Raw genomic sequence first — 128684 nt, forward strand, 5'->3', positions numbered from 1 at the left:
TGGATATGTAAATGAGTCCCATTTCTCTGAGAAGAGAAGTTTCTTGCCAATGAATATATACAATGTCCTCGGAGCTACAATATCCCCTTGCTTGGTGACATTGACTCAACACTTTACTGCTGTACGTCCACCTCGAAGCAAGGATTGTTAACCTATACCTAACAAATGTTATCACACGGTAGCAAACTCGTTTCATCGATGGCTGCCAGCTTGCAGTACGTAAGGTATGTCCTTCATCTGGTGACACAAAAACCTACAGAGTTATCACCATATTCCCACTTTAAATATGTCTTTATAACATTATACAAGAATATACTTAAAACTATTCAGCAACTGTCGAACAACAAATGTAGCTGGACTTATGTGTTTTAAATAATTGTGTAAATAATAAACACCACTTATAGGAAAGTCACATTAATATTATTTGCTTCAAACTTTTAATTTAAGTCTCATAAATAATATCATAATTACATACTGTAGTAGAAAGCTCAAAGGACTGTAGACATAGATTGTTTCAAGTGCCTCTAGTGGGGCAATGTGTTTATAACGCTTAAATCCGAGAATCGATCCCTGGGAATGGACTCCACATATAACGCAGTCTGACTTTGCTCTACAACAAACAAACAAAATTTAAAAATATATTAGTCACAAATATTCACAATTTCATGGTGTCACTGCTCTATTAAGCCAAACGTCTATAACTTTCATGGAGTGAATATTACGCTATCTATAAATATCCTTTTATTCTTTAAGCAAGATCTAAATATTTCGAAAAAGAAAACTAAATGTTTTTCTATATTTAAAAAAAATAAATGAATTTGCAGCATTTTACTTAGGACTAAAATTTCTAAAGTAACTAATAATTAATGGGAAAATATTTTATGCTTTCTTTATCATTGGAAGGATATGAAACAGATTTTCCGATATATTCCTTTCTGTATATATGAACATTTTAAACAATTTGAAATTCTGCTTGCACCTCGCAGAACAATTTCCAATTCTTCCTTGTTCTAACTTGACTGTCGTAGTAGAGAAATGTTTAAGTTTATGTAATTCAGGATACTATTTGTCATTAGCAGAGCTAACATAATCCACTACATTTAGTGGATTTACATTTTATATAATTTACTAAATTCTGTTTGCGTGGCACATTGTAACTTAATAAGTTTCTGAATAAAAGAGGGTACGTCAAACATGTCAACTTTCTATACACACTTTATTCAACACATTAAGAAAGAACACAAGTAAGTGAAGAAAGATAAGCAGGATATAAAAGTATTATGTCTTAACTCGTTAGGCATTATCTTGTTAGGCCTTATCTCATTAGGCTTTATCTACTTCTGATAAATGTAGCTTTTTTTTAAGAAAAGTAATAGTAAAAGTAATAACGTGTTATATATAATATGATAAACTTTGTACCCTCATATTACTTATGATAATAAAGTACAGTGAAGAATATTGTTTACATTACCAGTATAAACGGTCACCATAATTTTACCCATAAACATGCTACTGCAGCCTGCTGTAAGGTGTCATATGGTAAAACAGCTTCTCATGCTAGTGCAGCCTGCTATAAGTTGTCATATGGTAAAACAACTTCTCATGCTAGTGCAGCCTGCTATAAGTTGTCATATGGTAAACAGCTTCTCATGCTAGTGCAGCCTGCTATAAGTTGTCATATGGTAAACAGCTTCTCATGCTAGTGCAGCCTGCTATAAGTTGTCATATGGTAAACAGCTTCTCATGCTAGTGCAGCCTGCTATAAGTTGTCATATGGTAAACAGCTTCTCATGCTAGTGCAGCCTGCTATAAGTTGTCATATGGTAAACGGCTTCTCATGTTAGTGTAGCCTGCTATAAGTTGTCATATGGTAAACGGCTTCTCATGTTAGTGTAGCCTGCTATAAGTTGTCATATGGTAAACAGCTTCTCATGCTAGTGCAGCCTGCTATAAGTTGTCATATGGTAAACAGCTTCTCATGCTAGTGCAGCCTGCTATAAGTTGTCATATGGTAAACGGCTTCTCATGTTAGTGTAGCCTGCTATAAGTTGTCATATGGTAAGCAGCTTCTCATGTTAGTGCAGCCTGTTATAAGTTGTCATATGGTAAACAGCTTCTCATGCTAGTGCAGCCTGCTATAAGTTGTCATATGGTAAACAGCTTCTCATGTTAGTGCAGCCTGCTGTAAGGTGTCATACGGTAAAAAGTTTCACTTTTGTTTCTTATTATTGTCGTTTCAATGCTCTCGACCTTAGATAGTTGAGTCTTCATAAGTTTTACATCCATAACACTTAAAACACTCAAACGTATACCTATTTAGTTGAGTCTTCATAAGTTTTACATCCATAACGCTTAGATCACTGATGGTTAATGCACGTCTTATTTGATTCCTTAAATCAAACAAATTCCACTCGCCTACCCTTTATGGGTTCCATCAACAGCACTCCAGAATGGACCACTTGATGTGTCTGGAAATTTCGATCAAAGAAGTCTTTCTCAAGTGAGAACATCTTATGCCTGTCTTCTTTGATTTTGAGAAGCCTTATCACACTGCATAGAGGTTTCAAAATTTGCAGGATATCCATTGATATGATTGTGTAGCTATTTACCCATTTTTATTCGTACTGTTTTACACGACAGACGATTCCAAGTCTTTACGGGTTCAACCCTTTGTTATTACTTTATACATGAAATTGTTGTCCCTCAGGACTGTATATATAGTTCACCATTTTCACTCTCAAGATCGATACTCTAACTTACCTGCTTCCTTCAACTGTTGCTAACAGCCTCTGTGTCAACGACTTCCACATTTTTTGACGGTCATTATGTACGTATGAGGGTTATTGAGCAGATTGTCCTCACTAGCTTTTTGAAGTGATCCACAGCAAAAGGTTTTATTTTCTCTTTCACTGAAATCGTTTGCATTGATTTTTGCCACCAACGAGGTCTACACTTCGATCTTAATCTTGGTGGTGTTATTCTTCTTGAGGTAAAACGTTTGCATTGATTTTTGCCACCAACGAGGTCTACACTTCGATCTTAATCTTGGTGGTGTTATTCTTCTTGAGGTAAAACGTTTGGATTTATTTTTTACCACAAGCTTACTTTCAGTTCTCACATTCAGCAGCTAGATATTAAAAGCACTGAATATCCTCCATGTTCTCTCTTCCACCTCTTGGGTAGCAGATAAATGTTATATGTCGAGAAACTATCGTGCCCTCAGAGGTTTTAAGCTGGATTACGAGACTTTCGTCTATGATTCCGTTCGACCCTTTGTCTCGAAGATGTTGGATCCTGTTCTTCATTTGGAACTTCGAGTCTCCATTAGGATTTTGCACACTTTGCAAGTCCTACACTGAGCCCCACAAACGTTCACTTCATAGTCACTGTTTCCAATTTTCTTTGCAATATGCTATAATATGCTTCGATCCTTTACACACCATTTCGATTGGGGTTACGTCTTCCTTGGTGATTTGTGCTCTTTCAAAATAAGCTGTTTGTTATTCATTCTCTTGACGATTGTATCCATACACAGGCAGCTGAATTGGGTCTGTCAATGAATAATATTACTGACTCTGATGATTAGTTTATTATCATTCATATTTGTGACATTTCTTTAAATTATATGAGAAAAACGAATACTCCTGATTGGAAGTACCATCTTCTATTTGCATAACATCTTCTGAATCATTCTTCTGTTACCACTTTATGGATAGTTTGATACTAAGTGATTCTGTCATTGTTTGATGTGGCTTGGTAGTTGTTCACAGGATTCTCTCTACAGTTTATGTATTCGCTGTCGAGTCGTATGTCATTTCTCTTGCCTGTGATCACATAGAAGTTAAGATGTACATTGACTGCACTATTTACACTGATTCTCTTTGCTCGCTACTAGCCCTGGAATTGCTTAACATTAAGTTTTCGTCCTGCTCTTTTAAACCTTGTGAAACGACTGGCTCAGTTTTCTCTATCATTTTTCTATCCATTTCTTTTAGAATGCTATATCGGTGGTCTAGGTAACGAGCATGCTGACATTACAGATAAGTTGTATGATCCATCACTGTAACAACCTTTTACATTTATAAACTGTGGTCATAAGATCAGGACAGGGCTTTGTGCCAGTTGGAAGTCAACTTAGAGTGAGCAACTTAATAACAAGCTGTTCCAGATCAAACTTAGTCTTGTTTACCGGTCATCTTTCTTCTGTAAAAAATTTGGAGGTTGTCCGGGCTGGACCACACATTCGTCACAGTTTTTTAACTCATTGTTTTCTCTTGTGTGGAATTGATTCACCAATGTGTGGTCTTTATGACATTCAGGTCACAGTAGCCCACATTTTACTTTCGTGCGACAATTACATGACATCATTATAGACATGCATCTTGTAAGAGTTTACACCTGGCATTAAACAGTGTCATTTGAGATGGTAGTGACTGTCCAACTTAATTGTTGTTGTTGTTGGTTATGTTGTAATTAGTTTTTTACGAGTCATTGGATTTTGTAATATTTGTTTGAGTCCTTCATCTGTTCATTTGACATTGTTCAGCTTGTAACTTGACATCGTTTTACTTTTTTACAGTGTTTTTACCTTAGGTTTTTAATTTTAAACCGGTAGTTAAACACATATATTAGCATTGCTCTGCACAAAAACAAAACAAAAAACCAAACAACAACAAAACAAAACAACCAGCATTTAACTCTGAGATTCCTTTATGTACGTTCAGCTATTTGACTTGTAGTTGTCAAATGTAAGTAGGACATTGACATTTATTTATATTCGTTGTCGTCAAACCTTTTAAGCTGCATAATCTTCAGTGATCTGAATTAACTGCAGGCACACGATACAGTAGTTTAACCTTTACTTCTTATAGCTACTTTCTCACCTATCAGTTATGTCTTCATAATCAAGTATTTTCGGATGATAAATGTATGATAACCGTGTACACTTCAGCATCTTGCTCATGGATAACTCAAATGTTCCACTGACTAGATAGACAATAGATGTTCATAGCTACTTTGAACGTGACCAACATTCATAATATTTATCTACAAACAAGTAATATTATAAAAAGAAAAAATATCGAAAGTGAACTAAAGTAAATCAATATATTTAACCACGAGTTAAAAAGAAATGTGAAGAATATGTATGATATCCTGTTTGACTTTCACATGAACATACTGTTAGAGATATCCTGTTTGACTTTCACATGTACATACTGTTAGAGATAGTCTGGTGACTTTCACATGTACATACTGTTAGAGATAGTCTGGTAACTTTCACATATACATACTCTTAGAGATAGTCTGGTGATGTTCTTGTAGACAGTCTGGTAATGTCGTTGTAGAGAGTCTGGTAATGTTGTTGTCGACAGTCTGGTAATATTGTTATAGACAGTCTGGTAATGTTGTTGTGAACAGTCTGGTAATATTGTTGTAGAGAGTCTGGTAATGTTGTTGTAGACAGTCTGGTAATATTGTAGTAGACAGTCTGGTAATATTGTTGTAGAGAGTCTGGTAATGTTGTTGTAGACAGTCTGGTAATGTTGTTATAGACAGTCTGGTAATGTTGTTGTAGACAGTCTGGTAATATTGTTGTAGACAGTCTGGTAATGTTGTTGTAGACAGTCTGGTAATGTTGTTGTAGACAGTCTGGTAATATTGTTGTAGACAGTCTGGTAATATTGTTGTAGACAGTCTGGTAATGTTGTTTGACAGTCTGGTAATGTTGTTGTAGACAGTCTGGTAATGTTGTTATAGACAGTCTGGTAATATTGTTGTAGACAGTCTGGTAATGTTGTTGTAGACAGTCTGGTAATGTTGTTATAGACAGTCTGGTAATATTGTTGTAGACAGTCTGGTAATGTTGTTATAGACAGTCTGGTAATATTGTTGTAGACAGTCTGGTAATATTGTTGTAGACAGTCTGGTAATGTTGTTGTAGACAGTCTGGTAATGTTGTTGTAGACAGTCTGGTAATGTTGTTATAGACAGTCTGGTAATATTGTTGTAGACAGTCTGGTAATATTGTTGTAGACAGTCTGGTAATGGTAATAATGTTGTTGTAGACAGTCTGGTAATGTTGTTATAGACAGTCTGGTAATATTGTTGTAGACAGTCTGGTAATATTGTTGTAGACAGTCTGGTAATATTGTTGTAGACAGTCTGGTAATGTTGTTATAGACAGTCTGGTAATGTTGTTGTAGACAGTCTGGTAATAGACAGTTGTAAACAGTCTGGTAATGTTGTTATAGACAGTCTGGTAATATTGTAGTAGACAGTCTGGTAATATTGTTGTAGACAGTCTGGTAATGTTGTTGTAGACAGTCTGGTAATGTTGTTGATAGACAGTCTGGTAATGTTGTTGTAGACAGTCTGGTAATGTTGTTGTAGACAGTCTGGTAATATTGTTGTAGACAGTCTGGTAATATTGTTGTAGACAGTCTGGTAATGTTGTTGTAGACAGTCTGGTAATATTGTTGTAGACAGTCTGGTAATATTGTTATAGACAGTCTGGTAATATTGTTGTAGACAGTCTAGTAATGTTGTTGTAGACAGTCTGGTAATGTTCTGGTAGACAGTCGGGTAATGTTGTTATAGACAGTCTGGTAATATTGTAGTTGACAGTCTGGTAATATTGTTGTAGACAGTCTGGTAATGTTGTTGTAGACAGTCTGGTAATGTTGTTATAGACAGTCTGGTAATGTTGTTGTAGACAGTCTGGTAATATTCTTGTAAAGAGTCTGGTAATGTTGTTATAGACAGTCTGATAATGTTGTTGTACACAGTCTGGTAATGTTGTTGTGGACAGTCTGGTAATGTTGTTATAGACAGTCTGGTAATATTGTTGTAGACAGTCTGGTAATATTGTTGTAGACAGTCTGGTAATGTTGTTCCAGACAGTCTGGTATTATGGTTGTAGACAGTCTGGTAATATTGTTGTAGACAGTCTGGTAATGTTGTTATAAAGAGTCTGGTGATATTGTTGTAGACAGTCTGGTAATGTTGTTGTAGACAGTCTGGTAATGTTGTTGTAAACAGTCTGGTAATGTTGTTGTAGACAGTCTGGTAATATTGTTGTCGACAGTCTGGTAATATTGTTGTAAACAGTCATGAAATGGTGTTATAGACAGTCTGGTAATATTGTGGTAGACAGTCTGGTAATGTTGTTCCAGACAGTCTGGTATTATTGTTGTAGACAGTCTGGTAATGTTGTTGTAGACAGTCTGGTAATATTGTTGTAGACAGTCTGGTAATGTTGTTATAAAGAGTCTGGTGATATTGTTGTAGACAGTCTGGTAATGATGTTGTGGACAGTCTGGTAATGTTGTTGTAAACAGTCTGTTAATATTGTTCTAGACAGTCTGGTAATGTTGTTATAGACAGTCTGGTAATGTTGTTACAGACAGTCTGGTAATATTGTTGTAGACAGTCTGGTAATATTGTTGTCGACAGTCTGGTAATATTGTTGTAGACAGTCTGGAAATGGTGTTATAGACAGTCTGGTAATATTGTTGTAGACAGTCTGGTAATGTTGTTGTAGACAGTCTGGTAATATTGTTGTAGACAGTCTGGTAATATTGTTATAGACAGTCTGGTAATATTGTTGTAGACAGTCTGGTAATGTTGTTGTGAACAGTCTGGTAATATTGTTGTAGACAGTCTGGTAATGTTATTGTAGACAGTCTGGTAACATTGTTGTAGACAGTTTGGTAATGCTGTTGTAGACAGTCGGGTAATGTTGTTATAGTCAATCTGAAAATATTGTTGTAGACAGCATGGTAATGTTGTTGTAGACAGTCTGGTAATATTGTTGTCGACAGTCTGGTAATATTGTTGTCGACCGTCTGGTAATATTGTTATAGACAGTCTGGTAATGTTGTTGTAGACAGTCTGGTGATATTGTTGTAGACAGTCTGGTAATATTGTTGTAGACAGTCTGGTAATATTGTTATAGACAGTCTGGTAATATTGTTATAGACAGTCTGGTAATGTTGTTGTAGACAGTCTGGTAATATTGTTGTAGACAGTCTGGTAATGTTGTTGCAGACAGTCTGATAATGTTGTTGTACACAGTCTGGTAATGTTGTTGTGGACAGTCTGGTAATGTTGTTATAGACAGTCTGGTAATATTGTTGTAGACAGTCTGGTAATATTGTTGTAGACAGTCTGGTAATGTTGTTCCAGACAGTCTGGAATTATTGTTGTAGACAGTCTGGTAATGTTGTTGTAGACAGTCTGGTAATATTGTTGTAGACAGTCTGGTAATGATGTTGTGGACAGTCTGGTAATGTTGTTGTAAACAGTCTGGTAATATTGTTGTAGACAGTCTGGTAATGTTGTTATAGACAGTCTGGTAATGTTGTTACAGACAGTCTGGTAATATTGTTGTAGACAGTCTGGTAATATTGTTGTCGACAGTCTGGTAATATTGTTGTAGACAGTCTGGAAATGGTGTTATAGACAGTCTGGTAATATTGTTGTAGACAGTCTGGTAATGTTGTTGTAGACAGTCTGGTAATATTGTTGTAGACAGTCTGGTAATATTGTTATAGACGGTCTGGTAATATTGTTGTAGACAGTCTGGTAATGTTGTTGTAGACAGTCTGGTAATGTTGTTGTAGACAGTCTGGCAATGTTGTTATAAACAGTCTGGTAATATTGTTGTAGAGAGTCTGGTAATGTTGTTATAGACAGTCTGGTAATGTCGTTGTAGAGAGTCTGGTAATGTTGTTGTCGACAGTCTGGTAATATTGTTATAGACAGTCTGGTAATGTTGTTGTGAACAGTCTGGTAATGTTGTTGTAGACAGTCTGGTAATATTGTTGTAGAGAGTCTGGTAATGTTGTTGTAGACAGTCTGGTAATGTTCTGGTAGACAGTCGGGTAATGTTGTTATAGACAGTCTGGTAATATTGTAGTAGACAGTCTGGTAATATTGTTGTAGACAGTCTGGTAATGTTGTAGACAGTCTGGTAATGTTGTTGTAGACAGTCTGGTAATGTTGTTGTAGACAGTCTGGTAATGTTGTTATAGACAGTCTGGTAATATTGTTGTAGACAGTCTGGTAATGTTGTTGTAGACAGTCTGGTAATATTGTTGTAGACAGTCTGGTAATATTGTTGTAGACAGTCTGGTAATGTTGTTGTAGACAGTCTGGTAATATTGTTGTAGACAGTCTGGTAATATTGTTGTAGACAGTCTGGTAATATTGTTCCAGACAGTCTGGTAATATTGTTAGACAGTCTGGTAATATTGTTGTAGACAGTCTGGTAATGTTGTTATAGACAGTCTGGTAATGTTGTTGTAGACAGTCTGGTAATATTGTTGTAGACAGTCTGGTATAGACAGTCTGGTAATATTGTTGTAGACAGTCTGGTAATGTTGTTGTAGACAGTCTGGTAATGTTGTTACAGTCTGACATGTTGTTCTGACAGTCTGGTAATTGTTGTAGACAGTCTGGTAATATTGTTGTAGACAGTCTGGTAATATTGTTGTAGACAGTCTGGTAACATTGTTGTAGACAGTCTGGTAATATTGTTGCAGACAGTCTGGTAATATTGTTGTAGACAGTCTGGTAATATTGTTGTAGACAGTCTGGTAATGTTGTTATAGACAGTCTGGTAATATTGTTGTAGACAGTCTGGTAATATTGTTGTAGACAGTCTGGTAATGTTGTTGTAGACAGTCTGGTAATGTTGTTATAGACAGTCTGGTAATATTGTTGTAGACAGTCTGGTAATGTTGTTGTAGACAGTCTGGTAATATTGTTGTAGACAGTCTGGTAATGTTGTTGTAGACAGTCTGGTAATATTGTTGTAGACAGTCTGGTAATGTTGTTATAGACAGTCTGGTAATATTGTTGTAGACAGTCTGGTAATATTGTTGTAGACAGTCTGGTAATGTTGTTGTAGACAGTCTGGTAATGTTGTTGTAGACAGTCTGGTAATATTGTTGTAGACAGTCTGGTAATGTTGTTATAGAGACAGTCTGGTAATATTGTTGTAGACAGTCTGGTAATGTTGTTGTAGACAGTCTGGTAATATTGTTGTAGACAGTCTGGTAATGTTGTTGTAGACAGTCTGGTATATGTTGTTGACAGATATTGTTGTAGACAGTCTGGTAATGTTGTTGTAGACAGTCTGGTAATATTGTTGTAGACAGTCTGGTAATGTTGTTGTAGACAGTCTGGTAATGTTGTTGCAGACAGTCTGGTAATGTTGTTGTAGACAGTCTGGTAATATTGTTGTAGACAGTCTGGTAATGTTGTTGTAGACAGTCTGGTAATATTGTTGTAGACAGTCTGGTAATGTTGTTGTAGACAGTCTGGTAATATTGTTGTAGACAGTCTGGTAATGTTGTTGTAGACAGTCTGGTAATGTTGTTGTAGACAGTCGGGTAATATTGTTGTAGACAGTCTGGTAAATATTGTTGCAGACAGTCTGGTAATATTGTTGTAGACAGTCTGGTAATGTTGTTGTAGACAGTCTGGTAATATTGTTTAGACAGTCTGGTAATGTTGTTGTAGACAGTCTGGTAATATTGTTGTAGACAGTCTGGTAATGTTGTTGTAGACAGTCTGGTAATATTGTTGTAGACAGTCTGGTAATGTTGTTTGTAGACAGTCTGGTAATATTGTTGTAGACAGTCTGGTAATGTTGTTGTAGACAGTCTGGTAATATTGTTGTAGACACAGTCTGGTAATATTGTTGTAGACAGTCTGGTAATATTGTTGTAGACAGTCTGGTAATGTTGTTGTAGACAGTCTGGTAATGTTGTTGTAGACAGTCTGGTAATATTGTTGTAGACAGTCTGGTAATGTTGTTGTAGACAGTCTGGTAATGGTTGCAGACAATGTTGTTATAGACAGTCTGGTAATGTTGTTGTAGACAGTCTGGTAATATTGTTGTAGACAGTCTGGTAATGTTGTTGTAGACAGTCTGGTAATATTGTTGTAGACAGTCTGGTAATGTTGTTATAGACAGTCTGGTAATATTGTTGTAGACAGTCTGGTAATATTGTTGTAGACAGTCTGGTAATATTGTTGTAGACAGTCTGGTAATATTGTTGTAGACAGTCTGGTAATGTTGTTGTAGACAGTCTGGTAATATTGTTGCAGACAGTCTGGTAATATTGTTGTAGACAGTCTGGTAATATTGTTGTAGACAGTCTGGTAATATTGTTGACAGTAGACAGTCTGGTAATATTGTTGTAGACAGTCTGGTAATATTGTTGTAGACAGTCTGGTAATATTGTTGTAGACAGTCTGGTAATATTGTTGTAGACAGTCTGGTAATGTTGTTGTAGACAGTCTGGTAATATTGTTGTAGACAGTCTGGTAATATTGTTGTAGACAGTCTGGTAATATTGTTGTAGACAGTCTGGTAATGTTGTTGTAGACAGTCTGGTAATGTTGTTGTAACAGTCTGGTAATATTGTTGTAGACAGTCTGGTAATATTGTTGTAGACAGTCTGGTGCAGACAGTCTGGTAATATTGTTGTAGACAGTCTGGTAATATTGTTGTAGACAGTCTGGTAATCTGTTGTAGAAGTCTGGTAATATTGTTGTAGACAGTCTGGTAATGTTGTTGTAGACAGTCTGGTAATGTTGTTGTAGACAGTCTGGTAATGTTGTTGTAGACAGTCTGGTAATATTGTTGTAGACAGTCTGGTAATGTTGTTGTAGACAGTCTGGTAATATTGTTGTAGACAGTCTAGTAGACAGTCTGGTAATGTTGTTGTAGACAGTCTGGTAATATTGTTGTAGACAGTCTGGTAATGTTGTTGTAGACAGTCTGGTAATATTGTTGTAGACAGTCTGGTAAGTAGACAGTGGTAATATTGTTGTAGACAGTCTGGTAATGTTGTTGTAGACAGTCTGGTAATGTTGTTATAGACAGTCTGGTAATGTTGTTGTAGACAGTCTGGTAATGTTGTTGTAGACAGTCTGGTAATATTGTTGTAGACAGTCTGGTAATGTTGTTATAGACAGTCTGGTAATGTTGTTACAGACAGTCTGGTAATATTGTTGTAGACAGTCTGGTAATGTTGTTGGAGACAGTCTGGTAATATTGTTGTCGACAGTCTGGTAATATTGTTGTAGACAGTCTGGTAATGGTGTTATAGACAGTCTGGTAATATTGTTGTAGACAGTCTGGTAATGTTGTTGTAGACAGTCTGGTAATATTGTTGTAGACAGTCTGGTAATATTGTTATAGACAGTCTGGTAATGTTGTTGTAGACAGTCTGGTAATATTGTTGTAGACAGTCTGGTAATGTTGTTGTAGACAGTCTGGTAATGTTGTTGTAGACAGTCTGGTAATATTGTTGTAGACAGTCTGGTAATGTTGTTCCAGACAGTCTGGTAATGTTGTTGTAGAAAGTCTGGTATTATTGTTGTAGACAGTCTGGTAATGTTGTTGTAGACAGTCTGGTAATATTGTTGTAGACAGTCTGGTAATATTGTTGTAGACAGTCTGGTAATATTGTTGTAGACAGTCTGGTAATGTTGTTGTAGACAGTCTGGTAATATTGTTGTAGACAGTCTGGTAATATTGTTGTAGACAGTCTGGTAATATTGTTGTAGACAGTCTGGTAATATTGTTGTAGACAGTCTGGTAATGTTGTTATAGACAGTCTGGTAATATTGTTGTAGACAGTCTGGTAATGTTGTTGTAGACAGTCTGGTAATGTTGTTGTAGACAGTCTGGTAATATTGTTGTAGACAGTCTGGTAATGACAGACAGTCTGGTAATATTGTTGTAGACAGTCTGGTAATATTGTTGTAGACAGTCTGGTAATAAGGTTGTAGCAGACAGTCTGGTAATGTTGTTGTAGACAGTCTGGTAATATTGTTGTCAGACAGTCTGGTAATGTTGTTGTAGACAGTCTGGTAATATTGTTGTAGACAGTCTGGTAATATTGTTGTAGACAGTCTGACAGTCTGGTAATATTGTTGTAGACAGTCTGGTAATGTTGTTGCAGACAGTCTGGTAATTGTAGACAGTCTGGTAATGTTGTTGTAGACAGACAGTCTGGTAATATTGTTGTAGACAGTCTGGTAATATTGTTGTAGACAGTCTGGTAATATTGTTGTAGACAGTCTGGTAATGTTGTTGTAGACAGTCTGGTAATATTGTTGTAGACAGTCTGGTAATGTTGTTGTAGACAGTCTGGTAAATTGTTGTCGACAGTCTGGTAATATTGTTGTAGACAGTCTGGTAATATTGTTGTAGACAGTCTGGTAATAGACAGTCTGGTAAATGTTGTAGACAGTCTGGTAATGTTGTTGTAGACAGTCTGGTAATATTGTTGTAGACAGTCTGGTAATATTGTTGTAGACAGTCTGGTAATATTGTTGTAGACAGTCTGGTAATGTTGTTGTAGACAGTCTGGTAAATATTGTTGTTATAGACAGTCTGGTAATATTGTTGTAGACAGTCTGGTAATATTGTTGTAGACAGTGTTGTTAGACAGTCTGGTAATATTGTTGTAGACAGTCTGGTAATATTGTTGTAGACAGTCTGGTAATATTGTTGACAGTCTGGTAATATTGTTGTAGACAGTCTGGTAATAATTGTTATAGACAGTCTGGTAATATTGTTGTAGACAGTCTGGTAATGTTGTTGTAGACAGTCTGGCACTCTAATGTTGTTGAAGACAGTCTGGTAATGTTGTTGTAGACAGTCTGGTAATATTGTTGTAGACAGTCTGGTAATATTGTTGTAGACAGTCTGGTAATGTTGTTTGTTGCTAAGACAGTCTGGTAATGTTGTTGTAGACAGTCTGGTAATGTTGTGACAGTGGTAATATTGTTGTAGACAGTCTGGTAATATTGTTGAAGACAGTCTGGTAATGTTGTCGTAGACAGTCTGGTAATATTGTTTGTAGACAGTCTGGTAATATTGTTGTAAACCATCTGGTAATGTTGTTGTAAAGAGTCTGGTAATATTGTTGTAGACAGTCTGGTAATGTTGTTGTAGACAGTCTGGTAATGTCTGGTAATATTGTTGTAGACAGTCTGGTAATATTGTTGTAGACAGTCTGGTAATGTTGTTGTAGACAGTCTGGTAATATTGTTGTAGACAGTCTGGTAATATTGTTGTAGACAGTCTGGTAATGTTGTTATGTAGACAGTCTGGTAATATTGTTGTAGACAGTCTGGTAATATTGTTGTAGACAGTCTGGTAATATTGTTGTAGACAGTCTGGTAATATTGTTGTAGACAGTCTGGTAATGTTGTTGTAGACAGTCTGGTAATATTGTTGTAGACAGTCTGGTAATATTGTTGTAGACAGTCTGGTAATATTGTTGTAGACAGTCTGGTAAAATATTGTTGTAGACAGTCTGGTAACATTGTTGTAGACAGTCTGGTAATGTTGTTGTAGACAGTCTGGTAATATTGTTATAGACAGTCTGGTAATGTTGTTGTAGACAGTCTGGTAATATTGTTGTAGACAGTCTGGTAATATTGTTGTAAACAGTCTGGTAATATTGTTGTAGACAGTCTGGTAATATTGTTGTAGACAGTCTGGTAATATTGTTGCAGACAGTCTGGTAAATATTGTTGTAGACAGTCTGGTAATGTTGTTGTAGACAGTCTGGTAATGTTGTTATAGACAGTCTGGTAATATTGTTGTAGACAGTCTGGTAATATTGTTGTAGACAGTCTGGTAATATTGTTGTAGACAGTCTGGTAATATTGTTGTAGACAGTCTGGTAATATTGTTGTAGACAGTCTGGTAATGTTGTTGTAGACAGTCTGGTAATATTGTTGTAGACAGTCTGGTAATGTTGTTGTAGACAGTCTGGTAATATTGTTGCAGACAGTCTGGTAATATTGTTGTAGACAGTCTGGTAATATTGTTGCAGACAGTCTGGTAATGTTGTTATAGACAGTCTGGTAATATTGTTGCAGACAGTCTGGTAATGTTGTTGTAGACAGTCTGGTAATATTGTTGCAGACAGTCTGGTAATATTGTTATTGTTGTAGACAGTCTGGTAATATTGTTGTAGACAGTCTGGTAATGTTGTTGTAGACAGTCTGGTAATGTTGTTGTAGACAGTCTGGTAATATTGTTGTAGACAGTCTGGTAATATTGTTGTAGGTCTGGTAATGTTGTTGTAGACAGTCTGGTAATATTGTTGTAGACAGTCTGGTAATGTTGTTGTGAGACAGTCTGGTAATATTGTTGTAGACAGTCTGGTAATGTTGTTGCAGACAGTCTGGTAACATTGTTGCAGACAGTCTGGTAATGTTGTTGTAGACAGTCTGGTAATGTTGTTATAGACAGTCTGGTAATATTGTTGTAGACAGTCTGGTAATATTGTTGTAGACAGTCTGGTAATGTTGTTGTAGACAGTCTGGTAATATTGTTGTAGACAGTCTGGTAATGTTGTTGTAGACAGTCTGGTAATGTTGTTGTAGACAGTCTGGTAATATTGTTGTAGACAGTCTGGTAATGTTGTTGTAGACAGTCTGGTAATATTGTTGTAGACAGTCTGGTAATATTGTTGTAGACAGTCTGGTAATATTGTTGTAGACAGTCTGGTAATATTGTTGTAGACAGTCTGGTAATATTGTTGTAGACAGTCTGGTAATATTGTTGTAAACAGTCTAGTAATGTTGTTGTAGACAGTCTGGTAATATCGTTGTAGACAGTCTGGTAATATTGTTGTCGACAGTCTGGTAATATTGTTGTAGACAGTCTGGTAATATTGTGGTCGACAATCTGGTAGTATTATTGTAGACAGTCTGGTAATACTGTTGTCGACAGTCTGGTAATACTGTTGTCGACAGTCTGGTAATATTGTTGTCGACAGTCTGGTAATATTGTTGTCGACAGTCTGGTAATATTGTTGTAGAGAGTCTGGTAATGGTGTTATAGACAGTCTGGTAATATTGTTGTAGACAGTCTGGTAATGTTGTTGTAGACAGTCTGGTAATATTGTTGTAGACAGTCTGGTAATATTGTTATAGACGGTCTGGTAATATTGTTGTAGACAGTCTGGTAATGTTGTTGCAGACAGTCTGGTAATATTGTTGTAGACAGTCTGGTAATGTTGTTGTAGACAGTCTCGTAATATTGTTGTAGACAGTCTGATAAGGTTGTAGCAGACAGTCTGGTAATATCGTTGTAGACAGTCTGGTAATATTGTTGTCGACAGTCTGGTAATATTGTTGTAGACAGTCTGGTAATATTGTGGTCGACAGTCGGGTAGTATTATTGTAGACAGTCTGGTAATACTGTTGTCGACAGCCTGGTAATATTGTTGTAAACAGTCTGGTACTGATGTTGTAAACAGTCTGGTGATGTTGTTGTAGACAGTCTAGTTATGTTGTTGTGGACAGTCTAGTAATGTTGTTATAGACAGTCTGGTAATGTTGTTCCAGACAGTCTGGTAATATTGTTGTCGACAGTCTGGTAATATTGCTGTAGACAGTCTGGTAATGGTGTTATAGACAGTCTGGTAATATTGTTGTAGACAGTCTGGTAATGTTGTTGTAGACAGTCTGGTAATATTGTTGTAGACAGTCTGGTAATGTTGTTGTAGACAGTCTGGTAATGTTGTTGTAGACAGTCTGGCAATGTTTTTATAAACAGTCTGGTAATATTGTTATAGACAGTCTGGTAATATTGTTATAGACAGTCTGGTAATATTGTTGTAAACAGTCTGGTGATGTTGTTGTAGACAGTCTGGTAATATTGTTATAGACGGTCTGGTAATATTGTTGTAGACAGTCTGGTAATGTTGTTGTAGACAGTCTGGTAATGTTGTTGTAGACAGTCTGGCAATGTTGTTATAAACAGTCTGGTAATATTGTTGTAGACAGTCTGGTAATGTTGTTGTAGACAGTCTAGTAATGTTGTTATATGCACTCTGGCAATGTTGTTGAAGACAGTCTCCTAATGTTGTTGTAGACAATCTGGTAACATTGTTGTAGACAGTCTGGTAATATTGTTGTAAACAGTCTGGTAATGTTGTTGTAAACAGTCTGCTAATTTTGTTGTAGACAGTCTGGTAATGTTGTTGTAGACAGTCTGGTAATGTTGTTATTGACAGTCGGGTAATATTGTTGTAGTTAGTCTGGTAATATTGTTGAAGACAGTCTGGTAATGTTGTCGTAGACAGTCTGATAATATTGTTGTCGTAGACAGTCTGATAATATTGTTGTCGACAGTCTGGTAATATTGTTGTAAACCATCTGGTACTGTTGTTGTAAAGAGTCTGGTAATGTTGATGTAGGCAGTCTGGTAATGGTGTTGTAGACAGTCTGGTAATGGTGTTATAGAGAGTCTGGTAATATTGTTGTAGACAGTCTGGTAATATTATTGTAAACAGTCTGGTAATTTTGTTGTAGACATTCTGGTAATGTTGTTGTAGACAGTCTGGTAATGTTGTTATTTACAGTCGGGTAATATTGTTGTAGACAGTCTGGTAATATTGTTGAAGACAGTCTGGTAATATTGTTGTAGACAGTCTGGTAATTTTTTGTAGACAGTCTGGTAATATTGTTGTAGACAGTCTGGTAATATTGTTGCAAACAGTCTGGTAATGTTGTTGAAAATAGTCTGACAATATTGTTATAGACAGTGTGGTAATATTGTTGTCGACAGTCTGGTAATATTGTTGTAGACAGTCTGGTAATATTGTGGTCGACAGTCTGGTAGTATTATTGTAGACAGTCTGGTAATATTGTTGTAGACAGTCTGGTAATGTTGTTATAGACAGTCTGGTAATGTTGTTATAGACAGTCTGGTAATATTGTTGTAGACAGTCTAGTTATGTTGTTGTGGACAGTCTGGTACTGTTGTTGTAGACAGTCTGGTAATATTGTTGTAGACAGTCTGGTAATGTTGTTCCAGACTGTCTGGTAATATTGTTGCAGACAGTCTGGTAATGTTGTTGTAGACAGTCTGGTAATATTGTTGTAGACAGTCTGGTAATGTTGTTGTAGACAGTCTGGTAATGTTGTTATAGAGAGTCTGGTGATATTGTTGTAGACAGTCTGGTAATGTTGTTGTAGAGAGTCTAGTAATGTTGTTATAGACAGTCTGGTAATATTGTTGTAGACAGTCTGGTGTTATTGTTGTAAATAGTCTGGTAATGTTGTTGTAGACAGTCTGGTAATATTGTTGTAAACAGTCTAGTAATGTTGTTGTAGACAGTCTGGTAATATTGTTGTAAACAGTCTAGTAATGTTGTTGTAGACAGTCTGGTAATATTGTTGTAGACAGTCTGGTAATATTGTTGTAGACAGTCTGGTAATATTGTTGTAAACAGTCTAGTAATGTTGTTGTAGACAGTCTGGTAATATTGTTGTAAACAGTCTAGTAATGTTGTTGTAGACAGTCTGGTAATGTTGTTGTAAACAGTCTGGTAATATTGTTGTAGACAGTCTGGTAATGTTGTTATAGACAGTCTGGTAATGTTGTTATAGACAGTCTGGTAATATTGTTGTAGACAGTCTGGTAATGTTGTTGTAGACAGTCTGGTAGTATTGTTGTAAACAGTATGGTAATGCTATTGTAGACAGTCTGATTATATTGTAGACAGTCTGATTATATTGTAGACAGCTTAGTAACATTGATTAACATAAAAGTATTACAATAAGTTGGAAAACAATGATTCTGAAACATATTGGAACGAATTATTTTGGGGGGAACAATCTACATGTGTGTACAGAACATTGGTCTGTCTTCTCCAGTATCATACAGTAAAAGGACAGACCAATGTTTAAAATATTCATCATTATTAAATACACAATTGTAGAAAATAAGACACTTTTTATTCTGAAAAGGTGAATAAAAGAACCGACAACTTACTATAAGAGATTAAAACCAATAAAGGAAACTAGGAAACAGTTTCACTCACTCTACTTGTTTTTTATGAATATCATTCCGCCGTACTCATGCTTAAGACGGACCAATGTTCTTTTGAAATATGTATTATTTTTCCCATCCCATGACAAACACGTGACTTCATGACGTTTATTGTTTGGAGATTTAATATTATATTAACATAATGTTATTGCTTCCTCCAGTATGAAAGTAGTGTCTTACTTCTAATAAAGGTTAGATTTAATCGTAGTTTTAGTTTCTAGAAGTTCAGTGCACAGATAAGTCAGAGTACTGTGACTTGACCAGAAAATTCACATGTATCGATTGGTCTACTCTAAAGAGCAGTGCAGCTGTTCGTGTGCTGATACGTAGACAAACACTGAAATCTAGTAACAGATAGCAATCTTTTGGTGGTGGTTCGTTCAGAACAGAGTCAACATTAACATCATTCTTAAAACAAATCCATAACTCATAGAAACAGAATTTAAGATGAATAAATCAATATATACTTCCACTACAACCATAATACAGAAACATATGTGTAAACTGTGTTGTGATTGATCGACAGTTGTAGGTAGTTTTACTATAACCATAATACAGAAGCATATGTTTAAACTGTGTTGTGATTGATCGATAGTTTTAGTTTTACTATAACCATAATACAGAAACATATGTGTAAACTGTTTTGGTGATTGATCGACAGTTGTAGTTTTACTACAACCATAATACAGAAGCATATGTTTAAACTGTGTTGTGATTGATCGATAGTTGTAGTTTTACTATAACCATAATACAGAAACATATGTGTAAACTGTCTTGGTGATTGATCGACAGTTGTAGTTTTACTATAACCATAATACAGAAACATATGTGTAAACTGTTTTGGTGATTGATCGACAGTTGTAGTTTTTCTATAACCATAATACAGAAACATGTGGGTAAACTGTGTTGGTGATTGATCGACAGTTGTAGTTCTTCTATAACCATAGTACAGGTACATATGTTTAAAATGTGTTGTGATTGGTTGATACTTCTAGCTCTAGTAAATCCACAGTACAGGTACATATATTTAAACCGTATTGTGATTGGTCGATAGTTGTAGTTCTACCATAACCATAGTACATGTACGTATGTTTAAACTGTGTTGTGATTGATCGATAGTTAGGAATTAAACACGAACCTACACAATGTGTTATCTGTGTTTTGTCCACCACGCTGTGCAGCTGTGTAATTAAACTTTTTTCTGTAAATGTAGATGTCAGTGTTCTTCGGTTCGTTTTATCCTGTTCATAATTTTTATTTTGATCAGTTTATACTACACAGCTGTCTAATCTCCGTTGAGCTATTGTACAATAACTTAACGACTGAGTGTATTTAAACTTATATTTTGTATATTAAATATGATAAGTTAAGTATGATGTTCAAATAATTAGCTAATTAATATCTCTGTACCTGTGTGTTTAAAATAAAACAGAAAATGTAGGTTTTAAACTGTTTGCATTTCCTTACTGTTTAAGTGTTCATTGTTAAATTGAAATAAACCACAGGTAACTCGTGCTGTGCGATATTATGTTTGCATAAAGCTGTTGTTAGAATTATAAACGTATTGAAAATAAAGCTTAAGTTATTATTGTTTATATCATTAATAAACCATGTTTGAAATGAGACGTGTGCTGTAAAAACTCTATATTTAGTGATAAATAGGAAGTTATAATAAATATAACTTAGAAAGAACTGTTATAACCAACGCTGATGTTAAGTTTACTGCTACATATACGATCTTCAGTAAGTTTTTATGCAAGCAGACTGGTAAGATGAGAATAGAAAGACATACCATTGTATTCCATGTATTTAAAAGTTTATTACCTGATAAATCTGTTATTAATTACTAACAGTACACTTGAATATTTTGTTTAGTACATAGTGAGAATATAACAACATTTCATATTATTCTGCGTATTTTAACTAAAGGCACTAAATTAACTTCAATACATATATCACTGAAACGTATTCTACTGTATATTGACACTTTCATTCTGATTTATGAGGTACATATGTTTAAATGTATCTGAAACAGTCCGATATATCCGCCATTTTGGCTTGGTCCAAATACTGACACGTTTCGTCGAAGATTCTGAGTCATTTGAAAAACATTGCTTCTGTCATATCCAGAAAAACAATCTGTCTTTCCTCTTCTATTCCGTCTCTAAAACTGTCTTTCTATCCTCTTCTATTCTGTCTACCAACCTGACTAGTTCTACGATGTTCATTTCTACAAGTTCCACAGCATCTCATCCACACACGCCATTTTCTACACTGATGACGAAGTCCCCAACAGAGAGCGCTGTCCAAGTGGTTTTCGCAGCGAGTCAAACCTAAATTATATTGAGATTAATATTTGTATTTTTCACCGATTACATTTAACATATAATCCATGCACGTTTAACATGTAAATCATGCATATTTAACCTGTAATTCACGAACATTTAACGTATAATTCATGCATATTTAACATGTAATTCATGCGCATTTAACATCTAATTCATGCATACTTAACATATAATCTATGCACATGTAACATAGAATTCATGCATACTTAACACGTAATTCATGCATATTTAACATGTAATCCATGTATATTTAACATGTAATTCATGCATATTTAACATGTAATTCATGCATACTTAACATAAAATCCATGCACATGTAACATGTAATTCATGCATATTTAGCCTGTAATTCATGCATATTTAACATGTAATTCATGCATATTTAACATGTAATTCATGCACATTTAATATAAATTCCATACACATTTAACATGTAATATATGCACATTTAACACGTAATCCATGCACATTTAAAATTACCAAAGCGTATAACAGGTAGCATGTATTAATAGCAATTATTTTCTAAAGACATTCTAATTATTTAAATAATATTCTCGAAGATATTTAAGCAGAGAAACTTAAAATGAATTAATCGCTAATTATTTTCAATTTACCACTAGAATATATTTTTTTAAGTAATATCCCTTGCACGCTAAACACAAATATAAAGATTTTGATATCACATATCAAGCAACTATGATATAAGTTTATTAGTACACTTCATTAAACTGTGTTATAAGTTCAGTAATACAATTCAAGCAACTGTAATATACGTTTATTAGTACACTTCATTAAACTGTGTTACAGGTTCAGTAACGAACTTCGTTAAATTGTGTTATAAGTTCATTAATACGCTCATTAAACTGTGTTACAAATTAATTAATACACTTCATTACCTGAGAAACGCTGAATACATTCAGGTAAGTCACAGTTTCTCCAGTGTTTAGGTTTTGTCTCCAATGAACACGTTTGTGTTTCTTCTGAAGTTTTTTGGTTCTCACAATAAACATGGCGGACTTGGTAACCTCGACCGCAAGTAACAGAACACTGAAGATATAACAGAAAAAAATTTTGTTGTTTAGAAGGGTTAACCCAAATTTTATAACACCACATTATACATTATACCCTTTATAACACCACCTGATACCTTTTATAACACCACCTGATACCCCTCGAGAAACATTTGATGATATTTTTGATATCAAAATAACAGTATGAGAAAGTTTTACTATTGAAAGCACGTGATACTGTGGATGGACTGTAATTTTAATACTGAAAGCACGTGATACTGTGGATGGACTGTAGTTTTAATACTGAAAGCACGTGATACTGTGGATGGACTGGAGTTTTAATACTGAAAGCACGTGATACTGTGGATGGACTGTAGTTTTAATACTAAAAGCACGTGATACTGTGGATGGACTGTAGTGTTAATACTGAAAGCACGTGATACTGTAGATGGACTAGTTTTAATACTAAAAGCACGTGATGCTGCAGATGGACTGTAGTTTGAATACTGAAAGCACGTGATACTGTGGATGGACTGTAGTTTGAATACTGAAAGCACGTGATACTGCGAATGGACTGTAGTTTGAATACTAAAAGCACGTGATACTGTGGATGGACTGTAGTTTTAATACTGAAAGCACGTGATACTGCGGATGGACTGTACTTTTCTTCTTGAAATATTTTAAATAAAGAAATTACTTAGAGACTTTATTCATTAACAAAGGGATACATGTGTTACCTGTTTGTTTCAAATTACAGTGCTAAACTACACGAGGGCTACCGTCGTACATAGCATTCCCACGGTTGAAACAAACGAGCATGTTTTGTGGGAAAGCGATTCGAGCCCACCACCCTCAGATTAATAACCAAGCGCCCTAATAACTTGGCCATACATGTGTTAACTAAAAATACTAAAGAGTAAATATTTATAACAACAAAATTTATGTTTTCAATTGTGAGATTGTATCATCTTTTTAAATTAATACAACTAACAGAAACTACTGATGGATAGATAAATGTTTTGAACAAATGTTGTGTCATTGAAATTACATGAAACTAATTACTGATAATAAACTGTTTTATAAAAAGAAAATGATTCTTGATTCGAGTAATGGAATATTTAATATGGTTATCATTTTTACTTCATTCTAGCAGACTAAATAAATGAACGTAGTTTAAATTTCTCTGGTATGAGAATTCTACATTCACCACTCTTGCAATTTCAACATCTATAATAAAATATATAAGTTTATGAAACTGCCTTTGTCTGTTTTTAAAATTTAAGTACTTCACGTCAATCATAAAAATAGACGGACTTAATATTTACTGAGCATAAAATTAAATTATAATAATTTAACAGCACATATAATTAAAATCTTCTTCATAACTCTTAAAGAATAAAAAAAACAATACATGGTGCTTCTTCTTAATCTGTTGATGCAAGAAAAGAGATTATTATTAACATGGTTATTTAACTGTATCCAGACAAAATCAATAGAATGGTTATTTAATTCTATACAGAATAAATCAATAGGATGGTTATTTAACAGTATACAGAATAAATCAATAGGATGGTTATTTAATTGTATACAGAATAAATCAAAAGAATGGTTATTTAATTGTATAAGAATAAATCAATAGAATGGTTATTTAGTTGTATACAGAATAAAGAAAAAAGATGGATATTTAAATTATACAGAATAAATCAATAGAATGGTTATTTAACTGTACACAGATTAAATCAATAGGATGGTTATTTAACTGTATTCAGAATAAATAAATAGAATTGTTATTTAACTATAAAAAGAATAAATCAATAGGATGGTTATTTAATTGTATACAGTACAAATCAATAGGATGGTTATTTAATTGTATACAGTACAAATCAATAGGATGGTTATATAATTGTATAATGATTAAATCAATAGGATGGTTATTTAACTGTATACAGACTAAATCAATGGGATGGTTATTTAACTGTATACAGAATAAATCAATAGAATAGTTATTTAATACTATACAGAATAAAGCAATAGGATGGTTATTTAACTGTATACAGAATAAAGCAGTAGAATGATTACTTAATTGTATACAGAAAACAACGGTAGAATGGTTATTTAACTGTATAAAGAATAAATCAATAGAATGGTTATTTAACTGTATACAGAATGAAGCAATAGAATAGTTATTTAATTGTACACAAAATAAATAAATAGGATGGTTATTTAACTGTATACAGAATAAATCAATAGGATGGTTATTTACCTGTATACCGAATAAAGAAATAGGATGGTGATTTAATTGTATACAGAATAAATCAATAGAATGGTTATTTAACTGTATACAGAATAAAGCAATAAAATGGTTATTTAACTGTATACAAAATAAATCAATAGGATGGTTATTTAATTGTATACAGTATAAATCAATAATGGTTATTTTATCTGTATACAAAATAAAGCAATAGGATGGTTATTTAATTGTATATAAAATAATGAAAAAGGATGGTTATTTAACTCTATACAGAATAAAGCAATAGGATGGTTATTTAACTGTATACAGAATAAATCAATAGGATGGTTATTTAATTGTATACTGCATCAAGCAATAAGATGGTAATTTTATCTGTATACAAAATAAAGCAACAAAATGGTTACTTAATTGTATACAGAATAAATCAATAGGATGGTTATTTAATTGTATACAGACTAAATCAATAGGATGGATATAATTCACTGTATACGAAATAAAGCAATAGGATGGTTATTTAACTGTATAGAGAATAAATCAATAGAATGATTATTTAATTGTATACAGAATAAATCAATAGAATGGTTATTTAACTGTACACAGAATCAATCAACGGAATGGTTATTTAACTGTATACAGATAAAATCAAAAGAATGATTATTTAATTCCATACAGAATAAAGCAATAGGATGGTTATTTAACTGTATACAGAATAACGCAATAGAATAGTTAATTAATTGTATACAGAATAAATCAATAGGATGGTTCCTTAACTGTATACAGAATAAATCAATAATGGTTATTTTACGGTATACAGAATAAATAAATAGGATGGTCATTCAACTGTATACAGAATAAAGCAATAGGATGGTTATTTAACTGTATACAGAATAAATCAATAGATGGTTATTTAATTGTATACAGACTAAATCAATAAGATGGTTATTTTATCTGTATACAAAATAAAGCAATAGGATGGTTATTTAATTATATACAGAATAAATCAATAAGATGGTTATTTAGTTGTATACAGACTAAATCAATAGGATGGTTATTTAACTGTATACAGAATAAATCAGTAGAATTGTTATTTAATTGTATACAGAATAAATCAATAGATAAATCAATTTAATTGTATACAGAATACATCAATAAATCAATAAAATACATAAATTTAATTGTATACAGAATACATCATTAGAAGGGTTTTTAATTGCATACAGAATAAAGGAATACGATGGATATTTAACGGTATAGAGAATAAATCAATAGAATGGTTATTTCATTGTATACAGAATAAATCAATAGGATGGTTATTTACCTGTATACAGAATAAAGAAATAGTATGGTGATTTAATTGTATACAGAATAAATCAATAGAATGTTTATTTAACTGTATACAGAATAAAGCAATAAAATGGTTATTTAACTGTATACAAAATAAATCAATAGGATGGTTATTTAATTGTATACAGTATAAATCATTAAGATGGTTATTTTATCTGTATACAAAATAAAGCAATAGGATGGTTATTTAAATGTATACAGAATAAATCAATAGGATGGTTATTTAATTGTATATAAAATAATGAAAAGGATGGTTACTTAACTGTATGGAGAATAAAGCAATAGGATGGTTATTTAACTGTATACAGAAGAAATCAATAGGATGGTTATTTAATTGTATACAGCATCAAGCAATAAGATGGTAATTTTATCTGTATACAAAATAAAACAATAAAATGGTTACTTAATTGTATACAGAATAAATCAATAGGATGGTTATTTAATTGTATACAGACAAAATCAATAGGATGGATATATTTCACTGTATACGGAATAAAGCAATAGGATGGTTATTTAACTGTATACAGATTAAATCAATAGCATGATTATTTAATTGTATACAGAATAAATCAATAGAATGGTTATTTAACTGTATACAGAATCAATCAACGGAATGGTTATTTAACTGTATACAGATAAAATCAAAAGAATGATTATTTAATTCCATACAGAATAAAGCAATAGGATGGTTATTTAACTGTATACAGAATAAAGCAATAGAATAGTTAATTAATTGTATACAGAATAAATCAATAGGATGGTTCCTTAACTGTATACAGAATAAATCAATAGGATGGTTATTTTACTGTATACAGAATAAATAAATAGAATGGATACTTAACTGTATACATAATAAAGCAATAGGATGGTTATTTGACAGTATACAGAAAAAAGCAATAGGATGGTTATTTAACTGTATACAGAATAAATCAATAGAATAGTTATTTAATTGTATACAGACTAAATCAATAAGATGGTTATTTTATCTGTATACAAAATAAAGCAATAGGATGGTTATTTAATTATATACAGAATAAATCAATAGAATCGTTATTTAATTGTATACAGAATAAATCAATAGATAAATCAATTTAATTGTATACAGAATACATCAATAAATCAATAAAATAAATAAATTTAATAGTATACAGAATAAAGGAATCAGATGGATATTTAACGGTTTTCAGAATAAATCAATAGAATGGTTATTTCATAATATGCAGAATAAAGCAATACGATGGATATTTAACGGTATACAGAATAAATCAATAGAATGGTTATTTCATTGTATACAGACTAAATCAATAGGATGGTTATTTAACTGTATACCGACTAAATCAATAGGATGGTTATTTAACTGTATACAGAATAAAGCAATAAAATGGTTATTAACTGTATAAAGAATAAATAAATAGAATGATTATTTAATTGTATACAGTACAAATCAATAGGGTTGTTATTTAATTGTATAGAGTACAAATCAATAGGATGGTTATTTAATTGTATACAGAATAAATCAATAGGATGGTTATTTAATTGTACACAGACTAAATCAATAGGATGGTAATTTAACTGTATACAGAATAAATCAATAGAGTCGTTATTTAATTGTATACAGAATAAATGAATAAAATAAATAAATTTAATTGTATACAGAATAAAGGAATACGATGGATATTTAACGGTATACCGAATAAATCAACAGAATGGTTCTTTCATTGTATACAGAATGAAGCAATAGAATAGTTATTTAATTGTATACAAAATAAATAAACAGGATGGTTATTTAACTGGAAACAGAATAAATCAATAGGATGGTTTTTTACCTGTATACAGAATAAAGAAATAGAATGATGATTTAATTGTATACAGAATAAATCAATAGAATGGTTATTTAACTGTATACAGAATAAAGCAATAAAATGGTTATTTAACTCTATACAAAATAAATCAATAGGATGGTTATTTAATTGTATACAGATTAAATCAATAAGATGGTTATTTTATCTGTATACAAAATAAAGCAATAGGATGGTTATTTAATTATATACAGAATAAATCAATAAGATGGTTATTTAATTGTACACAGACTAAATCAATATGATGGTTATTTAACTGTATACAGAATAAATCAATAGGATGGTTATTTAATTGTAAACAGTACAAAACAATAGGATGGTTATTTAATTGTATACAGTACAAATCAATAGGATGGTTATTTAATTGTATACAGAATAAATCAATAGGATGGTTATTTAATTGTACACAGACTAAATCAATAGGATGGTTATTTAACTGTGTACAGAATAAATCAATAGAATCGTTATTTAATTGTATACAGAATAAATCAATAGATAAATCAATTTAATTGTATACAGAATACATCAATAAATCAATAAAATAAATAAATTTAATTGTATACAGAATAAAGGATTACGATGGATATTTAAATTATACAGAATAAATCAATAGAATGGTTATTTAACTGTACACAGATTAAATCAATTGGATGGTTATTTAACTGTATTCAGAATAAATAAATAGAATTGTTATTTAACTATAAAAAGAATAAATCAATAGGATGGTTATTTAATTGTATACAGTACAAATCAATAGGATGGTTATTTAATTGTATACAGTACAAATCAATAGGATGGTTATTTAATTGTATACAGTACAAATCAATAGGATGGTTATATAATTGTATAATGATTAAATCAATGGGATGGTTATTTAACTGTATACAGAATAAATCAATAGAATAGTTATTTAATACTATACAGAATAAAGCAATAGGATGGTTATTTAACTGTATACAGAATAAAGCAGTAGAATGATTACTTAATTGTATACAGAAAACAACGGTAGAATGGTTATTTAACTGTATAAAGAATAAATCAATAGAATGGTTATTTAACTGTATACAGAATGAAGCAATAGAATAGTTATTTAATTGTACACAAAATAAATAAATAGGATGGTTATTTAACTGTATACAGAATAAATCAATAGGATGGTTATTTACCTGTATACCGAATAAAGAAATAGGATGGTGATTTAATTGTATACAGAATAAATCAATAGAATGGTTATTTAACTGTATACAGAATAAAGCAATAAAATGGCTATTTAACTGTATACAAAATAAATCAATAGGATGGTTATTTAATTGTATACAGTATAAATCAATAATGGTTATTTTATCTGTATACAAAATAAAGCAATAGGATGGTTATTTAATTGTATATAAAATAATGAAAAAGGATGGTTATTTAACTCTATACAGAATAAAGCAATAGGATGGTTATTTAACTGTATACAGAATAACGCAATAGAATAGTTAATTAATTGTATACAGAATAAATCAATAGGATGGTTCCTTAACTGTATACAGAATAAATCAATAATGGTTATTTTACGGTATACAGAATAAATAAATAGGATGGTCATTCAACTGTATACAGAATAAAGCAATAGGATGGTTATTTAACTGTATACAGAATAAATCAATAGATGGTTATTTAATTGTATACAGACTAAATCAATAAGATGGTTATTTTATCTGTATACAAAATAAAGCAATAGGATGGTTATTTAATTATATACAGAATAAATCAATAAGATGGTTATTTAGTTGTATACAGACTAAATCAATAGGATGGTTATTTAACTGTATACAGAATAAATCAGTAGAATTGTTATTTAATTGTATACAGAATAAATCAATAGATAAATCAATTTAATTATATACAGAATACATCAATAAATCAATAAAATACATAAATTTAATTGTATACAGAATACATCATTAGAAGGGTTTTTTAATTGCATACAGATTAAAGGAATACGATGGATATTTAACGGTATAGAGAATAAATCAATAGAATGGTTATTTCATTGTATACAGAATAAATCAATAGGATGGTTATTTACCTGTATACAGAATAAAGAAATAGGATGGTGATTTAATTGTATACAGAATAAATCAATAGAATGTTTATTTAACTGTATACAGAATAAAGCAATAAAATGGTTATTTAACTGTATACAAAATAAATCAATAGGATGGTTATTTAATTGTATACAGTATAAATCATTAAGATGGTTATTTTATCTGTATACAAAATAAAGCAATAGGATGGTTATTTAAATGTATACAGAATAAATCAATAGGATGGTTATTTAATTGTATATAAAATAATGAAAAAGGATGGTTACTTAACTGTATGGAGAATAAAGCAATAGGATGGTTATTTAACTGTATACAGAAGAAATCAATAGGATGGTTATTTAATTGTATACAGCATCAAGCAATAAGATGGTAATTTTATCTGTATACAAAATAAAACAATAAAATGGTTACTTAATTGTATACAGAATAAATCAATAGGATGGTTATTTAATTGTATACAGACAAAATCAATAGGATGGATATATTTCACTGTATACGGAATAAAGCAATAGGATGGTTATTTAACTGTATACAGATTAAATCAATAGCATGATTATTTAATTGTATACAGAATAAATCAATAGAATGGTTATTTAACTGTATACAGAATCAATCAACGGAATGGTTATTTAACTGTATACAGATAAAATCAAAAGAATGATTATTTAATTCCATACAGAATAAAGCAATAGGATGGTTATTTAACTGTATACAGAATAAAGCAATAGAATAGTTAATTAATTGTATACAGAATAAATCAATAGGATGGTTCCTTAACTGTATACAGAATAAATCAATAGGATGGTTATTTTACTGTATACAGAATAAATAAATAGAATGGATACTTAACTGTATACAGAATAAAGCAATAGGATGGTTATTTGACAGTATACAGAAAAAAGCAATAGGATGGTTATTTAACTGTATACAGAATAAATCAATAGAATAGTTATTTAATTGTATACAGACTAAATCAATAAGATGGTTATTTTATCTGTATACAAAATAAAGCAATAGGATGGTTATTTAATTATATACAGAATAAATCAATAGAATCGTTATTTAATTGTATACAGAATACATCAATAAATCAATAAAATAAATAAATTTAATAGTATACAGAATAAACGAATAAGATGGATATTTAACGGTTTTCAGAATAAATCAATAGAATGGTTATTTCATTATATGCAGAATAAAAGCAATACGATGGATATTTAACGGTATACAGAATAAATCAATAGAATGGTTATTTCATTGTATACAGACTAAATCAATAGGATGGTTATTTAACTGTATACCGACTAAATCAATAGGATGGTTATTTAACTGTATACAGAATAAAGCAATAGGATGGTTATTAACTGTATAAAGAATAAATAAATAGAATGATTATTTAATTGTATACAGTACAAATCAATAGGGTTGTTATTTAATTGTATAGAGTACAAATCAATAGGATGGTTATTTAATTGTATACAGAATAAATCAATAGGATGGTTATTTAATTGTACACAGACTAAATCAATAGGATGGTTATTTAACTGTATACAGAATAAATCAATAGAGTCGTTATTTAATTGTATACAGAATAAATGAATAAAATAAATAAATTTAATTGTATACAGAATAAAGGAATACGATGGATATTTAACGGTATACCGAATAAATCAACAGAATGGTTCTTTCATTGTATACAGAATGAAGCAATAGAATAGTTATTTAATTGTATACAAAATAAATAAATAGGATGGTTATTTAACTGTATACAGAATAAATCAATAGGATGGTTTTTTACCTGTATACAGAATAAAGAAATAGAATGATGATTTAATTGTATACAGAATAAATCAATAGAATGGTTATTTAACTGTATACAGAATAAAGCAATAAAATGGTTATTTAACTCTATACAAAATAAATCAATAGGATGGTTATTTAATTGTATACAGATTAACTCAAAAAGATGGTTATTTTATCTGTATACAAAATAAAGGAATAGGATGGTTATTTAATTATATACAGAATAAATCAATAAGATGGTTATTTAATTGTATATAAAATAATGAAAAAGGATGGTTATTTAACTGTATACAGAATAAATAAATAGAATGGACACTTAACTGTATACAGAATAAAGCAATAGGATGGTTATTTAACAGTATACAGAATAAAGCAATAGAATGGTTATTTAACAGTATACAGAATAGAGCAATAGAATGGTTATTTAACAGTATACAGAATAAAGCAATAGAATGGTTATTTAACTGTATACAAAATAAAGCAATAGGATGGTTATTTAATTATATACAGAATAAATCAATAAGATGGTTATTTAATTGTACACAGACTAAATCAATATGATGGTTATTTAACTGTATACAGAATAAATCAATAGGATGGTTATTTAATTGTAAACAGTACAAATCAATAGGATGGTTATTTAATTGTATACAGACTAAGTCAATAGGATGGTTATTTAACTGTATACAGAATAAAGCAATAGGATGGTTATTAACTGTATAAAGAATAAATAAATAGAATGATTATTTAATTGTATACAGTACAAATCAATAGGATGGTTATTTAATTGTATACAGTACAAATCAATAGGATGGTTATTTAATTGTATACAGAATAAATCAATAGGATGGTTATTTAATTGTACACAGACTAAATCAATAGGATGGTTATTTAACTGTGTACAGAATAAATCAATAGAATCGTTATTTAATTGTATACAGAATAAATCAATAGATAAATCAATTTAATTGTATACAGAATACATCAATAAATCAATAAAATAAATAAATTTAATTGTATACAGAATAAAGGATTACGATGGATATTTAAATTATACAGAATAAATCAATAGAATGGTTATTTAACTGTACACAGATTAAATCAATAGGATGGTTATTTAACTGTATTCAGAATAAATAAATAGAATTGTTATTTAACTATAAAAAGAATAAATCAATAGGATGGTTATTTAATTGTATACAGTACAAATCAATAGGATGGTTATTTAATTGTATACAGTACAAATCAATAGGATGGTTATATAATTGTATAATGATTAAATCAATAGGATGGTTATTTAACTGTATACAGACTAAATCAATGGGATGGTTATTTAACTGTATACAGAATAAATCAATAGAATAGTTATTTAATACTATACAGAATAAAGCAATAGGATGGTTATTTAACTGTATACAGAATAAAGCAGTAGAATGATTACTTAATTGTATACAGAAAACAACGGTAGAATGGTTATTTAACTGTATAAAGAATAAATCAATAGAATGGTTATTTAACTGTATACAGAATGAAGCAATAGAATAGTTATTTAATTGTACACAAAATAAATAAATAGGATGGTTATTTAACTGTATACAGAATAAATCAATAGGATGGTTATTTACCTGTATACCGAATAAAGAAATAGGATGGTGATTTAATTGTATACAGAATAAATCAATAGAATGGTTATTTAACTGTATACAGAATAAAGCAATAAAATGGTTATTTAACTGTATACAAAATAAATCAATAGGATGGTTATTTAATTGTATACAGTATAAATCAATAATGGTTATTTTATCTGTATACAAAATAAAGCAATAGGATGGTTATTTAATTGTATATAAAATAATGAAAAAGGATGGTTATTTAACTCTATACAGAATAAAGCAATAGGATGGTTATTTAACTGTATACAGAATAAATCAATAGGATGGTTATTTAATTGTATACTGCATCAAGCAATAAGATGGTAATTTTATCTGTATACAAAATAAAGCAACAAAATGGTTACTTAATTGTATACAGAATAAATCAATAGGATGGTTATTTAATTGTATACAGACTAAATCAATAGGATGGATATAATTCACTGTATACGAAATAAAGCAATAGGATGGTTATTTAACTGTATAGAGAATAAATCAATAGAATGATTATTTAATTGTATACAGAATAAATCAATAGAATGATTATTTAATTGTATACAGAATAAATCAATAGAATGGTTATTTAACTGTACACAGAATCAATCAACGGAATGGTTATTTAACTGTATACAGATAAAATCAAAAGAATGATTATTTAATTCCATACAGAATAAAGTAATAGGATGGTTATTTAACTGTATACAGAATAACGCAATAGAATAGTTAATTAATTGTATACAGAATAAATCAATAGGATGGTTCCTTAACTGTATACAGAATAAATCAATAATGGTTATTTTACGGTATACAGAATAAATAAATAGGATGGTTATTCAACTGTATACAGAATAAAGCAATAGGATGGTTATTTAACTGTATACAGAATAAATCAATAGATGGTTATTTAATTGTATACAGACTAAATCAATAAGATGGTTATTTTATCTGTATACAAAATAAAGCAATAGGATGGTTATTTAATTATATACAGAATAAATCAATAAGATGGTTATTTAGTTGTATACAGACTAAATCAATAGGATGGTTATTTAACTGTATACAGAATAAATCAGTAGAATTGTTATTTAATTGTATACAGAATAAATCAATAGATAAATCAATTTAATTGTATACAGAATACATCAATAAATCAATAAAATACATAAATTTAATTGTATACAGAATACATCATTAGAAGGGTTTTTTAATTGCATACAGAATAAAGGAATACGATGGATATTTAACGGTATAGAGAATAAATCAATAGAATGGTTATTTCATTGTATACAGAATAAATCAATAGGATGGTTATTTACCTGTATACAGAATAAAGAAATAGGATGGTGATTTAATTGTATACAGAATAAATCAATAGAATGTTTATTTAACTGTATACAGAATAAAGCAATAAAATGGTTATTTAACTGTATACAAAATAAATCAATAGGATGGTTATTTAATTGTATACAGTATAAATCATTAAGATGGTTATTTTATCTGTATACAAAATAAAGCAATAGGATGGTTATTTAAATGTATACAGAATAAATCAATAGGATGGTTATTTAATTGTATATAAAATAATGAAAAAGGATGGTTACTTAACTGTATGGAGAATAAAGCAATAGGATGGTTATTTAACTGTATACAGAAGAAATCAATAGGATGGTTATTTAATAGTATACAGCATGAAGCAATAAGATGGTAATTTTATCTGTATACAAAATAAAACAATAAAATGGTTACTTAATTGTATACAGAATAAATCAATAGGATGGTTATTTAATTGTATACAGACAAAATCAATAGGATGGATATATTTCACTGTATACGGAATAAAGCAATAGGATGGTTATTTAACTGTATACAGATTAAATCAATAGCATGATTATTTAATTGTATACAGAATAAATCAATAGAATGGTTATTTAACTGTATACAGAATCAATCAACGGAATGGTTATTTAACTGTATACAGATAAAATCAAAAGAATGGTTATTTAATTCCATACAGAATAAAGCAATAGGATGGTTATTTAACTGTATACAGAATAAAGCAATAGAATAGTTAATTAATTGTATACAGAATAAATCAATAGGATGGTTCCTTAACTGTATACAGAATAAATCAATAGGATGGTTATTTTACTGTATACAGAATAAATAAATAGAATGGATACTTAACTGTATACAGAATAAAGCAATAGGATGGTTATTTGACAGTATACAGAAAAAAAGCAATAGGATGGTTATTTAACTGTATACAGAATAAATCAATAGAATAGTTATTTAATTGTATACAGACTAAATCAATAAGATCGTTATTTTATCTGTATACAAAATAAAGCAATAGGATGGTTATTTAATTATATACAGAATAAATCAATAGAATCGTTATTTAATTGTATACAGAATAAATCAATAGATAAATCAATTTAATTGTATACAGAATACATCAATAAATCAATAAAATAAATAAATTTAATAGTATACAGAAAAAAGGAATAAGATGGATATTTAACGGTTTTCAGAATAAATCAATAGAATGGTTATTTCATTATATGCAGAATAAAGCAATACGATGGATATTTAACGGTATACAGAATAAATCAATAGAATGGTTATTTCATTGTATACAGACTAAATCAATAGGATGGTTATTTAACTGTATACCGACTAAATCAATAGGATGGTTATTTAACTGTATACAGAATAAAGCAATAGGATGGTTATTAACTGTATAAAGAATAAATAAATAGAATGATTATATAATTGTATACAGTACAAATCAATAGGGTTGTTATTTAATTGTATAGAGTACAAATCAATAGGATGGTTATTTAATTGTACACAGACTAAATCAATAGGATGGTTATTTAACTGTATACAGAATAAATCAATAGAGTCGTTATTTAATTGTATACAGAATAAATGAATAAAATAAATAAATTTAATTGTATACAGAATAAAGGAATACGATGGATATTTAACGGTATACCGAATAAATCAATAGGATGGTTTTTTACCTGTATACAGAATAAAGAAATAGAATGATGATTTAATTGTATACAGAATAAATCAATAGAATGGTTATTTAACTGTATACAGAATAAAGCAATAAAATGGTTATTTAACTCTATACAAAATAAATCAATAGGATGGTTATTTAATTGTATACAGATTAAATCAATAAGATGGTTATTTTATCTGTATACAAAATAAAGGAATAGGATGGTTATTTAATTATATACAGAATAAATCAATAAGATGGTTATTTAATTGTATATAAAATAATGAAAAAGGATGGTTATTTAACTGTATACAGAATAAATAAATAGAATGGATACTTAACTGTATACAGAATAAAGCAATAGGATGGTTATTTAACAGTATACAGAATAAAGCAATAGAATGGTTATTTAACAGTATACAGAATAAAGCAATAGAATGGTTATTTAACAGTATACAGAATAAAGCAATAGAATGGTTATTTAACTGTATACAGAATAAATCAATAGAATGGTTATTTAATTGTATACAGACTAAATCAATAAGATGGTTATTTTATCTGTATACAAAATAAAGCAATAGGATGGTTATTTAACTGTATACAGAATAAAGCAATAGGATGGTTATTAACTGTATAAAGAATAAATAAATAGAATGATTATTTAATTGTATACAGTACAAATCAATAGGATGGTTATTTAATTGTATACAGTACAAATCAATAGGATGGTTATTTAATTGTATACAGAATAAATCAATAGGATGGTTATTTAATTGTACACAGACTAAATCAATAGGATGGTTATTTAACTGTGTACAGAATAAATCAATAGAATCGTTATTTAATTGTATACAGAATAAATCAATAGATAAATCAATTTAATTGTATACAGAATACATCAATAAATCAATAAAATAAATAAATTTAATTGTATACAGAATAAAGGATTACGATGGATATTTAACGGTTTTCAGAATAAATCAATAGAATGGTTATTTCATTGTATTGAGAATAAAAGCAATACGATGGATATTTAACGGTATACAGAATAAATCAATAGGATGGTTATTTTACTGCATACAGAATAGATCAATAGAATGGTTATTTCACTGTATACAGAATAAAGCAATAGGATGATTATTTAATTGTATACAGACTAAATCAATAGGATGGTTATTTAACTGTATACAATACAAATCAATAGGATGGTTATTTAATTGTAAACAGTACAAATCAATAGGATGGTTATTTAATTGTATACAGAATAAATCAATAGATAAATCAATTTAATTGTATACAGAATAGATCAATAGGATGGTTATTTAACTGTGTACAGAATAAATCAATAGAATCGTTATTTAATTGTATACAGAATAAATCAATAGATAAATCAATTTAATTGTATACAGAATACATCAATAAATCAATAAAATAAATAAATTTAATTGTATACAGAATAAAGGAATACGATGAATATTTAACGGTATACAGAATAAATCAATAAGATGGTTATTTATCTGAAATAGAATAAAGCAATGGGATGGTTAATTTACTGTATACAGAATAAATCAATAGAATGGTTATTTAATTGTATACGGGTAATGCAATCGGATGGTTATTTAACTGTATACAGAATAAATCAATAGGATGGTTATTTAACTGTATACAGAATAAATCAATAGGATGGTTATTTAACTGTATACAGAATAAATCAATAGAATGGTTATTTAACTGTATAAAGAATACATCAATAAAATGGTTATTTAACTGTATACAGAATAAAGCAATAGGATGGATATTAAACTGTATACAAAATAAAGGAATAGGATGGTTATTTAACTGTATTCAGAATAAATCAATAGAATTGTTATTTAACTATATACATAATAAATCAATAGGATGGTTATTTAATTGTATACAGTACAAATCAATAGGATGGTTACTTAACTGTATACAGAATAAATCAATATTATAGTTATTTTATTGTATACAGAATAAATCAATAGAATGGTTATTTAACTGTATGCAGAATAATTCAATAGAATGGTTATTTAACTGTATACAGAATAAATCAATAGAAACGTTATTTAACTGTATACAGAATAAACCAATAGAATGCTTATTTAACTGTATACAGAATAAATCAATAGATGGTTATTTAATTGTATATAGACTAAATCAATAAGATGGTTATTTTATCTGTATACAAAATAAAGCAATAGGATGGTTATTTAATTATATACAGAATAAATCAATAAGATGGTTATTTAGTTGTATACAGACTAAATCAATAGGATGGTTATTTAACTGTATACAGAATAAATCAGTAGAATTGTTATTTAATTGTATATAGAATAAATCAATAGATAAATCAATTTAATTGTATACAGAATACATCAATAAATCAATAAAATACATAAATTTAATTGTATACAGAATACATCATTAGAAGGGTTTTTTAATTGCATACAGAATAAAGGAATACGATGGATATTTAACGGTATAGAGAATAAATCAATAGAATGGTTATTTCATTGTATACAGAATAAATCAATAGGATGGTTATTTACCTGTATACAGAATAAAGAAATAGGATGGTGATTTAATTGTATACAGAATAAATCAATAGAATGTTTATTTAACTGTATACAGAATAAAGCAATAAAATGGTTATTTAACTGTATACAAAATAAATCAATAGGATGGTTATTTAATTGTATACAGTATAAATCATTAAGATGGTTATTTTATCTGTATACAAAATAAAGCAATAGGATGGTTATTTAAATGTATACAGAATAAATCAATAGGATGGTTATTTAATTGTATATAAAATAATGAAAAGGATGGTTACTTAACTGTATGGAGAATAAAGCAATAGGATGGTTATTTAACTGTATACAGAAGAAATCAATAGGATGGTTATTTAATTGTATACAGCATCAAGCAATAAGATGGTAATTTTATCTGTATACAAAATAAAACAATAAAATGGTTACTTAATTGTATACAGAATAAATCAATAGGATGGTTATTTAATTGTATACAGACAAAATCAATAGGATGGATATATTTCACTGTATACGGAATAAAGCAATAGGATGGTTATTTAACTGTATACAGATTAAATCAATAGCATGATTATTTATTTGTATACAGAATAAATCAATAGAATGGTTATTTAACTGTATACAGAATCAATCAACGGAATGGTTATTTAACTGTATACAGATAAAATCAAAAGAATGATTATTTAATTCCATACAGAATAAAAGCAATAGGATGGTTATTTAACTGTATACAGAATAAAGCAATAGAATAGTTAATTAATTGTATACAGAATAAATCAATAGGATGGTTCCTTAACTGTATACAGAATAAATCAATAGGATGGTTATTTTACTGTATACAGAATAAATAAATAGAATGGATACTTAACTGTATACAGAATAAAGCAATAGGATGGTTATTTGACAGTATACAGAAAAAAGCAATAGGATGGTTATTTAACTGTATACAGAATAAATCAATAGAATAGTTATTTAATTGTATACAGACTAAATCAATAAGATGGTTATTTTATCTGTATAAAAAATAAAGCAATAGGATGGTTATTTAATTATATACAGAATAAATCAATAGAATCGTTATTTAATTGTATACAGAATAAATCAATAGATAAATCAATTTAATTGTATACAGAATACATCAATAAATCAATAAAATAAATAAATTTAATAGTATACAGAATAAAGGAATAAGATGGATATTTAACGGTTTTCAGAATAAATCAATAGAATGGTTATTTCATTATATGCAGAATAAAGCAATACGATGGATATTTAACGGTATACAGAATAAATCAATAGAATGGTTATTTCATTGTATACAGACTAAATCAATAGGATGGTTATTTAACTGTATACCGACTAAATCAATAGGATGGTTATTTAACTGTATACAGAATAAAGCAATAGGATGGTTATTAACTGTATAAAGAATAAATAAATAGAATGATTATTTAATTGTATACAGTACAAATCAATAGGGTTGTTATTTAATTGTATAGAGTACAAATCAATAGGATGGTTATTTAATTGTATACAGAATAAATCAATAGGATGGTTATTTAATTGTACACAGACTAAATCAATAGGATGGTTATTTAACTGTATACAGAATAAATCAATAGAGTCGTTATTTAATTGTATACAGAATAAATGAATAAAATAAATAAATTTAATTGTATACAGAATAAAGGAATACGATGGATATTTAACGGTATACCGAATAAATCAACAGAATGGTTCTTTCATTGTATACAGAATGAAGCAATAGAATAGTTATTTAATTGTATACAAAATAAATAAATAGGATGGTTATTTAACTGTATACAGAATAAATCAATAGGATGGTTTTTTACCTGTATACAGAATAAAGAAATAGAATGATGATTTAATTGTATACAGAATAAATCAATAGAATGGTTATTTAACTGTATACAGAATAAAGCAATAAAATGGTTATTTATCTCTATACAAAATAAATCAATAGGATGGTTATTTAATTGTATACAGATTAAATCAATAAGATGGTTATTTTATCTGTATACAAAATAAAGGAATAGGATGGTTATTTAATTATATACAGAATAAATCAATAAGATGGTTATTTAATTGTATATAAAATAATGAAAAAGGATGGTTATTTAACTGTATACAGAATAAATAAATAGAATGGATACTTAACTGTATACAGAATAAAGCAATAGGATGGTTATTTAACAGTATACAGAATAAAGCAATAGAATGGTTATTTAACAGTATACAGAATAGAGCAATAGAATGGTTATTTAACAGTATACAGAATAAAGCAATAGAATGGTTATTTAACTGTATACAGAATAAATCAATAGAATGGTTATTTAATTGTATACAGACTAAATCAATAAGATGGTTATTTTATCTGTATACAAAATAAAGCAATAGGATGGTTATTTAATTATATACAGAATAAATCAATAAGATGGTTATTTAATTGTACACAGACTAAATCAATATGATGGTTATTTAACTGTATACAGAATAAATCAATAGGATGGTTATTTAATTGTAAACAGTACAAATCAATAGGATGGTTATTTAATTGTATACAGACTAAGTCAATAGGATGGTTATTTAACTGTATACAGAATAAAGCAATAGGATGGTTATTAACTGTATAAAGAATAAATAAATAGAATGATTATTTAATTGTATACAGTACAAATCAATAGGATGGTTATTTAATTGTATACAGTACAAATCAATAGGATGGTTATTTAATTGTATACAGAATAAATCAATAGGATGGTTATTTAATTGTACACAGACTAAATCAATAGGATGGTTATTTAACTGTGTACAGAATAAATCAATAGAATCGTTATTTAATTGTATACAGAATAAATCAATAGATAAATCAATTTAATTGTATACAGAATACATCAATAAATCAATAAAATAAATAAATTTAATTGTATACAGAATAAAGGATTACGATGGATATTTAACGGTTTTCAGAATAAATCAATAGAATGGTTATTTCATTGTATTGAGAATAAAGCAATACGATGGATATTTAACGGTATACAGAATAAATCAATAGGATGGTTATTTTACTGCATACAGAATAGATCAATAGAATGGTTATTTCACTGTATACAGAATAAAGCAATAGGATGATTATTTAATTGTATACAGACTAAATTAATAGGATGGTTATTTAACGGTATACAATACAAATCAATAGGATGGTTATTTAATTGTAAACAGTACAAATCAATAGGATGGTTATTTAATTGTATACAGAATAAATCAATAGATAAATCAATTTAATTGTATACAGAATAGATCAATAGGATGGTTATTTAACTGTGTACAGAATAAATCAATAGAATCGTTATTTAATTGTATACAGAATAAATCAATAGATAAATCAATTTAATTGTATACAGAATACATCAATAAATCAATAAAATAAATAAATTTAATTGTATACAGAATAAAGGAATACGATGAATATTTAACGGTATACAGAATAAATCAATAAGATGGTTATTTATCTGAAATAGAATAAAGCAATGGGATGGTTAATTTACTGTATACAGAATAAATCAATAGAATGGTTATTTAATTGTATACGGGTAATGCAATAGGATGGTTATTTAACTGTATACAGAATAAATCAATAGGATGGTTATTTAACTGTATACAGAATAAATCAATAGGATGGTTATTTAACTGTATACAGAATAAATCAATAGAATGGTTATTTAACTGTATAAAGAATACATCAATAAAATGGTTATTTAACTGTATACAGAATAAAGCAATAGGATGGATATTAAACTGTATACAAAATAAAGGAATAGGATGGTTATTTAACTGTATTCAGAATAAATCAATAGAATTGTTATTTAACTATATACATAATAAATCAATAGGATGGTTATTTAATTGTATACAGTACAAATCAATAGGATGGTTACTTAACTGTATACAGAATAAATCAATATTATAGTTATTTTATTGTATACAGAATAAATCAATAGAATGGTTATTTAACTGTATACAGAATAATTCAATGGGATGGTTATTTAACTGTATACAGAATAAATCAATAGAATGGTTATTTAACTGTATACAGAATAAATCAATAGAAACGTTATTTAACTGTATACAGAATAAACCAATAGAATGCTTATTTAATTGTATACGGAATAAATCAATAGAATGGTTATTTAATTGTATACAGAATAAATGAATAGAATGGTTTTTTAACTGTATACAGAATAAATCAATAGGATGGTTATTTAACTGTATTCAGAATAAATCAATAGAATTGTTATTTAACTATATACAGAATAAATCAATAGTGTGGTTATTTAATTGTATACAGTACAAATCAATAGGATGGTTATTTAACTGTAAACAGAATAAATCAATAGAATGGTTATTTAACTGTATACAGAATAAATCAAAAGGATGGTTATTTAATTGTATACAGAATAAATCAATAGAAAGGTTATTTAACTGTATACAGAATAAATCAATAGAATGGTTATTTAACTGTATACAGAATAAAGCAATAGAATGATTATTTAATTGAATACAGAATAATGCAATAGGATGGTTATTTAACTGTATACAGAATAATTCAAAAGGATGGTTATTTAATTTTATACAGAATAAATCAATAGAAAGGTTATTTAACTGTATACAGAATAAATCAATAGAATGGTTATTTAACTGTATACAGAATAAAGCAATAGGATGGTTATTTAATTGAATACAGAATAATGCAATAGGATGGTTATTTAACTGTATACAGAATAAAGCAAGAGGATGGTTATTAAACTGTATACAGAATAAATCAATAGGATGGTTATTTAACTGTATATAGAATAAATCAATAGAATGGTTATTTAATTGTATACAGAATAAATGAATAGGATTGTTATATAATTGTATACAGAATAAATCAATAGGATGGTTATTTAATTGTATACAGAATAAAGCAATAGGATTCTTATTTAATTGTATAATTATTAAATTAATAGGATGATTACATCAATGCGATAATTATTGAATGAATAAGTTATGAACTTATGATTTCACTTAAAGAATAATTAAGTCCAGATTGTTAATGCCTGTTACCTGGCCCCAGGATTCGGTCTTCCATTCACCACACGGCCGTAAAAAACAACTTGTAACCTCTACTGGTTTTCTGCTAACGTCACATCTATAAGACCACGGACATGTTACACTTCTGTGCTTGCTTCCTTCGCCACATGTTGTTGAGCACTAAATAAACAGGAAAAGTAATCACATTATAGTATAAACATAAGTTTCAAAACAAATATTAAAAACAAACATTGGAACCACTATTCAGTGAGAGGACTAAATATAACAAAGAGTTTGAAAGTGGAACTATTAGAGTAAACATCTAGAGTCTTACCTGGGACCAGTGCCCTGTCTTCCAAAGATCAGTGTTTAATCCAGGTGTCATGTCTGTTTCAAGTACAACCTGATTAGGAGCAGGTTTTTCAGAACTTGTATGTTCTGAATATTCAGATTGACTTGAATCTTTCACAACAGGTTCCAAGTTGCTAGATGTTATCCAATCACCTGGATTCATCTGACCGAAGTTAGTTTTCAAACGATGTTTTCTCTTGAAAACATTGTTACCATGACGATGCCTGTGTTTATGTATTTTGTTATTTTCAAAAATTGAATTTTCCTCTGTGTATCTTTGGTCACTATCTGGGTGATCCGTTGATGTGTCGACTTTGTTAACTGCCCACAAATTACAAGCATACCAAAAGCACTTTTTCGAGGAAGGAGGTTTCACACTTTGAGAACAAACCTGCCCTCTACATCTCACTTTACGAAACTGAATCCCTTCTCCACAGGTGACAGAACACTGTAAAATAATATTAATAGTGGTGGTTCATTATTGAAAACACTTCTTCATAAAGAATTCATCAAGGTAACAGTAATTCATGAGACAGCTGAATAATTCATTAAGGTAACAGTAAGTCATGAGACAGCTGAATAATTGAAACAGATACAACTCATTGTCCAAGAACACCTAACACAGTCTTCTCTGATAAATCTGTGTCACGTTTCTAAAGGATAAACAAATAAATATAATGGAAAAGGATTCAATGAGATAACTAATTACTTCATTTTGAAGAACATGTTTCAACAACTTATTTCCTTTGTAAGACAAGTTAAAATCCAGGTTAGCATGATAGAGATAAGCCAAAATTTTAAAACCGAGATGTACAACTAATAGAGTAATCAGATAAAATTCAACAGCTGAGACGTTATATAATTTAAGATATATGACAAGTTAGGCTTAGTGACAAATAGGTTAAGTTCCCTGCCATAAACCCATTAGAGTGCGGAAAACAATAAGATTTGGACAAAGACACAAACATTCCATGTCATGAACTCTTTGGACTAATCGACAAGCCATTCAAAATGTCGAATCCAATTTCAATAACACGTTTAAGTATCAATAACACTAACAGATAACTTATCAGTTTAGTATAGATAAGGACTAAAGGATAACTTACCAGGTTAAACATACATAACACTAAAACACAGCTTACCAGGTTAAGTATAGATAATACTAAAACACAGCTTACCAAGTTAAGTAGAGATAATACTAAAACAGAGCTTACCATGTTAAGTATAGATAATACTAAAACACAGCTCACCAGTTTAAGTATAGATAACACTAAAACACAGCTTACCAGGTTAAGTATAGATAATACTAAAACACAGATTACCAGGTTAAGTATAGATAATACTAAAACACAGCTCACCAGATTAAGTATACATAACACTAAAACACAGCTTACCAGGTTAAGTATAGATAATACTAAAACAGAGCTTACCATGTTAAGTATAGATAATACTAAAACAAAGCTCACCAGTTTAAGTATAGATAACACTAAAACACAGATTACCAGGTTAAGTATAGAAAATACTCAAACACAGCTTACTAGGTTAAGTATAGATAATACTAAAACAGAGCTTACCAGGTTAAGTATAGGTAACACTAACAGGTAACTTACTGGAGTAAGTATAGGTAACACTAACAGGTAACTTACCAGAGTAAGTATACATAACAATAACATGTAACTTACCGGAGTAAGTATAGATAACACTAACAGGTAACTTACCAGAATAAGTATAGGTAACACTAACAGGTAACTTACCGTGGCTGGTATAGGTAACACTAACAGGTAACTTACCAGAGTAAGTACAGATAACATCAACAGGTAACATACCGGAGTAAGTACAAATAACACTAACTAGTAACTTACCAGAGTAAGTATAGGTAACACTATCAGGTAACTTACCGTGGTTGGTATAGATAACACTAACAGGTAACTTACCGTGGCTGGTATAGGTAACACTAACAGGTAACTAACCAGGGTTGCTATAGGTAACACTAACAGGTAACTTACCAGAGTGAGTATAGGTAACACTAACAGGTAACTTACCGTGGTTAGTATAGGTAACACTATCAGGTAACTTACCGTGGTTGGTATAGGTAACACTAACAGGTAACTTACCAGGGTTGCTATAGGTAACACTAACAGGTAACTTACCAGAGTGAGTATAGGTAACACTAACAGGTAACTTACCAGAGTAAGTATAGGTAACACTAACAGGTAACTTACCGTGGTTAGTATAGGTAACACTATCAGGTAACTTACCGTGGTTGGTATAGGTAACACTAACAGGTAACTTACCGTGGTTAGTATAGATAACACTAACAGGTAACAGGTAAGTATAGGTAACACTAACAGGTAACTTACCAGAGTAAGTATAGGTAACACTAACAGGTAACTTACCAGAGTAAGTATAGGTAACACTAACAGGTAACTTACCAGAGTAAGTATAGGTAACACTAACAGGTAACTTACCAGAGTAAGTATAGGTAACACTAACAGGTAACTTACCAGAGTAAGTATAGGTAACACTAACAGGTAACTTACCAGAGTAAGTATAGGTAACACTAACAGGTAACTTACCAGAGTAAGTATAGGTAACACTAACAGGTAACTTACCAGAGTAAGTATAGGTAACACTCAGTGATGTCGAGAAAACCCACTTGTAGAGAAATATATATGCAAAAACGGTTCGTTTGGGTTGAGAAAATATTTTACGTATAAGAGCGAACAACGTTTCGACCTTCTTCGGTCATCGTCAGGTTCACAAAGAAAGAGGTAACTGACCGGAAGCTGACCAATTTATATGCAAAAACGGCTCGTTTGGGCTGAGAAAACACTTTTACATAGAAGAGCGAACAACGTTTCGACCTTCTATGTAAAAGTGTTTTCTCAGCCCAAACGAGCCGTTTTTGCATATAAATATCTCAACAAGTGGGTTTCTCGTCATCACTGATTAGAAGCTGACCACATGTTTGAAAGGGGTTGTGTAACTGAGTGTTGGAATGTAGAGGGCGGTGTTAGATGTTTGAATATATAATATTTATTTTATTATATTAAAATAGGTATAAAGGCGTTTCTTTATATTGGTTTACTTTGGGTTTAAGTTGTTGTATGAGTAAGGCTTTTTTAATTTTGCGTTTGTTTATGTTTGTTTCTTTATTTAGTATTTGAGTGTTTTCTATGGTTATGTTGTGTTTTTTGACTTGCAGTGTTCTAAAACGTGTGAAGGTGACTTTTTATGTTCTTTGAATCTGGTTTCCATTTTTCTACTTGTTTCTCCAATATAGAAGTCGTGGCAGTTATCACATTGTATTTTATAAATAATGTTGGTGTGGTGTTTGTCAGTGTAGTTTTTACATAGTATAGACACTTAGTTTTGTGCCTGGTTTTTGAATACATTTGGTATTAACTAGAATGTCATATTTTGTTACTAGTTTTTGCCAAATGTTGGTTATTTGTCTGCTGATGTCAGGAATATATGGCATGCAGCAGTATATAGTTTCGTGATTTATTGATTCGTGAGACATATTTACTTTAGTTGGTTGATTTTGCTTTCTGTCTAGGTGTGTGCGTATAATGTTTTCTACGGTTTGTGGAGGAAACTTATTGATGTTGATGAAGTATTGTTTTATTTTGTCTAATTCGTCGTTAATTTTATCAGGTGAGCATAGTTTTATGGCTGTGTTTATTTGGTTTCTTAGTATGTTAAGTTTTTGTTTTGTTTCATGTGCTGAGTCCCAAGGAATGTATAGTCCAATATGGGTGATTTTTCGGTGGATTTCTGTTTTGAATTGTGTGTCAGTTCTTGTAATTTTGAGGTTAAGAAATGATATTTGTTTGTTTTCTTCCTGTTCACATGTGAAGTTAATGTTGGGATGTATAGAGTTAATGTGATTGAAAAATTAAGTATGTGCTCTGTAGATTTGAATCCCGCAACCGTGTCATCTACATATCTGTACCAGTATAGTGGTGGATGTAATGCTGTGTTGATTGCTTGTGTTTCAACTTGTGTCATAAAAATATTGGCTAGAACTGGTGACACTGGGTTGCTCATGCTTAGGCCATTTGTTTGTATATAGTTTTGGTTGTTGAACATGAAGTTTGTCTTTATCGTGGTGAATTCTATGAGGATTACTTATTGGTTACTGGGAATGTCTATGGTTGGGTTAGGGTCTCGGATATAGAGTTCTAAGGCTATCTTGCAGCCTTCAGTGGTTGGAACTTCTGTAAAGAGGGATATAACATCGAAACTGGCCATTAAGGCTTTATGATTAAGTATATTTAGATTAGACTTGAAATTAAATGACATCTATTTTATTCAACAATGTAGATAGGAACAACTAACCCATAATTTTGTAAATGTAAAACTTTCAAAAATTTTTTATAAATACACAAACATTATTAAAAATTTACAGAAAAAACTACTTAGAGTCATGTTGAACACAAAATACAAAGAACTACATGACTTACAAAAACAAAAAATGAGCCTAGACCATCAACTGGCATGCTGCATTAAACCAGAGATTTACGGACTTATACAACGAAACATAAACCAAATCAATACAAAGAACGACAGAGACAAAAAGATCTGTCACAACAAAAAACTAGAAAAATTAAGATGCAAACAACAAAAAAGACATCAACATGACAAACCTCATAATTAACAGATCCGACCGACAATTAAACACAGACGAGATACATCTACTTAACAAAGGACTCAACTTCGCAATAGCACCTAGGTACATTCCAACCATAGAAATCAAACCATGTCTAGAAGACCTAGCCAGGAGACTTGTGATACTTTCCATAGATAAAAAAAAACAAGAAAACAACCAAACACAACCAACAGAAAGAAGACAACTTAGATAATTTTATTGACATCCAACAGCCAAACTTCCCAGGTAAAATTACAAATTCATATTTTCCAGAAACACCTAAAAACAACATTTTAAACGATTTTTTCAAAGAATTTTCTCACAAAACAGAAAACTAAAAAACAACCTTACAAAAAGAGACATTAATTCCATTAAAAACCTAAAACAAGACAAAAACATAAAAATTCTAAAAGCAGATAAAGGTAACGCTGTAGTCATAATGAACACGAATGAATACACCCAAAAAATGAAGAACATCCTATCAGACACGAACAAATTGTAACCAATACACACAAATCCAACAAAGACACACGAGACGCAACTGAACAAATTACTACTACAAATGAAAAAAGCCAACACAATTTCACAAACACTTTATTCCTACCTACGTAAAACCGACTCACGCACACCGCAAATATACGGCATCCCCAAACCTCATAAACCAGATTGTCCATTACGACCAATAATGTCCACATATGAATCGTTTAATTACAATCTTGGTAAATACATAGCATGGGCATTCTCCAAATATGTAACATCAGCCAGCTCATTCATCAAAGACTCTTTTAAGCATAGGTAACACTAACAGGTAACTTACCGGAGTAAGTATAGGTAACACTAACAGGTAACTTACCAGAGTAAGTATAGGTAACACTAACAGGTAACTTACCAGAGTAAGTATGGGTAACACTAACAGGTAACTTACCGGAGTAAGTATAGGTAACACTAACAGGTAACTTACCAGAGTAAGTATAGGTAACACTAACAGGTAACTTACCTGTGACCACTTCCCTGTCATCCATACTCCACAAGTTTGGTTGCTACATTTCTTGCGAGTTATCGGTTTTTCACTGACGTTGCACCCTCCATTGGGAAGACTACAGAACACTTGTCTACTCTGATAACCACAGGGATTGTTCAGACAAGTCTATGTTTGTAACGATGAGATAAATATATATATAGAGAGAGTAACATACACAGATTTATATATAGTAACATAGACAGATATATATAGTAACATACACAGATTTATATATAGTAACATACACAGATATATATATATAAAGTAACATACACAGATATATATATATATAAAGTAACATACACAGATATATATAGTAACATACACAGATATATATAGTAACATACACAGATATATATATAGTAACATACACAGATATATATATAAAGTAACATACACAGGTATATATATAGTAACATACACAGATATATATATACAGTAACATACATATACATATACAGTAACATACATATATATATAGTAACATACACAGATATATATATATACAGTAACATACATATACATACACAGTAACATACATATACAGTAACATACATATACATATAGTAACATACACAGATATATATATAGTAACATATAATGCTGTTTAACATTAGAGATCTTCAGTTGTGTTGAACAAAGTGTTCTTTAGAGGTATCATCCTTTTCCTATCTTATAACTAACGGTGTTTAAAGGGATCTTCGATAAAAGTGTTATTCTGAATTTGTTAGTTGAGTTTCCAAATGTTTCTCATGTTCTACAGTAATTCGCTAATCTTCTCCTTGTTTGATTTTTCCATCAGATTTATTTTCGTTTCGTATTATTTCATTCTATGGGTTGAATATTTACATCATCTTTTGAACTTCTGTCTTATTCTTCTTTCTTACTAGTTTACACGTTCCATATAATCTCTCTTCAAGTACATTTCATCAGTTTAAAGTTGTGCCTATACTGTACTTTTTTATTAAAATAATCTAATGTTTAACTAGCTTCACTGTTGTAATTTTCACATTATCTCTTTAACTATTTATCAGTTTTTGTGTTATAAGTTGTTTTCGTTTTCTGTTGTTGTTGTTTTTTTCAATTCCATTGTTCCACAACGGTCTAATGATTAATAACGAACCACAAACAAGCTCGAATGTTTACACTGACCACGTTCGATTCAATCATACCACAAGGGTCTTATATGGCTAATAGCCTAACCCAGATTGACTCGAATATTTATACGAATCAAACTCTAACAAAACGTAAGCCAAACACAAAAAGACAAACTTCATTCTGGCCAATCAACAAGCTTTCAAGAATATTTAGGGTCAAACATGAAATAAGGTTTAATTCTGTGAACGTTGTAGTACAAGATATATTTATTTAATTTTTTTCATAATGACATTTCTACTGCACTTTTTAATAAAGAGAATAAAGTAGACATGCCGGAGAAGTAAAAATAATGATTCTATCTTTAGAAGCTGTTTAAAATCCAGTGTTTACTACACTCAGTGTAATAACTGTAGGAATGTTTATATTTCACACATTTTTAGAACACTTTATATTATAAACCAACTATACATAAAGTAGGCTTAAGATAAAGCTGCCTTTCTAAACTAGTTTCATTAGAACACGCTCCAAGTGAATTATATTGGGTTGAGGAATAATTCGTGAGCGTTTTTTCAAGTTAAAAAAATATATTCATAAATGAAACGCTTTCGCAAAATATTTCATGTCATTTGGTAGATAATTTTTTGCTCTAATAGATGGTGTGTTTGATTTTCATATGTCTTTAATTTTTTGCTTTCATTTTCAGCTCATCAAATGGAATGTCAAGTGGACAAAATCGAGCATTTTCGACACCATCTGCTTTTCGCATTTAATTTCTTGCAATTTCGTTTAAAACAATGCATACTATATACCTAGGTATTACATGAAATAAAGTATCATAATAAATGTTTTGGGTGTAATGTGTTCATGCATTGAAGTGTTGTATAGTCTTGCATGTAATGCTTGAATGAAATTATTTAAAAACGCTCACGAATTATTCCTCAACCTAATATTATAGCAGCAGTTAAGAACAATCCTGTTTTAAATATACAATGTTAACTTTACAAAGACTCGAAGTTTATTTTTGGACAGCACAAGAAAATTCTAATCTTATAAGATAATTTTATAATATAAAGAACAACCATACTGTTAAGAAACAATACATTTTCCTGGAATGATTAATATATTTACAAACAGGCACTAATCATTAGCTTAAGTACGACGAGACTTTGGTATTAAACATAATTTATTTTTCTTTTAATAAACTGCTTATAAAGTGCAACTAAATTTACTTACATCTGACCATGGTCCAGTAGACCATTGTCCCTCTCCTGGACAAGGAATATCGTGACGACAAGCTTCGGTTTTTTTCGGCTTTTGTTGCCCTTCGCAGTGGTCATCAGCGAGGGCAATCTGTTCGTCGTTTCCTTTAAACTGGACGCAGAGAATAGTTCGTAGCCTGAAACCTAATTTACCACAGGTCACGGAACACTGCTGCCATGGGCCGGCCCACCATCTGCACAGCAAAGTATAAAAAGTGTTTTATTTTATTTGAACAAATACTTAATTCAATGTACGAAAACCCTAGTCAATACGACACGTGTTAACCCTTAAACAACAGCCATCGTTAATTTATGCTGCCACCTACAACAATCCCACTGTTTAATGGTTGAAGGAAAAATTAGAATCTATTGTCTTTAAATAAGCAACTTGTTACGATGAGCAAACACGGACTAACAACGTTGAATATTCGGCCAACCAGACATGTTTTCTCTTCTACAACCATCTCTAAGTCCAGTGCATTTCCCTCATTAGTTGTATAGTTTCGTCATACCAGTTAGATAATGAAATATGGGTTATATTAATAATTTAACTGCATACAACTAACTTAAGAACATCAGTTATGTAAGTGTTTTCCACGTAAACCATTCTTGTGGAAGTTAATAAGGATGGCAGCCAAAAGTTACTACAAAAGGACATTAAACAGGATGGCAAAACTCTCCATCTCAACCCTCAATTATAATCCTTACACAACATGGCCTATCATAATTATGTTGCAGAAATATATATTAGAGGCAGCACATGGATAGTAAACTAAGTAATAGGAAGATTCTTTTACTGTAATTTACTCATATAAAGATGTGAGGAAAACTCCTGTTTATTAGAGAACTACGGTAATATTCCTGTTTATTAGAAAGCTACAGAAAAATTCCTATTTATAAGGGAACTATGGGAAGATTCCTGTTTATTAGAGGACTGTGGAAAGTTTCCTGCTTATTTTAGAACTAGGGGAAGATTTCTGTTTATTAGAGAATATAGGACAAATTGCTGTTTATTAGAGGGTGACTCGAAGGTTTCTGGTTTTTTTTGGTTTTTTAGTGTATGTAAGGAAGGTTCCTGTTTAACAGAGGATGACTAGAAGGTTCCTGTTTAATAGGAGATGACCAGAAGATTCCTGTCTAATAGGGGATAACTTGAAGGTTCCTGTTTAATAGAGGATGACTAGAAGGTTCCTGTTTAATAGGGGATGACTAGAAGGTTCCTGTTTAATAGGGGATGACTAGAAGGTTCCTGTTTAATAGAGAATGACTAGAAGGTTCCTGTTTAATAGAGGATGACTAGAAAGTTCCTGTTTAATAGGGGATGACTAGAAGGTTCCTGTTTATTAGGGGATGACCAGAAGATTCCTGTTTAATAGGGGATGACTAGAAGGTCCCTGTTTAATAGGGGATGACTAGAAGGTTCCGGTCTAACAGGGGATAACTTGAAGGTTCCTGTTTAATAGGGGATGACTAGAAGGTTCCTGTTTAATAGGGGATGACTAGAAGGTTCCTGTTTAATAGGGGCTGACTAGAAGGTTCCTGTCTAACAGGGGATGACTATAAGGTTCCTGTTTAATAGGGGATGACTATAAGGTTCCTGTTTAATAGGGGATGACTAGTAGGTTCCTGTTTAATAAGAGATGACTAGAAGGTTCCAGTTTATTATGGGATGACTAGAAGGTTCCTGTTTAATAGGGGATGACTAGAAGGTTCCTGTTTAATAAGGGATGACTAGAAGGTTCCTGTTTAACAGGGGATCACTAGAAGGTTTCTGTTTAATAGGGGATGACTACAAGATTCCTGTGTAACAGGGGATAACTAGAAGGTTCCTGTTTAATATGGGATGACTAGAAGATTCCTGTTTAATAGGGGATGACTACAAGGTTCCTGTTTAACAGGGGATGACTAGAAGGTTTCTGTTTAACAGGAAATGACTAGAAGGTTCCAGTTTATTATGGGATGACTAGAAGGTTCCAGTTTATTATGGGATGACTAGAAGGTTCCTGTTTATTATGGGATGACTAGAAGGTTCCTGTTTAACAGGGGATGACTAGAAGGTTCCTGTTTAACAGGGGATGACTAGAAGGTTCCTGTTTAATAGGGGATGACTAGAAGGTTCCTGTTTAATAGGGGATGACTAGAAGGTTCAGGTATTTACTTCTGTTCTTTATAAAAACATGAATGTCATGTACTTTTATTTAACAAGAAAATCTGTTTGAAAAGTAAAATTGTCCTTCCTATATTTTGGTATACATATTTTCTGATTTTCATATGTTTTACAGAACTATTTAGACCTTGTTTTACATTGTCGTCTCTGGCCTGATGTTATACAAGCCAAGTAAGCTGATCCTTAAATTACCGTTCAGATATCAGAATAATGAAATATTTGGTTATCATGGATAGTTATCATAATCAACAGTCATGAATACGTGAATATGTGATAATTATCCACCTGGAAGATATTTAATTTGTGTTTTAATTATAAAAAACGTAATAAAGTTAAACTTTCCAAGTGAACACTAAGTGAAAGAAACAATCTTCTGCTTCTGGATTTAAACCTTTTATTTTAGTCTTTCTTCACGTTTCAGTTTATGCAAAATTCACCCTCGGCTGTGTTTCGTTTTTTGGATTTAAACTAATTTTATGGTAAGCATGAAAAGTTTACTGAGCATTTATATAAAAGTACAATAAACGTAGATCTATTTAGGTCAAATAACAGAGTAAATTTAAAAACTTTAATAAAATAGGCCTAGATCCATACAGTTTATATAATGTAGTAAAATGAATTACATTGGTAAAATGATAAAATTATATCTGTGTAGGTCAAATAAAGCGTAGGTTTAAACTTTTAATAAAATAGACCCAGATCAATACAGTTTATATAATGTAGTAAAATAAATTACATTGGTAAAATAATAAAATTAGATCGGTGTAGGTCAAGTAATGCTAGGTTTAAACTTTTAATATAATAGGCCTAGATCAATACAGTTTATATAATGTAGTAAAATAAATTAAATTGGTAAAATAATAAAATTAGATCTGTGTAGGTCAAATAAAGCGTAGGTTTAAACTTTTAATAAAATAGACCTAGATCAATACAGTTTATATAATGTAGTAAAATAAATTAAATTGGTAAAATAATAAAATTAGATCTGTGTAGGTCAAATTATGCTAGGTTTAAACTTTTAATAAAATAGGCCTAGATCAATACAGTTTATATAATGGAGTAATTAGAACTGATAATGTATTATGCCTAGATATACATGCAGCTCGTATGATGGAAACAAATATCATAATTATTTGTTTTGCTCAACAACAAACAACTAGTGTTTAAATGAGCGGCGTCCATTTGTCCTAGATTTAAAAATATTATGAAAATAATATACAATTCTGTTTCAATCGATATATTTTTAAAATTAGGAAAATGGGCAAATACAAAAACCAATATGAACGTCAGTTATAACACGTATTTATGCAAGTTTAAATCTCAAGTGTATAAAGGAATATTTCTTCATTGTTAACGGCTAACTTTGTGTTTAGCAGGAATTAACAGAAAAGTTTTGAAATACGTTTACCAACATCGGAAGTTATATTTTTAATGAGTGTTAACAAACTTACAACACAAGTAGTAAATATTTCAGTATAATTATATTCGCTTATCCTATTTTATTTTTAACATCACTGATCTAAAATAGCAAGTAGTCAAAAGAACAGTGTGTATGTATTTATAAAATATATTTCTATAAAATGAAACTGTTGAACTAAATTTATTTTCCAGTGTTTTTCAATAATTACTTCTTGATATCACGTTTAATATACTTATTTAATATGCATTACCTAGACTGCCTTTGTTTATTTATCTTTGTTCAATTATTTGTTCTGTAATAACCGGTGTTCTGTCTACTCGAAAAATTTACGTTAAGCCTAAACCGTGTCACTAGTTAATAATGTAAAATCAGTTGAAATACAAGTTTCTACAGTTGCATGATATCTAAACTAAGGAGCAAAGTGATTCTATTTAATAGATTCACACACACATGTACATGCATAAGCAAGTCGATATATATACACACAGAGAGAGCTAGGGTGAATCGAATTAGATCATGCTATTCAAATAAAGTAACAGTCGCATAAAAGTATTAGATATATTAAAAACATTTTGTTACAAAACAATAAGCCTACATACTGTCTGTTTACTAGAGTTTTGGTTTGGTTTGTTTTGAAGTTCGCACAAAGCTACTCAAGGGCTATTTGTGCTAGCCGTCCCTAATTTAGCAGTGTAAGACTAGAAGGCAGGCAGTTAGTCATCACCACCCGCTGCCAACTCGTGGACTACTCTTTTACCAACGAATAATGGGATTGATCGTGGCATTATAACGCCCCTACGGCTGTAAGGGCGAGCATGTTTGGAATGACGGAGATTCGAACCCACGACCCTTGGATCACGAGTCGAGTGCCTTAACCACCTGACCACGCCAGGGCTCATTAGTGTTTGACTGTATGAAATTATATTACAGAAGTGCATGTTTTCCACCATGTTGACTACTTACTATTCGAGTCACATGACGTTGTAAATAAGAGTTTATATAAGAATACATTAATTGAAAACATTGAAGCATTCGTTTATTTTATCAGTTACTGTTTTGTAATTCTGATATTAATTAAAGTATAAGAGTGTAGAATCTGTTTCAAAATCTTTCTGAACAGCTTCTGATAAATCACAGTTTCCCAGAATTCAAATTAGCTGTTAAAATGGGCTAAATATTTATACGATTTTATAAAGTTTTAAATGTAAGGAGTAACAGGAGAGAGAGTCCGGATGCATCTGTGGGTCTGAGGAAAATATTGTACGGCACGTGCTCTGTGGGCTGATTTGTGAAACAAATCCGACACCGGTGATGCTAAACCAGATAATAAGTACAATAGATTCTTACACATAACTTGTTTTTTAAATATTATGTCCAGATGTGAGTGAAACCTTACCTCGGAGGACAGTCGTGGATGTTGCACTCTTGCACTTTGTCCAGAGGCTTAACGGTAGTGCTGCAGAACTTATCTTCAACCCTTCCTGATATCTTCTCTGCGCAGAAAACTTTAGAAATCTGCTTTCCTGGGATATAGAAGGAAGAGTAACATATATGAATGGTTAAAGAGTGGTGGCAGCAAATTGATGAACAAAAAACGGTAAACTTATCATCACATTATGATTATTTTTAAATTACGTACGTTTCATGAATTTCTTGAACTGAATTTGTTTGGTTTGATTTGAAGTTCGCGCAAAGATACATGAGGGCTATCTGCGCTAGCCGTCCCTAATTTAGCAGTGTAAGACAAGAGAACAGGCAGCCAGTCATCACCACCCACAGCCAACTATTGGGCTACTCTTTTACCAACGAGTAGTGGCATTGACCGTCATATTTTAAAGTCCCCACAGCTGAAATGGCAAGCATGTTTGGTGTGACGGGGATTCGAACCTGCAACCCTCGGATTACGATTGGAACGCTTTAACCCATCTGGCCATGCCGGGCCTCTTGAATTGAAAGTAACATTTTTCGTATGTTCTTCACCTTACGCTCTTTGTTACCACAAGTCGTAATTTCTAATCAGTGATGTCGAGAAAATCCACTTGTAGAATAAAATATATATTTAAAAATCGGTTCAACTTAAACGAGCCGTTTGTACATATATATTTAAGTCGTAATTTGTGTTCTAATAAAATGTTAACAACATTCAGAAAATCAAAGGTCTTGTAAAACGAACGTTTCACACACTTTACACCGTACGTAACATGAATTTAAAAAATACCATTACATTTGCATCAAAAATCACATAAAACTAATGGATTTGTTATTTGGTTCTAAACTGTTCAATATTCTTAATACACAGAATTCTTTCCCTTTGAGCACAGACTTACAAAATAGACTATACGCGCTGTATACAACACGAGTATCGAAACCCGATTTTCAGTGTTGTAAAACTCATAGACCTGCCTTTGAGCCATGGGAGAACTTTCCCTTTAAAATGATTGTGATCTCTTCTCCAGCCACAAGTCTAATAGTTATTTAGAACAAACAATTATTTTCATGAACTGAATCATTAACATTAAAATAACTGGCCAATATTTAAATTACCAGTATCCAAGTAAAGTGTTACATTTTATCGACACAATTGATTCTAGTGTAATAAATCAGTTATCCAATGTAGTGTAGCGAAATATTTGTAATTTACTGTCCAAATATTTCACCAAATATGGCTTCTTACATTGTAGTTATGAAGAGATTCGACACTTCACTTTTTTTTTATTCAACTCGTTTTCATTTCCTTATTCGTATATCAACCGTTCACACTTACCAGTACCGCACGTGACAGAACAAATTGACCAATCGCTCATTTCCCAGATATATTGTGGTTTTCTTATAGCATGTTTATTTGGAACTGTATATTCGTAGCTAACTCCGAGGTTTTCATCTTGAAATAGCAACTGTAATAAAAAAAAAAAAAAGACAATATACGTATAACCATCGGTGAACAGCTAACTTTTATTATATATTACGAATTGTTATTTTGTGATAAACAATAATGAATTCTTTTTAAGAGAAGGGTCCAAACTTTCAATCTTTAACTACGTGCTAATTTCATTGTTTGGCAGCTTTATTAAAAATTATGTACTCTTTAAGACTTGGATCTGACATGAGCAATAGATGTCAAATAGGGTAGTCTTCTGAAACAGTCATGATTGCGCTCACATTAAGAGATATTGCTGCATCTAACAGAGGTATGGTAGTGGATCTCTAACATGTACAACAATGGAAAAAACTGATTGTTAATCTGATCCCAAATGTTGATTATTCGACACGTTCATCCAGGATGATACAGTCTAACTGTCATCAAACAAAAATGTATTGCCAAAGATTCAGTGTCAAAACAAATTTCTAGATACACCTTACGAAGAACGTTGCAACAAATGGACTGTGTCAGTAGAAGACCATTGAATAGATCACTGGACTCAGTTACAGAAAAGAAAAACACCTTCATCGGTGTAGAAGTTGGACTAGGAAGGACTGGTGAAAGGTAATGTATATGAACTTTCACCGTTTTGTTAAGGGTAGAAGAAGAGATCGTTGGAAAAGCTACAAAAGTAACTCGCCTCTCGTGTCTCATCACAAATGCTTAAACTCTCTGTGGTGGTTTGAAAATGTTTTCTAGCTTTTAGATAAGGCAGGATGAATAGCTTACACTTCTAATCTAACAAGTATTTATTGAAAAGAACGGTTACTTCCAAGACACTGTGTTTCCATCGATCGTGAGAAAGTGTACGTGCATGACTTTCAAGAGTACAACAAAGTTTTTAGGTACCTCCCATGATCACAACCATCACTAGATCTCCCTCCAATATGACTCTGTGGGATGAACTTCTAATACACGTTCGTCAACATTATTCCTGCTTAACTAGCTGCATCCATTGCGTGAAATATTAGCGACTGAATGGGTAAGTTTCCCAAGACGCCTTTCAGTACTTCTTGGTTTCTACGATGGTCGTTATTAGGGTAAACATTTGGCTCAACCCGACATTTGGTATAACTCCCAATAAAGTGGCTAGTCAATCTATGTAGAAAAATGTTTCTTACCTGTGTTCAATATTACATGAAAAATTGTACTTTGTGGATTGTTCAAATGACATAATCCTAGTAACTCCGACCAACCCTGCATAAGGTCTATTTGCGTTTGAAATGAAAGCTACTATCCAATAGCAACCACCACTCACGCTTGTACTAGTTTAGTTCAATCAGTGCGATATCGTGACAATGGCACGTGATCCATGATCACGCCTCGTCACGCTCGAATGTTAACGTGAAAAGTTTAAAAAAAACAAACGGAGTTTTATGTTGTTTTCTCACAGTGGTTCGTGATGTTCAACCCTATGACGGAACCATTTCACCTGAACATAATTATAAACAACACAAACCGTACGAAATACTATTTTTGCTTTAAAATCCTTATTAATATTTGTTAAAAGAAGATAGTGATGTGTGATTTTCAAATATTTTACGTATAGAAATAATAAGGAAATAACAACATTTCATAGTTTCTTAAACAGATGACTTACAACCAAACTGTTCTATATATACTGTGTAAGTCTCCCACTGGTGAGCGGTAAATCTACGGATTTATAACGCTAAAATCAGGGGGTCGGTGGACTCAGCAAATAGCCTGATGTGGCTTTGCTATTAGAAAATACACACACACATACACTGTGTGAAGAGGAAGTTACGCAAGCAAGCTCTATTAGTGATTTTCTAAGAAAGCGAATAAACAAGTGTTGTTCATCTAATGAAATATTTCTATGAAGACAAACAGTGTTAATGAGTGTAGTTCGTGAAAACTTATTTCAGTACATGGAACATCTACACTACATTCAAAATATTCACCACTTAAATATCGTAAACTTTGTTATATTTTATTTTGTAATTATGTACAGATCTAATTAATTAAATATCATTAATGTTATTTGTAACACTTTAATTAATTAAATATCATTAATCCAGTTACATCTTTATCATGTAATAATGTCAGATAATATCATGAACTTTGTATCTCAGAACGACTGGTTTGGGTATTAACACTTTTACTGATAAGCAGAGAACAACGTTTTGACCTTCCTAGGTCATCTTCAGGTTAAGAAAGAGAGAGTTTGAATGTGACTGTTGACGGACACGTCTTAGGGACGAGAGTATAAACGGGTACGGGACTGTAGGGGGCGTTGCAGGTGGATGTTAGGTTATTAATTAATACAGGTATACCCGTGTTTCTTTATATTAGTTTATTTTGGGCTTGAGTTGTTGTATAAGTAAGGCTTCTTTGATTTTTGCGTTTGTTTATATTTGTTTCTCTATTTAGTATCTGTTTGTTTTCTATGGTTATGTTGTGTTTATTTGTCTTGCAGTGTTTGAAAACGTGTGAAGGTGACTTTTTATGTTCTTTGAGTCTGGTTTCCATTTTTCTACTTGTTTCTCCAATATAGAAGTCGTGGCAGTTATCACATTGTATTTTATAAATAATGTTGGTGTTGTGTTTGTCAGTGTACTTTTTACATAGTATAGACCTCAGTTTTGTGCCTGGTTTTTGAATAAATTTGGTATCAACTGAAATGTCATATTTTGTCACTAGTTTTTGCCAAATGTTGGTTATTTTTTTGCTGATGTCGGGAATATGTATATGGTTTCGTGATTTTTTGATTCGTGAGATATATTTGCTTTTGTTGGTTGATTTTACTTTCTGTCTAGGTGAGTGCGTATAATGTTTTCTACGGTTTGTGGAGGAAACTTATTGATGTTGATGAAGTATTGTTTTATTTTGTTTATTTCATCTTTGATGCTTATCTGGTGAGCATAGCTTTATGGTTGGGTTTGTTTGGTTTCTTAATATGTTGAATTTTTGTTTTGTTTCATGTGCTGAGTCTCAGTATGGGTGATTTTTCTGTGGAAATTTGTTTTGAATTGTCTACCAGTTCTAGTGATTTTGAGGTTAAAAAATGCTGTTTGGTTGGTTTATTTTTTTTTCGTGTTCTCAGCTGAACTTAATGTTGGAGTGTATTGAGTTAACGTGGTTGAAAAACTAAGTGTGTGTTCTGTAGATGTGAATTCAGCAATTGTATCATCAACATATCTGTACCGGTGAGGATGTAAGGCTGAATTGATCGCTTAAGATTAAATCTGTGTTATAAAAATGTTGGCTAGAACTGGTGACACGGGATTGCCCATACTTAGGCCATTTATTTTTAGGTAGTTTTGGTTATTGGACATAAAGTTCGTTTCGGTGGTAGTAAATTATATAAGGGTTGATAATTAGTTGCTAGGGATGTGTATCAATGGGTTGGGGTCTTAGATATAAAGTTCTAAAGCTATCTTGCAGGCTTCTGTGGTTAGGACTTCTGTGAACAGGGAGACTATATCAAAACTGACCATTAGCGCTTTATGGTATTGTTGATTAAGAATAAACTTAAAGTTAAAAAGTCTTTCAAAAAGGAGCTGGCTGATGTTACATATTTAGAATATGTCCACTCTATATGTTTAGTGAGGTTGTAATTAAATGATTCATAGGTCGATATTATGAGTCGTAGTGGACAATCAGGCTTGTGAGGTGCGGGGGTGTGCCGTATAGTTGTGGTGTGCGTGAGTCGGTCCTGCGTAAGTAAGAATAAATGTTTCCCGAGATTGTGTTGGTTGTTTTTTTTTCATTTGTAGTAATATTTTGTTTAACTGCTTTTCATGTGCTTTTGTTGAATTTGTGTTTAGTAACATAAATTTGTTTGTATCTTACAAGATATTCATTTTTTCAAAACATGATACAGTAACTGACCAGGATTTCAACATCTTTCTTTAAGGGTCCTGAAGCCACCAGTGATTTGAGAAACTTAAAACATACATACATTTACAATAACTAGCCGAATATATACGTTTTGAATATATACATATATATAATACAATAACTAACCAGGATTTCAACAAGGGTCCTAACTAACCATTTCGAATATATACATATATATAATACAATAACTAACCATTTCAACATCTTTCTTTAAGGGTCCTGAAGCCACCAGTGATTTGAGAAACTTAAAACGTTTCGAATATATACATATATATAATACAATAACTAACCAGGATTTCAACATCTTTCTTTAAGGGTCCTGAAGCCACCAGTGATTTGAGAAGCTTAAAACGTTTTGAATATATACATATATATAATACAATAACTAACCAGGATTTCAATATCATTCTTTAAGGGTCCTGAAGCCACCAGTGATTTGAGAAACTTAAAACATTTCGAATATATACATACATATAATACAATAACTAGCCAGGATTTCAATAACGTTTTAGCCAGGATTTCAACATCTTTCTTTAAGGGTCCTGAAGCCACCAGTGATTTGAGAAACTTAAAACGTTTTGAATATATACATATATATAATACAATAACTAACCAGGATTTCAACATCTTTCTTTAAGGGTCCTGAAGCCACCAGTGATTTGAGAAACTTAAAACGTTTTGAATATATACATATATATAATACAATAACTAACCAGGATTTCAACATCTTTCTTTAAGGGTCCTGAAGCCACCAGTGATTCCTTTTCCTCAATTCGAGTGTATGTAAACGTAGTTCCCGCCACCTCATACTCTCCACTCCACTGCACGAACCAGTCTCCGTTCAAATGGAAGTAACCTTTCTGGTCACGAAGTGCTAAGTAGTTGTTGGAAGTAGAAAGTTCTTCCACTCGAATATTTCTTGCTCCTTGTGGTACAGTAACAATCTTAGCGTAACCTATAGAAAGTATTTAGGGATCTATGAAAATGAAGACAAGAAATCAGGCAATTTTTTTTTTTTTTTTTAATGAAGCATTGATTGTTTATCATCTCATAGATGGTGTAACAGAGTCCTCATGGTGAATAAAGAAAGGCTAGAAACTATGTATAGTTTAGAGTAACACATGACAGAAAATTCTAGAAGACTCATCCACAAAAGTGCTTCCGACAAAAGACAAGTCTTTGGAAAATTCATCCTTCCCACATGAGTTACTTCTGTACGTTAGTCCTCGAAGACTTTCTTCTGTCGTGTCACCCTGAACTAAGGTATTGTTACCCATTAGAACTCTGTTTGTTCATCGATGATTATTTATATATTTTTTTAAAAATTTCACGAGTTCTAGATCTATGGTTGATGTTTTAAATATTCACGAATTTGTAGTTTTATGGTTTATACACAATTATGTGTTTGGGATTACTTTACTCTATAGAAGGTTTTCGTAAATAACTTAACAAATACATGTTATAAGAGGTACAGAATCTACCTAACAGATACGTGTTATAACAGATGCAGTACCTACCTAACAAATACATGTTATAAGAGGTGCAGAATCTACCTAACAGATACGTGTTATAACAGATACAGTACCTACCTAACAAATACACGGTATAACAGATACAGTACCTACCTAACAAACACATGTTATAACAGGTACAGATTATACCTAACAAACACATGTTATAACAGGTACAGATTATACCTAACAAACACATGTTATAACAGGTACAGATTATACCTAACAAACACATGATATAACAGGTACAGATTCTACCTAACAAACACATGGTATAACAGATACAGTACCTACCTAACAAACACATGTTATAATAGGTACAGTACCGACCTAACAAACACATGTTATAATAGGTACAAATTATACCAAACAAACACATGATATAACAGGTACAGATTATACCAAACAAACACATGTTATAACAGGTACAGTACCTACCTAACAAACACATGGTATAACAGGTACACATTCTACCTAACAAACACATGTTATAACAGATACAGTACCGACCTAACAAATACATGATATAACCTACCTAACAAACACATGGTATAACAGGTACACATTCTACCTAACAAACACATGTTATAACAGATACAGTACCGACCTAACAAATACATGATATAACAGGTACAGATTCCACCTAACAAATACATGATATAACAGGTACAGATTCTACCTAACAAATACATGATATAACAGGTACAAATTCTACCTAACAAACACATGTTATAACAGGTACAGATTCTACCTAACAAATACATGATATAACAGGTACATTTTCTACCTAACAAACACATGTTATAACAGGTACAGATTCTACCTAACAAACACGTTATAACAGGTACAGTACCGACCTAACAAACACATGATATAACAGGTACAGTACCGACCTAGACCACGTTTCTGCTTAAAGACATCTCTAATGACATCACATTGAGTTCCGTCTCCATGACAAATTCCACACCGATCTTCTTTAGATTTAGAGTCGATTTCTCCGTCACACCCAACAAACTAGAAGGTAGAAACTTATGACAGTTTATATAAAACTTTACGGTTCAATATTCTCAACGTGATATTAACATTGGCGAATAAAGAAGTGATGAAACACCTTATATTTAAATATATGTTATTTCTCTGGATGTATAATTCAATCATAATCAGTTTGTCTCACAATGATAAAATTCCATATATATTTAGGTGCTGATAGAAAAATATAAACAAATAATAACATCTTTAGAAGCCTTTTTCTTAAAGGTATTGTATACGCAAATCACGTTAAAGCCTACATTTCTGTGTTTTGTATTGTTGTTTATTCCACATGCATGAAGAACAAAAGTTATTTAATTAATACCAGTTCCACTGCCTATTGTAAACATTAATAGCACTTTTTACGGGTAAATATTGTTATAGTTTCAAAATATGTCAATATTTATATTTTCTGATAAATTCCTGATGATTGTTTATATTAATCTGTGACTAAAACAATATTATTACAGAGAAATGAGAGAAAATGAGTATTAAATTTATATAGATATTTTAAAAATAATGTCACTTTAACAACACCACTATTAAACAAACACAGGTGTGTTTGATAATGTCACTTTAACAACACCACTATTAAACAAACAGAGGTGTGTTTGATAATGTCACTTTAACAACACCACTATTAAACAAACAGAGGTGTGTTTGATAATGTCACTTTAACAACACCACTATTAAACAAACAGAGGTGTGTTTGATAATGTCACTTTAACAACATCACTATTAAACAAACACAGGTGTGTTTGATAATGTCACTTTAACAACACCACTATTAAACAAACACAGGTGTGTTTGATAATGTCACTTTATCAACACCACCATTAAACAAACAGAGGTGTGTTTGATAATGTCACTTTATCAACACCACTATTAAACAAACAGAGGTGTGTTTGATAATATCACTTTATCAACACCACCATTAAACAAACAGAGGTGTGTTTGATAATGTCACTTTAACAACACCACTATTAAACAAACAGAGGTGTGTTTGATAATGTCACTTTAACAACATCACTATTAAACAAACAGAGGTGTGTTTGATAATGTCACTTTAACAACACCACTATTAAACAAACAGAGGTGTGTTTGATAATGTCACTTTAACAACATCACTATTAAACAAACAGAGGTGTGTTTGATAATGTCACTTTAACAACACCACTATTAAACAAACAGAGGTGTGTTTGATAATGTCACTTTAACAACACCACTATTAAACAAACAGAGGTGTGTTTGATAATGTCACTTTAACAACACCACTATTAAACAAAAGGAGGTGTGTTTGATAATGTCACTTTAACAACACCACTATTAAACAAACAGAGGTGTGTTTGATAATGTCACTTTAACAACACCACTATTAAACAAACAGAGGTGTGTTTGATAATGTCACTTTAATAACACCACTATTAAACAAACAGAGGTGTGTTTGATAATGTCACTTTAATAACATCACTATTAAACAAACAGAGGTGTGTTTGATAATGTCACTTTAACAACACCACTATTAAACAAACAGAGGTGTGTTTGATAATGTCACTTTAATAACACCACTATTAAACAAACAGAGGTGTGTTTGATAATGTCACTTTAATAACACCACTATTAAACAAACAAAGGTGTGTTTGATAATGTCACTTTATCAACACCACTATTAAACAAAAGGAGGTGTGTTTGATAATGTCACTTTAATAACACCACTATTAAACAAACAGAGGTGTGTTTGATAATGTCACTTTAACAACACCACTATTAAACAAACAGAGGTGTGTTTGATAATGTCACTTTATCAACACCACTATTAAACAAAAGGAGGTGTGTTTGACAATGTCACTTTAACAACACCACTATTAAACAAACAGAGGTGTGTTTGATAATGTCACTTTAATAACACCACTATTAAACAAACAGAGGTGTGTTTGATAATGTCACTTTAATAGCACCACTATTAAACAAACAGAGGTGTGTTTGATAATGTCACTTTAACAACACCACTATTAAACAAAAGGAGGTGTGTTTGATAATGTCACTTTAATAATACCACTATTAAACAAACAGAGGTGTGTTTGATAATGCCACTTTAATAACATCACTATTAAACAAACAGAAGTGTGTTTGATAATGTCACTTTAATAACACCACTATTAAACAAACAAAGGTGTGTTTGATAAAAACAACTTACGTTATATGCATCATCTGTAGACAAATATTACTTTTTTTTAATTTGGAAATTAGAGTTAGTAATGAAATCTCCAATAACTGTGCGAATTTTTAAAAATGTCAAATTACCTACAACAGAATTTTATCGTTCGTTCCAGAGATGTATAGATTATCATCATGTGTAAGGACATTAAACGACCTGTCATTCAACAGCTACCATCATCAGAAAAAAGTTATGTCCAGAAGTACAAGTATCACTTCTTACAGTATCTTCAAAACTAGCTTTGAAACTCAACAAACATTTACCATCAACACAAACATCTTTAGTTCCATGGTTACAAGAAGTACATTTATAATATCTATAAAACTAGCTACGAAACTCACCATTCATTTACCATCAACACATACATCTTTAGTTCCATGGTTACAAGGAGTACATCTATAGTATCTACAAAACTAGCTATGAAACTCACCCTACATTTACCATCAACACAAACGTCTTTAGTTCCAGGGTTACAAGGAGTACCATCTTCTACGGTATCTGCAAGAAGAACTGAAAAGTACTCTCCCTCCGCCTTGCAGTGAAGCTGGCATGGTTTCACTGTTGAATGAACTGAATGTTATTTATTCAACACTAACACGTTTCACAAAGAAGAAGTTTGACGTAATTCACTTAAAACTTTAATATGAAGGAGAGTAATACGTATTTATTCAATTTTGGTGTCTAACAAATAAACGTAATAAATAATTTAAACAGAAACTAAAACCTAACAATCACAGATCGTGATTTTAAACTGACATTCCAACTGTTAGTTTAAAGGTTTATACACAGTATAACGAAAACCTTATGCAGCATGGTGTTACTAATAATATATAAAATAATCCATGGATGATAGTGCATATTATTTAGAATAAACAACACAAAATATAATTAAATTTTGTATTTAATAGGATAAGTTAAAGAATGTTACACAGAATTGTAATATAGTAACACACTTTTCTCCACAAAATTGTTAATAAACAATTAGAGCTTTGGTAATAAGGGAGACAAACTGTTACTGATTCTTATTTGAACTCATAAGACCGTTATGAATCATGCATTAAAAACACTTTAGGTTTAGGCTTCTCAAGTGTGATGACTATACCATAGAGTTCAGAACGTCTTACAGAATGTGCCTAAGAGAAACTTTAGTTTCTACTTTGTGTGACGTATACAGTAAGGTTAGTTTCTCTATATGTAAATAAGAACATAAGCTCACATGAGGAGTAAACGGGAAACCACTTGTGAAGTTTTCCTTTATAAGGAAGGTCATCAAAGTTACTACACTGTACGCCTCGAAAACTGGGCGAACCTTCTGGACACGTCTGGAAAATAAAAGTTACGGGTTTAACAGGAAAATATAATAAAAAGTTTTCTCATGTATTTAAGATACATTTTATTTTTCATGTTAGGAAAACAACTGCTGATAAATACTATACAGGACAGTGAGACAATAAGAAAATAGCAAACAATGATCTACAAGTACGACGAAGGACTTATTTATTGGGGAACAAACAACATCTCTCGACAAAACAATTGTCTGTCTTCTACCCTCTGAACAACAGGAATTCTGCATCGAAACATGTTGTACGTTCCGCCTCAATCAATCCACCAGTGGGACATATTTACAACTCTTCAATCCTGGGCTCGATTCCCTGCGGCGGACACAGCAGATAACACTGCACAACAATTTGTTTGAAAAGTTTTGCTTTATGAAAAGTTTTTGATGATTGTGACAGGTACCTGGTGGGTATGCACAAATATAATTTTGGTTTTGCTTCATCACGTAGGAACTCTAAGAAATAGACAGTTAACTGTTTACCGTCAATAACGTACTTAATTGCGTTTATGTTTCTAATACGCTATTATGTTCAACATAATTAAAAGTGTTTTGCTCCTGATTTTCGTTTGTATTCAATGTCCGGTGCATCACGTTGCAGTGTCCAACAGTAGTCAGCAAACATTGACGGATTCCAGTTGCCCTGATATCGTTTTTCCATTGTAGCAAAACTGAAGATTTCGATGATACGGTACGTGATGGGCAATTTTGGATGTGATTTTTGTGATCACCAGCCAAAAATCTATAAGGAACATCCAACAGTGTTCAAGAAGCAAAAACTTTGTTGTGCAGTGTAACCTACTGTGGCTTTGCTCGAAGACGAACAGATAGGCCCCCTAAAATAACTCACTTCATTATGCTTATAAATCGTCCATTTCCAAATGATTATTATATTAGCATAACATTAGTTATTCTTGTGGTCATATAATTAAACATCTCTTTAGTAAGTAATAAAACCGTCTGTCTCTGTGTATAATACATAGACGAGGACAAAAATCCATGTAGCATAATTTAAGTAAGTTTCAAAATAAAATAAAACCTCTTGTCAGTAGCAGAGGGTTGAATTCCCGCAAAAGAAAAAAAAAATCAGGATAGAAAGTATTTCGTTGTCACTGGGTTAGTTTAATTTCACGCTGGACTACTCCGTGGTCATCTGCGCTAAGCGTCACTAATTGGGAAATGACAGAAATGAAGAACGGTCACCAACTGTCATCTTCTTACCTACTACTCTTTAACAACAGCGAATGAAAGGATGAGCATGTTCGGTAACGGGACTTGAACCCTCGACTTGCAAATTGTGAATAAAGCACCCTAACCACCAAATCAAATTGTGAATAAACCACCCTAACCACCAAATCAAATTGTGAATAAAGCACCCTAACCACCAAATCAAATCTGCGAGAGAAATAACCTGTAACATACATCATATAAACTAATGTACGTTTAACAGTCACCAACTATAAACTCATGTAAGATTGGTACTCACCTAATACAGTAAAACCTGTCTAAGGCGGAATCGCACGGAACCGAATAAATTTCAGGCTTAAGCAGGCTTTCTGGCTTGGACATGAACATGCAGTTCCTCAATTATATATAGTTAGACGTTTGTGAATAAAGTTATTATACTGTTTATGTTATTTTTATTAGAATAAGAACAAAAATAGACATTCAAAATATACATAAGTACACAAAATCTTAATCAAATTTGTTTGAAGAAAGTGTCCAATTTCAACTGTTTAGTTTTCTAATGGACTTTCTCATGTGGTTAAAAGAGAACACCAATTCTACGGCCTTTTCATGAAGTTCATTTTCCACTTCATTTTTACATACAAGTTGATAGAGTTAATATAACTTAACACTGGCTATGAAGTAGGAATTTCTATTTCCTCACTATCTTTTCCATTTTGTTCATATTCTGAATCTCTCACACTGTTACCATCTTGAGATTCTATTATAGATTATAAATCAGTTTCATCAATTTCTGTTAAAACATTCCTTTCAACGTTCACAAAACTTTCCACATTCACAGAATCATCTACATCAATCAGAGTTTGGATTTCACTAGAATCGTCATAACAAACAACTTTTAAAAAATGAGGGTATTTAGTAGCTTCTTTTAAAAATGAGGGTATTGAGTAGCTTCTTTTAAAAATGAGGGTATTGAGTAGCTTCTTTTAAAAATGAGGGTATTGAATAGCTTCTTTTAAAAATGAGGGTATTGAGTAGCTTCTTTTAAGAATGAGGGTATTGAGTAGCTTCTTTTAAAAATGAGGTTACTGAGTAGCTTCTTTTAAAAATAAGGGTATTGAGTAGCTTCTTTTAAAAATAAGGGTGTTGAGTAGCTTCTTTTAAAAAAGAGGGTATTGAGTAGCTTCTTTTAAAAATAAGGGTATTGAGTAGCTTCTTTTAAAAATAAGGGTATTGAGTAGCTTCTTTTAAAAATGAGGGTATTGAGTAGCTTCTTTTAAAAATGAGGGTATTGAGTAGCTTCTTTTAAAAATGAGGATATTGAGTAGCTTCTTTTAAAAATGAGGGTATTGAATAGATTCTTTTAAAATGAGGGTATTGAGTAGCTTCTTTTAAAAATGAGGGTATTGAGTAGCTTCTTTTAAAAATGAGGGTATTGAGTAGCTTCTTTTAAAAATGAGGGTATTGAGTAGCTTCTTTTAAAATTAAGGGTGTTGAGTAGCTTCTTTTAAAAAAGAGGGTATTGAGTAGCTTCTTTTAAAAATAAGGGTATTGAGTAGCTTCTTTTAAAAATGAGGTTATTGAGTCGCTTCTTTTAAAAATAAGGGTATTGAGTAGCTTCTTTTAAAAATGAGGGTATTGAATAGCTTCTTTTAAAAATAAGGGTATTGAGTAGCTTCTTTTAAAATGAGGGTGTTGAGTAGCTTCTTTTAAAATGAGGGTGTTGAGTAGCTTCTTTTAAAAATGAGGGTGTTGAGTAGCTTCTTTTAAAAATGAGGGTGTTGAGTAGCTTCTTTTTAAAAATGAGGGTGTTGAGTAGCTTCTTTTAAAAATGAGGGTATTGAGTAGCTTCTTTTAAAAATGAGGGTGTTGAGTAGCTTCTTTTAAAAATGAGGGTGTTGAGTAGCTTCTTTTAAAAATGAGGGTGTTTAGTAGCTTCTTTTAAAAATAAGGGTATTGAGTAGCTTCTTTTAAAAATGAGGGTGTTGAGTAGCTTCTTTTGAAAATGAGGGTGTTGAGTAGCTTCTTTTAAAAATGAGGGTATTGAGTAGCTTCTTTTAAAAATGAGGGTGTTGAGTAGCTTCTTTTAAAAATGAGGATGTTGAGTAGCTTCTTTTAAAAATGAGGATGTTGAGTAGCTTCTTTTAAAAATAAAGGTATTGAGTAGCTTCTTTTAAAAATGAGGGTATTAAATAAATTTTCCCTGAATTTTAAAATTAGGGAAGATAAGAAATTATTTTTTCGTAAGAATCATGTAAAGAGTAGAATTTTACATTTAAAAGACAAATATATTTCTACAAATCATGAATCTAATTTAACTGTAAAAATAATGACAGCAGAAAAAAAGAACAGAATATATTTAACCAATACTTAGTGTAACAAAATGTCCGAGAATTATTAATATTTAAACAAATTATTAATTAAATAAGAAACTAATATTTAATCAAAAACATTTTTCCGCCTTACTCAGGATCTAATCCTACTTGTTGATAGATGAAGTAGGTGAAAAGATAGTTTTCCGTCCACGTTACGCAGGTTCAGTCATATAGATGGCGTTTTATAAGAGAAATATTAAGGTGATCCTTCAAAATTTGGGTATTTCCGGCTTGTACAGATTTGCGTCCTATGTAGTTTCCTGCTTAGACAGGTTTTACTATATAATATTATATAAGTTTCACACTCACCTATTATAACATTATATAAGTTTGGCATTCATCTGCTGTAAACTTATATAAGTATGATCGTCACCTATTATAAAGTTATAAAAGTTTCGTACTCACCTATCACATAGTTATATAAGTTTGAAACTAACATAATTTAAATTATCCTTACAGTTCTGTGTGATACACTGTGATACACTTAGTGACTTCTGTAATTAGTCCAAAGGGTGTCTTTACCAACAAAGAAAACAGCTGCAGAGCACCCATCCGTAGCATTACAACGTGTATCAAAGTTAGGTCTCAATATATTTTTTTTTAACTGAGGGATATGAACACAGTTTCTCAAATAGCGCCCCCACCCCTGAGATCTCGAGGGCTCAGGAATACAGAATCAGGTTGAGCGTCTTTGGAAACCTACTCCAAGAATCTTAGTTTTGTTTATTGACTTTTAGGGTATGTTTCAGCCCTCCTTGATACGGAGATTGGGCCATATAGATAAAGACCTCATCACTTGGACCAGCCCAAGTCCACCTGATCATATTGGTTCTGCTAGCTTCACACCTTGGAAGGTGTTTGCAGACTGAAAATCTAGAACATGAAATGTAAGAACAGAAATGAACCTCTGTAGAGGCGAGTAAGGATAAATTAGTAGTTTGTGTACAAAATACAGGGATGAATGACAAAAATATCCTAACTACTCAAGTAGAAAAGATCTTCTAAAGTCCAGCTAATATTCCTTGAAGTCTAACGAACAAGCCTCAAAAACATGGGATTTCTTCTGTTACACGTAAATCACGGTGTGCTTAGGGCCAGTTCACTTCTGATAAATGAGTAGTTTTTTATTCAAATTGTTTTTATAATATTCTCCTGTTATACTGTGACGTAACCACAAAATATTCCTCCACTCCAATGAAATGTAATTGGGCACTGTATATTTACTTACCTTCAATTATAGTTACAATTCTGGCTAATTCCCCCCTTTTGTCGCCACTGTAGCACGTTTAAAATGAATAATAATGCATATGTTGTGAAACACATATTTCATAAGATTTACTTACTTTAATATTACAGAGCTTGACCCTTCTTCTTTCCCCAGTACAATACTTCCCTCCTCTGGTCGGTCTTCGAGCATGCAATAGAAATAATAACTAAACTTTTAGCTCAAAATTAAATTACGATTAAAATAATTTTACCTGACATACTTAGAAGTATCATGAAGGGCGAAAGAAAGATCGAATTTGTTTTGAAAACTTAATTAATGTTAGTTTGAAAGTAATAAAGTTTATTGTACTTGTATTATTATTCTTATTTTAATCAGCAAATTCGTAGTTAATACTTTATCAAATATACTAAGTTTTAGCCGTAGCTAATTTGTCTGAACGTGTTTCGCTGAGATTTTTCATTTTTTTTTGTCAAGTTTTAACTCGGTTCGTGTTTAGAAGAAAGTTGAAATTAACTTACGGTGGATTGTTGACATTAACTTACGGTGGATTGTTAACATTAACTTACGGTGGATTGTTGACATTAACTTACAGTGGATTGTTAACATTAACTTACGGTGGATTGTTAACATTAACTTACGATGGATTGTTAACATTAACTTACGGTGGATTGTTGACATTAACTTACGGTGGATTGTTGCACAATCGTTCAGATGACATTGTTCCCCCACCGCAACTCCTCGAGCACAGACTCCACGAGCCCCAAGATCCCCATTCTCCATCAATACTATTAGGCTGATCTTCGATCGTGATACATTTTCCCATAAAACACCACTAAAGATAAAACAATATATTATGTATATGGAGAAATGTAGCCTAAAGATAAAATCTCAGTATTATATGAATTATGTTAAAGAAACGTATAAAAGCGAAACACAATTTCCATTACGTGTAATATTTTTACTTTTCTTCAGATTAATCTGATAACACCAAAGTATTCGTGATACATCATGATGTCATGACGATCCACACTTCATTTCCTAGTATGGTACTGACTGTTTACAAATACAGGAAAATCGATTGACATAATTTCTAACCTATGATCATAACTTCCTGATATTATCACGAAGAAACACATTGAAAAGGTTTATCTTACTTTATTCAAACCACAAATAGTGCCATCAGCGGCGGGCTCCAGACGAGTCACGCACTTATCGTCCACACGGCACCACAGTGTCTGGCACATGTTCTGGACATAGAAATTATGTCGTTAATTCTACACTGTACCTACAACTCACTAGTGTTGTAGTGTAATTAAACAGAGACGTATAGTAAGATGTTAAGCGGATTGTTGCGAATGGTATAGCAAATTACTGATTGTTAATGTATTACTTCCATCCATGTCTTCATGTATACTTACAAATATATATGTGTAAAAATTTATATTAACGGCTACAACATATATAAATAACATTATAATTATAAACATTTACTAATCATACAGATGTAAGTACAGTTTAAAACATTGTACTCAGTTACTAATAATATAAGACGTAAATACAGTGTCAAACACTGTAGACAGTTACTACAAATACAGATGTAAGTACAGTGTCAAACACTGTAGACAGTTACTACTAATAAAGAGGTAAGTACAGTGTCAATGCGTGTGTTTTTCTTATAGCAAAGCTACATCGGGCTATCTGCTCAGCCCACCGAGGGGAATCGAACCCCTGATTTTAGCATTGTAAATCCGGAGACATCCCGCTGTACTAGCGGGGAGCGACAGTGTCAAACTCTGTAGACAGTTACTACTAATACAGATGTAAGTACAGTGTCAAACATTGTAGACAGTTACTACTAATAGAGAGGTAAGTACAGAGTTGTCAAACATTGTAGACAATTCTAAGAATACATAATTTAAGTAAATGTGTTAATATTTGTATATTTTATTTCAAACCTGAGTTTAGCAGTTTCCTTCGTCTTATAAAATTTGTCATTGCGTTTTTAACTTTATTATTAAAATAATATAAATAGTTTGTCACTTGTAAATTAATTTAATATAAAATGTGTTTATTTTTTGAGTTGTGAAAGAAACAATAACAACAAACAGAGACGATGTATGTTAAAATATTTACTTCAAGGCCTGTACAGTGAGTAGCAGAATGACCATACTGAAGACGACACTGGTGGTCAGCGTTATACATGGTCCCTGGTGGCAACTGCGGGAAACTAAAGTCATGATCGGATGGTTCATCGTCTAAGCAACGACCCCAGTCTCGACTGAAACAGATAATTCAAAATAAACAGACGTGATTCATCAAAAGCCTATATCACGAATCAAAACTTAATATTACCAGTTCTAAACATTTCATTTTGAGAGATTTCACCATTTTGATAAATGAAGTGTTTGACGTTGAAGATGAAAATATTGGGCTTAGCGATCATAAAGAAAAAACGACATATTTTTGTAAACAGTTTCGTTCAATCATTTTAGAAGGAAGTAGTTGGTACTTTATGAGCATGCTCAAAAATAAATTAGTGAATAGGCCTCATTATTTTTGTTTCACGTATCAAAATGCTAAGCCTATATAAATCTTCTCTCTGTTACTTAAGTTTTTCATGTAAATTGTTAGGACATTCTCTAATTGTTTAGTATTTATATTACTATTCAGTTTACGAATACACTTACTCAAGAAACTTTGTAATCTCCGAACGACTACATTTTGACCAAACGACAGGACTGGCCTCAGAAGCGAAATGAGATGACATGATATGTTGCTGTTCTTCAAATGAAAGTTGGCAACCATTGTGGAAGCTGTCGTGGCTCATTCCGAAACTGTAAGACATTGCTGATTTATTCCATGAATCATACCTCAGGTAACGTACAATTAATGCTAGTCATCATAGTGTTAAATTTCAACAACAGAAAGTTAGCATATTCTGTCTCTCACTGAGCGCCACATGCAGCTCGAAAACATTAAAACAAGTTAACATCCTAAACTAATAACCTACTTGTGACCCATCTCATGAGCTATGGTGTAAGCCACTGCTAAACCTGTGTCTTCGTTAACATTACAGCTTCGCCCAGGTTGGCACATTCCGGCAACTTCTGCTAAGCCTAACGTACTGCATGGTTGATTTCCTTTTGTACAAATGTTGTACCTAAGAAATAGTAATAATAAGAGTAAACACATTATATCAAAGATAATATTGGTAGTTCTCCATAAATTTAAGTTTTCTTAATGATTATGTTTGACCAAATATTCGTAAATAACTCATCAGTTTAAACCAATCGTATACGAATATAAAACAAAACAAAAACGAGACTATCACTTCTGTACATTTTAAATAATTGTTTACAGTCGTTAAAATACACATTATGGTGCAAGAAGTTAATTTCCTTAATTTAAATTAAAAACTTTCTTTTAGTTTTGTAGGCAGATCACATGAAACACAAATGTTTATAGAGAGATCACAGAACTGTCACATATTATACCAAACTCATTCAGTTATCTTCTTCGTTTTTGATACTCGTTACCTTATATAATTATTTGTACCATTGACAAGTAAAAATGATTTAACTCAAGAATTTATGAAACTCAGGCAGAATTATTTTAATTCATACATAGGTCATCTCTAAGGTTTAATTTTTCCTTTATCAACTATTACATATTCGTTAAACCTTATTTTGGTTAAACACTCATGTTTACAATTAAGAAAACCTTGTATTTAGTGTAAATTTATATATTGAAGAATTTGTCAGTGTTTTAAACTTTGGCCCAGCAACACACAAAATGCCTCTTCAGAATAGTGTCTTTCTTTTTATCTACTGACTCAGTAAATATTTCGCTATTGACTTGATGTGTCATAATGCTTAAAGAGTCGCTTAGAAATTATAAACTTCGGAATATGGCTCTATAGAAATGAAGTTATACTGGGTTGGACACTAACCTGGTTAGAAGTATAGCAACATCGTGATGGTTTGGGTGATTTTCATCTTGAAAGTTCACATACTGCTGCCATTTACAAAAGCTCTTGAGGGTGGAATTGGCGTTGTGATTAATTTCCAGATCCTTTGTCTCTTGAAGTAATATAAAACTAACTGATTAAGAATTTCATTTTTTTTTCTTTCAACGTAAACAATGATTCATTTAAGTAAATTGGCGATTGATTTAGAAACCAATTCCTTCTTTTCCTAATTATCATAGTGATTCAAACAGTGTGAAACTCTAGTTGTTTTTTTATATATATCGAAACATTAGCTAAACAACAATAACAAATTAAACTTTTCTTTCAGTGATTCAGGTACTATTAAGGTGTTACATTATCCAATGTGTTTTCGTGCAGTTAATTACTTTAATTTCACAGCTGTGCTAATAATTTTGAAAGTAATTTTTTTCTATATTATTGTAGTGTAATAATAATACATAATACCTCACGCTAACTAATCAAACGTCAAATTCACCACCCAAGTTTTGTTGGTGGCAAATTTGGTATAAATTTAAAACACGCACACGCTGGTTTTCTAATGATGTAAAAAATAGGTAGCCAATGGCATTTATAAAATGAAAATGTCATGTATTAGAATTTGGACTCTGCTGAACAGGTAGTTAATAGGCTTAGCGTACCTTAAAAATTGTAGGCTTAGCTTACGTCAGAAATAATACACGTATCAGTGAAGAAAAATAGTTTATGACATTAAACTAGGTATTATTATTATACTAAAATATGAATACAAGTAATATACCTAATTCGTGTTCATCGGCTCACCGAATTCTAAAACGTTACACGTAAGTTATATTTTAACTGTTTTTTTTTTTTTTTTTTAAGAAAGGTTTTTTTTGGTAACATGCTGTATGAAGATTCACAAAGTGTTCAGTTTGTACTACATCTTACAACTCGCTGGTTTACAGATCAATGACACAAGTTTATAAATTGTTTCTAGATAAGTATGTGACAGCCACAGAACAGGGTTGTCGTTACTTAATGTATTGGAGTGGAGGGAAATAGAGATATTAGAAATAAATTTAAATCCAAGTGTGAAAATATTCAAATGAAGATAAATCTTAAATAATTATAGACTAGATGATCCAGAGAAAATAAGTTTAAACTTTAGTGGCATGGCCGGAAAACTTGAGCAAGAGGTTGTTTGTTTGTATTTCGCGCAAAGCTACAGGACGGCTACTGACGTTAGCCGTAACTAATTTAGTAATGTAAGACTAGAGGGACGGCAACTAGTCCTCACCACCCACCGCCAACTCTTGAGCTACTTTTTTACCAACGAATAGTGGGGTTGACCGTCACTTTAAAACGCCCTACGGCTAAAAGGGCGAGTATGTTTGGTACGAAGCAGTTTCGAACCCGCAATCCTTACATTACTAGTCAAGCGCTCTAACCACTAGTCATGCCGTACCTAAGCAATGTGACTAGCAACAACATATAAGAAGTGACAGTCATATTTTAATTAAAAACATTCTGTTTTCAAAATAGAATCCCATGACAACACATTTAACACTCCTACGAAAGGTGGGGCCTAATAGGCCCCAGAGCAACTTGAAAGATTATTAATATTAGGCTAATAATTTTGTATTTAAATGAAATTGCCATTTAAATCCATTAATGAATGGATTAACGAGATTCCCACTGTCCCTGTCTACTATCTAGCGAAACCACAGCCAGGGGAACGGGTTTGAAGAAATCAGGACTAGAAACGTCTTTTCGTAGGAGTGTTAAAAGACATTTAACTAACATAAGTCCATCTTATTGAACAGAAGTTTAATATGCTGAAGTTAATACGTGTTAGGGTAAGGGAAATACAGTGACAGACTTATTATTAACAAAGTAGAAAGGTCACTTCATATGTTAATACATAGCAGTATACACCGGCCAGCCACTTTATTAGAACAATGTACTTTCTGAGACTTGAACACGACCTGAACTGTAGGTGCAAGCTAGGTTGACAGCATAATGTGTCAAGGCGATTATCCTTAAAACACTACCAATGGTTTAGACAATTTGTCAAAATTATCCCAACAGCACTAGCAATAACTTGGTGATCTTTCATTGTTAGCAATGACTAAGACAAGCATATCTTCAGGTAACCTTGTAGACATGGTGCATGATAACTCATTGAGCAGGTGTTACAGTAATTAGACATTATGATTGGTAGGCTGCTCCAAAATATTGTTATTCAACCTGATCAGCAATGCAAAACGTTGAACAAACTGTTTATAGAAAGAGAGAATTGTGGCCGTAAAACCAATAAGAAGAAGAGGTGAAAGATAGGATGATAAATTCCACAAGCCATTAAATATCACGCCAACAGACAGACATTCAGTGAAGGGCAATCCACACCCACCTATAGCCATAACTTCTGAACACCTTTGCAATAAAGGGGCTACTGCAATAGGATAACATTGTAGTAAATTGACTATGGCAGTAGAAGACCTTTGCAGTAAATGGACTATGGCAATAGAAAACCATTTTAGTAAATGGACTATGGCAATAGAAAATTAATATAATTAGTGGACAGTGGCAGTAAGAGACCATTTTAGTAAATGGACTATGGGTGTTGGTATTTAGTATACAAGATTGTTTAGTGCAAGTGTCTTTATTGAGTTTACTTTGTGATTTAAAGTTTAGTGATTGTCTACTTTCTAAAACAGGAAAGTTAATTAGTGGCTCCCTTTTAAAGCCGAGAGATAGTCTGAAGAAAAACATCAATTTCTGGGCATCACTGGTCCTCTCTCGCGCTCCTGTAGGGCCTGTTTGATTTGAAAACCTAACTTACTGCCACGTTAGTCAATTAGATAAAATACGGAAGCTGCACATGGATTGTTTAAAAATGTTAGTTATGACAAATGTCGTTACATAACTAAACGAATCGTAAGTTGTGTTTGTAGTAACGTTGTTGTCCAGGCTTTATTAATATTCGAGTAGCGTGACGTCAAGAAAATTCGAGGTTTAAGTTGGGCGACGTACAAATATAGGCGACCCAGCGAGCGCAAGTTAAGCGAAGTTCAATTAAGTCAAGAAAAGTTAAGTGAGGAAAAAGTTAAAAACCTGAAGTTACCTGGTGTGTTACCAGGGTGATATTTTAAAGTGAGTTTCACAGTTTAATAGAGATAAGGAAAATATTTTGTCTTATCAAAATGTATCGTAAAGTAATGGAACCCCTTTGTGGAAACTTTGACGAAAGAGAAACAATTATTCAAAGATCGAGATACAACTGTAGTAACCCATGGAATAACGTAAATGAATTTATCACAGACCGCACAGTAAGAAACAGAGTACAAAGTAATAATTCCTCATTTAATTTGGATTCTAAAGTAATTGAATCTGCCTGTGTGGAATTTTGAAAAGAAAGATGATTATTTAAAGTGTCCTGTAGTGTATATAACATTTGTACATACATTTGACTTGTTTTGAATATATTATTTTAAAACAAATAGAATATGTGTTTTCTTTAATTGTTCAAATTTATCGCCAACAAGTTACAGACACCTACTGCAGAATAATTCTTAGTCTAATCATACTTAAAACTCTGAACTAACTTGGTGAGTGTGTTAAGGTGATCTTTCAATGTCAGCAATTACTATGACAAGCATATATTTAGGTAACCTAGTAGACATGGTGAAATGAGATATACAGTAAGAAACCATGTTATTAAATGAACTATGGCAATAAGAGACCATTTATTAAATGCACTATGGCAATAAGATACCATTTATTAAATGAACTATGGCAATAAGAGACCATTTATTAAATGAACTATGGCAATAAGAGACCATTTATTAAATGGACTATGGCAGTGAGGGACCATTTTACTAAGTGGACTATGGCAAAAGGAGATCATTTTAATAAATGGACGATAGGATTATAAGACCATTGTAATACGTAGAGTATGGCAGTAGAAATCCATTACATAAACTCACTACATTGAGATGCCAAGAAGAAACGAATGTTTGAGTCGTCTAAAGCAAAGAATGTTTGAATGTAATTTAGTGCAGTTTATTCTGCACAGATGTGAGAAGACATGTTTGGAAGGAACAAAAAACGAAAAAAATAACTTACGTCTGGTGTTTGGCTTCAACTGTAGAGGGTTCTCATTGGAAACATGTTTTACTGACATATCATTAACCTCTGAGGAAGGCGGAATCAAAAACAGAGCTTTTCTCTGCATAATTTCTGATCCAGTACGACCAAGATGACAACGTTTCCAACAACTGTTACCTAATTATGCGTGTCTTGAAAACCATAATGGAGACTTGCTGCATCTTCCATTGCCACCAAAATCCCATAACTTCAATCTAGTTGACTTGTGTATGATGAACTTGAACTACCTGTATATAATATTGAAGATTGGATGGGGAACAACCATCAGAACACATAACCGATCCCTTAGGATTCTATGCTCCGTCGTATCACGAATGCTATTATGACAGAAGATGGCCCATTCCATTATTATATAGAATAGTCAGCCAATGAAGATTGTAAAAAAATACAGCATACTTCTCATACATGACCCTTACTATAAGTGATAAAATCATAATATAATGATATCGTAGCAATTATTACTTTTGAAATAGAACAGGATTCTTTGTACTACATAACTGGAGATAATAAGAAAGTGTACTATTGATACAGTTTGTTTTTGAATTTCGCACAAAGCTACTCGAGGGCTATCTGTGCTAGCCGTCCGTAATTTAGCAGTGTAAGACTAGAGGGAAGGCAGCTAGTCATCACCGCCCACCGCCCACCGCGAACTCGTGGGCTACTCTTTTACCAACGAATAGTGGGATTGACCGTCACATTATAACGCCCCCACGGCTGGGAGGACGAACATGTTTGGTGCGATGGAGATTCGAACCCGCGACCCTCAGATTAAAACTCGCACGCCTTAACACGCTTGGCCATGCCGGGCCTGCTATTGATAGAGGACACAACAGTAAACACGAAGAATGAAAATAGCTTAAAACACTTTTAGCTTATAAATCAGGTTATAAATTCACTAAACATGGAATAGACGTATTTTATGAGGTTATTAATAACTAACCAACATTACAACATAATACAAGTTATTAATAACTAACCAACATTACAACATAATACGGGTTATTAATAACAAACCAACATTACAACATAATACAGGTTAGTAATAACAAACCAACATTACAACATAATACAGGTTATTAATAACTAACCAACATTACAACGTAATACAGGTTATTAATAACAAACCAACATTACAACATAATACAGGTTATTAATAACTAACCAACATTACAAGATAATACAGGTTATTAATAACAAACCAACATTACAACATAATACAGGTTATTAATAACTAACCAACATTACAACATAATACAGGTTATTAATAACTAACCAACATTACAACATAATACAGGTTATTAATAACAAACCAACATTACAACATAATACAGGTTATTAATAACAAACCAACATTACAACATAATACAGGTTATTAATAACTAACCAACATTACAACATAATACAGGTTATTAATAACAAACCAACATTACAACATAATACATGTTATTAATAACAAACCAACATTACAACATAATACAGGTTATTAATAACTAACCAACATTACAACGTAATACAGGTTATTAATAACAAACCAACATTACAACATAATACAGGTTATTAATAACAAACCAACATTACAACATAATACAAGTTATTAATAACTAACCAACATTACAACATAATACAGGTTATTAATAACAAACCAACATTACAACATAATACTGTTTTCATATTTAGCAAGTCAACTGAAGAAAGATATCGTTTACCGAAAACAGTTTTTTTAGATTAAAATACAGTTGTGTGTAAATGAAGGTGTAAATTAGTACAGTTGTGTGTAAATAAAGGTGTAAATTAGTACAGTTATGTGTAAATGAAGGTGTAAATTATTACAGTTGTGTGTAAATAAAGGTGTAAATTATTACAGTCGTGTGTAAATGAAGGTGTAAATTAGTGCAGTTGTGTGTAAATAAAGGTGTAAATTATTACAGTTGTGTGTAAATAAAGGTGTAAATTAGTACAGTTGTGTGTAAATAAAGGTGTAAATTAGTACAGTTGTGTGTAAATGAAGGTTAGTAAATTGGAAAATAAAACGTATCATTAACAACATGAATTTAAATATATATATAACATCTTAATCTAAAGTGTTATTGTGTTAATTAAATTAATTATTCAAGTATATATAAAACTATCGAAAACAGTGATATATACCAAGAACGGTAGTTAAGAAATGTTTGAAACTATATTGATGTCTCTACTTACGGTCTGTTACGTGGGTTTAACAAACAAGCAACATGTCTACGCTGCTGAATCATTGATATTATAAAAACACATTAAATTGTTTGAGCTTGAAACTTTGATTAGTTTAATATTTAAAAAACATGAGCCGAAAAATGTTTGAAATAAACTGAGGTCATGTGTAATTATTTTCAAAATAAAAACAAAGTGATGTGATATAGGATGATTTGTAAAATTAATGTTATTAAATATTGTAAAACAAGCACAAAATATTGCAACAGCGGAAGTTGTGTTAAGATATTCAACAAAAACACACCTCATCATCGTGTTCGTCCAAAATGATGACACGTACCAGTACAATATTTATCGCATTACCAATGGTTGCGTCGTGGTAGAGTGAAGACACCTGGAGGAAAAGATGGGGTTCGTTAATTGTCACACGTTTGTGTTGTGATTTAGTAATTTTATTAAGATACAAAAAAAAATATGTACTTTTGTGTTTATGTTTTACACTGGGGTCGTAGCACACTATTAGGTCCTCGAAACACATGCAAAAATAAATATATCTAAACCAGCCTTAAAAAAAAAAAAACTATTAACATACGAAAAACAGAACTGAATAGTAATATCGAGGAAAGACAGATATCCAATGTAAGTTAGAGCCCTGTAAATAAACAAACAAATGTAATTTTATAAGTTCAGTATGTCATTATTACAGGAGCTATCAATATCTTACCAGTTCACTAATCACATTAAATCTAAATTGTCAGCAGTGAATCTAACATTGATAAACGTGTTTAAAAAGTTCATGTTGTTATCTAATATTATTAGATTGTGTATAGAGACTTCGTCAAAACTCAAAATACACAATTGAGTAACGATTGTATTGCATCATCGAAGATGATTCCATCTTCTATAGATATATTACTTTCTTTGAGAGTTTCACATCTCTTTAGTTTATATTCGTTAATATGACTGTATTAGTTACATAATGACTCACGCCCTTTTAATAATAATTCTATTCTGTCTACGATGGATTTTGTTCACTTATACCCTAGTATCCCAATCTGGTACTTATTCACAGATAACGTCAGAGACAACAGGAAGGGATATGGACCCATCAATCTGGTACTTATTCACAGATAACGTCAGAGACAACAAGAAGGGATATGGACCCATCAGTCTGGCACTTATTCATGGATAACGTCAGAGACAACAGGAAGGGATATGGACCCATCAATCTGGTACTTATTCATGGATAACGTCAGAGAGACAACAGGAAGGGATATGGACCCACCAATCTGGTACTTATTCACAGATAACGTCAGAGACAACAGGAAGGGATATGGACCCATCAATCTGGTACTTATTCACTGATAACGTCAGAGACAACAAGAAGGGATATGGACCCATCAGTCTGGTACTTATTCACAGATAACGTCAGAGACAACAGGAAGGGATATGGACCCATCAATCTGGTACTTATTCACAGATAACGTCAGAGACAACAGAAAGGGATATGGACCCATCAATCTGGTACTTATTCACAGATAACATATTTGGAGCGTGGAACACTAATTAACAGTGTCTTATTAGTTTTCATAAGTTTTTCAATAAATTCACACATTCATAAAACTTACACTTTTACCGTTTCTACTTATTACAGTCCATGTCACCAGATAAACATTTGTCGTTTCTACGTACAACAATCTATGTCACGAGGTAAACATTTACCGTTTTTAGACACTACAGTCCATGTCACCAGTTAAACATTTACCGTTTCTAGACACTACAGTCCATGTCACCAGTTAAACATTTACCGTTTCTAGACACTACAGTTCTTGTCACCAGGTAAACATTTATCGTTTCTAGAAACTACAGTCCATGTCACCAGTTAATAATTTACCGTTTCTAGAAACTACGGTCCATGTCACAAGTTAAACATTTACCGTTTCCAGACACTACAGTCCATGTCACCAGTTAAACATTTACCGTTTCCAGACACCACAGTTCTTGTCACCCGGTAAACATTTACCGTTTCTAGACACTACAGTTCATGTCACCAGTTATACATTTACCGTTTCTAGACACTACAGTCCATGTCACCAGTTACACATTTACCGTTTCTAGACACTACAGTCCATCTCACCAGTTAAACATTTACCGTTTCTAGACACTACAGTCCATGTCACCAGGTAAACATTTACCGTTTCTAGACACTACAGTCCTTTTCACCAGTTAAACATTCACCGTTTCTAGACACTACAGTCCATGTCACCAGTTAAACATTTACCGTTTCTAGACACTACAGTCCATGTCACCAGTTAAACATTTACCGTTTCTAGACACTACAGTTCTTGTCACCAGTTAATCATTTACCGTTTCTAGAAACTACGGTCCATGTCACAAGTTAAACATTTACCGTTTCCAGACACTACAGTCCATGTCACCAGTTAAACATTTACCGTTTCCAGACACCACAGTTCTTGTCACCCGGTAAACATTTACCGTTTCTAGACACTACAGTCCATGTCACCAGTTAAACATTTACCGTTTCTAAACACTACAGTCAATGTCATCAGTTAAACATTCATCGTTTCTAGACACTACAGTCCATGTCACCAGGTAAACATTTACCCTTTCTCGACACTACAGTCCATGTCATCAGTTAAACATTCACCGTTTGTAGACACTACAGTCCATGTCACCAGGTAAACATTTACCGTTTCTCGACACTACAGTCCATATCATCAGTTAAACATTCACCGTTTCTAGACACTACAGTCCATGTCACCAGTTAAACATTTACCGTTTCTAGACACTACAGTCCATGTCACCAGTTAAACATTTACCGTTTCTAGACACTACAGTCCTTTTCACCAGTTAAACATTCACCGTTTCTAGACACTACAGTCCATGTCACCAGGTAAACATTTACCATTTCTAGACACTACAGTCCTTTTCACCAGTTAAACATTCACCGTTTCTAGACACTACAGTCCATGTCATCAGTTAAACATTCAATGTTTCTAGACACTACAGTCCATGTCACCAGTTAAACATTTACCGTTTCCAGACACTACAGTCCATGTCACCAGTTAAACATTTACCATTTCTAGACACTACAGTCCATGTCACCAGTTAAACATTTACCGTTTCTAGACACTACAGTCCTTTTCACCAGTTAAACATTTACCGTTTCTAGACACTACAGTTCACATCAGGATATCATTACTGGCATCTTTAATAAACCAGCTACCTAAGCTCTTTGTGTATATTTCAACTTTTCTCATTCCTGTTGTTGGAACCAGAGCTCTAGTTATTGACTACAACTATTGGATTGTAATAACAAAGAAATGTTGCAGAGGCCTAGGGAAAAACCTGATGACTCTTACGACAAGATGCGTATCCATAGGAATGTACACAAAGCATAAGAAACTGTGATCGGCAAAAAAAATAGACATGTTCCTTTGAACGTGGGAATAAATAAAGCGCTTTTAAAGTTCAAGCTACTTGGGTGATTTCATATATAAGTGCTAACATCACCACATAACTAAAGAGAGTAATTAGACTTACCTGTTAAAATAATACAAAATTAAGACATTTCCCTTAACTCATTAATAACAAGCGTACAAAAAACTGTTAAAGTGCTAAATATGGACTACATGATAGATGATAGAGTTTATGTAGTAACTCGTTAAAGATTCTCTAATATCTATATAGAAGAAACGTGACGACCCGTACATGGTCAAATATCCGAACATACACGTTACGTTGAACACCTGAGTACTAATAATGATGTTTCAGAACATTATCGAAAAGAACCTAGCCTGCCACAAGTATGTAACATCTTATCTGATGCTTATATCATAATGTTCTGGACAGAAAAAGTTAAATAATTCAGAAAAATAAACCTAAATTAAACAAAGAGCAAGGTTGTCCTTTAATGTAGGTAACGTAATGACACTTTAAAAACTTTAATAAGTTGAGCAACGTTGAAATTTTTATACACACACTTTAGGGTTAAAAATATTTTCAACATTATTTTGTGTACGTATCAATATAATAAGGTGTGACATATTCTATTCTAGATACAATGATGTCTGTAGTTTAATTATTGGTTAACATTTTGTGTATGTATCATTGTTCCTTTGATTTGTAACAACAATTTAGGAATGTCTTGTATTATTGTAGCATAAACTTGACTCATGTAAACACGTGTTTCGATGTTCGATTTACTGACGACAACATTCCAGTTTAGGTTTAACTGGATCTCTGAACATGCAGGATATCGATAGCTCCTGACGAAGCTGTAATAATGAAATATTGGGCTCATAAAGTTACATTCTGGAGATACAGTTCGTTATTTTACTTATCTTCATCGAAATGTATTATAATAAACTCTAGTTTACATTAAACAACCTTAGGAATATAATGATCCGGTTTGAGGGAAGATTTAGGTAAAACAGAACTATTGTGAATTATCACTATTTTGGCTGATTTGGTTTTGTTTTAAATTTCGCGCAAAGCTACGCGAGGGCTATCTGCATTGTAAGACTAGAGGGAATGCAATTAATCACCACCCACCGCCAACTCTTGGACTACTCTTTTACCAACAAATAGTGGGATAGACCATCACATTATAACGCCTCTACGGCTGAAAGAGCGAGCATATTTGGTGTGACGGGGATTCGGATCCTCAGATTACGAGTCGAGTGCCTTAAACATTTGGCCATGGTGGGCCTTTTAGCTGGTATACTTGTCACGATATTAGACGAATTGGATTAAGTCCATTCAGAAAGGCTAGGCTAAAGCAAAGATTAAGTCAGTCACATAAAACACAGCAAAACCAGCAGGCAGACATAATGTCATTTCACTATTTAACACACATTCCAGAAAAACCACTAGAAACTCATTCTAGAAAACAGAACTCTAAAGTTCAACATTTACAAGCTTGATTATTTTAAATGGAGAAATAGAACGAAGTGTTTTATCAGACTCACCATATTCATTATGGTTAAAACGTAAGTCTCTACATCATCGTTATGGTAAAAATCTTTCATTTTTTTATCCACCACAACAAGGGTTTCAACGTTTCTCTCCTTGCTAACTGACCGTTTCGTTCGGACAGGACTGCGCGCCGTGTGTTTCCGTTCCCATAGCTGTCTTTTACCGATGTTTTCCTTATCACTGTCTATGGAAAGACATTAAACAGAGTTGTCATTACCTTGGCTGCTAAGGTGCAACAACCGTAGATGTTACAACGGGTATTAAATATATCACTGTAGCTGCAATGTTGTAATCCTTTTACATCTTATAACAGGTATTAAGTGACGAAGTTGTATCTATAGCTGCTAGGATGCAATGATTGTACATCTTATAACAGGTATTAAGTTAGAAAGTTGTATCTATAGCTGCTAGGTTGTAATTATTGTACATCTTATAACAGGTATTAAGTTAGAAAGTTGTATCTATAGCTGCTAGGTTGTAATGGTTGTACATCTTATAACAGGTATTAAGTTAGAAAGTTGTATTTATAGCTGCTAGGTTGTAATGATTGTATATCTTATAACAGGTATTAAGTTAAAAAAAGTTGTATCTATAGCTGCTAGATTGTAATGATTGTACATCTTATAACAGGTATTAAGTTAGAAAGTTGTATCTATAGCTGCTAGGTTGTAATGATTGTACATCTTATAACAGGTATTAAGTTAGAAAGTTGTATCTATAGCTGCTAGGTTGCAATGATTGTACATCTTATAACAGGTATTAAGTTAGAAAGTTGTATCTATAGCTGCTAGATTGTAATGATTGTACATCTTATAACAGGTATTAAGTTAGAAAGTTGTATCTATAGCTGCTAGGTTGTAATGATTGTACATCTTATAACAGGAATTAAGTTAGAAAGTTGTATCTATAGCTGCTAGGTTGTAATGATTGTACATCTTATAACAGGTATTAAATAAGAAAGTTGTATCTATAGCTGCTAGGTTGCAATGATTGTACATCTTACAACAGGTATTAAGTTAGAAAGTTGTATCTATAGCTGCTAGGTTGTAATGATTGTACATCTTATAACAGGTATTAAGTTAGAAAGTTGTATCTATAGCTGCTAGGTTGTAATGGTTGTACATCTTATAACAGGTATTAAGTTAGAAAGTTGTATCTATAGCTGCTAGATTGTAATGATTGTACATCTTATAACAGGTATTAAGTTAAAAAAAGTTGTATCTATAGCTGCTAAATTGTAATGATTGTACATCTTATAACAGGTATTAAGTTAGAAAGTTGTATCTATAGCTGCTAGGTTGTAATGATTGTACATCTTATAACAGGTATTAAGTTAGAAAGTTGTATCTATAGCTGCTAGATTGTAATGATTGTACATCTTATAACAGGTATTAAGTAAAGAAGTTGTATCTATAGCTGCTAGGTTGTAATGATTGTACATCTTATAACAGGTATTAAGTTAGAAAGCTGTATCTATAGCTGCTAGATTGTAAGGATTGTACATCTTATAACAGGTATTAAGTAAAGAAGTTGTATCTATAGCTGCTAGGTTGTAATGATTGTACATCTTATAACAGGTATTAAGTTAGAAAGTTGTATCTATAGCTGCTAGGTTGTAATGATTGTACATCTTATAACAGGTATTAAGTTAGAAAGTTGTATCTATAGCTGCTGGATTGGAATTATTGTACATCTTATAACATGTATTAAGTTAGAAAGTTGTATCTATAGCTGCTAGGTTGTAATGGTTGTACATCTTATAACAGGTATTAAGTTAGAAAGTTGTATCTATAGCTGCTAGGTTGCAATGATTGTACATCTTATAACAGGTATTAAGTTAGAAAGTTGTATCTATAGCTGCTAGATTGTAATGATTGTACATCTTATAACAGGTATTAAGTTAGAAAGTTGTATCTATAGCTGCTAGGTTGTAATGATTGTACATCTTATAACAGGAATTAAGTTAGAAAGTTGTATCCATAGCTGCTAGGTTGTAATGATTGTGCATCTTATAACAGGTATTAAGTAAGAAAGTTGTATCTATAGCTGCTAGGTTGCAATGATTGTACATCTTATAACAGGTATTAAGTTAGAAAGTTGTATCTATAGCTGCTAGGTTGTAATTATTGTACATCTTATAACAGGTATTAAGTTAGAAAGTTGTATCTATAGCTGCTAGGTTGTAATGGTTGTACATCTTATAACAGGTATTAAGTTAGAAAGTTGTATCTATAGCTGCTAGATTGTAAAGATTGTACATCTTATAACAGGTATTAAGTTAAAAAAAAGTATCTATAGCTGCTAGATTGTAATGATTGTACATCTTATAACAGGTATTAAGTTAGAAAGTTGTATCTATAGCTGCTAGGTTGTAATGATTGTACATCTTATAACAGGTATTAAGTTAGAAAGTTGTATCTATAGCTGCTAGATTGTAATGATTGTACATCTTATAACAGGTATTAAGTAAAGAAGTTGTATCTATAGCTGCTAGGTTGTAATGATTGTACATCTTATAACAGATATTAAGTTAGAAAGCTGTATCTATAGCTGCTAGATTGTAATGATTGTACATCTTATAACAGGTATTAAGTAAAGAAGTTGTATCTATAGCTGCTAGGTTGTAATGATTGTACATCTTATAACAGGTATTAAGTTAGAAAGTTGTATCTATAGCTGCTAGGTTGTAATGGTTGTACATCTTATAACAGGTATTAAGTTAGAAAGTTGTATTTATAGCTGCTAGGTTGTAATGATTGTATATCTTATAACAGGTATTAAGTTAAAAAAAGTTGTATCTATAGCTGCTAGATTGTAATGATTGTACATCTTATAACAGGTATTAAGTTAGAAAGTTGTATCTATAGCTGCTAGGTTGTAATGATTGTACATCTTATAACAGGTATTAAGTTAGAAAGTTGTATCTATAGCTGCTAGGTTGCAATGATTGTACATCTTATAACAGGTATTAAGTTAGAAAGTTGTATCTATAGCTGCTAGATTGTAATGATTGTACATCTTATAACAGGTATTAAGTTAGAAAGTTGTATCTATAGCTGCTAGGTTGTAATGATTGTACATCTTATAACAGGTATTAAGTTAGAAAGTTGTATCTATAGCTGCTAGGTTGTAATGATTGTACATCTTATAACAGGTATTAAATAAGAAAGTTGTATCTATAGCTGCTAGGTTGCAATGATTGTACATCTTACAACAGGTATTAAGTTAGAAAGTTGTATCTATAGCTGCTAGGTTGTAATTATTGTACATCTTATAACAGGTATTAAGTTAGAAAGTTGTATCTATAGCTGCTAGGTTGTAATGGTTGTACATCTTATAACAGGTATTAAGTTAGAAAGTTGTATCTATAGCTGCTAGATTGTAATGATTGTACATCTTATAACAGGTATTAAGTTAAAAAAAAAGTTGTATCTATAGCTGCTAAATTGTAATGATTGTACATCTTATAACAGGTATTAAGTTAGAAAGTTGTATCTATAGCTGCTAGGTTGTAATGATTGTACATCTTATAACAGGTATTAAGTTAGAAAGTTGTATCTATAGCTGCTAGATTGTAATGATTGTACATCTTATAACAGGTATTAAGTAAAGAAGTTGTATCTATAGCTGCTAGGTTGTAATGATTGTACATCTTATAACAGGTATTAAGTTAGAAAGTTGTATCTATAGCTGCTAGATTGTAATGATTGTACATCTTATAACAGGTATTAAGTAAAGAAGTTGTATCTATAGCTGCTAGGTTGTAATGATTGTACATCTTATAACAGGTATTAAGTTAGAAAGTTGTATCTATAGCTGCTAGGTTGTAATGATTGTACATCTTATAACAGGTATTAAGTTAGAAAGTTGTATCTATAGCTGCTGGATTGGAATTATTGTACATCTTATAACAGGTATTAAGTTAGAAAGTTGTATCTATAGCTGCTAGGTTGTAATGATTGTACATCTTATAACAGGTATTAAGTTAGAAAGTTGTATCTATAGCTGCTAGGTTGTAATGATTGTACATCTTATAACAGGTATTAAGTTAGAAAGTTGTATCTATAGCTGCTAGATTGTAATGATTGTACATCTTATAACAGGTATTAAGTTAGAAAGTTGTATCTATAGCTGCTAGGTTGTAATGATTGTACATCTTATAACAGGTATTAAGTTAGAAAGTTGTATCCATAGCTGCTAGGTTGTAATGATTGTACATCTTATAACAGGTATTAAGTAAGAAAGTTGTATCTATAGCTGCTAGGTTGCAATGATTGTACATCTTATAACAGGTATTAAGTTAGAAAGTTGTATCTATAGCTGCTAGGTTGTAATGATTGTACATCTTATAACAGGTATTAAGTTAGAAAGTTGTATCTATAGCTGCTAGGTTGTAATGATTGTACATCTTATAACAGGTATTAAGTTAGAAAGTTGTATCTATAGCTGCTAGATTGTAAAGATTGTACATCTTATAACAGGTATTAAGTTAAAAAAAAGTATCTATAGCTGCTAGATTGTAATGATTGTACATCTTATAACAGGTATTAAGTTAGAAAGTTGTATCTATAGCTGCTAGGTTGTAATGATTGTACATCTTATAACAGGTATTAAGTTAGAAAGTTGTATCTATAGCTGCTAGATTGTAATGATTGTACATCTTATAACAGGTATTAAGTAAAGAAGTTGTATCTATAGCTGCTAGGTTGTAATGATTGTACATCTTATAACAGGTATTAAGTTAGAAAGCTGTATCTATAGCTGCTAGATTGTAATGATTGTACATCTTATAACAGGTATTAAGTAAAGAAGTTGTATCTATAGCTGCTAGGTTGTAATGATTGTACATCTTATAACAGGTATTAAGTTAGAAAGTTGTATCTATAGCTGCTAGGTTGTAATGATTGTACATCTTATAACAGGTATTAAGTTAGAAAGTTGTATCTATAGCTGCTGGATTGGAATGATTGTACATCTTATAACAGGTATTAAGTTAGAAAGTTGTATCTATAGCTGCTAGGTTGTAATGATTGTACATCTTATAACAGGTATTAAGTGAGGAAGTTGTATCTATAGCTGCTAGATTGTAATGATTGTACATCTTATAACAGGTATTAAGTTAGAAAGTTGTATCTATAGCTGCTAGGTTGCAATGATTGTACATCTTATAACAGGTATTAAGTTAGAAAGTTGTATCTATAGCTGCTAGGTTGTAATGATTGTACATCTTATAACAGGTATTAAGTTAGAAAGTTGTATCTATAGCTGCTAGGTTGTAATGATTGTACATCTTATAACAGGTATTAAGTTAGAAAGTTGTATCTATAGCTGCTAGGTTGTAATGATTGTACATCTTATAACAGGTATTAAGTTAGAAAGTTGTATCTATAGCTGCTAGGTTGTAATGATTGTACATCTTATAACAGGTATTAAGTTAGAAAGTTGTATCTATAGCTGCTAGGTTGTAATGATTGTACATCTTATAACAGGTATTAAGTTAGAAAGTTGTATCTATAGCTGCTAGGTTGTAATGATTGTACATCTTATAACAGGTATTAAGTTAGAAAGTTGTATCTATAGCTGCTAGGTTGTAATGATTGTACATCTTATAACAGGTATTAAGTTAGAAAGTTGTATCTATAGCTGCTAGGTTGTAATGATTGTACATCTTATAACAGGTATTAAGTATTAGAAAGTTGTATCTATAGCTGCTAGGTTGTAATGATTGTACATCTTATAACAGGTATTAAGTTAGAAAGTTGTATCTATAGCTGCTAGGTTGTAATGATTGTACATCTTATAACAGGTATTAAGTTAGAAAGTTGTATCTATAGCTGCTAGGTTGTAATGATTGTACATCTTATAACAGGTATTAAGTTAGAAAGTTGTATCTATAGCTGCTAGGTTGTAATGATTGTACATCTTATAACAGGTATTAAGTTAGAAAGTTGTATCTATAGCTGCTAGGTTGTAATGATTGTACATCTTATAACAGGTATTAAGTTAGAAAGTTGTATCTATAGCTGCTAGGTTGTAATGATTGTACATCTTATAACAGGTATTAAGTTAGAAAGTTGTATCTATAGCTGCTAGGTTGTAATGATTGTACATCTTATAACAGGTATTAAGTTAGAAAGTTGTATCTATAGCTGCTAGGTTGTAATGATTGTACATCTTATAACAGGTATTAAGTTAGAAAGTTGTATCTATAGCTGCTAGGTTGTAATGATTGTACATCTTATAACAGGTATTAAGTTAGAAAGTTGTATCTATAGCTGCTAGGTTGTAATGATTGTACATCTTATAACAGGTATTAAGTTAGAAAGTTGTATCTATAGCTGCTAGGTTGTAATGATTGTACATCTTATAACAGGTATTAAGTTAGAAAGTTGTATCTATAGCTGCTAGGTTGTAATGATTGTACATCTTATAACAGGTATTAAGTTAGAAAGTTGTATCTATAGCTGCTAGGTTGTAATGATTGTACATCTTATAACAGGTATTAAGTTAGAAAGTTGTATCTATAGCTGCTAGGTTGTAATGATTGTACATCTTATAACAGGTATTAAGTTAGAAAGTTGTATCTATAGCTGCTAGGTTGTAATGATTGTACATCTTATAACAGGTATTAAGTTAGAAAGTTGTATCTATAGCTGCTAGGTTGTAATGATTGTACATCTTATAACAGGTATTAAGTTAGAAAGTTGTATCTATAGCTGCTAGGTTGTAATGATTGTACATCTTATAACAGGTATTAAGTTAGAAAGTTGTATCTATAGCTGCTAGGTTGTAATGATTGTACATCTTATAACAGGTATTAAGTTAGAAAGTTGTATCTATAGCTGCTAGGTTGTAATGATTGTACATCTTATAACAGGTATTAAGTTAGAAAGTTGTATCTATAGCTGCTAGGTTGTAATGATTGTACATCTTATAACAGGTATTAAGTTAGAAAGTTGTATCTATAGCTGCTAGGTTGTAATGATTGTACATCTTATAACAGGTATTAAGTTAGAAAGTTGTATCTATAGCTGCTAGGTTGTAATGATTGTACATCTTATAACAGGTATTAAGTTAGAAAGTTGTATCTATAGCTGCTAGGTTGTAATGATTGTACATCTTATAACAGGTATTAAGTTAGAAAGTTGTATCTATAGCTGCTAGGTTGTAATGATTGTACATCTTATAACAGGTATTAAGTTAGAAAGTTGTATCTATAGCTGCTAGGTTGTAATGATTGTACATCTTATAACAGGTATTAAGTTAGAAAGTTGTATCTATAGCTGCTAGGTTGTAATGATTGTACATCTTATAACAGGTATTAAGTTAGAAAGTTGTATCTATAGCTGCTAGGTTGTAATGATTGTACATCTTATAACAGGTATTAAGTTAGAAAGTTGTATCTATAGCTGCTAGGTTGTAATGATTGTACATCTTATAACAGGTATTAAGTTAGAAAGTTGTATCTATAGCTGCTAGGTTGTAATGATTGTACATCTTATAACAGGTATTAAGTTAGAAAGTTGTATCTATAGCTGCTAGGTTGTAATGATTGTACATCTTATAACAGGTATTAAGTTAGAAAGTTGTATCTATAGCTGCTAGGTTGTAATGATTGTACATCTTATAACAGGTATTAAGTTAGAAAGTTGTATCTATAGCTGCTAGGTTGTAATGATTGTACATCTTATAACAGGTATTAAGTTAGAAAGTTGTATCTATAGCTGCTAGGTTGTAATGATTGTACATCTTATAACAGGTATTAAGTTAGAAAGTTGTATCTATAGCTGCTAGGTTGTAATGATTGTACATCTTATAACAGGTATTAAGTTAGAAAGTTGTATCTATAGCTGCTAGGTTGTAATGATTGTACATCTTATAACAGGTATTAAGTTAGAAAGTTGTATCTATAGCTGCTAGGTTGTAATGATTGTACATCTTATAACAGGTATTAAGTTAGAAAGTTGTATCTATAGCTGCTAGGTTGTAATGATTGTACATCTTATAACAGGTATTAAGTTAGAAAGTTGTATCTATAGCTGCTAGGTTGTAATGATTGTACATCTTATAACAGGTATTAAGTTAGAAAGTTGTATCTATAGCTGCTAGGTTGTAATGATTGTACATCTTATAACAGGTATTAAGTTAGAAAGTTGTATCTATAGCTGCTAGGTTGTAATGATTGTACATCTTATAACAGGTATTAAGTTAGAAAGTTGTATCTATAGCTGCTAGATTGTAATGATTGTACATCTTATAACAGGTATTAAGTTAGAAAGTTGTATCTATAGCTGCTAGGTTGTAATGATTGTACATCTTATAACAGGTATTAAGTTAGAAAGTTGTATCTATAGGTATTGCTAGAAAGTTGTAATGATTGTACATCTTATAACAGGTATTAAGTTAGAAAGTTGTATCTATAGCTGCTAGGTTGTAATGATTGTACATCTTATAACAGGTATTAAGTTAGAAAGTTGTATCTATAGCTGCTAGGTTGTAATGATTGTACATCTTATAACAGGTATTAAGTTAGAAAGTTGTATCTATAGCTGCTAGGTTGTAATGATTGTACATCTTATAACAGGTATTAAGTTAGAAAGTTGTATCTATAGCTGCTAGGTTGTAATGATTGTACATCTTATAACAGGTATTAAGTTAGAAAGTTGTATCTATAGCTGCTAGGTTGTAATGATTGTACATCTTATAACAGGTATTAAGTTAGAAAGTTATATCTATAGCTGCTAGGTTGTAATGATTTTACATCTTATAACAGGTATTAAGATAGAAAGTTGTATCTATAGCTGCTAGGTTGGAATAATTGTACATCTTATAACAGGTATTAAGTTAGAAAGTTGTATCTGTAGCTGCTAGGTTGTAATGATTGTACATCTTATAACAGGTATTAAGTTAGAAAGTTGTATCTATAGCTGCTAGGTTGCAATGATTGTACATCTTATAACAGGTATTAAGTTAGAAAGTTGTATCTATAGCTGCTAGGTTGCAATGATTGTACATCTTATAACAGGTATTAAGTTAGAAAGTTGTATCTATGGCTGCTAGGTTGTAATGATTTTACATCTTATAACAGGTATTAAGTTAGAAAGTTGTATCTATAGCTGCTGGATTGGAATTATTGTACATCTTATAACATGTATTAAGTTAGAAAGTTGTATCTATAGCTGCTAGGTTGTAATGATTGTACATCTTATAACAGGTATTAAGTGAGGAAGTTGTATCTATAGCTGCTAGATTGTAATGATTGTACATCTTATAACAGGTATTAAGTTAGAAAGTTGTATCTATAGCTGCTAGGTTGCAATGATTGTACATCTTATAACAGGTATTAAGTTAGAAAGTTGTATCTATAGCTGCTAGGTTGTAATGATTGTACATCTTATAACAGGTATTAAGTTAGAAAGTTGTATCTATAGCTGCTAGGTTGTAATGATTGTACATCTTATAACAGGTATTAAGTTAGAAAGTTTTATCTATAGCTGCTAGGTTGCAATGATTGTACATCTTATAACAGGTATTAAGTTAGAAAGTTGTATCTATAGCTGCTAGGTTGTAATGATTGTACATCTTATAACAGGTATTAAGTTAGAAAGTTGTATCTATAGCTGCTAGGTTGTAATGATTTTACATCTTATAACAGGTATTAAGATAGAAAGTTGTATCTATAGCTGCTAGGTTGGAATGATTGTACATCTTATAACAGGTATTAAGTTAGAAAGTTGTATCTATAGCTGCTAGGTTGTAATGATTGTACATCTTATAACAGGTATTAAGTTAGAAAGTTGTATCTATAGCTGCTAGGTTGGAATGATTGTACATCTTATAACAGGTATTAAGTTAGAAAGTTGTATCTATAGCTGCTAGGTTGCAATGATTGTACATCTTATAACAGGTATTAAGTTAGAAAGTTGTATCTATAGCTGCTAGGTTGTAATGATTTTACATCTTATAACAGGTATTAAGTTAGAAAGTTGTATCTATAGCTGCTAGGTTGGAATGATTGTACATCTTATAACAGGTATTAAGTTAGAAAGTTGTATCTGTAGCTGCTAGGTTGTAATGATTGCACATCTTATAACAGGTATTAAGTTAGAAAGTTGTATCTATAGCTGCTAGGTTGTAATGATTTTACATCTTATAACAGGTATTAAGTTAGAAAGTTGTATCTATAGCTGCTAGGTTGTAATGATTTTATATCTTATAACAGGTATTAAGTTAGAAAGTTGTATCTATAGCTGTTAGGTTGGAATGATTGTACATCTTATAACAGGTATTAAGTTAGAAAGTTGTATCTGTAGCTGCTAGGTTGTAATGATTGTACATCTTATAACAGGTATTAAGTTTGAAAGTTGTACATCTTATAACAGGTATTAAATAAGGAAGTTGTATCTATAGCTGCTAGGTTGTGATGATTGTACATCTTATAACAGGTATTAAGTAAGGAAGATGTAACTATAGCTGCTAAACTTAAGTAATTTTACATCTTATAACGTGTGTTGAATAAGGTATAATCTTCAGAATAAATCAAACCAGTAATCAAGTAGAATGATTCCTATAAACAAAGGCGATAATTAATTTTAGTAATATGACAAATTATACTTTGTTCCATATAAAATATTACGTAAGATTTATTTACACACTGATTGTTTTATTTATTACCAGGTGATGACTTCGCTTCTAAATATCTTAGACTCAGCTGGTATAGACCCCTGGAGATTCTGGACGGGGTTTTAACTCATTATCTGTGAACTTCAACTGATTTAATGATGTCAGTAGAATATTACTGTTCACAACTGAATTACCATTTGAATTACTTTTTATACTTTACCACCAACATTGTTTTGTATGTATTTTAAGACCGAAGTATTAGCATTACAAGGGATTGAATTTTCTGACGAAAGATATTTTCTAAATATTAAAATATATGATAATACCATTCAACACGCTTAGTAATAAATTTAAAATATGTGATTATACCATGCAAAATAGGTAACAATGAGTTTAAAATATCTAATCATATCACCCAACACGCTTAATAATAAATTTAAAATATGTAATTATACCATGCAAAATGGGTAACAATGAGTTTAAAATATCTAATAATACCATGCAACATGCATAGTAATAAAATTTAAAATATGTAATTATTCCATGCAAAATAGGTAGCAATGAGTTTAAAATATCTAATAATACCATCGAACACGCTTAATAATAAATTTAAAATATGTAATTATACCATGCAAAATAGGTAACAATGAGTTTAAAATATCTAATCATACCACCCAACACGCTTAATAATAAATTTAAAATATGTAATTATACCATGCAAAAAGGGTAAAAATGAGTTTAAAATATCTAATCATACCACCCAACACGCTTAATAATAAATTTAAAATATGTAATTATACCATGCAAAATGGGTAACAATGAGTTTAAAATATCTAATCATACCACCCAACACGCTTAATAATAAATTTAAAATATGTAATTATACCATGCAAAATAGGTAACAATGAGTTTAAAATATCTAATCATATCACCCAACACGCTTAATAATAAATTTAAAATATGTAATTATACCATGCAAAATAGGTAACAATGAGTTTAAAATATCTAATAATACCATTGAACACGCTTAATAATAAATTTAAAATATGTAATTATACCATGCAAAATGGGTAACAATGAGTTTAAAGTATCTAATAATACCATTGAACACGCTTAATAATAAATTTAAAATATGTAATTATACCATGCAAAATGGGTAACAATGAGTTTAAAGTATCTAATAATACCATTGAACACGCTTAATAATAAATTTAAAATATGTAATTATACCATGCAAAATGGGTAACAATGAGTTTAAAATATCTAATAATACCATTGAACAAGCTTAATAATAAATTTAAAATATGTAATTATACCATGCAAAATAGGTAGCAATGAGTTTAAAATATGTAATAATACCTTGCAACATGCACAATAATAAATTTAAAATATGTAATTATACCATGTAAAATAGATAACAATATGTTTTAAATATCTAATAATATCATTAAACACGCTTAATAATAAATTTAAAATGTGTAATTATACCATGCAAAATAGGTAACAATGAGTTTAAAATATCAAATAATACCACCCAACACGCTTAATAATAAATTTAAAATGTGTAATTATACCATGCAAAATAGGTAACAATGAGTTTAAAATATCTAATAATACCACCCAACACGCTTAATAATAAATTTAAAATAAGTAATTATACCATGCAAAATAGGTAACAATGAGTTTAAAATATCTAATAATACCATTGAACACGCTTAATAATAAATTTAAAATATGTAATAATACCATGCAAAATAGGTAGCAATGAGTTTAAAATATCTAATAATACCACCCAACACGCTTAATAATAAATTTAAAATATGTAATTATACCATGCAAAATAGGTAACAATGAGTTTAAAGTAACTAATAATACCATCTAACACACTTAATAATAATTTTAAAATATATAATAATACCATGCAACATGCATAGTAATAAAATTTAAAGTATGTGATTATACCATGCAAAATAGGTAATAATGAGTTTAAAATATCTAATCATACCACCCAACACGCTTAATAATAAATTTAAAATATGTAATTATACCATGCAAAATGGGTAACAATGAGTTTAAAATATCTAATAATACCATCGAACACGCTTAATAATAAATTTAAAATATGTAATTATACCATGCAAAATAGGTAACAATGAGTTTAAAATATCTAATCATACCACCCAACACGCTTAATAATAAATTTAAAATATGTAATTATACCATGCAAAATAGGTAGCAATGAGTTTAAAATATCTAATAATACCACCCAACACGCTTAATAATAAATTTAAAATATGTAATTATACCATGCAAAATAGGTAACAATGAGTTTAAAGTAACTAATAATACCATCTAACACACTTAATAATAATTTTAAAATATATAATAATACCATGCAACATGCATAGTAATAAAATTTAAAGTATGTGATTATACCATGCAAAATAGGTAACAATGAGTTTAAAATATCTAATCATACCACCCAACACGCTTAATAATAAATTTAAAATATGTAATTATACCATGCAAAATGGGTAACAATGAGTTTAAAATATCTAATAATACCATCGAACACGCTTAATAATAAATTTAAAATATGTAATTATACCATGCAAAATAGGTAACAATGAGTTTAAAATATCTAATCATACCACCCAACACGCTTAATAATAAATTTAAAATATGTAATTATACCATGCAAAATAGGTAGCAATGAGTTTAAAATATCTAATAATACCATTGAACACGCTTAATAATAAATTTAAAATATGTAATTATACCATGCAAAATAGGTAACAATGAGTTTAAAATATCTAATCATATCACCCAACACGCTTAATAATAAATTTAAAATATGTAATTATACCATGCAAAATAGGTAGCAATGAGTTTAAAATATCTAATAATACCTCCCAACACGCTTAATAATAAATTTAAAATATGTAATTATACCATGCAAAATAGGTAACAATGAGTTTAAAATATCTAATCATACCACCCAACACGCTTAATAATAAATTTAAAATATGTAATTATACCATGCAAAATGGGTAACAATGAGTTTAAAATATCTAATCATACCACCCAACACGCTTAGTAATAAATTTAAAATATGTAATTATACCATGCAAAATGGGTAACAATGAGTTTAAAATATCTAATCATACCACCCAACACGCTTAATAATAAATTTAAAATATGTAATTATACCATGCAAAATAGGTAACAATGAGTTTAAAATATCTAATCATATCACCCAACACGCTTAATAATAAATTTAAAATATGTAATTATACCATGCAAAATAGGTAGCAATGAGTTTAAAATATCTAATAATACCATTAAACACGCTTAATAATAAATTTAAAATATGTAATTATACCATGCAAAATGGGTAACAATGAGTTTAAAGTATCTAATAATACCATTGAACACGCTTAATAATAAATTTAAAATATGTAATTATACCATGCAAAATGGGTAACAATGAGTTTAAAGTATCTAATAATACCATTGAACACGCTTAATAATAATTTAAAATATGTAATTATACCATGCAAAATGGGTAACAATGAGTTTAAAGTATCTAATAATACCATTGAACACGCTTAATAATAAATTTAAAATATGTAATTATACCATGCAAAATGGGTAACAATGAGTTTAAAGTATCTAATAATACCATTGAACAAGCTTAATAATAAATTTAAAATATGTAATTATACCATGCAAAATAGGTAGCAATGAGTTTAAAATATGTAATAATACCTTGCAACATGCACAATAATAAATTTAAAATATGTAATTATACCATGTAAAATAGATAACAATATGTTTTAAATATCTAATAATATCATTAAACACGCTTAATAATAAATTTAAAATGTGTAATTATACCATGCAAAATAGGTAACAATGAGTTTAAAATATCTAATAATACCACCCAACACGCTTAATAATAAATTTAAAATGTGTAATTATACCATGCAAAATAGGTAACAATGAGTTTAAAATATCTACAAATACCACCCAACACGCTTAATAATAAATTTAAAATAAGTAATTATACCATGCAAAATAGGTAACAATGAGTTTAAAATATCTAATAATACCATTGAACACGCTTAATAATAAATTTAAAATATGTAATAATACCATGCAAAATAGGTAGCAATGAGTTTAAAATATCTAATAATACCACCCAACACGCTTAATAATAAATTTAAAATATGTAATTATACCATGCAAAATAGGTAACAATGAGTTTAAAGTAACTAATAATACCATTGAACACGCTTAATAATAAATTTAAAATATGTAATTATGCCATGCAAAATAGGTAACAATGTGTTTAAAATATGTAATAATACCATTGAACACGCTTAATAATAAATTTAAATATGTAATTATACCATGCAACATGCGCAATAATAATAAATTTAAATATGTAATAATACCATGTAAAATGGATAACAATGAGTTTAGAATATGTAATAATACCATTGAACACGCTTAATAATAAATTTAAAATATGTAATAATACCATTGAACACGCTTAATAATAAATTTAAAATGTGTAATAATACCATACAACATGCATAATAAGAGATTTAAAATATGAAATAATACCATGCAACATGAATAATAATAAATTTCTTGTATAGTTTTTTCATGAATATAATATATATGAAAGAAAATTTATATAACTTCATAGATAAAATAGCAGTTGATATGAAAATAAAAATAATTACTTTTATAAAAGATTGTTTTTTTATTATAAATCTCCTTCTTATCTGTATCTTGTAAAGGAAACAACTTAAATTAACATGATATGAGCTTTGAGAAAGAGAAAGTGAACGTTTAAACTATTTGTAAGAGAATGGAAGAGAATTACGTGGCCAACTATTTCTCAAAGCATTAACCACATAACTCATTTCCTTTCACCTATAGTGAGTTTAACTGTTTTGGTGTATTGTCTCATTGTTTAGAGTTTGAAGCATAACACTATGTAACAAAATGTTTACTTTTTCTTGTTCCTGGACATAAAGTGTTATTTCCCAATAGCTTATGTCTGAAGTAAATGGAAAAGACCTATTTTTTCTTAAAACTTTGCTTTTGTGACCTGGGAGCGTATAACGAGAACATGATGGGAGACTATATTTGGGGGCTGATACGTGAAAGGGATTTATATTACCGTCGCAAATCTCGAAAAATTACTCACTTCTAAACATATTTGTATAACTGATATAAATACATGTAAATCTTGATTCATATGTTATTTTATTCAGACCTTATGTAAATGAAAATGTGCAAATTTGACAGTTTTTACATAGAAAATAGGTTAATTTCTAAATTTCATTATCCTGGTCACAAAAGCAAAGTTTGAAGGGAATAATGGCCATTTTCTGTACTTTTACAACATAAACAATTAAGAAATAACATATACTATGCAGGAAAAAAATTGCGTTACATAGTGTAATCTTTAAATCAAAGCAGCATAAGAAATTCATTATACATAAGTTTATATATATACTTTTGTAATTATGAAGCATCTCTTACATATGGTTCTAATCTATATACAGTCAAGTGAAAAAATTAGGGTACCCTATGAAAGCCTGTGTATTTTGTAACAATTTTGGATATATAGATATTTAATCTCAATTTTAACAATACTGAGAGATTATAGGAATATAACTAAACATTTAAAACTGAAAAAAAGACTTTTCAGGATCTTTTGTAAATGTAATTCTACAAAAATGCATATTCTAACTGAGGAAAAAGTTAGGACACCCCCACATTTATACCCACTTAAAATGATGCACATGTGTATCACATCAGGTGCACATGATTAGAAGATCGTTACTCAGCATTTTGAATGACGCTTGCCCTATTTAAACCTCAGACATTTAGGTTGGTGAGCTCCTGACTGTTGAAGTGATAGTGAGCACCATGGTGAGAGCAAAAGAGCTGTCTGAGGCATTCAGAAAGAAAATTGTAGCAGCTTATGAGTAAGGGATTTAAAAACATCCCAAAAGATTTTGAAATCAGCCATTCCATTGTCGGAAAATAGTCAACAAGTGGAGGGCTTTCAAAACAACTGCCAACATACCCAGGTCTGGTCGTTCAAGCAAGTTCACCACGAGAGCAGACCGAAAGATGCTAAAAGAGGTCTCCAAACACCCTAACATATCATCACGGGACTTACAGCAGACTCTGGCTATTGTTGATGTGAAAGTGCATGTCTCTACAATCAGAAAGAGACTGCACAAGTTTAACTTGTATGGGAGGTGTGCAATGAGGAGACCTTTGCTGTCTAAGAGAAACATCAAGGCCAGACTGAAGTTTGCCAGAGAGAATGTAGACAAAGACCAGGACTTTTGGAATAAAGTTCTGTGGAAAGATGAGTCCAACATTGAATTATTTGGACACCAGAACAGAGGAAATGTTTGGCGTAAACCAAATAAAGTATTCCAGGTAAAGAACCCCATACCAACTATGAAGCAGGAGGTGGAAGTGTCATGGTTTGGGATTGCTTTGCTGCAGCAGGACCTAGACAGCTCACAATCACAGAATCCACTATGAATTCTACTATGTATCAGAGGGTGCTTGAGGATCATGTGAGACCATCTGTACGAAAATTAAAGCTGAAGTGGAACTGGACCCTGCAACACGACAATGACCCAAAACATACCAGTAAATCTACCAAGGACTGGCTGAAAACTAAGAAATGGAGAGTCCTGGAATGGCCGAGTCAAAGCCCAGATTTTAATCCCATTGAGATGCTGTGGGGTGACTTGAAACGGGCTGTACATGTAAGAAACCCCTCAAATATTTCATAGCTGACAGAATTCTGCATTGAGGAGTGGAGCAAACTTTCTTCAGACCGATGTCAAAGACTGGTAGATGACTACAAAAAGCGTCTCACTGCAGTTATTTCAGCTAAAGGGGTAACACTAGCTATTAGGGGTAAGGTGTCCTAATTTTTTCCTCAGTTAGAATATGTATTTTTGTAGAATTACATTTACAGAAGACCTTGAAAAGTCTTTCCTTCAGTTTTAATTGTTTAGTTATATTCCTATAATCTCTCAGTATTGTTGAAATTGAGATTAAATATCTATATATCCAAATATGTTACAAAAATACACAGGCTTTCAGAGGGTGTCCTAGCTTTTTCACAATACTGTATATCATACAGTTGTGTCTTTAGCTGGTGTTTTATATAAGGAAGCTAAGCTCTACATTTTACAAAATAACCTTACCGTCATTCCCACAGGTTCCTTTCGAAAACGATATATTGTCATTGGACTCATTAAACTGTGGTCTCTCTGTCTCCCTCTTGTATATAATATGTGGATGTTTAGAATCTTTTCTGACTTCGTGTCCTTTCAGAGGTTCAATGAAATAGTGATTTTCTCCTATCCGAATTAGTCCTCTCTGTAAAGTTAGATAATTATCAAATCAAACAACATGCAACTAAACATTACAGTGACTGGTACTTGACCAATATTAACACGACATTCATTTTATATGCTTCTAATCTAACAGGGAGAGGTTTGTGCCTATCCGAGCTACAACATTATTTAGGTAGGGTTTAAGAAAATATTTAAATTTAGCTGAAACAAAATATTAAATTCACTCTCTTTCCCTTTAACACAACTAGAGGGAGTTTATAACAACTACTATTATAACAAGTAACTGATCTTGGGCTCGTGAGAACTAAATAAAGTAATTTAATATAAGCATCATTAATAAGTTAAATAAAATTGTTAAGCTGGCTGCATTATTAAAGTATTGATCTTTATAAGAAGTTATATTTGTTTTAAGATGATGCATGATGTCACAATGGTGTAGATTTCATACTTTTGTCTTTTATATACATATTTGTTTTGTAACTTGTGGCCGTGACTTCAATCCTGATGCTAATGGTTGAGCATCAGGATTTAATTTCTGGAATTCTTCTTTGAGACAAAATGACGTATATTAAAACCCAACGTACCACAAATTTCACTATTTAATATAATTTATTCTAATATGAGATATGAACACTGTGATATTAAATATTCATTATTTGTTTTTCTGACAACAACTAAAGTTACGAAAAGCATAATTTCATTTCTTACCATCTGACCCACTTTTATCATAATAGTAAATTAATAATAATTAAATTAATGTTATCTTTAGATATATCTTTTATTGAAATTTAATAAAAATTGTAAAATGGACGCAATAGTCCTTCAAAATATTCAGCATGGTTAATATTCTATCTTAAATCGAATGAAATCATAAAACGAAACTTATTTCAACTTACCATTCCACTGCAAGTCGAAACTGACACCAGTGAATTAGAAACATTGTGAACAGATCCAACGAAGTAACAAGTTCTTTCTAGGCCTGCCTTCACCCTTGTTTCGTTAATCCTGTCCAACTTAGACGACCGATGCTCAATTTTCAATGCCGGAGACAAATATCTGTAGTTGGGTCTTACATGAATCCGTATTTCTTCACCCTTTATTGGTAACTTGTAAAATATCTCTTGCTCACCTGCCAATGATCGCCGACGGCGTCGACGAAAATAATTCCATGAGTAGCCGTGAGAGATGCCATAGGAGAGAAAATTACCATTTGCGGTCACTTGATGAGGGATGATAATTTCATAACTGTACAGATGACGTGAATTTTCCGCTGGAGTTGAAAGTAAATAAACAAATGATTAGTTCCATGCTCATTCGACTCAGATAAGTGGTAATTCGTTACGACTTTATGAAAGACATGACTGCCATACAAGGTTTACATAGAGAAAGTAAATAAAAAAAATGTTTCTTGAAACAAACTTACGGTTAGACACCGAGAAATAAACCTAAACTTTTATAATGTTAAAAATCAGATATCAATAACACTGGTGGGCACAGCATACATAGCCTATTGTGTATGAATAACACTGGTGGGCACAGCATACATAGCCTATTATGTATGAATAACACTGGTGGGCACAGCATACATAGCCTATTATGTATGAATAACACTGGTGAGCACAGCATACATAGCCTATTGTGTATGAATAACACAGGTGGGCACAGCATACATAGCCTATTATGTATGAATAACACTAGTGGGCACAGCATACATAGCCTATTGTGTATGAATAACACTGGTGGGCACAGCATACATAGCCTATTATGTATGAATAATACTGGTGGGCACAGCATACATAATCTATTTTGTAGCTTTGTGATGAACAAAAACACGAAACGAATACATTTTATTGGACTTCTATCGTCTCTTCTTCAAGAGCAACAAAAATTGGGCTTTTCCACTTTCCATCAACCGAAGCTATGAAAATGAAACAGCGATATGAACATCAAACAGTGGGCACTACCATTCTAACAAATAGGCTGTAAAGAACTAAATACACTATGAACATCAATAGTTGAGCTCTACTGTTTCATCGGTAAGACTCAGATAACGAAGGACAGTAAGGGTATTATAAGCTGATCTCTGTCAGTTAACCAACTATGCCAAGAAAACTAGAGTACGGTCAAGTATCATAGGTTATTCTATATCATTTCATTTAAAAGACTTAGAAAACAGAAGTATAATATGAAGAAAATCAACAAACTAGACTCTGGAAACCAAAGAGTGACATGAGCATCAATAGTTTCTATCATCAACATAGACTCTGAAAACCAAACAGTGACATGAGCATCAATTGTTTCTATCATCAACATAGACTCTGGAAACCAAACAGTGACATGAGCATCAATAGTTTCTATCATCAACATAGACTCTGGAAACCAAACAGTGACATGAGCATCAATAGTTTCTATCATCAACATAGACTCTGAAAACCAAAGAGTGACATGAGCATCAATAGTTTCTATCATCAACATAGACTCTGGAAACCAAACAGTGACATGAGCATCAATAGTTTCTATCATCAACATAGACTCTGGAAACCAAACAGTGACATGAGCATCAATTGTTTCTATCATCAACATAGACTCTGGAAACCAAACAGTGACATGAGCATCAATAGTTTCTATCATCAACATAGACTCTGGAAACCAAAGAGTGACATGAGCATCAATTGTTTCTATCATCAACATAGACTCTGGAAACCAAACAGTGACATGAGCATCAATAGTTTCTATCATCAACATAGACTCTGGAAACCAAACAGTGACATGAGCATCAATAGTTTCTATCATCAACATAGACTCTGGAAACCAAACAGTGACATGAACATCAATAGTTTCTATCATCAACAAGGCTGTCAAAACTACATAAAGTTAAGAGTATCAGATGTCGGCCAATACCATTCTATCATATAAAATATAACGACAAGATGTGAATCAGTAGATGAGAAAACTAAAGAACGTTATTAGCATCAACAATTGGTCTCTACTAACTAACAAAAGAGGCTGAGAAGACTAAAGAACGTTACTAGCATCATCAGTTGGTCTCTACCAACTCACGAAAGAGGCTGAGGAAGCTAAAGAACGTTACTAGCATCAACAGTTGGTCTTGATCAACTAACAAAAGAGGCTGAGAAAACTAAAGAACGTTACTAGAGTCAACAGTTGGTCTCTACCAATTCACAAAAGAGGCTTAGAAAACTAAAGAACGTTACTAGCGTCAACAGTTGGTGTCTATCAATTCACAAAAGAGGCTTAGAAAACCAAAGAATAATACGTTCGTCTAAAGTTGGTCTCTACCATTTGTAATGGACTTACTGTTAAACGTTTATTTTAGTACCTACGCTTGTTTCAGTATAGTTTTCTTTTTTCATGTGACTTACATTTTTAACTGGTTATTGTGCAAATGCTGCTTGTTCTCGAAGTTTGTAGAAGATTTTTGAGAGTAAGAATGAACAATATTTGTTTTACGCAAACGCGCTAGCACATTGTTGAAATTTCGAGATGTTCGGTTGATTGCTGTATAAAACTGACGCACCAGAAGGAGATTGTTATTAGCCAGTTACAATCAGTGTGCTATAGGACTCGAAAACATATCTGTGATAAACACCTATTAATCTGAAAATAACAGAATTTGACCAGGGACGTTTACAGGTTTCGAACATTACAAACCGTTCAACTTCGGGCATTGTTATTTCTACGAGGACAATAAATATCTCGTTGGTTAAAAGCTAATTTGTAACTGGTGTGAGGCCAAATAAGAACCAAGCTTGCAAACTAAAGCATGGTGTAAAAATAAGAATCAGAAATAACTTGCTCATCGTGGACCCGGATGTTCGATAAAATATTTTATTATAAACTATACAGAAGACTCTGTATAGTTTGTAAGTTATATATATATATATATATGTAAAAACGGCGGGTTTGGGTTGAGAAAATATTTTCTCAACAAGTGGGTTTTCTTGTCATCACTGAGTTTGTAAGTTTGTAAAAACTCTTATATTTAAAGCATTATTTGTTGTAACTTGGAGTAATAACCGTTATTATAACTTTATGTTATTTTGTTTTAATATAAATATATATTTGTGTTAAAAAGAAAACCGTGTGTATTAATCTTTTTTGGCAAATAGCATAAATTTGATACATACTAATACTTAGGCCCAACATGGCCACGTGGGTTAAGACACTTGACTCGTAATCTGAGGGTCGCGGGTTCGAATCCTCGTCACACCAAACATGCTCGACCGTTCAGCCGTGGAGGTGTATTATGTGACGGTCAATCTCACTATTCGTTGGTAAAAGAGTAGCCCAAGAGTTGGCGGTGGGTGTTGATGACTAGCTGCCTACCCTTTAGTCTTACACTGCTAAATCAGGGATGGCTAGCACAGATAGCCCTCGTGTAGCTTTGCACGTAATTCAAAACAAACAAACAAGCTATTGTTTAATTCACTTTTAAATTAAAACGAATATTTCCGATTATTCCAAGTAATAACACGTAACGTGCGTTGCATAATAAATCAAAGACTCGTCCGAAATAGATTATAAAACGTAACATATATATGTAAAAACGGCTGGTTTGGCTTGAGAAATTTTTTTATGCAGAGGAGCGAACCTGACGATGACCGAAGAAGGTCGAAACGTTGTTCGCTGATTGTAAAACATAACACATGACATCATCTGGGCTAAGAGAAACAAGAAGACAACATGAGCATCTGTAGTTGAGCTCTACCATTGTTTTTAAAAGATAACAAAGAGAGACATCTGGAATCCCACACTTGAAACATAAGGTTCATAATGGGACGCATGTGAACTATTCACACAATGAAAAGGTACCCTTGTTACACTCTATGTCAAAGGACAAATTAGCTAAATATCAGCTCATGTAATTTTATAATTACTTCTCTTGTGGCATCAAATTGTGAAAATCAAATGTTATCAAAATATTCGATGACGGATTTTCTAAATTAATTTCCGGATATAAGGAAGAGGAATAACTTTAACCTCCTTAACCAAATTTCATCGAAGTCAATTCAGCTTATTTCTTCAAACCAACTATAGACGAAGATGACCAGAACTATTTGTATGTATTCAATTGATGTTAAATAACTTAAAACTGATTATATTATACCACATATTTAACTTAGACGTAACTTAAATATTACAGTGAACAATTTTCTTTCATTTTCCATTATAAAATATCATTTCATTTCTCATAAAACATGACAAAACAATAATTATAGAAACTAATAAACACGATATACTTATTCCTTTAATACACGTTCTAATACATAAACTAATAAAAACTATATACTTCTTTCTTTAATAAACTTTATAAAACGTAAACTAATAAACACGATATACTTCTTTCTTTAATACACGTTCTAATACATAAACTAATAAACAGAAAATACTTCTTCCTTTAATACATATTCTGACACATAAACTAATAAACACCATATACTTCTTCCTTTAATACACTTTATAAAATGTGAACTAATAAACACCAAATACTTCTTCCTTTAATACACATTCTAATACATAACCCAATAAACACCATATACTTCTTCCTTTAATACACGTTCTAATACATAAACTAATAAACACAAAATACTTCTTCCTTTAATACACGTTCTAATACATAAACTAATAAACACAAAATACTTCTTCCTTTAATACATATTCTGACACATAAACTAATAAACACCAAATACTTCTTCCTTTAATACATATTCTGACACATAAACTAATAAACACCAAATACTTCTTCCTTTAATACATATTCTGACACATAAACTAATAAGCACAAAGTATTACTTCCTATAGCACACATGTAAGAGAGAAATATAGCAACAAACGTGAATTTAATTAACAGTGGGTTTCAAATTGAAGGTGGACACTCAGATTATGTGTCTCCACAACAGTTTGTGTTCCCACTACAGTTTTAAACTAAAGATGGACACGCCACTGATTTGTTCTTAATATAATTATAAACTATAGGTGATAGCTGTTTCTGTAGCGATTACAAACCCAATATCAACACAGTGGCATGACTTCACTAGGAGTTTAGAAGTGAAGCTTGAAGCTGTGTGAGGTTTGAATACCTTGTGATCTTTGTGGTTTATGAACTACAAACACAGATAACTAGGATGTCATTAAAACAACTGTCATGTGAATTACTTTACTATCTGTTTGTGAAGTTTCTGATTAATTGTAATGATATTGCAAATCATTGGATTAAATATTAGTTACTAGAGTTATCTTGATTGTTTATATTTTTTAACGTTAGAAATAAAGTAACTGAAATTGTATGACATTCTTATTAAACCTTTAATGATTTTTACCTGTTATGTATGTTTATGATATAACGATATCACTGTCACATTCACATTAGTTCAGTATTTTTACACTGAGTTTATGTTCATGATATAAAAATATCACTGTCACATTCACATTTGTTGTTCAGTTTTTTTACACGAAGTTAAACTGTGTGTTACACATAGCTTGGGTATACGTGAAGTGTATTATTTGTTTTCCAAAATCTCAGAACGCTGTCTTTGCTTTAGTCTTAGACTGCTAAATTAAGAACAGGTAGTACAGATAGTCTTCGTGTAGCTTTGCACGAAATTCAAAAACAAAACAGTAAATGTAAGTTCCAAGACATGTTTATGTTCTGATTAGTAATCAGACGTCCGGAGGCGAATTTCTGTTTGATGATTCCTCTACAGTTAGTTACTGGTACGTATAAAGTTGTTCTCACAGGGAGAGTAGACCCATTTAAGGAGATTGTTTATGGAACACCTTTAAAGTATGTTATAATATATTTCCAGCTCACTCCAATATCCAGAATGCTATCATTAATGATAATTCTGTTTCAGATTTCAACCACACGAGCAGAATCACTTCTTGTAACGTTTATACCAGTAGAAATAAACAGCTCTCTTTACCAACAGTGAATGTTATTGTATAAAACACGTTTCGACACTGCCTTGGTCTGTTTTCTTCAGTTGTTTCTTCCTGATTGATCAGTTTAATTTTGTCCAGCTACCTTTCCTCGAATTATTTTACCAAACAGTTTGAACACTCCCCATGAAAAGAAGCGTTTTATTTTAAAAGTATTTTTTTCAGCATTTTAATAAGGACATTTGGAGCAATATCCACACAAGTAGTTTTGAACTAATGCTGAAATTAATACACTTATTAGGTTTAGCACGTACAGGTTGTTGAAGATATAGAATCCTTCACTTTAATATCTGACGTAAAATCATTAGTGTGTCATTGAATACATTAACAAAACACAATATTTTCCAACACCATAATTATTGTTTCCTGTAAGCAGTAAGGATTGAAGTTATGTTTGCTTTAATCGAAAAGCTGTACAATAGAATATTTGTGCTCTGTCCACTTCAGGTTTCGAATCATGATTCTTAGCCTTATAATCCCTCAGACACACCGCTAAGCCACAGGGAAGTGGTGTTATTGAAGTTCTTAACTGAATAAAGTAAACAATTATAAAAGTGGACGTTAATAATTTACATTAAAACTGTATAATATTGATAGATATGTAAGTCGTCGTGTATGAATATTATAATCCGTAATGGTATAACACATAACACAGGGAAATGTCTTTGAGTTATTCATTCAGAGCAAACAAAACAATCCTGGATTTGTTTAATGACAATATGTTCATTTCCACAATATGTTTCCAATCTCAATGTTATTTGGAACAAGAAACATTATATTCGTAAAGTACACTTCCAGTTCACTCAACAAACTTCCACGATAATTAATAACCAGTCACCACTTCCTTGAAAACGTTAACATGCACCATACTGACTCCGATTTCTTTCATGGTGGTCCCAGTTAATCAGATTAATTATTTCGCTCTGTTTTGTTATTTTTTCTCCTGTATGGGTGCATGTTCTTCTGCAATTAAAATTAAAGTTACTGGGAATTCATTAAGAGACCTCCTCCCTTCCTGACGTCTTAACCGTGATGAAGCAATTTCTACCAATTAAGTCCAGACATCTTTGGATGTCATTAAATAGTGGCGATACAAGTGTACACATAGATGTAAGTTAAAAACGAAGCTTTCCGACTCCTAGTTATGATTAAAAACATCGAACTCGTTCTAATTACCGACTTAATCAAGTCGACATCTGCAAAGAACAAGAACGAACTTTTCATCACAAGGTCGGGGTGCCAAATATTTTCAATCACGTGACGTCATTAAAACGTGAATTATTTGGTCCGCGTTTCGTGTTCCGCCACCACTGAAGGAATCAAGGCTGATACGGTCAAGATTTTAGCAAGAAACAACACTGAATGTTTGTGGGACAGCTATAAATATGTGGTATAATAATGCAATGTTGAGCTGTAGAAACACTGCAAACTTGCAGAGTACGAGGTTGTTGTTGCTCTTATTAACTCACAAGAAGAGTTTTTCTTACTGAACAGATGATATGGATTGGTACCTCAGCTGTGTCGTTTTTAAATACTAATGTTTCATTTGGAGATCAAAGAGTAAGCTAGATACATTAAAAAAACTGTAAATAAAACACTGGATTTACTTAATTAAACCGACAGTCTCGTGTTCTAGGTGACTCTTCTGTTTTTAATAGATTGGAGAAAGGGGGTCCCATTCTCTGTTTTACCTCACCTAAAAATGAGCACTGTTTTTAAAGAAAATTCACAAAGGAAGTGCCAGCTTGTATCATGAATATTTTAAAGTTAGACGCCATTATAAAAAGCAGTGGCACACTTCTGATCAGCCAACACGGTTCTTAACCACATAACCCTCTTATTCAGCTTTCTCTATTCAGTCTTCTCTTGAGTAGAACCACTTTGTCTCTTCCATTAAAAATATTTGTTCTGAAGTACGACTGAAGAACGCTGTGTGAGGAAGTGACACTAGATACCAAGTGTGTGGACAACTGTCCCTTTGTTGTTGTGTTCTCTTTGTGACACCATGTTCTATAATCTGTCATCCATCGATAGGTCACTTTCGTTTTTCAGGATTCTTGTTGCATATCCGTACTTTACAATAAAATAAACTATGTTTTATATAGACAGGTTGAAATAAAATTGCCATCAATAAATGAATACTCTTATATAATATTCAGTTGTGCTCATTCATCATGAGGTATTCATAACATAAATGCGTAACTTCATAGATGAACCACTCATCATGATGTAATTAGGCCAGAACCAGTGTTGTGTTGATGGTTGCTGTAAATCTTCATACTTATCACTGAGCCACGTGGTGGCAACAACATAATATATATAAAAGCATTTCAATAAAAATCCTAACTTTAATCTGTGAGTAAGGAAACATGACAGTCAGTAAATAGTAAAGTAAAAAGTGAATAGTTTGGATATGAACCCTAACTTTACTCTGTAAGTAAGGAAACATGACAGTCAGTAAATAGTAAAGTGAAAAGTGAATAGTTTGGATATGAACCCTAACTTTAATCTGTGAGTAAGGAAACATGACAGTCAGTAAATAGTAAAGTAAAAAGTGAATAGTTTGGATATGAACCCTAACTTTAATCTGTAAGTAAGGAAACATGACAGTCAGTAAATAGTAAAGTGAAAAGTGAATAGTTTGGATATGAACCCTAACTTTAATCTGTGAGTAAGGAAACATGACAGTCAGTAAATAGTAAAGTAAAAGTGAATAGTTTGATATGAACCCTAACTTTAATCTGTGAGTAAGGAAACATGACAGTCAGTAAATAGTAAAGTGAAAAGTGAATAGTTTGGATATGAACCCTAACTTTAATCTGTGAGTAAGGAAACATGACAGTCAGTAAATAGTAAAGTAAAAAGTGAATAGTTTGGATATGAACAAAAGTTCTTTATGAAAAAAAAAAATGTTTGACAATAAAAATAATTATAAACTTGTAATGAAAAAATCAAAACTATACAATTATTTTAAAACATTTTTATACCAATCAATGAAAGGAGTTACAAAACATAGTTAGTTTTTTATACTAGAAGCTACGAATGTTATATTCTCATATGTTTATTTATATATTAGAAGAACACAGAAACTAATCCGTACAAATCATGGCTAAAGTAAATTCTGCAGAAGGAAACAACTTTGAAGGACAGACATTTGGAATGACAAATCATTGGTAAACGTGACTACAAAGAACAGACATTAAGTCATTATTGTTTACATTGCGCCGGTATAGCAATCTTTAGGAGAAACTATCACTAGTGTTTCTGTATTGTACGATACTACAATAGTTTTAATGTCAGCACAAAACATTCTAGTTTTAAATCCGCCACAAATAAGCAAAGTAAAGATAATGTTAATAATTGAGAAGGTTCACATACAATCTAAGCTTTAACTACTACAAAAAATTGAATATTTATGACCTAAAATGAAGTCACAACTTTTTAAAATAATTTTTTGCGCAAAGCTACACAAGGACTATTAGCGTATATATAACTGTCATTAACTTTGAATTGATTTGTTTTGCTTTTTCAATTTTGCGGAAAGCTACATGAGGGCTATCTGCACTAGCCGTTCCTAATTTAGCAGTGTAAGACTAGGGAGAAGGCAGCTAGTTATCACCACCCACCGCCAACTCTTGGGCTTCTCTTTTACCAACGAATAGTGGGATTGGCCATACCATTACAACGCCCCCATGGCTGAAAAAGTGAGCATATTTGGTGCGACAGGGATTCGAACACGCGTCCTTCAGATTGCAAGTCGAGTGCTTTATCCACCTCGCCATGCCGGGTCCTTTGAACTGAAATAAAGCTACTTGTCAAGAGCACCGAACATCAACTCTTAGGCTACTTTTGTGAAGTTTGACTATCATTCTTTTAACACGCAAAGAGTGAACAGAGATTGGCAGTCAGGGCAACAATAATTGTTATTGAACAGAGATTGGCAGTCAGAACAACAGTAATTGTTATTGAACAGAGATTGGCAGTCAGGACAACAATAATTGTTATTGAACAGAGATTGGCAGTCAGGACAACAATAATTGTTATTGAACAGAGATTGGCAGTCAGGACAACAATAATTGTTATTAAACAGAGATTGGCAGTCAGGACAACAGTAATTGTTATTGGACAGAGATTGGCAGTCAGGACAACAATAATTGTTATTGATCAGAGGTTGGCTGCCAGGACAAAAATAATTGTTATTGATCAGAGGTTGGCTGCCAGGACAACAATAATTGTTATTGAACAGAGATTGGCAGTCAGGACAACAGTAATTGTTATTGATCAGAGATTGGCAGTCAGGACAACAATAATTGTTATTGAACAGAGGTTAGCTGCCAGGACAACAATAATTGTTATTGATCAGAGATTGGCAGTCAGGACAACAATAATTGTTATTGGGCAGAGATTGGCAGTCAGGACAACAATAATTGTTATTGATCAGAGGTTGGCTGCCAGGACAACAATAATTGTTATTGATCAGAGGTTTGCTGCCAGGACAACAATAATTGTTATTGGACAGAGATTGGCAGTCAGGACAACAGTAATTGTTATTGGTCAGAGGTTGGTTGCCAGGACAACAATAATTGTTATTGATCAGAGGTTGGCTGCCAGGACAACAATAATTGTCATTGATCAGTGGTTGGCTGCCAGGACAACAATAATTGTTATTGATCAGAGGTTGGCTGCCAGGACAACAATAATTGTTATTGATCAGAGGTTGGCAGTCAGGACAACAATAATTGTTATTCATCAGAGGTTGGCAGTCAGGACAACAATAATTGTTATTGAACAGAGATTGGCAGTCAGAAGAACAGTAATTGTTATTGAACAGAGATTGGCAGTCAAAAGAACAGTAATTGTTATTGAACAGAGATTGGCAGTCAAGACAACAATAATTGTTATTGATCAGAGGATGGCTGCCAGGACAACAATAATTGTTATTGATCAGAGGTTGGCAGTCAGGACAACAAAAATTGTTATTGAACAGAGATTGGCAGTCAGGACAACAGTAATTGTTATTGGAAGTACCATAGAAGAGTGACAAATAATTCCACAAATAAATATGTAAACAGTCTTTTGGTATACGAACAAAATGATATAAATGTAGATAGATTATCCTTTAATAAACAAACAATAAAATATTATCTTTGTTTGTAAAGAACACAAACATCCTCTTCAAACACAAAATGTGGAATAACAATAAACAGAAACTTCAAACATAACTTGATAGTTTAGTTAAAATTGGCAAATACAACCAAAATATACATTTACTTAATTTTTTAGATAATTATGGTTTTAAAGATAAATTATTATTTATCAATAGTAAGTAATAGTACATTTTAAATTAATTATTTACATAAGAACTAGAGAAATTTATCATAACACATAACTTGTTAAAAAAGGTTTTCGACTGAATATATCAGTGGAAAAGAGAAAACCGTATCATGTCACTCAGAATAGTTGAAAAAGACTCAAATTAAACTATGTTGTTATTATATGTTGGTCAGAGCAACAAAACTAATATCATATACAAAATAGGATAATTATATGAAGTATATGTGCATATACAAACATGATTTTATGAAAACACGTAAGTTCACAAAAACAATTTACCTATAAAGATACGAAATTATTATCCGGATGAAGAATGGTCTACATTTCGATTGGCGGATGAAGAAATGTCTATCATTCGAAAACGTTTGAGTTATATGGCTTCATATATCTGTGCATATAAATATAGTGAACCTTTCTGAGGGTGTAAGCTAACTTAATAACTAATACTTCAAAAAATAAAAAAACTGCTAACATCAAATATACTAACGGAACCCAATATTCTTATAAAGTGTTTAACCTTTAGAATGGTGAAAAAAATTAACTTCTTTTAGAAACAGGATAACTTTGGTGAAATACAATGATAGATAATATTTTTAATTTAGTTCTGCTAACGACCGTTGGGGACGATGATGTATCATAGAAGTCTTCCAGGTATTCTTCACTAATTTAGCAGTGAAATACTAGAGGGAAGGCAACAAGTTAACACAACCCACCGCAAACCTACTCTTTTTACCAATGAATATAGCCCTGCATAGCGAGGTGGATAAAGCACTCGACTTGTAATCTGAGAGTCGCAGGTCGAATACCCGTCACACCAAACATGCTCGCCCTTTCAGCCGTGGGGGTGTTATAATGTTACGGTCAACCCCACTGGTCGTTGGTAAAATAGTAGCCCAAGAGGTGGCGGTAGGTGGTGATTACTAGCTGCCTTGCCTCTAGTCTTACACTGCTAAATTAGGGACTGCTAGCGCAGATAGCCCTCTTGTAGCTTTGCATGAAATTCAAAAACAAACCAACGAATAATGGAATTAACCGTCATACAAGTGTCTTTGGAGGCCTTAACCCGCAGGTTACCACTCAAGCGCCCTTCCCATCAGGCCAAGGGATAATAACATTGCACATAATAATGCTTAGTCACTTTAAACAGAATGAAGTAACATATTTTAAAAGCGAACAGTCTCAGTAGAACTAAATATTTTCATCAAATTTGGTAGTTTTTGATAAGATAATTTGGCCAACATTCTTCCTACCTTCTTCGTCGTCGTACGAGGATTTGTTACCAATAACAAACGTTGTAATTTCCAGTGCAACAGCCACGAGTATTAATGAAGACCTTTGGCTGGTAAGTATCATAATTCTTGTTGTATGTTACAGTTTATCACTGACTTTCGCATAAAGCTAATAAATACTTTATAATACCACTATATGATTTCTTTCCACAAGTTCTTAACTTTCTAAATCATCAAACTTTGAGACGGACTTTGCTCTATAACACCAGTGGCTGGCAAGTGGTTGAAATACAGCCTTCAATGTTAGAACTCCATGCAGCATTGTTAAGAAACGAAGTGAGTGAAACACGTTAGGTAATAGCTGAAAAACACGAGCTTTTGGCCATCTAGTGGTAACTTAGTAAATGAAGTGATAAAATATGACTAACTTTTGAAATCAGATATGTTGTAAATTGGAAACATTAACATGTTTAAGGTGGGTATAAACGTATCTAACGCAAACATATGTATTGATGAATAAAACAATGATGTAAAAATCACTTTGTAGACAAGTACGATTGTATTCTGTTTATTATTTTCTTGACAAGTATGATTGTATTGTATTTATTATTTTGTAGACAAGTACAAGGTGTTCGGAAAGTCACTGTGCACTTATATATTTATTAACAGACAAAACTGCACAATGACTTTCCGAACACCCTGTATAATTGTATTGTATTTATTATTTTGTGGAGAAGTACGTTGTATTGTATATTATTATTCTGTAGGCAAGTATAATTGTATTGTATTTATTATTTTGGGGACAAATGTGACTCTATTTGTTATTTTGTATGAGTCAAATAGACACCAGTCTACTCCTGATGTCAGTCATATATATTTATATGACACTCACCATAATAACTTATACTTACCCTGTAGTATTATACTTATCATTTATTATTATACTAATACTTACCCTGTAGTATTATACTTATCATTTATTATTATACTAATACTTACCCTGTAGTATTATACTTATCATTTATTATTATACTAATACTTACCCTGTAGTATTATACTTACCATTTATTATTATACTAATACTTACCCTGTAGTATTATACTTATCATTTATTATTATACTAATACTTACCCTGTAGTATTATACTTATCATTTATTATTATACTAATACTTACCCTGTACTATTATACTTACCATTTATTATTATACTAATACTTACCCTGTAGTATTATACTTACCATTTATTATTATACTAATACTTACCCTGTAGTATTATACTTACCATTTATTATTATACTAACACTTACCCTGTAGTATTATACTTACCATTTATTATTATACTAATATACTATTCTTACCCTGTAATGATATTATACTTACCATTTATTATTATACTAATACTTACCCTGTAGTATTATACTTACCATTTATTATTATACTAATACTTACCCTGTAGTATTATACTTAACATTTATTATTATTCTAATACTTACCCTGTAGTATTATACTTACCATTTATTATTATACTAATACTTACCCTGTAGTATTATACTTACCATTTATTATTATACCAATACTTACCCTGTAGTATTATACTTAACATTTATTATTATTCTAATACTTACCCTGTAGTATTACACTTACCATTTATTATTATACTAATACTTACCCTGAGGTATTATACTTACCATTTATTATTATACTAATACTTACCCTGTAGTATTATACTTATCATTTATTATTATACTAATACTTACCCTGTAGTATTATACTTACCATTTATTATTATACTAATACTTACCCTGTAGTATTATACTTACCATTTATTATTATACTAATACTTACCCTGTAGTATTATACTTACCATTTATTATTATACTAATACTTACCCTGTAGTATTATACTTAACATTTATTATTATTCTAATACTTACCCTGTAGTATTACACTTACCATTTATTATTATACTAATACTTACCCTGTAGTATCATACTTACCATTTATTATTAAACTAATACTTACACTGTAGTATTATACTTATCAGTTATTATTATACTTATACTTACCCTGTAGTATTATACTTACCATTTATTATTAAACTAATACTTACCCTGTAGTATTATACTTATCAGTTATTATTATACTTATACTTACCCTGTAGTATTATACTTACCATTTATTATTAAACTAATACTTACCCTGTAGTATTATACTTATCATTTATTATTATACTAATACTTACCCTGTAGTATTATACTTACCATTTATTATTATACTAATACTTACCCTGTAGTATTATACTTACCATTTATTATTATACTAATACTTACCCTGTAGTATTATACTTAACATTTATTATTATTCTAATACTTACCCTGTAGTATTACACTTACCATTTATTATTATACTAATACTTACCCTGTAGTATTATACTTACCATTTATTATTAAACTAATACTTACCCTGTAGTATTATACTTACCATTTATTATTAAACTAATACTTACCCTGTAGTATTATACTTATCATTTATTATTATACTAATACTTACCCGGTAGTATTATACTTATAATTTATTATTATACTAATACTTACCCTGTAGTATTCTACTTGTCATTTATTATTATACTAATACTTACCCTGTAGTATTATACTTACCATTTATTATTATACTAATACTTACCCTGTAGTATTATACTTACCATTTATTATTAAACTAATACTTACCCTGTAGTATTATACTTATCATTTATTATTATACTAATACTTACCCTGTAGTATTATACTTATCATTTATTATTATACTAATACTTACCCTGTAGTATTATACTTATCATTTATTATTATACTAATACTTACCCTGTAGTATTATACTTACCATTTATTATTATACTAATACTTACCCTGTAGTATTATACTTACCATTTATTATTATACTAATACTTACCCTGTAGTATTATACTTACCATTTATTATTATACTAATACTTACCCTGTAGTATTATACTTACCATTTATTATTATACTAATACTTACCCTGTAGTATTATACTTACCATTTATTATTATACTAATACTTACCCTGTAGTATTATACTTAACATTTATTATTATTCTAATACTTACCCTGTAGTATTACACTTACCATTTATTATTATACTAATACTTACCCTGTAGTATCATACTTACCATTTATTATTAAACTAATACTTACCCTGTAGTATTATACTTATCAGTTATTATTATACTAATACTTACCCTGTAGTATTATACTTACCATTTATTATTAAACTAATACTTACCCTGTAGTATTATACTTATCATTTATTATTATACTAATACTTACCCTGTAGTATTATACTTACCATTTATTATTATACTATTACTTACCCTGTAGTATTATACTTATCATTTATTATTATACTAATACTTACCCTATAGTATTATACTTGCTATTTATTATTATACTAATACTTACCCTGTAGTATTATACTTACCATTTATTATTATACTAATACTTACCCTGTAGTATTATACTTAACATTTATTATTAAACTAATACTTACCCTGTAGTATTATACTTATCATTTATTATTATACTAATACTTACCCTGTAGTATTATACTTACCATTTATTATTATACTAATACTTACCCTGTAGTATTATACTTATCATTTATTATTAAACTAATACTTACCCTGTAGTATTATACTTACCATTTATTATTATACTAATACTTACCCTGTAGTATTATACTTGCCATTTATTATTATACTAGTACTTACCCTGTAGTATTATACTTACTATTTATTATTATACTAATACTTACCCTGTAGTATTATACTTATCATTTATTATTATACTAATACTTACCCTGTAGTAATATACTTACCATTTATTATTATACTAATACTTACCCTGTAGTATTATACTTACCATTTATTATTATACTAATACTTACCCTGTAGTATTATACTTAACATTTATTATTATACTAATACTTACCCTGTAGTATTATACTTATCATTTATTACTATACTAATACTTACCCTGTAGTATTATATTTATCATCTAATATCCTGCTAGATTTTCTTCTCCACAGAAAGAGTTTAATCATGACTATCATAATAATAATACCATAGTTCCAAACACTACATTTAGTTATGTTAAAATAATACCATAGTTCCAAACACTACATCTAATTATGTAATAATAATACCATAGTTCCAAACACTACATTTAGTTATGTAATAATCATACCATTGTTCCAAAGACTACATCTAGTTATGTAATAATAATACCATAGTTCCTAACACTACATCTAGTTATGTTAAAATAATACCATAGTTCCAAACACTACATCTAGTTAAGTAATAATAATACCATAGTTCCAAACACTACATCTAGTTATGTAATAATAATACCATAGTTCCAAACACTACATCTAGTTATGCAATAATAATACCATAGTTCCAAACACTACATCTAGTTATGTAATAATAATACCATAGTTCCAAACACTACATCTAGTTATGTAATAATAATACCATAGTTCCAAACACTACATCTAATTATGTAATAATAATACCATAGTTCCAAACACTACATCTAGTTATGTAATAATAATACCATAGTTCCAAATACTACATCTAGTTATGCAATAATAATACCATAGTTCCAAACACTACATCTAGTTATGTAATAATAATGCCATAGTTCTAAACACCACATCTAGTTGTGTAATAATAATACCATAGTTCCAAACACTACATCTAGTTATGTAAACATAATACCATAGTTCCTAACACTACATCTAGTTATGCAATAATAATACCATAGTTCCAAATACTACATCTAGTTATGCAATAATAATACCATAGTTCCAAACACTACATCTAGTTATGTAATAATAATACCATAGTTTCAAACATTACATCTAGTTATGTTAAAATAATACCCTAGTTCCAAATACTACATCTAGTTATGCAATAATAATACCATAGTTCCAAACATTACATCTAGTTGTGTAATAATAATAGCATAATTCCAAACACTACATCTAGTTGTGTAATAATAATACCATAGTTTTAAACACTACATCTAGTTATGTAAACATAATACCATAGTTCCTAACACTACATCTAGTATTGTAAAAATAGTACCATAGTTCCTAACAATACATCTAATTATGTAATAATAATACCCTAGTTCCAAACACTACATCTAGTTATATAATAATAATACCATAGTTCTAAACACTACATCTAGTTATGTTAAAATAATACCCTAGTTCCACACACTACATCCAGTTATGCCATTATGACTCTTCCCTCCAGACAAAGACACATAACATAAAATTTAATACCAGATAGGTCGTTAGTTTTTCATTCTACACTCAGAAGGAAATGAAGTGTAATAATATAAAACAGCATCAAGTATTCATACACTAAGTATTTCATCAATGAAAGGAATTCAGACTCTATAAAATGGATAACAATATATTAGAAGTTGAAGAAATAAAAATCACTATAAAATAGTTCCGTGGAAGGATATTTGAAAATATAATAAAGATAGGGCCATTTCTGTACATACTTGCTTATAACTCGCTCAACAGCTCGCAACAAACGTTTAGATCGATTTGACAAATACAATAAAACATGATTGTTGCTACTCTAGTAGAGCCGCCATAGTCAAGATCAGATGAAATAAATGAAACTCTGGATTATTATTTTTTTTAATCTTGGATTCTTCAAATTATCTCTATCATCACAGCCACCTACCGCCTTGTTGAGACATACAATTCCAGCAGTTGTAATAAAAAATAAAAATAATAACCGTTCTACCGTTATGTATTGTGAAAGTTATTAAACAGTAGAAAAGGTACCCGATAATAACTAGAAGTATTGGATAGCAGACACCATACAGGTCAAATTATTTTACTCACAACTGACCCCACCGACACGGGATAAAAACCTCACCACTATATTTGGCTGGAAATCTGTGTAGTTACACTGCTATCAGTTGTTCTTGTTAGTTGATCACGGTGTCAGTTGTGTTATATAATGTGTTTAAATATTTTAATTCACAACAAAGTTACACATATAGAGGTCGCTTACTAACCAGCGTTGTTCACAAATATCGTTATGTACGGCAATTATATATAGATGTCGTTATATCATTGAATGAAATTTTAACATGTAAAAATGTATCTCAGAACGGCTTGTATGGATGGGTATTGACACTTTTACTATTATAGCAGAGAACAACGTTTCGACCTTCCTCGAATTATTTGCAAGGAACAATTTGATGCAACATAAGTTCTACAGTAGCTGTGCTTCGACTTTTCTGTTGTTTACCCTTTGCTTACAGTTGGTAAACAGTCAGTTTATGGACTTTCAGTACTAAAATCATGGGTTAGGTACTCTATACTAAAGAATCCCTCTGTGTTTCGGGAGACACCACCTAGAGTAATTTTGTTTCAAAGTTTTATTTTGTGTTTTAGTTTTAATATCTAACACTGTTTAGCAGATTATACTTAAACAATTTTCCCACCCTTTCTTACAGTCCAGCTGGTAGTTGTGTAATTGGGAAATAGACTTGCACCATAATTTCCATTGGAAAATTACTCATCATAAGACAGACATTACCAAACCATATAACTCTTGCATACGGGTTTTCCATGATACATCTAACGCATTTTACGAACATTTGTCAGATTTGTCTTTAAACGCTTCAGGAAATTACTTCGTACATTCATGTCATTGTTTTCGTTGTTTTTTTGGAATTTCGCACAAAGCTACTCGAGGGCTATCTGTGCTAGCCGTCCCTAATTTAGTAGTGTAAGACTAGCGGGAAGGCAGCTAGTCATCACCACCCACCGCCAACTCTTGGGCTACTCTTTTATCAGCGAATAGTGGGATTGATCGTCACATTATAACGCCCCCACGGCTGGGAGGGCGACCATGTTTGGCACGACTCGGCGCGAACCCGCGACCCTCAGATTACGAAGCGCACGCCATAACGCGCTAGGCCATTCCAGGCCCCCATGTCATTGTATTCTTGTATGTATACTTGTATTCTTTATCGTCTGTATAACAAACCCAACGTCTTTTAATCCAAGTTGGTGTATGGTTGGTCAGACCTCGAGTCGAACATCCTGACCACTAGACCATACCAACCTCGTAATGAACATAATTAATGAAAGATATAAAAAACATAATTCTTTTTGTGACAGGACAGCTGACAATAATTATTGTGGGGACTTTTACCATTGCGTTCATTAAAAAAAACAATATTTAATTGTGTTTCTTGTATTTTTATATTGTAGACTTAGCTGCAAACCGATATGCTTGTCTCATCTCTTTCATGAGGTAATTATATTAAACTTTACTACTTCCAAAGTACTTATGAAATATGTTGAATCATTTCCATATACTGTTGCGACGATACTGAAGGGCAAACTGCTTAATAACATTAACTAGTCTTTACTAATATATATGTAAAAACGGTTCGTTTGGGTTGAGAAAATATTGTACGTAGAAGAGCGAACAACGTTTCGACCTTCTTCGGTCATCGTCAGGTTCACAAAGAAAGAGGTAACTGACCGGAAGCTGACCACATGTTTGAAAGGGATTGTGTAACTGAGTGTCGGAATGTAGAGAACGGTGTCAGATGTTTGAATATATGATTTTATATTATTTATTTTATTATATTTAATATAGGTATAAATGTGTTCCTTTGTATTAGTTTATTTTGGGCTTAAGTTGTCGTATAAGTAAGGCTTATTTAATTTTGCATTTGTTTATGTTTGTTTCTTTATTTAGTATTTGATTGTTTTCTATGGTTATGTTATATTTATTTGTATATTTCTCTACAAGTGGGTTAACTCGACATCACTGGTAGCCTAAGTTATACATTAGTTATAATGGAGAAATGACACATTTTTCTTTAGTGTTCATTGGTGGTGTGATTTTTCTCATGATTTCATAATGTTTCAAATTCATAAAGAAATGAAATGTAATTATTTTGTACAGCAGGTAAATCTCTGTTTTATTTCCATTTCTGTTTACATTAATTTTTGTAACATCACTAAAGCCGATGTAATTGTACCTCACATCAGGTAAGTTGATATTGTCCCGGAAAATATTTCTCAAGTTAAAATAAATATAATAAAGCAATTTTATGCTTAGTTCAAGAATTGATTGAAGCCAAAGAGAATCGGCCCGGCATGGCCAAGTGTGTTAAGGCGTTTGACTCGTCATCCGAGGGTCGCGGGTTCGCATCCC

At 31.3% G+C, this 128684-nt stretch overlaps 1 protein-coding gene across 1 annotated transcript; it reads right to left on the reverse strand.

Annotated features, from left to right (window-relative positions):
• Positions 1–20913: 20913 nt before the first annotated feature.
• LOC143249932 (A disintegrin and metalloproteinase with thrombospondin motifs 6-like) lies at positions 20914–120730 on the reverse strand (the record flags this gene model as incomplete). Its single annotated transcript, XM_076500549.1, is given in 24 exon segments — positions 20914–21213; positions 22125–22275; positions 43948–44094; positions 44249–44713; positions 49914–50063; positions 52269–52488; positions 57278–57404; positions 58646–58775; positions 63376–63617; positions 65067–65187; positions 67851–67978; positions 68637–68742; positions 73663–73726; positions 74234–74379; positions 74702–74794; positions 75681–75825; positions 76235–76381; positions 76558–76707; positions 77497–77624; positions 84152–84241; positions 88839–89029; positions 106728–106902; positions 107777–108150; positions 120425–120730. Coding segments are annotated over 24 exon segments (3948 nt in total). The 3' UTR covers positions 20914–21058.
• Positions 120731–128684: the final 7954 nt, after the last annotated feature.

The sequence above is a fragment of the Tachypleus tridentatus genome, chromosome 4 (assembly GCF_004210375.1).
Source record: "Tachypleus tridentatus isolate NWPU-2018 chromosome 4, ASM421037v1, whole genome shotgun sequence".
NCBI lineage: Eukaryota > Metazoa > Arthropoda > Merostomata > Xiphosura > Limulidae > Tachypleus > Tachypleus tridentatus.